The following is a 121,942-nucleotide window of genomic DNA, read 5'->3' on the forward strand; positions in this document are numbered from 1 at the left end:
CGGCTGGATGAGAAGCCAGGCCCTCTCTGCCGTCTCTCCAGAGACTGAGGATAGAAACCTAGGACCGGGGGAGCTGCTTGTTCCAGGACGCAGAGCCAGCTGTGGGTGAAGGTCCCTTGGTCTCCGGCATCTTCTATACTAAAGCTTAGTCATCCCGGGTCAGCCCCATCCACCCCGACTGTGCCCGCAGTGCTCACACCTTGTCCCAGGCAGCAGCTCGGATCCGGGCACCACCCGCAACCAGGTGCCTCCTGGAGACCAGGGGGACACGGTGTCTGAAAGGCAGGAGGGGAGCAGGGGCCCCTGGCCTGGCCTTGCCACCATGTGGCCATAAGGAGGAGATTCTGAGGATCTGCGGGGGATGGTGGGGAGCAACAGCGAGGCCTCCCGCCCCGTCAGGGAGGCTAAGGGCTGCCGCTGCCCACCCTCGAGGGGCTCTTCTCCTTCCCCCGGGGCCAGCTCTTCAGCGACAGGAGGCCCTTAGGACTGGGGCCTCTGATTTCCGCTCGGAGGGCAAGTGCGGACAAAAGCAGCAGGAGACACGACACGGTGAGCATGTGGGAGGAGCAGCAGAGAAGCTGGCCCGGCTCCCCCAGCCGGGACATGTCCCCAGGCAGCCCTGTGCAGGGGCTCCTGCAGCCTGGTCGTGGCTCAGAGCCAGAGCAAAGATAGGCTGCTGCCGGTGACCTTCACGTTCCAGGTCCCTAGAGCTCCCTGCTTGGACTCCTGCTCAAGAAATACACCCCCCAGGACTCACCACAGCGGGAACATCCCAGGCACCACCTCACGTGGTGCTAGGCCAATGGAACGATTTGCAAAGTGTTCTTTTTTTAATGCATAGACACTCCTGCAGACGCTGAGTGCTTGTGTGGCTACCACCAGGCGCTGGCACAGAGCCCCACCGGTCCATGCAGCAGTTATGCACTAAGCCCGGAAAAAGGGACCCAGACCTTTTACCCCCACTCCAGAGCACTGGAGTCACCCCCTCTGTATCCCCGACCCCAGGGTGTCCCCCCACCTCGGCTGGAAGAGCATCACAGACTGCCAGGCATGGAAACGGGCTCTTTATCACTCATCAGAGCCAATGCCTCTGCGCCACGGCTCTGAGGTTGCCACATGGCGCTGACCTCGACACTGCGCCATCTGTGCATCAGTCACCCCCTCGCGTCCTTGTGCCTTCCCGTTTCCAGCAGCCTCGCGTGAAGCAAGCATTACTTCTTCCCGGTATTCACACCTATGTATTCTTGACATTCTTATGACTCTTAAATATGCATGATCATTTTCAAGAAAGGCATTCCACACTTTATAATCCCTTGCATAAACCAACTGGTTTTGCGAGCTCGCCCCTGGAAAGGGGGCACAAGTGAGCTGTAAATTTAATTTGCTCTCACATCTGCTGTCATTACGGGTGAGCCTCCGGGGCTCATGACTGTCCAGGACTCATATGTTCTGACGCCTCGTTTTTGTTGTGACTGTTTTTAATTATAAGCGCTTCCACCAGAATGAATCACCCTTCAAAATTCCAGCAGGAGAAGTAATTTCTTTCTCCTGAGCTAAACTGAACCAAAGCACATTCCGGCAAGAAATGCAGAGGCTCAGAAGGAATCCATGACAAGAGCGGTCCCTGCTTGCTGCTGTCAGCTTCTATTCCCGCACGGGGAGAGCTGACCCAGCTATGGGATTCCATCCAGCACTGTGCTGCCGAAATATTCAGAGCTGTCAAAGCTAGAGGAGCTCGAGGAGCATGGCGGTTTCAGGGATCCAAATGTCCCCTAACCAAAGGGCTGCCTCTTTGCTTAGAGTCCACGCTTTTCCCTATCTTGTTCTGCAATGAGTTAATATGGACAAGCAAGTGTTCTTAAGACAGTGTGCCCACTGGGAGCCGTGCCCACCCCTTCCAGGACATGGACACAAGATTCAGGGACCCAGAATTCCCCAGCCACACAGCCATGGGCCCCGTCCAGCTGATCTCCCTGGCTCGGTGCGCCCAGCTAGACCTCACCACCAGGGAGGGAGGCCCCAGCTGGAGGATGAAGGTATGGGCGGAGGGAGCACAGACCCACACTCGGGGTACCTGAGCACAGGCCCCTGGGGCTGTGGGGCGAGCTTGGAGCCCCCTCTCCCTATCCTGGGGGAGTCTGAGAATCTGTATTCAAACTGGCCTAACCCCAGGTCCTCAGAAAGGCATGGTGGCCAAGACCAAGGGAGAGAATGTGTTTTGTTCAGCACCTGTAACCCTAAGTGCCCTGGATTATAACCTGCCCTGACCGTGAACGTCAGCAGTGAGCCTGCCTTGGCACTTCGCCAGGTGCCCGGAGCCCCGCGCCGGGTGACTGGAGCCCCGCGGTGGCCCGGCCTGCCTTCCTCCAGTGAGGCCTCTCACAGTGGTTTTGTGAAGTCTGTAAGAATCAAGAGCCCTGGATAGTAAAACCACAGTCCTGAAAATAAATTCTTGTTTAAGGAAAAAAAAAAAAAAAAAGCACCAGAGTGACCCCAGTGTGTTTTATACAACTGAGGGGTGTCAGCTTTTTTCTTTTAGCACTCAACTTTGAGGTTTAGTAGGGAGAAAAGGAGGTGTTTGGCATTTGAGGCATAGTTTGAGGCTCCCACAGAGCCGGCGTCCAGACAGGGAGTGGCAGTCCTGCTCTGTCTCCTCCCATTGGACCGTTATATTGTCATTCTTCTTTCCTGCACCCTGCCTGGCAGCCCTCCTGGGCTCAGCCAGCGACTGGGAGCAGGCAGAGAGCAGAAGGTCCCCGGGAGCTCACAGAGAGGAGATGTGCTGTGGCCGCAGGAGCACCAGAAGCTGCCGTCAGCTGGACAGGCCATGAGGCCTCCGGCAGAGGACAGAGTTGAAATGGAGCTGGGGTGTAGGGTTTGGTCCCGTGGATGGGTGGAAGGCGAGAAGCTTCCAGAGGCAGCTCCAGGTAACAAGGGCTAAGAAGAAGGAACAGGCCAAAAGTGACCGCAGACAAGCACGTGATCCAGGCCGTTGAGGATAAAAGAGGTATGGCTGGAAGTGAGGATGGAGACAAATCGTGATGGCTTTGGATAGCCCACTGAGGAATTTGGACTCTATGAGGCTGTGGGTGAGGCCACAGAGCGAGGGAGGTGGTACCTTCCATACGAGATGCCGTCACTGTGATCACCTCCACAGGGCACGGCCGATGAAGAACCGAAGCAAGGAGTCAAGGCACAGAGCAGGGAAGGGAAGGGCCCTCTGGCGACCAGGAGGGCCCAGCGTGGGCTGAGGCCGCTGCCTGACAGCCCAGCATGCCTTCATGCAGCGGGTCCACTGTGTCCTCACACCCTCTGAAAGTACATGATGCCCATGTTGGAGACCCAACAGAGACTTAGAGAGGTCCAGTAATTTACACAAAGCACAGGTAACACACCAGCATTTGCTCTTGGGTCTGTCTAACCCCAAAACCATTTCCACCCATTATTTCACAGAGAGGTATCAGAAATTAAAAATACACACATATACAATTCTGTTTAATACTTGGTGATGAATTAATCTGGGAGGTAGGAACAAGAAGGAAAATAAACATAACTGAAACTTGAAAATCACTCATTGTATAAACACATGGAGGTTCGGGGGGGATTTATTTGGGGGAAAGAACAAAAGCTCAATCATTAAGTTTGTGGGCTTTATGATAAAAAAAGAAAAAGAAAAGAGCAGCCAGGATGCTCAGGAAATAAATTACGTTGTACAAGGGGCAAAGTCTTTGGAGACTGGGGCATAGAGGTTATGGTTGCTGGTCTGGCAGAAAAGTGCTGCCAGGGCCAAGGACATCAAGGAACCTAGGGTCCAGAAAGAGGGAGCGGTTCATTTTATCAAATGCCTTAGAGATCAAGAATGTAAAAAAAAAAAAAAATAATGTCCTTAGTTTGGTGATTTGCTTTAACCTGAGTAGAAAGAATCCATGTCTACCCCCTGAACCCCAAGGTTAATTAGAACACATATTTGGATACCATAAGGAAATCAACCAAGCAAAAGGCTATTGCAACACTCCATCTTACAGGCACTCTCCCTCCCGAGCCCCATCTGGGCTGGTGCTGCCCTTCCTGAGTGTGGGCTGGATTTAGTGACCCACTTCCCAAGACAGAGTATGGAAGGGAACCAGGTGTGAAGGGTCCACGTGCACCCCTCTGCCCCCTGCCCCTGATCTCTGGGGAGGTCTCCATTCCACAGAGAAACCAGAAGTGGCCAGTTTGGTGAGTGAGCTGAGGCCCTAGGGCGCATGCCTTGGGACCCCTTGCAGGCACCCCGCCCCCGGCCCCGCCTAGTCTGCCGCACACCTCCCTCAGGTGTCTCTGGGAGCAGCTAGCGTGGAGCGCAGTCTCCGTTGCACTGAACGCAAACACACGCACTCCGGTGAAAACACGGATGATCAGAAGTGAGGCCCGGCTGCTGGAGACGTTCTGACCCAGGGAGGGCCTGAAACCAAATAGGTCTTGGCGGCGTCCCCAGCTGCTGAGAAATTCCTGACTATCCCCAGGACATTTCCTCCCATCTCGGTCCCCTGCAGGGATGCTGGAGAGCAGTGATAAATAGCCTGTCACCTGCCTTGCCCTCATGTCTCCAGCTACTTACTGATACTGGGTTCAACTCTGCACAGTCCAGTAACCCTTTTAAAAAAACCTCTAAAATGCCCCATCCACAGCTGAAACCCATCCTGCGCTTCTGCATGCCCCGTGTCGCTGAGTGCCCCGAATGTTGTCACAGCCTGCTTATCTCAGACCCTGTTTCTCTTTGCCCAGGAAAGGGTCCGCACAGCAGTTTCTGTGAGGACAGTAAGCTGGAGTGGAGTCGGGTGCGCCTATCAGGCGGAGAGCTGTGTGCGCATGTGCACCGGATCTGCACCCCTGAATTTCGTCCTTGAGCCCACCCCTCTCCCATGACACTTCCTTCCCACGGAAGGTTTAAATGTGTCAGCTCATGTAAAACTTACAGCTTTGAGGCAGAGGGGAATAACTTGCCCCGTCACAAAGCCACGTAGTGACCAGGCCACTCCGGACCCCTCTAGACCTGGCCCCAGCCCAGGGCTGCAGCTTCGCTTCTAGACCTGTAATCCCGCCTCCCGGAGGAAACCACTGTTGGCGCTTTTGTAAACTCATCAAGCAGAATTTTTCCCGTATGAGTGTATGTGCACACACTTTTATTTTTTAAATTAGGTTCAGTTAGCCATTGTACAGTACATCATTAGTTTTTGATGTAGTGTTCAATGATTCATTAGTTGCGTGTAACACCCCGTGCTCATCAACACGGGTTCCCCCCTTAATACCCATCCCCCTGTTACCCCATCCCTCCACACCCCTCCCCTCTGACACCCTCAGTTTTCTTTCCCCTGGGTTCATAGTTTCTCATGGTTCATCTCCCACTCTGATTTCCCCCCCTTCACTTTTCCCTTCCTTCTCCTAATGTCCTCCATGCTATTGCTTATGTTCCACAAATGAGTGAAACCATATGATAATTGACTTTCTCTGCTTGACTTAACTTCACTTAGCATAATCCCCTCCAATTCCATCCATGTCGATGCAAATGGTAGGTATTCATCCTTTCTGATGGCTGAGTAATATTCCGTTGTATATATGGACCACATCTTCTTTATCCATTCATCTGTTGAAGGGCATCTCGGCTCCTTCCACAGTTTGGCCGTTGTGGACATTGCTGCTATGAACATTGGGGTGCACGTGCCCCTTCTTTTCACTACATCAGTATCTTTGGGGTAAATACCCAGTAGTGCAATCACTGGGTTGTAGGGTAGCTCTATTTTTAATGTCCTGAGGCACCTCCGTACTGTGTTCCAGAGTGGCTGCACTGGCTTGCATTCCCACCAACAGTGTAGGAGGGTTCCCCTTTCTCCACATCCTCACCAACCTTTGACAAAAATATGATACTGCATAGATTGCAGTTTAAAAAAATAATTTATTGAGGTGAAATTCACATAATGACCAATTAACCATTTTCATGTGAAGAATTTGGCAGCATTTAGTACTTTCATTGTTGTGCGGCCACCACCTCTGTCTAGTTCCAGAACGTCTTCATCCTCTGAAGGAAAATCCACTCATCATTAAGCGTTCTTCCCACCCTGAACCTTCTGACAACTAGTCTGCCTTCTGTCTCCGTGGATCTGTATATTCTGGACATTTCATACAAATGGAATCATCCAATATGTGCCCTTTTATGTCTGTCTGCCTGAAGCTGGCAGAATACTTGCAAACGTTCATCCACTTTATAGCATGGAACAGTACCTCATTCCATTTTATGGTGGAATCAGATCCCATTGTGAGGAATACTACTCTTTATTCAGTCATCTGTGGATAGACATTTGGGCTGTTTCTACCTTTTGGCTCTTGCACATGTACTGATAGCTATAGGCATGCACTTGTTGAGTACTTGTTTTCAACTTTTTTAGTCTACACCTAGGCATGGAGGGGGGAGGTCATGGGCTAATCCTGTGTTTAACTTTTTGAGGAACTGCCAAATTGTTTTCAACAGAGACTGAACCATTTTCTCCCCACTGGCAATGTACGTAGGCTCCAATTTCTCCACACCCTCACCAATGCATGTTATTTACCTTTTCTGTTCTTTTTTTATAACTACTACAGTCATACTGGAGGGCCTAACATGGTATTTTGTGGTTTTATTTTCATTTGACTGATAACTAATGATGCATTTCTTCATATGCTTGTTAGCCATTTGTATGCCTTCTTTGGAAAAGTCTATATTCACATTCTTTGCCCACTTTCTTAATTAGGTTGTTTGTCTTTTTGTTGTTGACTTCTAAGTGCTCTTTACGTATTTTGAAGTATATAGCAATGATCAATGTGTAATTTATAACCATTTTTTCCAGACTGTATGTTGCCTTTCCACTTCTCCATAATGTCCTTTGATTCACAGAAGGTTTTATTTGGATGAAGTCCAATTTTTCTGCTTTTTGTTGTTCTTCATGCTTTTGGTGTCCATTGCTAAATCCAAGGTCATGAATATGTACCCCAATGTTTTCTTCTAAGAATTTTATGATTTTAGGTCTTATATTTAGATAATTGGTCCATTTTGTGTTCATACCTATATGTGGTGTAGGTAGGGGTCCAACTTCACTGTTTTGCATGTGGAAATTGAGTCATCCCAACACCACCTCTCCAAGAGATGAGTCTCTTCCTGGTGAAGAGGTGACTATTGAACAGCCTTGGCACCCTTGCTGAAAATCAATTGACCATAAATGTATGAGTTTATTCTGCACTCTCACTTTTATTCCATTGGCCTATATGTCTACCTTTATGCCATTTTTATTACTGTAGCTGTGTATGCTGCTTTTTAAACCTTTTGGCTTTACTTAATAAATAGAGTAAGTTCTGCAATAAGAGAACTATAAATATTCTCCTATAATGTCCTCAGTCAACGTTTTCTGTGTAAGGTGTCCATATTTCTTTTTTATCACGAGCAACATAATAAACACGATTGTGGTTTTGTAAATGAGATAACCTGCAATTGTTCCTCAGAATAACTTCCTTGAAGTAGGATCCCTGGGCCCGATTTTGCAAAATTCTCAGAGTTTTAGTAGCTGTTGCTGAACTCCCTTCCAGAAGAGCTCTGCTAACTTGTCTTCTCAGGACTGAAGCTGCCATCTCTGTCCCTTTGTCCTGCTCTCTGTTTGCCACAGCCAGACCCCAAGGATAATTGTCCCCTCTTTTCTTCTACTTCTAACTGTGTTCCATATCGACTCTTCTTCTTTTCAGTTTTAAAACTAACTGCATATTGGAAAATGTAGCTCTCCCTTTGTACTTCCTTATCCCAGAGATTGAAAGAGTCAGCTCACTTGAAAAAGCCTGAAAGTCCCATTCCTAATGTGGTGGCCCAACAAGGACGCTTGGCCATTGTGAATCCACAGGGCACAATGAAATGGCGGGTCCTTATATCCCTATCGAGCACTATCAGCTCCCAGCAATTGCCTTTAGAACGGGCAGGATGGGTGAGTCACCGATGGTAGAAACTATCCAGCATAAATAAAGTTACTAGTCTCAACTGAATGATGCTTGGCAAACAGAGCCCTCTGGATCCCACTGGGCAGGGAAGACATGACAGAGAGAAAGAATACCTCCTTCGACCCTGGAGACGGCCCCGCTCTCTGCGCCCCTGGGAGAACATGATTCTGAAGATTCCGGCCCTGTAGCTGAAGCCTTGTCAAAGCCACACGGGCTGTGAAGGTTTGCCGAGATGGACATGTCCTTTGCCAGTGAACTCAGAGCAGGGGTTGCTGAAGGGCACATGGGGAGAGAGGAAAAGGAGAGATACTCACGTCCATCTGCTCTGCGTGTCTGGGCGCGAGGTGAGCGCCGCAGCTCGGGGGCTGCCCGCAAAGCTGCCTCACCAGCGTCCCTTCGCCACCACAAGCACTCAAGTAGCCCTCTGGTCAGCACAGAGGCACAGAAGGGGAAAAGTACCAGGAAGCTGCTCACATCGTTGAGTCATGAACAACCACAAAGAAGAGAGTAACCAAGGCTGGGCTGAGTGGGAGCCCAGACTCCCCGCCCATGTGCCACCTCGGCCTGGCCCAGCACCTGGGCGGACCTTGCCTGCAGACAGGCCAGCCCCTTCTTGCTGACCCTGGCCTCCCAGGAAGCCACCATGGCCACGGCCACGCCGAGCCCACACAAGGAGGAGTCCCGGTGGCGTGTCCCGGCTAGACGCTGCCCTCCCCGGTCTGTACAGATCGAATCTCTCCTTTTCCCTTCTCCCTGTCTCTCTCCTCGTATCCCTTTCCCCAAAAGGGACACAGGCAAAGGAGGGAGGGGGCCACGAGGCAGGAGCTGTGGATCTTAGTGCATGTTCTTGGCCTGATGGTCCCGCGGGGGGCGGGGGTGAGGATGGGCTCGCAGGTTTCTTTGAAGAGAAGCTTTTCACCCAGAAGAGGACCATCTGCTTGAGGCAAGCGGGCACTTCTGCCGGAGAAGCATTGTTTCCAGCAGAGCTCGGTACCAGGGACCTTTCAGAGGCAGATGTTCTGGAGTCTGCATTTATTTCCAGGCTCCTTACAGAATATTACGTGGGACAAATGAGGAATTGGAGATAAAGAGAAATGGAAAAGCAGCTAGGAGTAAGTAGGGTGAGGAGAATGTGCTAGACAACAGGATAGAGGCGTGGGCTGCGATAGAAACAAGGTAAATATAGACACGGCTTTCCATTTATAGGCTCACTTCACAAAGCACTTTAAAAACTAGCATCTCATCATCTCCTAACTACACCTCTGGGGCAGAAAGCATCAGCCTTCTTTTCCAGAAGAGGCAGGGAGGGGAGACCCCTGTGGCCCGAGCAAGGTCACAGAGCTTGTTAGTGGTAGACGGGAGCTGCCCCCAGTCTCCCGACTCCTTTTAGGGTATCAGTTGATGCCAAAAAGACAAAAGCACAAGAACACATGTAAGAGCCCTGATTTAAAGTAGAGCAGGAGGGATTTAGCAGAATGACTCGGAGCGGGGGCAATGTTTAAACAAACCTGGAAGAATCGCTCTGGGCGGAGGAAGAGAATCGGAGAGCCGGCCAGGAACAGGGCTTGAGGACACAGCCATCCATCCCCACAGCTTCGGCGGCGGAAAGCACAGACGCCAAGTCCAAAGGAGAGCAGCACACAGCAGGTGAAGAGAAACTTCCAGATGGAGCAAAGGAAGGACAGAGATCCATGGAGGACCATGCCAAGGTCCTGGGCAGCTTCAATGTGGTAAGCACCATGGGGTGGGGGGGGGGGTGTACTGAGGCAGAGGCGACTCCCACCCGAGACTCTGATCACAACTCTATGATATTTTGGGTCAAAGGAGTCTGATAGTATGCTTTATTTACCTATCTGACACTTTCCTTCCAAAGGTGCTTGAGAAAAGGATAGGAAAGTCCACCAAGGATTCCCACTGGGACTCTCGGATGAGCGCCCACCTGCCACGGCTAGTGTTTCCATTTTAGCATCTTCCTTTCAGAAAACATGGTGATTTGTTTTCCTTGGAGAAAGATCAGAACAGAGTGGCTTTAGCCATTAATCCCGGAGACCTCATTCATTATTCTGTTCAAAGAGGGCAAAAACCAGAAAAAGATTTCAAAGGAAGGCTCTTCTAATGAGCAGAGACAGACAGGCAATCTGGGAGTAATGAGCCCTGAGCCTGTAATCGGCCACCGTGTTAAAAAGTGTCCCCCGGTAAGAAAACCCTCTGAATCTAAACACACACACACAAGCACACATCTTACCTAGTGTGGCTTCCTCTCTCCAGAGAACCCCCTTCCACCTGTGGTTTCTGGCTGCTTTCTCTATCCCTCCTTCCCTCTAAGACCCAGGTGAGAGATTTTGGGAATAAGAAGTCTGTTTATTTAATTTCACCCAGTGGTTCTCAAGCAGAGATGACCCCCCCACACACACACACACCACTCAGGGAACATTGGGAGTGTCCAGAGATGTTTCTGATGGTCGTGACTAGACAGAGGTGGAGTGGTTCTGTGAGCTCTGGTCGTAGGAGGCAGGGACCAGCTCACCATCCTGCAATGCGCAAGATGGCCCTAGAACAATAGACGAGGCCAAAATGTCCATAGAGCAGAGGTGGGGAAACCAAGGTTACCACTGCCACCTCTGAGGTCAGAACCATTCACACTCTAATCCTGGGGTCTGTCTTCTTCCTCCCAAGTACGGGATTTTATTTTATTTTATTTTATTTTTTAATTTTATTTATTTATTCATGAGAGACAGAGGCAGAGAGAGAGAGGCAGAGGGAGAGGCAGGCTCCCAAGGAGCAGGGAGCCCGATGCGGGACTCGATCCCAGGACCCTGGGATCATGACCTGAGCCGAAGGCAGACACTTGACCATCTGAGCCACCCAGGCGCCCCCCAAGCACGGGATTTTAATATTCACACGTCTGAACAGGGACGCGTGTAGGTGATGCGCACTTGTGTTCATCTCTAGCTGAAGCACTGTCTTCCTGCTCACGACGCCCCTGGCAGATGTGGTAGGTCTTCATTACACAGTGACCTGGCGGGGGGGGGATAGTTCCAGAATGTGTGAAAGCCTAGGGGAGGGACATGCCATAGAGAATTAACTTCAGCAGAGCCCACACATCAGTCTTTTGAGCAAGAGTTCTGGAGGCCAACATTCCTACCTGCCTCAAATGAGGCTGCACTGCTTTGTAGAAGTCAGCTACCTTCTGGATGCCTTATCTTGTCCTGATTGGCAATGGGATCCTAAGAAAATGAAGGCCCCTCTTTAACCCCGGACATGAGGCTACAGGGAATTTGGAGTCTAGCATGCATCTGCAAGAAGAATGAGTTCTGTATGTTTTTAAGTCGTGGTGAAAACAACAAAGAAAAAGTCTGCTTAAAAAAAAATACACATGTAATAAAAGCCAAAAGGTGAAAAACACCCAAATATTCATCAGTGATGGATGGATGAGCAAGAGCAGTCTCCCCACATCGCTTGGCAATAGAGAAGAACAAAGCTCTGACACAGGCTGCAGCATGGATGAACCTTGAAAATATGACTCTAAGTGAAAGAAACCAGACACGGAGGCCATGTGTTGTATAATTCAACTTATATGAAATGTCCAGAGTATGCAAAACAGATGAAACAGAAATAGATTAGTGATCGCCAGGGTCTGGATTAGCAGGCGATGGGGAGTGAGCACTAACTGGTAAGGGTTTCCCTTTGGGGCAATGAAAATATTCCTCAACAAGGTAGAGGTGATAGTTGCATGCACCATAAGTGTACTAAAAATCACTACAATGTAGAATTTGAAGTTGTTAAAAGGTGGATTTTATATTATACGAATTTATCCCAATTTCAAAAAAGAAAACATGTTTTAGGACCCTTCACTTGGGACAATCTGATGAAATAAGTTCTCTTGAATGGGAGGGAAGTTAAGTATGAAACACCATTCAGAATCTGTTGATTTGTGAAAAATAAAGCCAAACAAACAGCAAAAATGATGCCAGTGCCAGGTGTTTATAGATGGTAAATTACATCATCCAGCCTTGGCACTGGTTTTCCCAGTTCTGGGAAATCAATGGATCAGTGAATACATGTCAATGAACGTAAGTCAGTCCCCGGTCACTGGCCTGGTGCATTGTTCTATCATTTTCATTTTTAGTCACTCCATGCAGTTTCGTTTCACTGTGACTCTGAGAACTGAGTGTAATCACGGTCATCGCCAGCCCTCGGCAAAGGTGACTGCCTATCCACTGGGACCCCAAGACCTCCCTCCCCAACCCTGTCTCCACCACTGGCATCAATGAGTATCCCACTCTGGACTCAAAACCTTGTCTGGAGATGGTCCTGGGGAGGAGGCAGAGTGCCATGAGATGTCATCTGTTCGGTTGGCATGACCCTCAGCAAAGGGAATAGCATATGGGACAGGTGTCCAGCAGCTGAGTTACCTAAACCACATTGCGCTTCCTACCAAAGCTTGGGTCTGTCTGGAGATAGCAAGAGCTTGCACAGGCAGAAGACAAGAAGGAAAGGCATAGCCATTCGGAAAAGGAGGTGGTTTTCAACAAAAGAAGGTGGGGGTGGGCTAGGAGGAATTCAAATGGGAGGTGGTGGAGCCCTGAAGGTGAGCTTCATTGCTTCCACCTGTCTGCAGGCCCCACCTTGAGCTCAGTCTCCTGTCATCCTGTGGTTGGACCTGACTTTGTCTACAGACTCTAGCACCTCCCTTCTTTTCTGATATTGCCAGGAAAGGTAGACCAGGGTTCCAGAATGTTCCAGCAACTTGTCAATCCCACAATCCAATTCACAGGGTCAGTCATTAGAGAAATATGGAACCTACTTCAACCAAGATATTCTCTGCAAAGGAGGACAGGTGTGTCCAGACAGACAGGCTTTGGACATAGTTTCTCTTGCTCATCGGTATGCCTTAATTGCACATGAACGTGTTTTTCGCATTTGGCAGTTTTAGAAGATTAACTGAGGCCTATTAACATTTTTAAGAGTTTATTTGAGCAGAAATCCATTCAAATCAGCAACATCTAAACTAGCAGCTAGAAAGGAGTTCCGAGGTCCTGTAAAAAAAAAAAAAAATTTTTGTAGGCAGAGGGGAGCATAAATAAGGAAATCATACTGACAACAAACAAACAAACAAACAAAAACAGGTTGGTTATTGCAAGGTCACTTTCCTTTAGGGGTTGGAAGGGGTTGTAGAAAAGGAAAAAAATCCCTTCCACCCTCCAAAATTCTTCCAGCTCGTCTAATAATTAGATTGACATGCCATAGATTAATAGGAGAAAAAAAACCACAGAGTTTTATTATGTGCACTCAGAGACCCAATAATGAAACTGAGACCCAAAAATGACCAAGGCAGATGGTTTTTATACTTTTTAGACAGACAATAAATCTGTGAGGAATTGATAAGGAAAAAGTAACTTCGGAGCTTCAATTAGTAAGGAATTCTAAACAGAATTTGGGCTTTTACTTTTAGTAAAAAGTAATGAGGTATTTTTTCTTCATTTTTTAAATTTAAATTCAATTAGCCAAGGTATAGTACATCATTAGTTTTTGATATAATGTTCAATGATTCATTAGTTGAATATAACACCCAGTGCTCATCACATCACGTGTTCTCTTTAATACCCGTCACCCAGTTACCCCATCACCCTACCCCTTCTTTTTCCGCAACCCTCAGTTTGTTTCCAGGAATCCAGAGTCTCTCATGATTTGTCTCCCCCTCTGATATCTTCCCGTTCAGTTTTCCCTTCCTTTCCCTATGATCCTCTGCACTGTTTCTTATATTTCATATATGAGTGAAACCATCTGATAATTTTCTTTCTCTGATTGACTGATTTCACTCAGCTTAATCCCCTCCAATTCCATCTATCCAAGCAAATGGCAGGTATTCATCTTTTCTGATGGTTGAGTCATATTCCATTGTATCTATGGACCACATCTTCTTCATCCATTCATCTGTTGAAGGGCATCTCGGCTCCTTCCACAAGGGGTCTTTATACAGACTTCTGGGCTCGAAGTTCCATATCTCCAGTGGTAAGGGTGTCTCTTTACCTCTGGGTACATTTCACATGGGACATTTATTTCCTGCCTTCTGGAGGCAAAGTGGGGGTTAGAGTGTTCTTTTGGCACTGGCTGTTCTTAACTATCTTTTAATTCAAGATAAATAATCAGTATGTCAAAGTGGCGCAGTTTGGGACAGGGTCTTGGCCTCTACAGGTGTATCAGGCAGATCACCTACCTGATGTCGGTGCCGATGAACTGACTTCTGATTGACTCACTTAAGCTTCCACTTCTGAGAGAGCCCAAGCTCTAAGTAAGTTAGTTCTCGGTTCAGTGATGTGGGCCTTAGCATAAACAACTCCATTTTGGGATCTTGTCTTGTTTTTAACAACAATCGGGGCTATTTTCTCTGGTTTGGAGCAGGGTTTAAAAATTACCATAGCCAACTGGAAGCTATCCAACCATTAACAAAAAATAGTTTCCATCTTAAGGTTGTTTTAAATGCTAACATAGGTTTTGTTTTAAATGTTCAAACAACAGCAGAAGGCTTTAATGAAACTGAAAAGAAAACCAAACTGCCTAATATATAAAGGTTCAAAAATCATAAATCTTTCTAGGCTCCTCAGGCGTGTGCCCATGTTCTTGTCTAAAAACACACATGGAGTCAAAACAGAGGGCCACGTCTGCATCTGGCTGCTTCATTGATTGTCACATACACACCGGCAAATACCTGCTTTGGGAAATGCGAGTCCTGCATGCTAAGAGAGCACAGCAGGCGAGCATTCACACCGCACGCATCCCCGGCCCACGTTTACACGGACCTGAAACCCCTCACCGTCTCCTTAACTTCCTCCTTAGGAACCTGGTCTATTTTTAAGCCTGGGATCTAACATTCAGTTTTGTACGGGAGTCGGGGTCAGGGGAGCTCCTCCATGTCAGAGGACGGGACAGTGTCAGTGCCCAAGCCCAGGCCCTTGCTGAGGGGTGTGCTCACCTCCCACAGCGCCCAGCTCTGTGACGGAAGGACGCCCGCGGAGCCAAGACGAGAACGGACGGGGCTTGGTTGCTGTGCAGGCTGGGGTTGACATGGATCCCGGGCTACTCCTTGCCCCCTGAGGAGGGGGAAGGGAAGGCCAACAAGGACTTTGGGGTGTAGGTGGGAGCATGTAGGGACTTCTTTATACATTGGGAAGGTGCGCTCAATGTGCTTGTGCGTGTGTGTGTGGTGCACATTTTATATACGTATAAAAGCACACACAAAGATGGACAAAGAAGATAGAGTCAGCTAGAACTGTCCTGCAAAGTACCGTGGACCAGGTGGCATAAACAACAAAAATGTATTTTCTCCCAGTTCTGGAGGCCGTCAAGTGCAAGATCAAAGTGCCAACAGGGTTGATGCTTTCTGAGGCCTCAGGAAGAATGTCTCCTCCCTCTCCCTTGACTTCTGGTTTGCAGGCAATCGTTGGCCTTTGTTGACTTGTGAACACATCACCCCAACCTCTGCCTTCGTCTTCCCTGCATGCATGCCTGTGTTCAAATCCGCCCCCCCTTTTTATAAGGACGTTTGTCATGTTGGGTCAGGAGCCCACTTACTCCAGGATGACCTCATCTTAACTCAGTACACCTGCAAGGACTCTGTTTTTCAATAAGGTCACATTCTGAGGTACTAGGGGTTACAATGTCAATATATGAATTTGGGGGAGGGGCACAATTCAACCCGTAACACCTCCCAACACGAACACATTCAGGTGCACACACATACTCAGGAATATACACTCCACGTCCTGTCTGCTGTTACTCTAAGAAGCATGTGTTCCCGCCATGGGCATTTATCTCTTCTTGACCCTCTGGGCGTCCCTGTGCTGTGGGGCTAGAAGGTACAAATGTCACAGAGAAGGAAAAACGTGGATCAATCAAGAATATGCAACTCACTTCTGGTTTTCTTTTCCATTGCCTTACATCAGTGTATAACTGTGCGCACACCATCCAAGAACCGGTCCCTGGGGAAACCCAACAATCCTGGATTCTCATGGAGATGGGGACAAGGAGAGGGGCGTTTCAGCATCTGGGGTCATGGACTCACACCCTTACTCTACTGTGAATTAATGTAAAGAGAGTCATGTTCTAACTTCGTGCTATAGTTGCTTCTAAAACTTTATGCCTTGAATGGAATTCATTCATTCCTGCGTGTGTTTAAAAAGCTCTAATATGCTCCCTATCGCCAGTCACTACACAAAGAACTGGGCATGCCGAGAGCAATGAGAAGCAGCCCTGGGAGATCAGTCCTCCGTTTTCCTTCTGTCTCTCAGACTCAGTCATTCTAAACCGGCTGACAACACGGGTTCACCATGTTTCCGACAATCCTGCCATATGGTGGACATGGCCATAGGCATCCACGCTTTAAAGCCTGTAGAGATTTCTTTCTATGCAGAGAATGACACAAACAAACCAGCCCACACCACATACTGTGCAGGGCTTAGACTCACTGGGTTGCAGAGGGGCAGAGCTAAAAGCCAAGCGTGCCACACTCCAGCCTACTGGGCGCTTACTCTACATGCCTCGTGCTGGCTGCTATGGGTCAGCTTCCCCACCAGACCCTATGCGCTGTTGCAGCAGGACTCCCTGGTAAGCAGGCTTCTTTTCGGTCTCAGCCTGAGGAGGCACCGGCAGGAGACCAGGGGCAGGGAGAGAGAGGTTGTGTTTTCTCCATTTCCTGTTCCAGACCATGTTTCTGGCAGCAACTGGGGTCCCTCCCTCACTGCTCCCACTCCTGCTGAGCTCAGATAAAATCCTTTTCTCCTTTTTATTAAAGGGAAAAATTACTCATGACACTTGGTAAGATGGCAAGGCAGACTTTATTCAGAGGGACTCTTTCAAGGGTCCAGGAACCGCCAGCCACAGCAGGGTTTTGCAGTAGGAGAGGGAGGTTGGGCTCAACTCTGAATACGAGAAGGCCATGTGGGAGTTTATAGCCAAGATGGGATTCTGGCTCACCTGGCCTGTCAGGACTCTCAGTGGAGGCAGGCCAGGGGTCCAACGTCACTGGGACAGGGCAAGTGAGGAACCAGAGCAGATATTGGGGGTAACCGCACGATACAGGGTGGGCGGTTCTGGCTAAACCCACTTAGCAGGGCTCTTGCTAAAATTGCGTGATGCAGAGATGGACAGGGAAGTCCAAAAGTCGGGGTCCAGTTGGGAAGAAGTCTCAGAGAGCCCTGACTGGAGTGTGGTCAAGGAAGGACATTTCGCCACCTTGGCCTTCCGGGTCTGGGAAGTAATGGTAATCTTCCCTCGTTGTTTCCTTCAAAGAAGCCCACACATCTGAGAACAAACCTCTCTTCAAGGCCTCCTGAACCGTCTGACTTGGAGTTTATCTTCTGCCGGGCCCCTGACCGATCCATGCCTGGGGGCCAGTGCTGTCCACGTGCACCCCTGAAGTTGTCATCAGCGCCCAACATGAGTTACTGTTTTGTTTCTTATGTCACCATTTAACAGAAATCTGAAGCTCTCCTAACAACAGACAGATCCCTCCTTCAAAATGTAGGCATGGGAAACATGGGGGCTCCCCCATGATTTCCTGTGTGTTCTCGAGGCTTCCCAAATGAGTGGCTTGTGAATAGGAAAGATTTATCACTGTCATCCCTGCTATTGAAAACAAGTCTGCACCTCCCGTCAGAGCATTCCAGCTGTAGAGCGCAAAGTCAGACGAAATCGGGCCCTGGGGACAGCTGGAAAGAGGCCCCCCTGCCAGAGCTCTGCTTGCGTTCATTCTTTCTCTCATGAATGCTGATTGCCTTTAAAAGGAATCTGCTCTGCACAGTGGTGTCCACACTTCCATTCTGAGCCTCCTTTTGTCACTGAGAACAATGCAAGTGCATGAGCCCAGTGTGTGGAGTGACCCATCTTGTCTTGTTAGAAAAAACCATCATGACACAAGGCTAAGGAAATCAGAATTGGGTAAAACGTGGAGGTAGATGTTTGTTGCTTTTCTCACACTTAAAGAGTAAAATGGTATCTGTCTTCTGCTCATCTTCCTTCATTGACTCCAGAGACCAACAATGGCCGAACTAAGGTAAACACTTTATATCATGGTTGTTCAAAAGCCACCTTAGGGGTGTGCCTGAGACATACTCCAGTCTGAGAGTCTGGTGGGGATCCTTCTTCACCCAACCTTGAAGTATACGTTTCCAGAGGATGTGACAAGGACCAAGGGCTTTCTCCATCCATCTGGTCACTCCAGCTCCCCTTCCTGCCCCATCAGTCTTGTTCTGAGGTTGGGCTGGCTAGTTTCGGGGCACTCTCCGTAACTCAAAGCCTGGCATCTGCCTGCTCTGTGATGACAGCCGCCCTGGTGGCCAGATGAGAAAGCACTCAGCCCCATCCTTGAGCAACATGGAGTGAGATGTCAGCCTGCAGACATTTTCACCTTGAAAATAAACACACATGCAACCTCCTGAGGTTCCTCCATGTTCTAGAAATCCAAAGAGAAGCTGAAAGATGCTTCCACTAAATGAAAAAAAAAATGTTTTCAGTGGAAGGCTTACATGAATAAAAGCCTCAGGTTCTCAGCTGGAAGCACAGTGTTGGCTAGACACTAATGCCCTCACCCACGCGCTGGGGTTGACCCAGAACTCACACGTCTGCAGCATCTGCACACCAGTCTTGACCAGGCGACAGGCGAGAGGCTGGCAAACCATAGCGGGTGGTTGTCCTGTGAGTATTTCCAACCATTTCAAATAATATCAGGCTTTGGGGGGGGCGGAGCAAGATGGCAGAGGAGTAGGAGACCTGGATTTCGTCTGGTCTCAGGAATTCAGCTGAATAGGGATCAAACCATTCTGAACACCTACGAACTCAACAGGAGACCGAAGAGGAAAGTAGCAAAAACTCTCTGAACAGAGAAGCGACCACTTACTGGAAGGTAGGACGTGCGGAGAAGTCAATCCGAGGCGATATTCGGGAGGATAGACGGCGGGGGAGGGGGCCTCCGTCGGCCGCTTCTGGCAAGTGCTAGAGCCGCGGGGCACAAAATCAGACCTTTTAGAAGTCGGCTCCGCGGAGGGACGTCGCTGCAGTGGCTAAGCGGGGGGTGGAACCCTCGCGGGACAGTGTGGTCTCAGGACCCTCGGGGTCACAGAGAGACCGGGGGTGCCTGAGTGCGGCAGAGCTCCCAGGGATCGGAGCGGGGAAGCCGGCTGCAGAGACGGAGCCGAGGCGCGGGCTCTCAGCTCGGGGTGGCCATAAACTGTGATCTGCGGCCCAGTCGGGCCACTGCTCCTCCAGCAGGGACCCAACAAGCGGCAGAGCCGGGGAGACTCCCCTTCCTCCCCCGGGAGGAGCGGCGCGGGAGCGCACCGCAGGGATCTGCTGGGTTTGGAGACTCCACACGGGGTCGGGTGCCAGAGATAGCAACGCTCGGTCACAGGCCGGGTGAGCACGGAGTGCGGCCGGAGACCGGGGACACGGGAGTGACTGCTTTTCTCTGGGGGCGCACTGAGGAGCGGGGCCCCGAGTTCTCGGCTCCTCCGGGTGGAGATTGGGAGGCCGCCATTTTCACCCTGGTCCTCCAAAGCTGTACCAGAGCTTGCAAGGAACCAAAGCTCCTGAGAGCAAACCCGAGCAGCTTGCTTAGCCCGGACCGACAAGGGCGGGGCAATTCTGCCTCCGGCAAAGACATTTGGAAACCACGGCAACAGGCCCCTCCCCCAGAAGATCAGCACAAACAGCCAGCAAGCCAAGACCAAGTTTACCGATCACGGAGAACGGGAGAACTCCAGCGCTAGGCGAATACTGCACATAGAATTCATGGCTTTTTTACCATAATTCATTAGTTTTTCAAAGTTAATTTTACTGTTTTTTTTTTGAATTTTTCTTTTTCCCTTTTTCAAACAACATCTTATCAATCCCTTTTTAAAAAACAAAATTTTTTATTTTTCATTTTTAGAGTCATATTTTTATCTCTTCATAGTAGTTACCCTTATTTTTGGCATATATATATATAAGTTGTTCTCTCTTTAAAATATTGAGATACAACTTCTAACAGATCAAAATATACCCTAAATCACTAGTGTATGGCTTTGTTCTAGTCTCCTGCCTGATCACATTCTCTCCCTTCTTTTTCCTTTTTTTTCTTTTTTCTTTTTATTTTTCAATCTTCTTTCTTTTTAAAAACAACTTCATATCTTATCAATTCCTTTTATAAAATCTTTTATAATTTTCATCTTTACAGTCATCTGCCATCCCTTCATTGTATCAACCCTTATTTTGTACATATATAAGTCTTTCTTCCTTTAAAATTTTGGCAGGCACTTTCTTCTAACAGACCAAAATATGCCCAAAAGCTAGTGTGTGGCACGATCTATGCACTAGCCAGATCATATCTGATCATATTCTGTTTTTTTTCGTTTTGTTCTGTTTCTGTTTTTATTTTTCTTTTTCCTTTTTTTTTTTTTCTCTTCTTTCTTTCCCTTTCTTGTCCCCTGGTTTCAGGTCTTTTCTGATTTGTATAGAGTATATTTGCTGGAGAAGTTGTTAACCTGTTAGCATTCTGTTCTCTCATTCAACTGTTCTCCTCTGGACGAAATGACAAGACAAAAAAAATCACCTCAGCAAAAAGAACAAGAGATAGTACCATCTGCCAGGGACCTACTCAATACGGACATTAGTACGATGTCGGACCTAGAGTTCAGAATCATGACTTTAAAGATACTAGCTGGGCTTGAAAAAAGCGTGGGAGTTATTAGAGAAACCTTTCTGGAGAAATAAAAGAACTAAAATCTAACCAAGTCAAAATCAAAAAGGCTATTAATGAGGTGCAATAAAAAATGGGGGCACTACCTGCCAGGATAAATGAGGCAGAAGAGAGAATCAGCGATATAGAAGACCAAATGTTGGAAAATAAAGAGGCTGAGAAAAAGAGAAACAACTACAGGATCACGAGGGCAGAATTCGAGAGATAAGCGATACGATAAGACAAAACAACATTAGAATAATTGGGATCCCAGAAGAAGAAAGAGAGAGAGGGGCAGAAGGTATATTGGAGCAAATAATAGCAGAGAACTTACCTAATGTGGGGAAGGAAACAGGCATCAAAATCCAGGAGGCACAGAGAAACCCTCTCAAAATCAATAAAAATAGGTCAACACCCCGACATCTAATAGTAAAACTTATGAGTCTCAGAGACAAAGAGAAAATCCTGAAAGCAGCTCGGGAGAAGAGATATGTAACCTGCAATGGTAGAAACATTAGACTGGCAACAGACCTATCCACAGAGACCTGGCAGGCCAGAAAGGACTGGCATGATATCTTCAGAGCACTAAACAGGAAAAATATGCAGCCAAGAATACTATATCCAGCTAGGCTATCATTGAAAATAGAAGGAGAGATAAAAAGCTTCCAGGAAAAACAAAAACTAAAGGAATTTGCAAACACAAAACCAGCCCTACAAGAAATATTGAAAGAGGTCCTCTAAGCCAAAAGAGAGCCTAAAAGCAGCATAGATCAGAAAGGAACACAGACAATATACAGTCACAGTCACCTTACAGGCAATACAATGGCACTAAATTCATACCTTTCAATAGTTACCCTGATTGTAAATGGGCTAAATGCCCCAATCAAAAGACACAGGCTATCAGATTGGATTAAAAAACAAGACCCATCAATATGCTGTCTGCAAGAGACTCATTTTAGACCCAAAGACACCCCCAGGTTGAAAGTGAGGGGGTGGAAAAACATTTACCATGCTAATGGACACCAAAAGAAAGCTGGGGTGGCAATCCTTATATCAGACAAATTGGATTTTAAAACAAAGACTGTAATAAGAGATGAGGAAGGACACTATATCCTACTTAAAGGGTCTATCCAACAAGAAGATCTAACAATTGTAAATATCTATGCCCCGAACATGGGAGCAGCTAATTATATAAGGCAATCAATAACAAAAGCAAAGAAACACATTGACAACAATACAATCATAGTGGGGGACTTTAACACCCCCCTGACTGAAATGGACAGATCAGCTAAGCAAAAGATCAACAAGGAAATAAAGACTTTAAATGACACACTGGACCAAATGGACTTTACAGACATATTCAGAACGTTCCATCCCAAAGCCACAGAATACACATTCTTCTCTAGTGCCCATGGAACATTCTCCAGAATTGATCACATCCTAGGTCACAAATCAGGTCTCAACCGGTACCAAAAGATTGGGATTATTCCCTGCATATTTTCAGACCACAATGCTTTGAAACTGGAACTCAATCACAAGAGGAAAGTCGGAAAGAACTCAAATACATGGAGGCTAAAGAGCATCCTACTAAAGAATGAATGGGTCAACCAGGAAATTAAAGAAGAATTAAAAAAAATTCATGGAAACCAATGAAAATGAAAACACAATGGTTCAAAATCTTTGGGATACAGCAAAGGCAGTCCTGAGAGGAAAGTATATAGCAATACAAGTCTTTCTCAAGAAACAAGAAAGGTCTCAAATACACAACCTAACCCTACACCTAAAGGAGCTGGAGAAAGAACAGCAAATAAAGCTTAAACCCAGCAGGAGAAGAGAAATAATAAAGATCAGAGCAGAAATCAATGAAATAGAAACCAAAAGAACAGTAGAACAGATCAACGAAACTAGGAGCTGGTTCTTTGAAAGAATTAACAAGACTGATAAACCCCTGGCCAGACTTATCAAAAAGAAAACAGACATGACCCAAATCAACAAAATCATGAATGAAAGAGGAGAGATCACAACCAACACCAAAGAAAGACAAACAATTCTAAGAACATATTATGAGCAACTCTATGCCAGCAAATTAGATAACCTGGAAGAAATGGGTGCATTCCTAGAGATGTATCAACTACCAAAATTGAACCAGGAAGAAATAGAAAACCTGAACAGATCTATAACCACTAAGGAAATTTAAGCACTCATCAAAAATCTCTGAACAAACAAAAGCCCAGGGCCAGATGGATTCCCAGGGGAATTCTATCAGACATTTAAAGAAGAATTAATACCTATTCTCCTGAAACTGTTCCAAAAAAATAGAAATGGAAGGAAAACTTCCAAACTCATTTTATGAGGCCACCATTACCTTGATCCCCAAACCAGACAAAGACCCCATCAAAAAGGAAAATTACAGACCAATATCCTTGATGAACATGGATGCAAAAATTTTCACCAAAATACTAGCCAATAGGATCCAACAGTACATGAAAAGGATTATTCACCATGACCAAGTGGGATTTATCCCTGGGCTGCAAGGCTGGTTCACATCCGCAAATCCATCAGAGTGATACAATACATTAACAAAAGAAAGAACAAGAATCATAGGATCCTCTCAATAGATGCAGAAAAAGCATTTGACAAAGTACAGCATCCTTTCTTGATCAAAACTCTTCAGAGTATAGGGATAGAGGGTACATGGCTCAATATCATAAAAGCCATCTACGAAAAACCTACAGTGAATATCATTCTCAATGGGGAAAAGCTGAGAGCTTTTCCCCTAAGGTCAGGAACGCGGCAGGGATGTCCACTCTCACCACTGCTATTCAACATATTATTAGAAGTCCTAGCCACAGCAACCAGACAACAAAAAGAAACCAAAGGCATCCAAATCGGCAAAGAGGAAGTCAAACTCTCACTCTTTGCAGATGATATGATACTGTATGTGGAAAACCCAAAAGACTCCACCCCAAAACTGCTAGAACTCATACAGGAATTCAGTCAAGTAGCAGGCTATAAAATCAATGCACAGAAATCAGTGGCATTCCTATACACCAACAACAAGACAGAAGAGAGACAAATCAAGGAGTCGATCCCATTTACAATTGCACCCAAAATCATAAGATACCTAGGAACAAATTTAACCAAAGTGGCAAAGGATCTGTACTCAGAAAACTATAAAATACACATGAAAGAAATTGAAGACACAAAGAAATGGAAAAAACGTTCCATGCTCATGGATTGGAAGAACAAACAATGTGAAGATGTCAGTGCTACCTAGAGCAATCTACACATTCAATGCAATCCCCATCAAAATACCATCCACCTTTTTCAAAGAAATGGAACAAATAATCCTAAAATTTGTATGGAACCAGAAGAGACCCCGAATAGCCAGAGGAATATTGAAAAAGAAAGGCAAAGCTGGCGGCATCACAATTCCGGACTTCCAGCTCTATTACAAAGCTGTTATCATCAAGACAGTATGGTACTGGCACAAAAATAGACATATAGATCAATGGAACAGAATCGAGAGCCCAGAAATGGACCCTCAACTCCATGGTCAACTCATCTTTGACAAAGCAGGAAAGAATGTCCAATGGCAAAAAGACAGTCTCTTCAACAAATGGTGTTGGGAAAATTGGACAGCCGCATGCAGAAGAATGAAACTGGACCATTTCCTTACACCACACACAAAAATAAACTCCAAATGTTTGAAAGACCTAAACCTGAGACAGGAGTCCATCAAAATCCTAAAGGAGAACACAGGTAGCAACCTCTTCGACCTCAGCCACAGCAACTTCTTCCTAGAAACATCGCCAAAGGCAAGGGAAGCCAGGGCAAAAATGAACTATTGGGATTTCATCAAGATAAAAAGCTTTTGCACAGCAAAAAAAACAGTCCACAAAACCAAAGACAACCTAGAGAATGGGAGAAAATATTTGCAAATGACATATCAGATAAAGGCTGGTATCCAAAATCTATAAAGAACTTATCAAACTCAACACCCAAAGAACAAATAATCCAATCAAGAAATGGGCAGAAGACATGAACAGACCTTTTTCCAAAGAAGACATCCAAATGGCCAACAGACACATGAAAAAGTGCTCAACATCGCTCAGCATCAGGGAAATCCAAATCAAAACCTCAGGGAGATGCCACCTCACACCCCGTCAGAATGGCTAAAATTAACAAGTCAGGAAACGACAGATGTTGGCGGGGATGCGGAGAAAGGGGAACCCTCCTACACTGTTGGTGGGAATGCAAGCTGGTGCGACCACACTGGAAAACAGTATGGAGGTTCCTCAAACAGTTGAAAATAGAGCTACCATATGATCCAGCCATTGCACTACTGGGTTTTTACCACAAAGATACCAATGTAGGGACCCGAAGGGGTACGTGCACCCCAAAGTTTATAGCAGCAATGTCCACAATAGCCAAACTGTGGAAAGAGCCAAGATGCCCATCGACAGATGAATGGATAAAGAAGAGGTGGTATATATACACAATGGAATATTATGCAGCCATCAAAAGGAATGAGATCTTGCCATTTGCAACGACGTGGACGGAACTGGACGGTGTTATGCTGAGTGAAATAAGTCAATCAGAGAAAGACATGTATCATATGACCTCACTGATATGAGGAATTCTTAATCTCAGGAAACAAACTGAGGGTTGCTGGAGTTTTGGGGGGTGGGAGGGATGGGGTGGCTGGGTGATAGACATTGGGGAGGGTATGTTCTATGGTGAGCGCTGTGAATTGTACAAGACTGATGAATCATGGATCTGTACTTCTGAAACAAATAATGCAATATATGTTAAGAAAAAAGAAGAAGAAGAAGATAGCAGGAGGGGAAGAATGAAGGGGAGTAAGTCGGAGGGGGAGACGGACCATTAGAGACGATGGACTCTGAAAAACAAACTGAGTGTTCTAGAGGGGAGTGGGGTGGGGGGATGGGTTAGCCTGGTGATGGGTATTAAAGAGGGCACGCTCTGTGTGGAGCACTGGGTGTTATGCATAAACAATGAATCATGGAACACTACATCAAAAAGTAATGATGTAATGTATGGTGATTAACATAACAATAAAAATTATTTAAAAAAATAATAATAATAATATCAGGCTTTGGTCTTTTAGAAAACTGGTCAAGCGTTCAATAGCAGGTCTTGAGAATACTGTTTCTAGTTGAAACCATATTCCACTTACAGAACTTCTCCTCAGAACATAAATGCTATTAAATGAGAGGATGTCTACGGATGCTTGGGATTAACTCAGTAAATTATTTACAACTAAAATACTTTTCATACATAATGTATTAGTCAGGTTCTCCAGAGAAACAGAACCATAGCTTATGTATAGACATAGAAAGAGAGGGAGAGAGATTTATTTTAAGGAATTGGCTCATACAATTGTGAGATGTAGCCTGCCTGTAATCTTCAGGGAAGCCTGGCATGCTGGAGACCCAGGGAAGAGTTCACACTGCAGCTCAAATCTGAAGGCCTTCTGCAGACAGCATTCTTTCTTAGCGAACTTCAGTCTTTCCTTCTAAGGCCTTCACCTGATTAGATGAGGCCCACCCACATTAAGCAAGAAAATTTGCTTTAATCAAAGTCTACTATTTAAATGTTAATTACTTATAAAAAAGTACTTTAATAGGGACATTTAGACTGGTGTTTGACTAAACGCTGGTTATGGCACAGCCAAGCTGACTCATTAAATTACCAATTGCACATACACACACATACAGGGGTAAAAGGTAAGTAGTAAAGAATGTCCATAGAATGTGCTACTTGTCCACCTGCAGGCAGTAATATATTTGAGTTTTCTAGGCTAAAGTCCTATTAAATAAAATCAAAGTCAATGGCATTAGACATTCTTCATTCCTAAGAATAAATGCCTCTATATACCTAAGTTGTCCTTTCTGGAAATTGGGGTGATTCAGTTTGTGCAAGATGCTTTAACAAAGTAGTGTAGTGCAAGACCCAGGGCACAGGATTTAGAGCCAGCCCAACCTGAGTTCACACCTTGGCTCCTTTATAGACTTCCTGTGTGACCTTGTACAACCGATGTAACCTCTTTGGGCTTGTTTCCTAACCTGTCAGGTGAGCATAGAAGCATGAAACTCGCAAAGCAATGTGGAGAGGTGTGCCTGAGACCCAAAAGGGACTCTTGGAGGCAGTGCCAGGCATACAGGTGTGGCTCCGCAAACAGTGGCAATGAAAGTGAGCCAGAAAGGGTTTCAAATCACTGTCTACCATGTGCAGTAAAACAAAGGCAGACTCAGATGAAGGCCATAAGGATACCTGAGCAGTAAAAATACCTGAGCTTCAAGGCAGAAGGGGGAGCGATGGTGGCCAAGACTCTGCAGAGTTTGTGGGCAGGTGAGGATATGGGAGATGCAGCCAGATGGTCTAGTGCCCTGTTTAAGGGGAGGACCGTCTCCATGCTGATTTCAATGGCAGTTAATAGCAGAAAACACAATCAGGTTGGCAGGGTATCTGAGTATCATGAACATTCTAGAGCAAAAATAGTGCAGTGTTGTCATGAGAACTGTCTTTTTTAACATGATCATAGCTGTGCAGAAGGAGATTGGCAGGTAGGTTCAACTGCTTTCCCATGTATTATATGCAAAATTTCTATGAAATAGATTTATCTAAAAAATGGTTAAGATACTGCTATACAGGTGAGTTCCAGCTCCACTAAACCCGGACCAATCCTTCCCAAAGGGAACAGCCAAAAATCTGAGAAAATATTATTGAAATGTATTTAAAGTTGTCATAAAACTAATACAGCAATAAAAAAAATTATAGAACCAAGGTTTGAGAGAAAAATAAAACAGGTGAGTCTACCATTTGGGGACATTTACCCTAGAAGCTTCTCCTCCTGCTGAAATGAGCGGCAGAACACGAAGTGATGAACAGAGCTTTCGACAGACTCCCAGGGATAGAGACAAAAACTGGAATTCAGGGTACTTCAGGCACAGAAGGTGGCTCTGTAAACACCTAGGCATTGAGTTGGAACATCAAAGAGTTGAAGCCTAGGAATAAAGGAGGAACACCTGGGTGGTTCAGTCTGTTAAGCATCTGACTCTTGATTTTGGCTCAGGGTCATGGGATTGAGCCCCAGGTTGGGCTCCATGCTCAGTGGGAAGTCTGCCTGAGATTCTCTCCCTCTCCCTCTCCCTCTGCCTCTCTCCCTGCTCACATGCTCTCTCACTCGCTCTCTAAAATGAAAATGAATAAATCTTTAAAAAATCCCCTAGGAATAATGGTAAACCAAAAGTAAACTGACCTTCAGAAAAAGATGGTAATCAAGCATTGACCCACGCCTGTCCCTGAGAGTCAAGGTAACCCCAGCTTTGAATCCCCTCGCCTAGTTATGGTCCCCTGTGTAGGAAGAGAGCATCATACCAAGCCTCAAATTATCTTTACAACTTTTCAAATACAATGTCTGCACCCAGTCAAAAATTACTACACATGAGGAGATAAGAAAACATTAGAGAACTTCAGAAGGAAAGGAGAATGTTTTGTGGACCATGTTTGTGTGTGTGTGTGTGTGTGTGTGTGTGTGTGTGTGGCAGTTTTATTAGTTTTTAAAATCAGTACTTTTTAATGGAAACAACTTGACCAAAAATCTGTCATAGAATTTTGAGACCCATTAAAACAAAAGTTTAATGAGAAAAAAAAAAAAAAAAACTAGAGAGAAACTTCAACCCAGAAGGAATCCAGACAATGGCATTTTCAGACACAGGCTAGAAAGTAACAGGGCTTAATGTGCTTAAGGAAATAAAGGACAAGCTGAGAATTTTTGCATAGAACTAGAAACCATTTTTGTAGAGAATTTTGTAGAGGGCTACAAAAAAGCCCAAGCAGATCTTCAAGAACCAAAAAATACAATGACACCACGTTAATGAATGTAACAGAAAATTATGAAGAGTGGAAAACAGAATTAGCAAACTGACAGGTCAGTCAGAAGGAATTGCCCAGACAGCATGATGAAGATGACAGAAAGAATATAGGAGAGGCAGGGATGTGGCAAGAAGGTCTCCATTACCTGCAACTGAAGACCCAGACACAAAGAGAAAAATAAAGAGGCAGAGGAAATTGTGATAATTTCCCAAAACTAATGAAAGACCTAAAGCTACATATTCAATCAGCTCTACAAACCCAAACAGGGTAATTACAAAAAAACCCTCACCTACACACAATGTAGGAAAATGTAGAAAAACAAGAGAGAAATCAGGCAGAGAAAAAAGACAAGTGACTTTCAGAGCTGTGTCTGTAAGAGTCATAGCTAACTGTTCTCTAGAAATGATGGAAGCCAGGAGAAAGTCAAGTTCTGTCTTCAAACAACAGCAACAAAACCAAGAATTTAAACTAAAATTCTAGGACCAATATATCTCAAGAATGAAAGTAAAATTAAAACATGTTGAGGCAAAAATGGACAGAATCCATCAGCGTTTGGACTTCAATACCAGCTACGTGCGGATCGACTCCTGAGAGGGCTCTTTGAATAGTCCACATTATAGCTTTTCCAAAAGAACTGTCCCAAACAAGAGGAAGAAGACTCCATTGAGGAGAGTTTCCAAGTCTACTAACTGGGCTCATAATAGTGACTAAATCCCAGGGCTTGACGCTTCAGTTATACACCTAAAACAGAGTAAGTTCTACAAACACTAGGAATCACTGTCAACATGATTTTCATCATTTCTACTGTCCTTGTTCTCATCACCATCCACACCATCATCACCACCATCTTCATTATCATCACCATCCACACCATCATCACCACCATCATCATCACCACCACCATCAATATCACATCAACACCATCCATTATCACCATCACCATTATCATCACCACCATGATCACCATCACATCACCATCAACACCATCTATCATCGCAATCACCACCACCATCATCATCACATCACCAACAACACCATCATCACCATCATCAACAACACCATCATCATCATTCTGGAGCTGGTATACTGTTTCTTCCTTCTTTGTTTTTCCAACCTGCCACACTCCTGAGCACTCCACCTCAGACCTCTGGAACTCAGTGTGCACAGCCATGCCCATCCCAGAGGCACTGGCAAAGTGGAGTGCCCCCCCTCCCCTGCAGAGATGCACGTCAACAGCCAGCCGTGCACTGTGTGCACCAGACACACCACAGACAAGCCTAGACACGCGGCTTTGAGCTCAATGGACCCGAGCAGGAGGACCCCAGTCCCAGGCAGCGGTATGACCAGATGGCTAAGAATAAAGATATTAAGAAACTGGCTGCCTGTGATCTTGAAAGTGCAACTGACTCATGGCCATGGGGAGCCTTTATGGAGCCTTTAGCCTTGATGTTTTGAATGGAGCTCATTGTGATGCATGCCTGCTCTGCTTATTTATAGTGATGAGATAAAACCCAGGTGAGTTATTTGGCAGTAGGGAATGCTGCTGTTTTTAATCAAAGCAAATAAAAAGACAATCTCTTTATTGAAAAGATGTACCCTCGAGGCCTTTTACAGACTGCAGATGTGTGCACCTTAATCTTACATTCCTTTGAAAAGAGAATGCTCTTGAAAAGCAATCTATATATTCCTAATTTCACAAGGAAACGCTGGAATAGTTCTGCCTTTCTGAATCAGAAAAAGAAAACAAAGGGGAAAAAATGAGACGGCTGTGACACAGGAACCATCCCATGTCACCAGCTGGAAGGCCACATGCTGGGGGAAAACCAAGTTCAAGGCTACCAAGCCTCAGGCTGCTAAGAGGCAAATTCGATTTTGCAGTATAAACATGACAAGTCAAGACAATGACAGAAATATGAAGATGCAAAGGATGAACAGAGCAGAGAACCCAGACTGTCTGGGGTGATATTTGCAGATGTACAGACTGTCAGAGGAGGCTCCACACCCACAATGAAAGGGGAGGCCGCACGCCACCCAGTGTCTCCTACACAACAGTAACAGGTAATGGAGGCATGGGGAGAATTGTGCTGAAAAGCAATCAAAAACCCATCAACCTCCATGCGTGCTCCCAGGGAGAGACATGGAAGGACGAGTGTCCTGGCTGAGCAGACAGGAGTGGCCCAGTCTCCTGACGAGCAGGGCAGAGGGATGATCTGTCTGGTGGTGTGCCTAAGGAAGAGCTTTGGCTTAACTGTTCACTCCTCGTGACTTTATCAACGACAGCGTATAGAGAACACTGGTTTCCTAATGTGATTTCTTCACCCAACCAGACTGGAAAAAAATAACATTTCTAAATTTCTCTTTATTAAACAAACAAACAAACAAACAAGCAAACTGGTTTGTGTGAGCACAGATATAATTTTTCCATTTCTTTGGTTGTTTTACTATTCTCACATGACTCTTACCACCAAACCCAGTGATACCTCAAGGAGGTTTGAATTACGAAAAGAATGTCAGCCCAGCAAGATGAGCATAGCTGAGGGGCGCCAGGACTCGGGGCCTAAGCTTGAGGAGATAAGTGTGTGTGTGCTTATGAAGTGTGTACTGGGTAAGAGAGTGTCTCCCCAAAATCCACATCTACCCTCCTACCCTGAACCTCATGACATGACTTCCTTTGCAAATAAGGTCTTTGCAGAGATGCCATTACTTAAAATGAGGTCATCCTAGATTGGGCTCTGTCTTAACCCAATGACTGGTGTCCTGATAAAAAGAAAACAGAGACACAGGGAAGAAGCCGTGCGATGACAGGCAGAGAATAAAGTGACATGTCTACTAGCCCAGGAACACTGAGGATCAACAGCAACCACCAGAAGCTGGAAGAGGCAAGGAAAGATCCTCCTTTTGAGCCTTTGGAGGGCACAGGGCCTGCCAACACCTGGATTTCAGAATTCTGGCCTCCAGAAATGAACAGAAAACATCTGTGTGGTCTGAAGCCATGAAGCCTGTGGCGCTTTGTTACAGCAGCCGTAGGAAACTCATACCTGGCCCCTTAGCCATCTGGAGGGCGGAGTCTGCAGAACAGCACCTTCCCGGGACCCCTACACACTGAGCATTCGAGTGCCTTCTGAAATCTGTGAAGGCACGAAACTCCTGGAGCTGTTAGGAATCGCTTCCCTTGAGTGACTCCTCAGCGCTTAGAGTCCCGCCAGGCGCTCTGTCCTCCACCATGGGCCACAACGTGGCTGCCGGTCCTCTGTGTGTGACAGGTCCCGTTCATTCTTGCGCAGGCTGGCGGAAGACTCTTCCCCTAATCCTCTAACCGGCATTTCCAAAAGCCTTTCACTCCACAGTCAATGGTCTTCAGCTGAGATTCCGGACTTTTCAGCTGGTGTTTCAGGCTGAGTCTGCATCTGCTGTTACTTCCATGCCCTTCCCTCCCTCCCCTCCCCGTCTCTCCCCTCCCTGCCCTTTCCACTCTGCTCAAACCCAGCAAGGCCTCCTCTCCCTCTGTGCGCAAAGCTTCCTCCACCCGCTTCTAGCCCGTATGCCTGTTTTGTCCCGTCAACCAAGGGTGTTCCTTTCCTAGGGCTGTTGTAACACAGCTCTGGAAACTGGTGGCTTAAACCAACACAGTTTTACTCTCCCACAGTCCAGGAGGCCACACGCGTGCACTCAGGGTGTCGGCAGGGTCCCCGAAGGCTCTTCCTGGTCTCTGGTATTGCCACCCTCCTTAGTGCTCCTTGGCTTGCTGCTGTGTCACACTGACCTCTGCCTCTCTCATCCTGCCACCCCTGCATGTCTGTCTCTCTGTCTCTCCCCCTGCATGAACGATAGTCAAAGGAGTAGGGTCCAACCTACACCTGCATGACCTCATCTTATTAACGAGGTTACTTCGGCAGAGACCCCATTTCCAAATAAATGCACATTCACCATGTACTGGGGTAGGACGTGGACATCTCTTCCTGGGGAACACGAATCAGCTGACAGCACCGAGCTGGGTGACACGGGGAGCCAGCTGGCCCTCTCTCATACTACCACTCCTCGCCGCACGGCATCCGGTCTGCATCCAGCCCTGCAGGGCTGGGGAGGGCCCTGTTTCTGAACCATGCTCTTGCTTGCAGAGGGTCTAGCCCTGGCTGCCACTGGGCCCCAGAGTGCAATGCCCCCCATCACTGCACCCCACCAGCCCTGCGTTCCGACGTGCAGACACAGAACCTACTGTGACTGGGCACCAGCCACCTCCCTGTCCCCCACCCCCACACATTATGAGGGTCCCCGGCTGGGTCTCCTCCTTTGATGCGCTGAGTCCAGCTCTCTCTGGTGAGGACATGCTGACGCTAGCCAGGGCCTCCCTCGGGGAGGCTGTGCCAGAGCCCGTGTGTCCTGACTTTGCCTGCCCGAGTCGAGCGGGTATGGCCAGGGGGAAGAACCCCCACCACAGCAAGGCTACTCATTCAACATCTGGGCTTGGCCCGCTCGGGGGCTGGGTCTGCAGCTGCGGGCCGAGTTAGGCCATGGAAGGCGCTCCGTGTGTTCTGTAAGGGAAGGCTTCAGTGTACAGGGAATTCCCTAAAGAAAAAAAGAAGAGAGAAACAGGATCTGGCACATAATAATAAAAGCTAAAAGTCGCCACCAGATATGAAGGGCTCCTGATGGCAGGGCAGCATTGTAATGACCTGAGCACACGCCTGCACTATGTTATTAAAACCTCTCTAGAGCCTGGGGGTGGGCTTCTGGACCCGATAAGGAAGCCGGGATCGAGGTGCAGTGACCTGCCCAGGCTCACATGAGTAAATAAAGGGCAGAGCTGAGATCTGAAGCCCAGAGTGTTAGGTCCTGGGCTATTAGCCACGGCGCCTCTGCACCTGCATCCCCAGGCAATGGCCAGCTCTGGATGCTCCTGTCTGCATCTGCCCCGGCTACTAGGAGAGCTTCCATTTCAGCTGCAAACCCCTTGCCTCTCCATCAAGTGCTGCCCGCTCTCTCCCAGGCAGAGGCTGCAGCTGGACCTGTGCCAGTGGATGGGGTCAGATCCAGGTGATGGCCAGATGGAGGCAGGGACCAAAGCTGGGGCTTTTGGCTCCCCAGCAGCCAGCCCGATTGTGGACCCTCGCACCAGCGGCTGTGTGGTTTTTGGCACTCTGAGACTCCAAACACCTGCTGGTTCAAATGGGTGGACACGGCCTCTGGGCTGGTGTGACTGAGCAGGCACTGGGGTTACATCAGCTTCCTCAGGACCCGCACATCACAACACCCACTTGGACTTTGAAGAAAAATTCCTGGATCCTCCTTGTCCTGAATGAGCCTCTATCTCATTTGCTGGACCGCAGTTTCCTTCTACATGAAATGAAGAGACTAAATGACGTTTGAATTAGGAAGCTTGTGGCTCTCAGTCTTTTGACTACAAAATTTTCATCAAGACCAAAGTTGGCTTTGCCTCAAATGGGGACAAATAAATGAAAACCACGTGCAGGAGAAACTGGGCCAAGCACATGCTGGCCTCCCCCAAACTCTGGCCTCACTCCATGCTGGCCTCTCTGCATGCTGGCCTCCCTGCTAGTCCTCAAATTTGTCAGCTGCACCTGAGCCTCAGGGCCTTTTGCCTCTGCTCTTTCCCCTGCCTGGGACTCCCAGGCTCCTCCCCCGCCCCCAGACAGCACCATGCCCAGCCTCTGGCCCCTCCCCTTCCTTCAGGGACAGGGGAGCTGGGCATTCTTGGGGAGGAGCAGCTATACTCAGGATACGTGTTGAGGACACAGCTCTCAAGATTTGCTGAGCGACTGGGACGTGGAGGGTATGGGAAATCAGTGTGTAATTACTCCGAGTTCCCTGGGCCCAGGGAAGTGGACAGGAGGGAGCTTCTGGGTACCGTGATATAGAGAGCAGGGGACAGGTAGCAAGGGCATGCTCAGGAGTTACATCTGAACATGCCACATCTAGGGTGCCCCTTGGACTCACTGGATAGCCACTTAGAGATGAAAGTCTGGAGTCAACATACTGGTCATGGCTGGAGGTACAAACTGGGAACCAAGAGCGCACATATGACATATAAAACCAGGAGAATGAAGTGCAAGCAGAGAAGGGAAGAGGTATCAAGTCTTGGCGAGCAAGGAGGAGAAGAGAACCCCACAAAGGAAACTGCCCAGGTGGAGGGGACTGGATCTCCACCAAGCATGGGAGGTGCAGAAAGACAGGAGCAAGGCCGCTCATTGCAACCGCTCTGTGAAGTGTTATTCCTTCTTTAATTTGAGGAAACGGGTAGAGTAACTTGCCTGAGATCCCTGAGCTGGTGAGACAGTGATTTGGGATTCAAATCCTGGTCCCACAGACTTGAGAAACACTGTTTGTTCCACCACAGGATCCTTACTGCCTGATAAAGGATGGCGTGTTCTGGACGGTCAGTACGCCGTGTACCATAGGCATAGGGTTCCCTAGGCTCCTGTATCAGTCACACCACTTCCAACCTCATTGCTTTTTGTGAGTTTTCTTTGTCTTTTTCAAAGTGCTTTATTTACAGTTTTTTAAATTAAATAGAGGAAGATGAGTCCAGATGTGTTCAGCTAAACAAACATCAAAAAGTGATAATTATCAATGAGCTTCTTGTATCTGTGAGTCGATGTTGTTCATCGGGAAGACATTTGGGAAATTCTCAGCCACCATCTCTTTGAAGATCATCTCTGATCCATTCTGTTTTCTCACCTTTGAGGTGTCGAGTCTATGAACATCCAGTGTTTTCATTATGCTGCTCTGTCCCTCCATTCTTTGCCTTATTTTCCATCACTTACTCTTTCTGTGATTCAGTCTGGGTATTTTCCTTCTCCTGCTTCTGGTTCTCGGGCAAAACCTGACTTTTGATTTTTGAACATATTCATCACAATTATTTTAAGTCCGTGTCTGCTAATTCCAATATCTGGATGGCCCATGGTTTGGTTCTTGCTGTCTGGCTTATTTGTCTCACCCTGTTTGTTTGTTTTCATTACGCTATCATTCTGTAGAGAAGACCGCCTCTTGCTTTGGCCCAGTGTCCAGGGTTGGGTGCGTGTGCAGCGGGGCTCCTTCTGCAGGAGACCTCTCACGCACGGTCCTGCGAGACTCTCGCCTGAAAGCCTGGGGTAATTCTAAGGGCTTCTTCGGGAAGGCCTCTGAGATCTTCTTTCTGTCCTCCCGGGCCCAGGAGGCTGTTGAGAGCTCGGCAGATGGTCAGACATTTGGTTACTACAGCACCTTGAGGGTAAAGTGGCACCTGACCTCAGGGTTTTTCAACACCTGCCGTCCTTCCAGTGTCCGGGTCCTCAGACCCTGTGGCCTTGGGAGCTGTGCAATGGCCACAGACGGTCCTCTTTCCTTTTTATTGTGTTCAGTTTTCTCTGCATTCTCAGTAGAAACGTTGGTCTGCGTGATCTATCTCCCATCCCCAGAAATAGAAGTCTTGTCTTAGTTGCTTGTAGCAAGTTCACAAAGCTCCTCACATTAGTGTTCATAACCCACCAGCGTGGCACATGCCTGGGGAGACACAGTTCACGGGGCCGTCCCCACAGACGTAAGCACAAGCGACTTCAGACAGTGCATTAAGCACATTCTTTCAAGTAGTTTTAATAAAGCTTTTTATTTTCCCTGCCTCCTTTTGGGTCAGAAAGGGCCTAAGGTGTTCACTTTTTATGAAACTAGTATATCTCTCTTGGCTTTCACCATGTTGTGTTCTTAGAAACTGCCCGCCACTCATTGAAACATGCAGGTTATAAGTCTCCAAGTAGCAGTTGGGGCAGGATATGGGGTTTCAAGATGGACAACCTAACCTCAAACTTAATAAATATATTTTCAGGGGGAATAAAGAACTCAAATTAAGAAAGCAAAATGACAGATCAGAGAAATAGCATCAAGCAAGTCAATCCTACACAGCCTAATTTATTATCCATTTCTTCTCCAGATGCAGTGTGGAGGATGAGAGCCAATAACAAGTTTGAGTCGAAGCCTTGCTCAGAGTCTGCCTGTCTGCATCCCCCAGACTCCGGGCCTCGTTACTCTCCAGACCCCATCACAGAGCCTGAGCGTGGTGAGGACTGGGAAAGGAGGAGCAGAAGGGGAGCTCATTGCACCAAGTAGAGATGGTGGTGGGGGAGCTTCCCCTGTACGAACGAGCAAAGATGTCCTCACAGATGCATGCAGGCAAGGAGGGGAGAAGAGCCTGCACACTCCCTGCCTAATCACTCTTTTACGTCACTTAGAAAACATACTCCCTAAAAACAGTTATCTCGTGTGCAAATCTTGTCAATGAGCACCGTGTTGAGAAACATTCTGAGGCTGAATCAAGGTCAATGACAAAGGACACAACTCTAAGGAGTGACATCAGCCACAGGCTTGCCGTGCACAGGTGTTTCTGTATTTGCCACTTCTCCCATTAAAATGTGTGTACAATGACAATTATTCCAGACTTACTGTGGTGTGCCAGGGCACATCATTATTTTTTCTCTTGTTTCTAAAGCAACCTCATGATGTAGGTAAGACTGGTATCATATATCTCATTTACAAGTAAGAAAGCTGCTATACAGACTATCACCGGATTTGACCAAATCACCCCTAGCTCATTACTGACTTTTGCACCTATTTCCATTCAACTTTCCCACAGTTGTAAGGAAGACAGCAGGTGCCTGATGACCAGGGCATCACGTAAAAAAAAATGGACCAGGCAAAGGTATTCACAGCATTGGTCTCAAAGAACACAATAACTATTCTCTAAATAGCAAATGAGTCTGCCCATTCATGGGCTGTTTGGTTTTTTTTTTAAGATTTATTTATTTATTTGAGAGAGAGCGAGAGGTGAGAGAGAGAGCATGTGTGAGGGAGAGGCACTCCCTGCCAAGCAGATAGCCCCACATGGGGCTTGATTTCACAACCCTAAGATCATGACATGAGCAGAAATCAAGAGTCGGATGCTCAACCGACGAGCCACTGAGGCGTCCCCTGCCCATTCATGTTAAAACATTAAACAAGTAATTCAGAATCTATTACAAAATATAACTAAAATATAAAAATTATGAAAGATCATGAATATACTCTTTTTTCGTATTACTGATGGAAGACCACCAATGGTTAATCCTCCAAACATATAAGAAAACATACAACGTGCCTTCAGGATTGAAAACTTCGGCTGTTAATCATTGTGCATACCCCAAAACAAGGCAGGAAAACAGCAGTTCAATTCAGTAAAATAAATATTTAATTGGACCATATGCAAAATGCATAGAATATATTCTATGCTTAGAATATACTACAATATAATCTAATATGGGTCAGATAAATGTACAAATAACTATAATCCAAGACTAGATGTGATATGACGTTGGAGAGACGCAGGGAAAATATCACGGGAGTTCACCGAATCAGAAGGTTTGGAAATAAGCATTCAGAATGATGACTAAATGAGCATTAATTCCATTTTTATAAATATTTAAAATTTACTTTCAAATTCAAGTAGGGAAGAGAGAGAGAGAAGTATTTCTTTCAGTTCTGTGGATTGAGTCTGCTCCTATTTCCGCCCCCCCACCCCCGGAATCCTTAGATGGATATGAACAAACCAGGCCGCTAACGTATTCACATCTATACCCCGGAACCTTTGTAGGATTATATATAACAAGCATTTAATAATAAACCAATTTATCTCCGGACTCATGGCATGCATTTTAATTTCTGCTTAGAGATCTTCAAAGGTTAATAAAAGGGAAAATGGCCTCTACAAATGAATGATAGAAACCAAGAATTTGATGTAATTCCTTCCACCTTAAATAGAAATATCTTTAGACTGTTCAACATGGACTATTATTATCCACTTTATTTCATAGCTCTCCTGGAAACTAGATACGAGAACCCCTTGCATCAAGCATTTTGGCACTAAAGCCCCTTTGTGTTGTGAGCTCTTCTCTTAAGGCTGAACACATTTGTACCAGACACACGGAGAGAGACTTTAGAGTTGCATTACAAACTTCTTCAAGTTTCTGATCCATGGACAAGTCTCAACAGTGGCATCTCTGTGTTGTCTCTCCTCAGACCTTCCCCTCAAGTCAGCAGGCTTGTGACTGCTTCAGTCAGTCAATATGGTGGAAGCGACACCACCTGACTTTTGGAGAAAGGTCATATAAGTCATGCATCCTCGATGGGGCCTCGTGGAGCACTCTTTCTCGGAATGCTCCTTCTCAGAGGCCAGCCCCATGCAGTGAGAAGCCCAAGCCCTGAGAGGGACTGTGTGGGCATTCTGCCCACCATCCTGGCAGAGCCCAGCCTTCAGGCCCCCCCAGCTCAGGCACCAGATGGCTCAGTGAAGAAGCTGCCAGATGCTTCCAGTCCCAAACTCAGGTCACTCCAGCCGTTCAAGTCTTTCCAGATGAGACTCCAGACCTTCTATACTCTGTGTAATTTCCAGACCCGTAGGATTTCTGAACATGATAAATGACGGCTGCTTTGCACCACTAAGCTTGGGCTGGTTTGTTATGCAGCACTCAGTAGCTAGAACACCCACCATGACTTTGGCCATATTACTCCCACATGTCTGGTGTCCATATCACAGTCCTTTTCTATCCTGAGTCCATGGTCTCTGTCAGTCCTTATGCAACATTTCCATCTTACCACTTACCCAGTTTGCACCATTTTTCTCACTGTCATATTTTGGTGTATTTATTTCCATTTTTAAAGATTTTATTTATTTATTTATTTATTTGTTTGTTTGTTTGTTTGTTCTAAAGAGGGGAGAGAGAGCGCACAAAAGCAGGGAGAGGGGCAGGAAGAGAACCTCACGCGGACCCCACACTGAGTGCAGCACCCGACTCGGGGCGACCCTGAGGTCATGACCTGCGCCGAAACCCAGAGTCAGACACGTAACCGACTGAGCCGCTCAGGTGCCCTTATTTCCATTTTTAAAACCAACCTAATATTACATTTAGATTCTTTTCCATTAGATGCACTTAGGGGTGATGCTATCATGAATAGCTTTGTGTGTGATTTTGTGCTTGAGTTTGCGATTCTTTTTATAAGACAGATTTTCAGAAGTTCAATTACTAGGTAAAAGAGGATTAATGACTTAAGACTCTGGAGGCATACTGTCAGATTTACTTCCAAAGAGTTATAACAATTTAGAGTGACACCAACAGTATATGAGCATGTCCGTATGACTGCACCCTCTCCAGCTAAATTAAGTTTTGAAGTTAAGAAAAATAATCATTTGAAGCATCACACGCACTGATTAATTTATCTCTCAAACACAGGTAGATGTGGAATAACAACAAGAGCAGCTAGAACAATAGGCACATTACAGTGTGGGCTGAAAACCAGATGAAGTATAATTTAGAAGTGAAAAAAAAACAAAAAAAATCATTAACTGTCAAACCTGAGAGAGTGAGAGAAGGCAAGAGGGGAAAATGTAGCAGGAGGGATACTCAGAGGCATGGCTAGACCTCTGCACAGGAAGGGAGAGAGACAAAAACAGAGAGCTCCAAGCAGCTGGGTGCATCACTGTGTCAAGTAGGATTCTGAGGCTCCATGAAAGCCACTGGGGGCTGAGTATCGGGGTGTGCTAGATGAGACTCAGCATCAGTGGGATTTTCAGGAGGAGACCAGGTATTGGAGACACCCAGACAAGAGTCATGAAGAGAAGGAGGGAAAAAATGCTGACCTATGGTGTCACTAGGTAGAATTCCCACCCTGTTTATCATCCCGTCGTTTCTCAGAGGGTAGCTAGACGTTAGAACACAACAGGATTAGATAAATAGCATTAGGAAAAAATTTTCAAAAAAAAAATTTTGGAATGCGAGTGAATTTGGCCAAAAACTTTATTCAAATACCCTTACCGTTGCTTTCCAACTAACAGCTCGTCTTCTTTCAGGTAAATGTAGCTCCTAGAATGAAGAAATTTATGAGAACATTCAAAATGGCATTTTAAGGAGTATGTTCCTTGAAATCGCACTGTTTAACGTCCAGTGTGCTGCGCTGTTCTATTTTTTCCCAGATACTAAGGGTTTGTGATAAAAACATCTGGTCTATGTGAGCTGGGTTTTGGCAGTAGCATATTATGTAAATAAATATCTGCTTAAAATGCATCACACCATTGCAACTGATGTCATCAGCTACCCAGTTTTCCAAGAACAACATGAAATAAACCACCGATTAAGCCTTCTCAACAGGAGGAGAACAATAGATAGAATAATCTGCTTCATTCAAGCTCTGCTCGGTGCTGGCATGCAGCACCCATGTAATTCAGGGCACTCGACGCTCCTGGACTTGCAGAAAGAAATGCATCTTCCGCCAGATCACATTCACGTGCTTGGCACAAACATCTAATGTATACAAAATAATCAAAAGTTTGTTTTCTGCATGGCCAGGAAATGGGTAAATTAAATATTCTAGTTTATAATGTAAGCTCTATTTATATATCAGGTGTGTGTGGATGGTCCATCACCAAAGATCACTTATATTTGTATACTGACCTATGGTATGTATGGTAGTTTCCAGTGTATTATCCCATTCATCAGCACGATTTGACAAAAAAATCTATTAATGTCTCCACTTTTCAAAACTCTGGTCCTGGATGGGCCCAAGTGCTTGCCTACATGTGGGTAGCCAATGAAGAGGGCAGAAATCACACCAGCACCAAAAAATGTGCTTTCAAATCTGTGTTCTCCTGTGTACCTGAGCCCCCAGACCCCACCCCGCCAGCTGGGCCGCAAGACTCCAGCCACACTTGAGCCCATACACCACCAGGCCCGAGCCCTACTGTTCTCCAGCCTCAGCGGGGGTTCTGTGCTCCGCCCAAGAGCCTACCCGTGTCCTGCAGCCCTCACCCACTTCTCCGTTATAATTATCAGGTGCCCCTATGGGTTCTACCACCTGCAGTTCTCCCAGTGAAGCTAACACAGGCCTGTGATGAATAAAAGATCCTGTGAGGTCTCAGGGGGTCTGAGGACAACCTTCAACATCATTTTCTAGAGAACTCTCTGGTTTACATGGGCACTCTTAACGGAACAGGAAGGCCTCTCTTTCAGTCCAGAGCCCTTTGAGGAGATTACTGGTGTTTTCTCCAACTAGCTTTCTTCTCAGGTAGAGGGCATTCTCTGTTGGGGAAGCATTGGTTTTCTTTGTGGGGCTTTGAAGAGAAGGAAAAACAACATGGTGGCTTTGAACGCTGCTTGGTAGGACCTATGGGAGGTGGGCCCCTCAAACGGCCAGTTAGCGCACCTCGCTTGGCACCTCAGCAGAGTTTCACATGCAGGACGGGAAATGCGACCACATATGGAAGGGACAGCAGGACAAAGCACAGAGCAGCCGGGCGAGTTCAGTCCGAGGTCCCTGGCCTGGAGCTGGGCAGCCTTTGGTGATGCGTCCAGCTGGGATCCCGAGGAGCCGCCCTGAGACAAGGCTGGGTGTGCGTGTGATAGGGAGAAGGGCCATGGGGAAACCAGCGCCAGGGTCAAAGCTGGACAAGGACGGAAAGGAAGCCAAGCAAGGGGAGATGTCAGCAGAGTCCTTCAAGCGCAGCTCGGCCGAGCCCACAAGGAGCTCTTGGCGCGAGCTCTGCCTCCCCGGGAAAGACAGCCAGTGCGAGGCGCCCAGACCCAGGTACACCGTCAGCAGTCACCCCTAAGCTCCCGGCATTTCTGCTCCGTGCAGAAGGGAGGACAGGTCCAACAGCCCGAGGCCAGAGCCTCAAGGGAAGAGCCCCAGCTGCTTGCACCGAATGGGCACTGAGAGGGGGGCAGGACAGCAACAAATAGCCTGGTGCCCCAACGACTCACGGCTGAGTTTCTGGGAGCAAGCCCACGGCTTGTCTGCATCCCTCCCATTCATCACGTGCCTTCCTCAGAGCCTCCTGCTGCCATGTCTCCAGGCCCCTGAGCACTAGCCTTTGCCTGAGCCACAAGACACCTCCAGATCCCCCCGGGGCCCCCAGCTGGCCGCCCGGGGCACAGCACCTCTCCAACACTATCACCAGGGGCCTGCTCCGCCTCTCTGGCTCCGCCACCACTTCCAGACCTGGGCAAGATGCCAACACATGGGATATGCACCCAAGCCGCTGCCCCGGGGACATGCAATCTCATTAACTTGGGAGATGTTTGCCAATACAGAGCCAGGATAGAAAGGAGCACACATTTCTCATCTTCTTCCTCCTATGGTGGTTTGTCTGGAGCCACCCTGCAGAGCAGGTTCACCTGTGCACACCTGACTGTGGCTCTCCTTGGCACCACTTCCCAACCGCTATGGACTACTGAGTGTGCCCCCCCAAATTCATATGTTGAAGCCTAACCCCCAGTGAGATGGTATATGGAGATGGGATCCTTGGGAGGTAAATAGGTCTCCACAAGGTCATGAAGGTGGAGCTGCCATGAAGGGATTCATGTCCTCATAAGAAGAGACACCAGAGAGGTTGCTTCTTCTGTGTTCTCGCTGTCATGCAAGGATGCAAACCTGGAGCAGACCTCCCTGGGTCTGCCAGGACCTTGGTCTCCAGGATAACGAGAAATAAATGTGTGTCACTTAAGCAGTCCAGTCTGTAGTCATTTGTCATAACAGCCTGAGCAGATGAGAACAGCACCCCTGGTGCCTCACATTCCTGCTCCCTCCACTCCCCAACACACATAATCCAGCCGTACGTAATCCTTTCCCCAGGCTCTGCTTTCTGGAGAATGCCGGTCTGGTCTCAAGTATTTCATTTTTAAAATAGAGACCAGAAGGCTTGCTGTGAGAATGGACTCAAACGTGAAGAAGCCAACACTTCTTGTGCATTAGCCGCCTGCTGATACGGTGCTAAGCATCGTATAGTCAGGATCTTCAGTCCTCAAACAACCTGTGGGGACAGTCCTGTTCCGATCCTGCTTCATGGAGGAGGAAAATGAGGCAGAGCGTTTTGCAGAGACGTGGCCAAGTTCAAATTGTGAGGTCAGGGACTTTCCCAGGGCTCCACACTTGCAGTTCTGGCCCCAGGACACCTTCTTTACCACCGTATGTGACCTGGGAAGCCAGGAGTGGTGAGTAGATGACGGCTTCCCTTCCCCTCCAGCTGTGTTTACCATTATGATAGAACATCAGCTTTCTTTAGTTCAACATAATTTTGTAACATGATCATCCCCAAATGTGTGCTTCTAGCTCTGGAGACAACCATCCCCATGACATCTCCTGTAAGCACTGCTACCACATTGGGAAATGAGTCTCAGAAAAAGCAAAATGAACGGACTGTAGAAAGGATGCCATTAAATTATTCTGCAAGATCCTTCAACATGCACAAGTACCCATCTAAATAAATATTTATTCCCAGAAGCTGGTGTTATTGCCGAAACTACTTGCAACATATTGACTTTTATTATAGTACCGAAAAGTTATTCAATTTTATTATATTTGGTTCTTTTTGACTTAACAATTTTGCAAATAACTTTTTGATTCCAGGAAAACAGATGAATTAGAAGTCGATGATTGGAATCGAGTCATGCTTGAGCTCAGATCCCATTGCGTTCTTTCTCCATATTATCTGCCTGTGCACGGCACAAGGTTGCACACTGTGCCTCTCCTTTCACCCCTTTCCTTTCAACTGTAGAGGAAATATTTTATCACTCATGGGAAGCCAGCATCATATGCTATTTCCAGATAATTGGAGAAATTGATGCCAGCTACTTTCTGTGTTCTTGGGCACAAGCCTAGCCCCAGGTCCCCGCTGGAAGAGCAGCAGGTAGAGGAAGGAGGCAGACAAGGGTCTTCATGCCAGAACGGAAGGGCGAAGGGCAGAGCCTGGGCAGCGGGAGGGACAAGGAGGCAGCCTCCTCAGGAAGGCTGCAGGGGGTGAGCCTTCAGTTGTGGAGAAGCATAGTACTTGTTGTCCAAGAGTAGGAAGGGAAGGAAATCCCAGATATCGGTAACATGAGCAAAGCCACGGGAGGTGGAAGTGCACCCAGTTGAGTGTTCACAGTACAGGTGCCCTGTGAGAAGATGAGGCTGGAGAAGCAAGGAGCAAATAACGCTGGTCTCCGCATGGGCCCACCAAACAGCCAGAGTGGCAGGTAAGTGGAGGCAGTGACCTGTAAAGGCAGTGGAATTAGCATCCTAACAACCAGCAGGGGAAACTGATCCAAGCCTGGAAGGAGACTGAAGGCTTCCTGTGTGCGTCTCCTAGGTGACGGGTGCTAGGGGATGGACAGGCTCCCTGGCCTCGCCTGAAAGGAAGAAAGAAAAGAGAGGAGGTGGGGTGCTAGGGATGGGAGTGCATGCACCCATCTGGAGGACGGCAAGGTAGCATCCATCATGGTCTGAAGCTGGGTGATTTCTTGCCCTTAGGAGGAATTGCTGCATTGTTTCTTTCTAAGCCTCCAGCCTTTACCTTCCTTCTGCTCTGGAACCTGTGGCTTATCTCAGTTTGGATGCAAATGTCTCCTTCAACGCTGTGCTGATGACAACCCCGCACCATTGGATAGAGCAAGGATCACAGGCTGCATCTGGGCCCCATCATGGGATTCTGCAGTGCACCTGGTGCATCCCATGTGAGACAGAGTATCACGTGGCTCTCAAGAAGCAGTGGTGTGACTCTGGAAAGGAGCTGCTGGTCCGGGATTAGAAGCAAGGGGCTTCATACACCCTGAGGGGAGGGGGAGGGGGGAGGCCGTGAGGGTGAGTGGGACCGCATGCACGCCTTGTGTTGGCGTGGACTGGGGTGGCAGCGTGCAGGCAGGGTGCACAAAGCCCCCATACCCATTCACTCTGGGATTCCAGTCACAGCCAAGCAATTAATGCTATGATGACTATGAGAACCGACATTCTCCCACCTGGTGTACTCACACTAGAGTAACCAACAACGCGACGGTCCTCAGCAGAAAGGAGCACATGGGGACTAAAACTCACAACCCCAAGATGGAGAGATTGCAGTTCAACCAGTTTGCAGCCAACCACTGCTTTTCACCCCTCCTTTTCAGAAGGAGTATATGATGAGCAATACTGCACACTGTTTTAGGGAATCTGGATTCAGAAATATGAATGCCCCTGTCTCCAAAAATGCCAGCCTGAAGACCCCCTTGTCAATCACTTCAAGAATGTTTCCTTCTGAATAAATAACTTTTCACACTGGGCCACCTGCTTCCTCTGAAATGGGATGCTGTGTTGGTGTGTTAGTATAGGTTCTCCAGAGACACAGACCAATAGGACATATGTTAGCAAGGAATATGTAGTTTTGTGTCTCTGGAGAATCCCAATATGATGGATGGATGGATGGATGGATGGATGGATGGATGGATGGATGGATGGATTAGATGATAGATGATAGATAGATAGATGACAGAATCCTCTCTCTCTACCTACCTATCTATATTGTGTCAGTCCAGTTTCTTTAGAGACAGAGGACCAATAGGACATATATTAGGAATATGTAGTTCTGTGTCTCTGGGGAACCCTGACTAATGCACTATAGATAGATGATAAATAGATGATAGATACATATTAGTTTCAGATATATGTAGATGTGATATCTCTGTATATCTATACAGTTATTTTATGGATAGATATAAAGAGATTATGTCTACCTATATACATATCTAAACCTATGTATCTATTGTAGATGTTAATCACGTTTGGAAAGTACCTTCACAGCAACATCTGTTTGACCAAACATCTGGGCACCACAGTCCAGCCAAGCTGAAGTGTAAAGTTAACTGTCCCAGCTGGTATGCATTTCCTTCCTTCTAGAATTTCCACGGGACAAGAACAATCATCCATCCCCAGAGAACGCACGTGCTGAGGAGTGTTCTCAGCCCTACATGATGACGCAAAGAGAGCTGAGGTGATAGGAAACCAAGAAGGGTGGAGGCCTGGGCGGGGAGGTGGGGGGGACAGGCAGAGCCCGCTGTTCTGGGGATATTCTCAAATCTGCTCCTTCCCCCGCCCCAAGAAATTTTCCTGAAGGACACTTCACCTTTCAGCTCTGCTCTCTTAGCCTCAGGGGTAGCAAAGGTACCCAATTTCACGCAAGGAAAAACCATTTTTAATGTAATGTACACACACTGAAATGCTCGGATCTTAAGTAGATTATTCCATGAGGTGCCGTGAACATCCACTGAAGAACACAGCACTTCCCTGAGCAGAAAGTTGCCTTGTTCCCTCCCCAGACAATTCCTCAGGCTTTGAGGCAAGCACTGATCTGATTTCTATCACCATAGGTCTCTTTTGCTTATTCTAGAAATTTGTATCCATGGAAGTGCACAGGATGTACATTTTTGTGTTTGCTTTTTCCACTCAGCCTATTATTTTTGAGACTTACACATACTGTGTGTATGTATAGTTCATTTCTTCTCATTGTTACTATTCAACTGTGTGAACAAAGCATGGTTTATCCATTCTGTTGATCAATAATCCAGGTGTGACTATTATAAATATCCTATTAAAGGCTTTTCATGGACACACATATTTATTTTGGACAAATACCCAAGAGTGGGATTACTGTGTCATAGGAACTGACAGTTTGACAAAGTGGTTATATTCCTCCAACAACATGTGAGAGTTCTGGTGTCCTTTATCTCTTCCAGGCTCTGCTGTGGTCAACCCTGTGCATGCAGACATTCTCGCACAGCACGTGTATCATTAATACCATCACATCATATCATAGCCAATATTGCATTGGGTTTCTAATGTGCAATTTTCTTGATGAATTTTCTTGATGATTAATAAAGTTTAATAGTTTTTCATGTGCTTATTAACCATTGTGTGTGTGTGTGTGTGTGTGTGTGTGTGTGAAGTGCCTATTTGCCTTTAACACTTTTGAAACTGTGTTGCCTTATTATTGAATTCAGGAGTTCTTTATATATTCTAGATACAAATACTTTCTCTTGTGAATATATCCTCACAGTCTGTGACTTGCTTATTTTACTAATAGTGTTTTTTGATGAAATTTTTATTTTTATGAAGTCTAATTTACCATTTTTTAAATTTTATGAGCATGTCTTTTGTCTCGTAAGAAATCTTGGCTTATCTTAAGCTCACAAATACGGTCTGTTTTCCTTCTTTCTTGTTTGAGCCTTTACACTTTGGTCTGTCTCAGATAGGATTTAGTATGGAGTGAATTTGTGATTGAGGTTTCTTTTTTTAAAAATGGATCTCGCGCAGGGGCACCTGGGTGCTCAGTCAGCTGAGCATCTAACTCTTGATTTCAGCTCAGGTCATGATCTCAGGATGGTGAGATCTAGCCCCACTTGAGATTCTTTCTCTCCCTCTCTCCCTCCCCCTCTGCTCACACACATTCTCCCTCTTAAAAAAAAAAAAAAAAAAAAAGGATCTTGTGCAAAGCACATTTTAAAACCTGAATTACAAGGTATTAATATAGAGCAATTAATATACTCTTTCCTCAATGTGGCAATTAACAAAGACGTTGACGACCGGCTTTCATACACCTGGGGGCGTCAGATGGCCCCCCGAGATCTGCCTGCTCTTTTTGCCTTTTCAGCTATTCTCCAGCGCCACTCCGACCTATCAGCCTCACTTAATAATCACTATCAGTCTCCTTGCCATCAAAATAGGGCTTTCTTCCCATCCCTCCATTGTGTAGCCCAGCACGCGTGGCAGTCTCCAGATGATTCACCTCCCTTGATTTCTTGCTCTCTCTACTTTGAACACACACACACACACACACACTTACAACCTTTTTTATATTTATACAAATATGTACCTTTTCTGGTGCTCTTCATTGCTTCCTACAGATTTGGAATTGGAGCTGACATATTTCTTCAGCCTGAAAAAATTATTTTAGTGCTTCCTGGAGAGAAGATTTAATACAGCGAAATGCTCTTAGCTTTTATCTTCTCAAAATGTATTTATTTTGCTCCCATTTTTAAGTTAATCTTTTTATTTTTGAGAGCATATTAGATTCATATGCGATTTCAAGAAACAGAGATTCCATGTACCCTTTACTCAGTTTCCTTCAATGATAACATCTTGCCAAGACTGCCTACAGTACCACAGCCAGGATATTATTACTGGTTCAGTCAAGGTACAGAATGTCCATCCTACAAGAATTTACTATGGTGTTCTATTTGTAACACCTCACACTCTCTACCCCCTGTCAGTCACCCCTAGTAACCGTTAATCTGTCTCCCCTTTTTGTAATGTTGCCATTTCAAGAATGAAATTGTACAGGATGTAACAATTTGAGATTGCCTTAGCTTTATTTTTTAAGGCTATTTTCCAGGATATGGAATTCTGGGTTGACAGTCGTGTGTGTGTGTGTGTGTGTGTGTGTGTGTGTGTGCATCCTCTGTATTTTTCCTGTTTTTTTCTGAGCATTTTGGAACCATGGGTTGACAACTTTCATCAATTTTAGACCACTCAGAGCAAATATTTCATTAAATATTACTCTTTCTCATTCTTTTCTCCTTAGATTCCAATTATACACCTGCTGGACCATTTGATATTGTCCCACAAATTAAGACACTCTTCATCTAATCTGTTTTTTTTTCCCTCTTTGTATTTCAGTTTGGATACTTCCAAGTAACCAGTCCTCAAGTTACTGATTATTTCCTCTGCTGAGTCACTCTGTTATTAAACCCAATAAAATATTTATTTCTGATATATTTCTTATTTCGACTTGATTTGTTTTTATAGTTTCTATGTGTCTGCTAAAATTCACCATCTCTTCATATCTATTGTATACTTTTTCTAGATCATTTAGCATATTTCTGGTTATTTTAAAGCTTTTGTCAAATAATTCAAACATCTGGGTCATTTATGGGTCTACTTTTATTTACCATTTCCTTTCTTGATCATGATATATGAGAACAGTAGAGATTGAAGTAAATAATATTTCCCTACAGGCACTTCCTTTCTGGTTCAGGCCATAGGCTTGCAGCAACCAAGTAAATGTCTTTTACAGTTAAGCTAGCTCTGAGCTTTTCGGCAAGTTTACTTATGCACCACCACCTTCAAATATTTTGAGACTGGGCTTAGGATTTTCCGTTCTGCAGTGCTTGGGGTCTGGGCAGCAGTAAGATTTCCCAAATTTCTTCATGTTACCCAAAACACCAGTTTTCCACACCATGAGATCTTTCCGATTTATAAGTCAACCAATAGTTTTGTACATTGTTGGGCAGCTCTCTGCTTTCTGGTGCATCCACAGGCCTTGGGATATGTGTTAGAGATCTTGTTCGGCCTGGAGTGCGTGGATGGGTTCTATCAGCTCTCCCACCCCACCTGCAGCTAACATTCATGGACAATCCCCCCGGTCTCTTGCTCATGCCCAGCCCTTGGTAGCTGAAAATCCAGAGTGCCTCTGATTCATTTACATGAGTTCTCATGCTCTGCTTCTCCCCTCTTTTTGTAGGTGGCTGTCTTGGACTTCAAGGGGGTGCCAGGAATGTCTGGGGACATTCTCCAGCTTTCTGTCCAGCTCTGATCCTGAGCACTTGATTAAGGCCTATGGGAAAGACTTGCTCTGTGACTGGGGGTCCTCAGAATTCTAATCTGTCAGCCTCGTGTGGCCATTAAAAGATGGTTAAAATTCATGCCCACTTCTTATCCCCACCTATGGCAGAATCCTTTTTCTCTAATATCTACACCAAGAATGAGAGTAGCTATGGGACTTTTCTCGCCTCTGAAAACCTTGCCATTTTCTGTATTTTAGTTCCTGATGGGATTTTTTTATATCCTAAGCTCTCTGATTGGTTTAGAAAGACTAGGATTTTGTGGGTTACACATCCTGTTTGGGTTACTGAGAGCAAGAGACTCTTGGGAGACATCTTCTGTGGCTCCTGCCTTCTATTTTCTACCATTTTGTCTGAGTTGTCTTCTGTAACTGTGTTCAGAGCAATCTTAAACCAATATCTCATCATTTGTAACTAATCTGCTTATATCCTGCCTTCTGGGATTATACTTTGAAATATATGTGTGTGTGTGTGTCTGTATCTTTGTTTTTAGAAGTTCTATTTTGTTCTTCACATCTGTTGCCTGATGAATCTCCATAATCTCTTGTTTTCCTGTTATACTTTCATACTCCCATCCAATTTCTTTAAAATATGAAATACCATTATTGCATGTACCCTGAACCTGAGAAATAAGACATATACAAACTCCATACATCTGATTAAAAACCTACTTTGTTGTTTCTGGAAGTTCCCACTCATGGAATGGGTTTTATTTTCTCATCTGTTTAGTAATTTTGTGGGTATGAGTAAGAATTCATGCTCCTTAGAACTTTACCTGTGGGGATTCTTTAAGGACTGGGCTTAAAAAAAAAATCTTTCCTCTAATAAGAATTTGTGTTTGACTCCAGATGCTTTAAGTACAATTAAATTGGGATCACTGTGAAGGAATTTGGAGGGATGGGGTCCATACAAGTGGTATACATTCCTGCCCATGTCCACTCAAGTGCAGGACTTGGGGTAGGAATTTTCATGCAAAACACTGTTGTGTGAGTGAGTGTGTGAGCGTGTGTGTGTGAGTGTGTGTGTGTGTGAGTGTGTGAGTGTGTGTGTGAGCGTGTGAGTGTGTGTGAGCGTGTGTGTGTGTGAGAGCGTGTGTGTGAGAGCGTGTGTGTGTGTGTGAGCGTGTGTGTGTGAGTGTGTGTGTGTGAGTGTGTGAGTGTGTGTGTGAGCGTGTGAGTGTGTGTGAGCGTGTGTGTGTGTGAGTGTGAGTGTGTGTGAGCGTGAGAGCGTGTGAGCGTGTGTGTGTGAGTGTGTGTGAGTGTGAGCGTGTGTGAGCGTGTGTGTGTGAGAGAGCGTGTGAGTGTGAGCGTGTGAGCGTGTGTGTGAGAGCGTGTGTGTGTGAGCGTGCGTGTGTGTGAGTGTGAGTGTGTGTGTGAGCGTGTGTGTGTGTGAGAGCGTGTGTGTGAGTGTGTGTGAGCGTGTGTGTGTGAGAGCGTGTGTGTGTGTGAGAGCGTGTGTGTGTGAGCGTGTGAGTGTGTGTGTGTGAGCGTGTGTGTGTGAATGTGTGTGTGAGCGTGTGTGTGTGAGAGCGTGTGTGTGTGTGAGAGCGTGTGTGTGTGTGAGAGCGTGTGTGTGAGCGTGTGTGTGTGAGAGCGTGTGTGTGTGTGTGTGAGAGCGTGTGTGTGTGAATGTGTGTGTGAGCGTGTGAGTGTGTGTGTGTGAGCGTGTGTGTGTGTGAGAGCGTGTGTGTGTGTGTGTGAGAGCGTGTGTGTGTGAATGTGTGTGTGTGAGTGTGTGGTTCTCCTCGTCCCACCCACAGCTAGGATGGAGAGGGGGTTCTGGATTCTATCCCTACCTTCTCCTTCTTCTTGTTTTTTTTTCCCCCTTTGGCTTAATTCAGAGCTGCATTCCTACCCATGTCCTGGCTTATGAGACGTGGCTGGCTCAGTGGCGGACCTCCTGCTCTTCCGGCCCCAGGCCTTGTCATCTTTATCCTTCCCTGCGGCCTGTAAACCTCAACCTGCTTGCCACCGGAGGCCGGTTGACCCCACCCCTCTCTCACCCAGGCAGATTCTGATCCCTCCCCCCGTGGATTTCAGCTTTCTTGTCCTGTCTCTCACCTTCAGGAGATTTTCTGATTTGCCGCCACCTCAACTATGCATTAGATTTTCAATGTTTTATTCAGCATTTTTTAGTTGTGTTCCTTGTCTGCAATTCTGCATGATTCCTTCTTTATCTTTTACTTCTACTGGGCTCTCCCGACAAGTAGTGTGCAAGTTTGTGGTTTCCAGGGGCCCTCGGGACGCACTTCATTCATTCATTCATTCACTCACTCATTCATTCATTCATTTCAGAGAGGGTGGGGAGGGGCAGAGAGACGGAGAGAATTTTAAGTAGACTCCACACCCAGGGTGGAGCCCAACGGCGGGGGGGTTCGGGGGGATTTAGACTCAGGACCCTGAGATCAAGACCCGAGCTGAAACCAAGAGTCGGACACTGCGCCGACTGAGCCGCCCAGGTGCCCCAGGCACCATATTTTTCAAGCACACTCCAGGATCTGGGTAAGTGCAGGACAGTCGTGTGTACTTCTCAGATAAGGTAGCCACGCACTCATCCGGATGCCCACGCCGCAGAGTTCCTGAAGGGGAAATCCTGCTCCTTCTTTAGGCCACTGGCCAGTTTGGACTTTAAAAACATTGGGTTAAATTGACTTTTATATCGGTCTTTATTTTGGCAGCTGTAAATGGTGAAATGAATACAGATGTTACTAAGTTTAAAAGTAAATGCATCATTACCACAAACTTACTTTTAGTCAAATTAAATTTCAAACAAGTCCTTATGATTTTTAAAAAACACATAACTATCATTTCTAATTTGAAATTAATCATTGGGCAGAAATACATACTTCTAAATGATGACTAGAAATTGTCTGGTGTTAACTGTTCTTAGAGATTTTTCGGAGTGAAAGGTGGAATAAGTCTGTGCAAGCTCAGTAAAGGGAAGTACGTAATCAAATTTGGAATTACATGGACATGCTGTGAACCGGCCCAGGGTAACAGTGGAAGCGATCTAGGAATTCTGAATATGCACTGCTTTTCCCTTTCTGCAGAGAAGAAACATCTCAAGTGTGGACACAGGCTGGGGGCAGACAGTGGCCCGGGCATTAGAAACAGCAGGTTCTAGACTGAGCCACAGTCTCTGCCGCCCCGTGGCCGGGTCTGGGGGCAGGGGGGCGCTGATGTTCATCGGCCCGACCTGCTCCGCCGGCCAGGGCACATCTGCATCTCCCTTCTCCCAGGAGACATCAAGAGACAATGGGAATGGCTATAAACCAAGTCAGACCTTTCTGACACCTTCTGTCATGCCTTTGTTCAATCTACCTGGTGAAACCCAGGATCTGGGATGCAGGAAACATCTCATTCATGGCCATGGACACTTCACGAACCAGCAACTTTTCTGTAATTCTGCCTAGTGCTCTTGACCAGCCCACATCATCACTGATGTAGAGGTGCCCTAGTCTGCCCGCCGCTCAGCTCTGGGAGCAGCTACAGTGATGGCTGTAGCTGAGTTTCAAGCAGCCTCTCAGGAAGACAGAAATATATAATATTCCTCTGTTTTAATAAAAGTAGTTTGCCTTGAAAAACTCTCTACCAAGCAAAAATTTTAAAAATTTAATCAAATGAAATTAGTGGCACTTAATTACTTCAATAGTTAACAAAGAATATTGTGATATTTGGGTATAAACTTGAACATTTAAAGAAAATCTCCCCCCCACCCCCCCCAACAAAATCAGAATCAACAAGAAAACAGTAAACGCAAAAGAAAATAATCAAAATAATTCCATTCCAACGGTGAAAGATTATTAGCTGCCCATTACCAAGCCACCAGGATCCTGGCAGAATGCTATTAGAGTATTAGTGGGCTGTGCTAATGAAAAGCAATGTCTCCTGAGCTCAAATTCTCAAGATCTGAATTTTTCAGGGACGCTGTTTTCTATAGAACAAAGTTTTAAGCCCCACCAAAATTTCTTGGGTGACTCTTAGAAAGATGTAATTTACAGTGTACATCAGTCATGGCTGCACCAAGACAGAAGACCAGTCCCAGCGACGCCAGGAGCTCACCAAAGAATATAGACCCTGCCCCCTCCAACCCCCAACGCCCCCCCCCCCCCCGCCCCCGCCACCTTAGCGACAACACACATGCCTGGCCCTGCTTCCAGCGCAGGGGCTCCAGGGAAGCCGCCTTGGGATTGGGTTAACAGGGAACAGGGGGGGAGGCGTGGTCTCCAAAGCCCCTTGCTTGAAGCCCCTTCCCGGGCCCTTCAGGAGCTCCGCCACCACCAGCCCCTGCAGTCTGTGCTTCCGCGGTAGGTCGTCCCCGGAACCCACCCCAGGGGCACGTCTGGGTTCACCTGCAATATGCGTGAGGTCCTTTTGTGTCTCTGCTCTGCGGAACCTGGGATCCCGCGGCTGGGCCGGGGCGAGGGGCCCTGCAGGTTGCTGGCCAGGTGCAGCGCGCCCCCTCCCGGGCAGGCCGGGCACCGCGCTTCCCACAGACGCGGCCCTGCACCAGATTGTTTTTAAGTCCTGGGCACACACAAGGGTCTTCTTACTCTAAGACTTTTCTTCTCCCTCTCCTTTCACCCCACTTGGCCACACTGTGGAATTTGAGAGAAAAGGAACTGCCAGGTAAAGGGCCAGGTGTAAAAACAAACCGTGCTCCATAACCTCTCCCTTTGCTTAAGCACACTGAGAAAATGGGGGTGGGCAGCTGAAGAAAGCCCGAAATAAAGCCACATGAACTGACAGTTCCTTGAGTTCTATTTATCTTACTGTTTTTTCCAATGTCAGTGTTTCTATTTAGAAATTAAAGTTATAGATTTCAAAATTGCATCAGAATCCAGAAAACTAATTTCCTCATCACTAAAGAAATAGGCTTTAAGAACAGAAATACACATGAAAATGTTCTTCTGGAGGATCACCACTATGTTAAGAGCCGGGTTTCAGTCTCCTTAAAAATACAAATTCAGAAAGGTCAGGAGGGAGCACTTTTAAAACTATTTTCCACTCCAGAGCCAAGGTAACAGATTTCCAATCTGCAAAGGCTGGCCCTCCGGTGTAGACGAGAGGAGGCTGTCCGCACAGCCCCTGGGACTGAGTCACACCCCTCCTTCCACCGCAAGGGGGCTCCCCAGGGACTATCCCTGGGGTGTCAGGTTGAAGACTGCCCAGCAAAGGGACTCCTCCCATTTTATGAAGCACTGCTTTTGCATTTGAAGGTGGGGGCCAGAGTCCTGTTTGGTTTTCTCAGTTGGTCTCTCCCTGGATTTCTCCAGAAGAGACAGGACTCTTGAGCACTTGCTGCCACCACAATGGACCCCAACTCTGCTTTTCTAGATGTTTCCACACTCACAAGGCTCCGGAATTAGTGAACACCCTACAAGAGGCAGTTCCTTCCCTTGGGGGGGGGGGCTCTTTCCTCTTCGCCCCCATGTCCCTGGGGTGATGTAAAAGCAAAGGCTCCAGACGAAATCAGAACCTCTGAATTATTGATAGGGGCGCCCCCTGCTCTGCAGGCACAGAGCTTCCTGTGCCCAGGGCGGGTATGGGGGCTGGCAGGGCTCTGGGAACATAAGAAACCCTTTCTTATGTTAAATGCTAAACGCCTTTTTTTTTTTAAGACTCCACAGTGTTTCCGCACAAACCTAATTTTTCCCCACAAAGGAGAAGCATTGTTGAAAGACTAGAGAGATACAGGTCCAGAGACCTTTCTGCCTGCATTAGGACACTCAGCACTTAACCAAGTCTTCCTATGAAGGAAGTTTCTGCAGGTCAGATTCGGGTTGTCCAAACATTTGCAAACAGGACTGTTTTCGGTTAAAAGAAAATGAGTCCCAGATTATATCTGCTAGTGACTGATGGGCATGTCGAGGCGGGCTTTCCCGACTGCGTGCGGGAGCATGCTTCAGGCCCCCGGGGGACACGTGTGTGCTGACAGGGCAGAGTGCCTGGCATGTGCGGTTTCGGCCACACTGTCAATGGTTTGCTAACCTCTGGTCCCCTTCCATTAGTTCACACGATCAAGGTGGCTTTAAATACCGCCTGGAACAAAGCAGGTGTACACAGACACCGACGTGGCTAACTCATTACACAACACATTTATCGCCTCTACACTCCAACCCCCAAAAACATTACTAGGTGTTTATTTTTAGAGGATTGTCACAACACCGTAAATACGATTCCTCAAAATCAGAATGGTTCCTTCATTTGGGGGTTTGCTAACTATTTATTAAGGTCATCTGTAAGAAGCTGACTGGTGTTGGCTTGGACATCAGGGAAGGAATCATAGAACAGTCATCCACCCGAGTTAGGGGTTCAGGTGTACGAGCATCTGGGCGACAGCTGGGTTCAGAGCCCCCACACGCCCCTGCCCCGCACGCCCCTGCCCCGCACGCCCCTGCCCCGCACGCCCTCCCCTCTGGCCAGCAGGCTCCGCAGCACTCCCTGCCCTTCAGGGGGAGCAAAAGCCCCAGCGGGAGCCCCTGCACCCAGAATCCCGAGGCTGGAGCAAAAGGGACAGCCTTCCAGACCTGACTCCCCGGCACTTCCAGCTTCAGAGGGTGCACACCTCGAACAACTCAACATGATTCAGCTCTTTTGGTCACCCCAGGCCCTCCCGTCCCCATGCCCTCCACCAAAGGGACAGCGACCCCAGAGGACCCAGTTCCCCACAGGCAGGAGAGTCTGCAGCTCAGCTGTCAGTGACCTCTGGCGTCCGTGGCAGACAGTGGTGAGAAGGGTATGTGGCCCCTGATGCTGGCCTCAGGACACCCGCCTGGGGATGTGGCAGGAAGCCCAGGAGCCCGGTCACGGAGCTGTAGGCCCAGAAAGCGGGGCCAGAGGAACGGGGCCGGAGGGAGACTGATGGGCCAGTGTGTGACCTGCTTTCATTTTTAATTTACGACATGCATACAGTACAAAATCAACATGGAAAATTAAATAAAAAAGTACACTGGATCACAATGTAGACTATTAAAAGTGGGTATATAGTAATACATATTTACATATAGAAACACGACAGTCGCGTGGGGCAGCTTCCATGAATGCAAAAGGCGCACGGGGCTCAGGGTTTACACATTCGACCCCTCGCTTTCCTCCCTTTCGTCGGTTGTACACTCGTGATTTAGGGTGAGATTATCCCGGAGCAGCAATTAATAACTATTTGTTAAGAAAAAAATTAACACTCTTAAAGACTACACGAACAATTCAAAACAAAGAACGGCAGTTCCAGACGGTGGGAGGAGGGCCCCTCCTCTCCCTCTCTCCCATTTCCCCAAAATGAATGAGGGGACAAGGAGGGCTCAGCCCAAAGTGGCCGGGAGGGCAGGGGCAGCTCTCAGGGGCACCCCCACTGCTGGGGGTGTGCACCTGGCCCGGAGGATCATTCTGCACAACTACCGACAGCCCCACTTGGGCATTCAGTGGATACGGGGGGAGGCCATGTCCTCCGAGAACCAGGGGTCCAGGGATCAGCCCGCCAGGCACCCCCCCCGGCCCCTCCCCGGGCACAGAGCCCCCGGCCAGGCTGGGCATCGCCAGCTTCCCCAGCAGCAGAGTGAGAGGCCCACCTGGGGGAGGCCAGGCTCCGAGTGTGGACGCTGGGCACGCCGGGGTATGTGTGCCAAGGAGCCCTGGTCCTAGAATTGTTCCAAAACCCCAAAGTCCTCCACGAAGCGCAGACGTCACTTTCTGACAACTGGAGTGCACCACCTGTGCTAGGGTATCACTCACAGACCCATCACTGCCCACACTGCACTACTTGACCACCCTAAACACACTGGCTCAGTACAGGGACCGCTCTGTAATTCACAAAAATGACCCCAGCACATGGAGATGGAAATGTCGCACCATACAAGTAGGTCCTCAGAATTCTCAAGGCAGGAACGGGTCTGTGTTTCACAACCATGCACTGAATTTCTCTGAGAAAGTACCAGGCAAATGGAAGGATGAAAAGGAAGGCCTTTAAGTTAGCGGCTGGCTTCCTGTTGAAGCACTTCCACTATGTATCTAGAACATTCCACACTGAACCCTTTGTGGCATCTTCGGTCTTCATGAGGCAGGATGGTTAGACGTACATTTCTGGGCTCTCTGCACACCACAGATTGCTGACAATACGGTTCTACGCCAGAGGACACGTTAGGAATGTTATCTGGGGTAACTGGGCACGCTCAGTGTGCGCGGGCTGACGTCACTGCTGTTCACACATGCCTGGCTAACTAGGCGAGCGCTCACAGAGCCTTCCCACCCAGCAGCGCCACCACTGACCCACCTGGCTGCCTTATTTGTTCATTTTTGTCAAAGCATTCCGCTCTAGGACCACTAAAAAATATCCAGGAAAGAACCCAACCAAAAGGCAAAATCTGTGCTTTTGTAGTTGCGGGGAGGGGGAGGAGAGCTCTCAAATTCCACGGATCTTACACGTTTACCCCTTCCACGCATCCTTCCGTTCACTGCTGGGGAGAATGGGCCCAGGCACAAAAACGCACCCCACTCGAGGCCCAACACGTGAACACAAGTAGGACTCCCTGGGTGACAGGTGCAGGGAGCGTGACCGCGCACTTCTGCCACATCCCAGTTAAGGAGTCCTCAGTGGCCCAGGCGGTGCTGTCCATCGGTGAGGCCGCAGCGCCCCCTAATGGCCACGGTGCAACTCTTTTCATTCCCAAGTTCAAAATCCAGTCTCCTAAAAATTCCCATTTTGAGTTACATTGTCACATCCTGTCTTAAGAAACAAACTAAGCAGTGACCCAGTGCTCTCAGGGTGGAAAATGACAGCCTGAAGTATCTCACATGCCAGTGGATTTTGTGCTTGGGATGAAAGGCCGGGACGTCCTCAGGAGAGTCCATGGGAACAGGGCCCAGACGTGAGCTAAGATCACGGGCCACACTGCTCACTGCCCCTGCTCACGCCACCGTCCCAGGGACAGCGCCTCGGGCTCCTGCACCCTCAGCACCCAGTGGCCCAGCCCGGAGCACCTGGCCTCCCACGAGCGTCACCAGAGGAGTGCGCCAGGCCTGCACGGGCTGCTTAGAAAGCTGTGCGGGACCGGGCTCGGGCCACCAAGAACCCGTGTGCTTCCTGGGTGCACAGGGCCCAGCGCTAGTCTCAGGGACCCCACTCAACTCCAGGGCCAAATGTTCACTCACTCGGCTGTTTACTTGTTTGTTTTAAATGACACAACCCACAGCCGTGTTCTGCTTGGGTACCAGAAACTCAACCTAACAACAGCTTAAAACTGCTTTACTCCCTGAGGGTGCCAGAGCCTCCAGGGGAGGCCAGGTGTTTCTTAACAAGCCACACCACCAAAGGGATGCTGACAAGTGAACTCCAAGCACCTGGTGGCCAGAGTATAGCAACCAGCGGAAAAGCCCCAGTGCTACCTCTCCTCTGCCAATTAAAAACACATAAACCTACCAAGGTTAAAAAAACGGTTTTGATGCATATAACCAACCCATTTATCAGGCAAATTCCCCCACAAGCCCAACTGCAAACCTAATTTTTGCCCTAACGCCCTTAGCTTTGGGGAATGCTCCCCAAGGTCACCACCACCCCCCGGAGATAAAATGCAACCATCACCTTGTCTGACCTTGCGGCTCCAGCACAGATGGCCACCTGTCTGCCCCGCCCCCCCCCCTTTCTTAGCCATGGCCAGGAGACAGCCACCAGGGGGCCACACCACCGCCACCAGCCAAGCAACTTCAAGTCACAGGACGTACTGGTTGGCAAGGTCATCTCCCTCGTGACCGCTTGCGCATGTGCAGACACACACACACACACACCCCGCTTTAAATAGCCTCCCCACAATGTCAACTCTCCAACTTCTGCCCGATGTAGTCTACCTCCACACTTTGGCCTGTAAAGGCTGCCACCTCCATTTGCATGTCTGTCTCTTGGTTCCCGCATCCCGAACGCACACTTAAGGTTTGTGATTCCAACCACCAAACCTGTGCACCTGTCCCCAAACCCAGGTGCCCAACTCAGTAACCTGGGAACCTCGATTCCTACCGGTCCCTCTCCTTCGGTGCATGAATTTAGGAGTGATCCTACCCCGAGATACATCTGAACCCCATGTACCCTTGTTCTTCTGTACCGCCACCACCCAGACCTCCTGAGCGGTCTCGGCTTCCACTCTTGCCCTCCTATCCTCTGGCCCCAGAACAGCTCCAGTGCAATGTGATCGCATAGGACACCTCTGCTCAAACCTCCATCCAAGCACGGACAAGCCTGGGACCGCCCAGGTCCCAGTGACGGCAGTTACCTGTGTGACTGAACAAACACTAATCCCCTTCAACAGCTTGTCCAGGCTGCACCAGCCTCCTTCCTGCACACAGTGGGCTCTTCCCTCCCAGAGCCAGTCAGCTGTCTCCTCTCAGGGCTGGCTCCCTCCTCCCAGGTCCTAGCTCACCTGTTACCTCCTCAGAGGGACCCTCCTTGACCAATACACAGAGAGACAGGCGTCGCCCCTGCTACTCCAGTGCGAGCCTCCACGCTTACTTCACTGCACTTACTACAATTTCTGACTGCTCATTCACTGGGGGGGGGGGGGGGGGGTTCGGGTTTTCTCTCCCAGCAGGGCAAGGGCTTTGCCAACTGGGCCCTTGTTGTCTGCTCTCTAGCTCCTCCCACGAGGCCCCTAGCACGAGCACATGCTCAGCAAACACTGGTAGAAAGAACAACACGCCAACAAAAAGCTTCCAAAGGGCAATGCAGAGTTATTTATAAATCTCAATTATGTCTGTTATAATTACTTTAAAAACACGAGGCAGGAGTTAACAAAATAGTCATCAAATGTAATTTTTAAAGGGCAGCAATATTTGTAAGGAAACAAATCCAATCATGAGGGCCAATCAGTACGTAATTATCTGGTGTCCAATGTCGCTAAGAGCATCTTGGAGAAACCTGCTAGACAATGGCAATGTAGCATATTTCTATCATTTGGAATGGCTGTTTTATCTTTGGTTAGAGTGGAGAATTTTCCATCTTTGGTAAGAGTAGAAGTAATGCCCAGTGTCACTCTTCACTGATCAGAACAATCGTGTGCATGGCTTACTTTTATTTTTTATTATAAAAAACACATACAAGAATTTTAAGAAATGATGAATATAAGACAAATCAGAACCACGGTGAGTTATTAAACCCATTTTCTATGTACAAATACTAAAATTCCGAAAGTGGAATATCATCAAATGTGAAACACATTATAGCACGGTCCATATATACACGGCACACACAGAGACCTGCCTGCGCGCGTCTCTGAATCGTCTATATACACGTTGCTGACAGAAACCCTGCAAGTGAACTTCTACTCTTCAGCCCTCCTTGTCCTGATACAGTGACAGTTTTAAGGACCTGCAGAGACAGGAAGAAGATGCACTAGGGCGGGTCTCTAAGGCTTTCCCAGGTTTTCCTCTGACCAGTTGCGCGCTATACCTTGAGAAACAATTTTGTAGCCCATTTCCAGCTAAGACAGTGGAAGAGTCTTCTAGCTCTTTCTTAGCTGATTTATTTTTCCCTAAGTCAATCATTTCAGCGCAAAGTCCAAAATTAGCTCAGGAACCAAATCAATGCTTTTATATTAAATTCATTATAAAATGCCACTCAATTTTAAAAAGCGACTAAAAGGACACTTTCTGCAGCAAAAAAGGGCTAAGTTCAAGTTTTTGTTGTTTGACCAAGACACAGTAATACAACCCACACGTCATGGAATCACAACAGCCTTAAGTGAAATGTATGCGGTTTGGGGAAAGGCAGCCCTGCCGTGGCTGGCTTCTGTCTCCTCGCCACGGTGACCAGAGCCTCTGGGCATTTTCTCTCTTCTCCAGCTTTCCTTTTGAAACCTCAGTTTGTGCGCCGCCAGCTGACTCATCTATTCATACTCGAGATACATAAAGGCACTTCTCTAGACGCAGTGGCGCAGTGGAGCTTAGCCGACCTCGTCCACGCACAGCGAGCTGACCTCCTCCAGGCAGCTGAGCACCGCGGAGGGCACGCTGTGTGCGGTTTCTTGGCGCCAGGCCTCCAGGATCTTAGATATTCCCGCTGGATTGCTGGGACTCAAATCACAGAGCGCGTACACGGCGGCCAGCTGGATGCCCCACGGGATATCTGCAAGAGAATTTCGTATCGGGCGTCACCTAAGAAAAGGCTCGTTATTCAAAACGTTCATGTTGTCCTCCACTGAATTACTACTCACATACAGGACCCTCTCTGCCGGCAATGAAAAACAGAAAACCCCGTAATGAAAACACAAACTACGGATGCATCTGCAGCTGGAAAGAAACAGAAGCGCAGAGGAGCTGTGTGCAGGCCCCAGTCCTGGCCGGGCCCCTGAGCACTGGCACAGTCAGCACAGAACACGTGGCCGCGAAGCTCCGGGCCTCACATGCCCAACGCCAAGCTTCCCAAAGCAGCTCTGGAAGCATCACGCTCCATGATGTAAGTTTCGATAAAATGTGGATCCCAGAGCACTGGTCAAAGAAGCAACTCCACTGGCCACCCACTGGAGGTGCGTATACATGGGCTCCAAACAGGAAGCATGCAGACCTGGGGCGAGCTGGAGCCCAACCTCACACCCACCACCGCCGCACACCACCGTGCACGAGCAGCGCGGCCACCGGGGCCGGCGGGTCACAGCCAGCCCGAGACTCTGCTAGGGGGGGAGCCTTCTCACTTAGCAGAAGGTTATTTATAAGGTATTCAAGTAACATTTAATTGGGCTGAATTTTGGTTAAATTGTAATTCAACCCACACAACAGAAAACCCACACACGCTCCCGTGTCCGTGCTGACAACGCAGGCGCGCCGCAGCTTGGCCAGTTCCTCCCGTCCCAATGGCAGGGAGGGGGCCCTGGGCACCACACGAAGCAACCACTCAGAGAGGGCTTAAGGGGAGGAAGGCAAGGGACTCAAAACTCCTTTCAATAAACAGAGGTCTTACCTTCGTCCTGCGCATGCTGGATGAACATACCAATGACGGAGCTAATATTCTTCACGGCGGACGGGAAGCCTTCCTTCAAGCCCAGCTGGCCTAAACGACCTGGAGGACACAGTAAACCAAAGTGCCAACAGCCTTCGGTGAAACATTCACTTTTCCTGAGACTTTAACGTTCCTGTTCTCTTTCCCGCAACACTATTTACGTTAAGTTCAAATGGGTACGTGCTTCCTACATGAAAGCAGGTAAAGGGTGAGGCGCCGGGAGCCACAGAGCACCGTGTGTCTTACTGGGGGTGGGGGGGACTGAGACCACCAATCACCCCCGCTCTCACACTCAGGACACAGCGCACAGCTTCCTCAGTGAAGGTACCATAAGGAGTGGAATTTAGGAGAAAGACTGGCTGCAGCAGACTCGCTGTGGAACGGTAGACTTCTGCGAGGTTCCAGGATCCCCCACGCGCTGCCCAGCAGGCCCGGCTTCGGTCCAACACTTGGCTGTGCTGACCCGGCTGCGCAGCACAGTGACTCTCAAGTGTGGTCTGCAGACCCCCGGAGTCCTCAGGGTCAAAATGATCTTCACAACAACACAGCTGTCACTCAGGAGTGACCTGCCTTCTTCCCAGGGCTGAGACCAGACGGACAGCAGCAAAGCCAGGGCCTGGCACGACCGTGACCTTGGCACCAACCAGGGCGGTGGCGGCAGGCAGTCACTCCTGAGCACCAGGTGCTCCCAGCGCAAAAAGCGGACACGCACTGGTGGAGCTGCTTGACCTAGGAGGGGAACTGGGCACCTCTCCATGCAACCCCCACGTTCCCCTGAAAGAGTGACTAACTCCAGCTATTCAGACCGAGACAGACATTTTCTCAAAACTGAATAAAGTAAACCTGTCACTGCAAGGAAATTTATCACTGCTGTCAAAGATAAAATGTGAGCTCTTAAGCAGAACTAAAATTTTGGAAAAACTTCCATCAGCCACCCAGAGCTTGATAGCTTCAAAAATTGAAGACCTCGCTGATGAGATCAGTGATGATATTAACGCTTGTTTTCTCAATATTGTTGACATTTGGAAGATCTATGAAAATCAGCATTTTCCAAGTGAGCAGAGCACGTCACAGAATCGTGACTGGGCAAAAGGCCTTCTCCATGCAGGTGCGAGAGCCCCGGGTGGCATGGCAGGAAGGCTCCACCCCCGGAAAGGGTTCAGACTTCACACTGCATCCAGCCTTCAGGGAGTTACCCCTTGTGGAAGTTCAATGCTGTGTCAAAGAAGAATATCCACAATGATCTAAAAAGGCTATTAAAATACTCCTCTCCTTTTATCAGCTCCATACAAAACTGAATTTTCTTCATACACTTCAACCAAAACAACGTACTGCAAGCGCCTGAGTACAGAGCAGAGAGGTCCATGAATCCAGACAGTAAAGAGGTCTGCGACAAGACAATGGGCCGTTCTCCTCACCGTTGTTGTTGGGGGAATACTGTTCATGGACAGCGTCATTTATGTTAACACTGGTTTATTATTAACAATGTTAAATGAATAACTAAATGTTATTTTCAATTTCGAACATGTTAACACCTGGGAGATATGACATGAAGTGACAAGCTCCGGGGGTTCTCACTGGGCAGGGGGGGAGCTAAAGCAAACAAGATGAGGCCACACAGCTAGCCCCCACTCACCTGGTCCTTCCTTTATTCCAAGGGTCCGGGGACTGGAGCTTGCTCTGAAGCAGAGGCCCCATTCCCTCCCTCAGGACAAGGCCGCATGCTCTTTGCCCCTCCTCTCTCATGGGGAGAGAACTCTGGGACACACCCGGATGCGCTCTTATCCATGTCCTTTTCCTGGGTTCTAATGACGGGACCCTGCAATCTCACTGTTCTGGGCCTACGTTTTCTCAATACTACACACATTCTCAGGTTTGTATGTGAACCCAGGCCCTCAGCTTCATCTCCATCTTGAATATGGAGAAACTGAGGCCCAGGACACTACAGAGGCCTTTATTACTTAGTATCCCCAAGAGAAACCAACTTAGTGCAGGTTACATGCACCCTGAATGCTGTGACAGAGAGCAGACACTCGATAAACTCCTGCTGATGGATGCCCGCTTGGAAAATTTTAAACCCAGGACGAAACTATAAACATCTGGATAATTTCTGGGAAATCTTCCAGTGAGGTTGAAAAGCACTGTACTTCAGGGATCGGAATTTCACTTACTGATCACTCAATCATCTGCTTCCAATTAGATCAAACTGGTAACTGTATGAGACCAGATCTGTCCTCCAAAACCATCTACCAAGGGTGTTCAACACATAACTGATAGTAGAGATGGGGAAGGGGCGTGTGCCAAACATAGACGTGGGCTCATCCAGCCCTGGGATGTGAGTGCATTCTCAGATAATACAGAACCCTATTACAATGGCTTCTGTTCTTTCAATTAAAAATGTTTAATGAATTGGATTTTGTAAGTGATCTAAATTAATGGAGCTATCAGGGATACAATAAGAGGAAATCATGACTCAGACGTAGGTGGCTTAGAGGAAAAAACTTACATATACGATGACAAAGATAATGGACAAATTTGCTGAATACATGGGAAGAAAAGTCCTCCTACAGAAGGAATGAGTCCAGGGTGGCTCAGCCACATTAAAATACAAGTAAGAAACGTGGACTTAACCTCCATGTCAAAGACAGCACTGCCCAGCACTCAGGGAAGCATGAGGAGGGTAGGTGGGGGCCTGCCGGGAAGGTACCTGGGTAGCCACCCAGGGTTTTCATTCGAGATTGCAGGTGCAGACGCGCCGTGGGAAAAGCGAGTTGAGATAATTTCAAAGAAAAGGGAACAGGCCTGGGAAGAGATTGGGTACAAATCGACAATGGTTACTTCAGCCGGCCCCACAAAAACCTGCTGTAGGAAATGGTGTTCTCCTAGCTTCTAGGCTCCAGTCAATACCAGAAGGGCCACAGGGAGTTAATAAGCTCTTTGGGGGCAAAAAAGGTACCACATAGCTCTGCACTCAACTCAATCCAGCACCATGCACACGTCGGTCTCCCTTCCAAGCCTCATGTCTGCCCTGAAACAAGCAGACTGAAGCGGGTTCCACCACTTCTCCATGGGCCCCTGAATCTACAGCAATGCAAACACTCTACAAAATGCTCTAACACATCATTGTTGAAGATGTTAGACCCTCATCTAATAATCCCACATCTGCTAACAGCGATATCCAACATCAGACAACACTGAACTGCTCTGACAGAAAACGTCTTTTATTTCCCATGAAGTGAAAATCCAGTTAGGGTTTAGCAAATCTGGAAATAAGAATAAACACAACTCCTTTATTTTATGAATGATTAGTGAATTATTATTAAGTCACAGCCTAACAATTTAATTACTTGCTAAATTCTTCAGTGAGTGTCAGCTTCGAAAACTGCAAGAAGGTTCTCTAATGGAGTTTCTTAGAAACAGTTCCAACTCCAAGTCGGACAGGTGTGCAGAAGGGTCTGTGCACATCCAACCCTGACATGACTCCTCAGAACTCTGCCAGCAGGTCTCACCTGTCTCTGCTCCCCACCCTGGGCCGCCCACCCACACCCCACCCCACCAACCAGCAACATCGCTTTGGTGGCCAGACAGCCAGAGCAAGCAAAGCTGAGCCACCAATGGCCAGCACCAGCCCACAGCACCGTGGCCAGGCTGGCTGTCCCAGCGGCCCTCTCCTGTCTGCAGACCTAAGGAAGGCTTTCCAGGCCTGGCTCTGCTCTCACTTTCACCATCACCATCTCCTACTTATCCACCCTTTGGATCACATTCAATATATATATTAGCATTTTACCTGACAATACTGTTAACTATGTATTGTCAATCATTCCCATAATATATACCTTACTACATATGACTTTAATCATGTGAGTTATCCATATACATTTTCTAAAAAGCTCAGGCAATCTGGACGACCTGCCAAATGTGGAAGACTCCTGAAAGCCAACTGTAGGGGAGATTCATACATGAGGCTGACCCTCTGCCACAGATGCACAGGTACTGTGCGGAAGTCACCAGAAGTGCAGCCTTCCACTCTCCCACACCCGGCTCCTCTCCTGTTACAACCCACACATATGTAAACAATGTAAACAAACACCTCTGCAAACAACAACAGCAAAAATCACACCATATTTTATAAGTGTGACTTCAAAAAGTTTATCATGTTCTTTTCAAAATTCCAAAGATACTTTATCTAGGTCGATACATCTATTTATGCACTTAAGAACATCTCCCAATTTTTAAATTTTCAAATAGGTTTTATAATTTAAAAGGTCAGTTCCACGTATGAACATTTTTCTTGAATCCCTGAGAGAAGATGCGGCTGAAAGCAGAATGAGTAGACGTGCAGATGCCAGGAGACTGCTGAGAAGGCTGCCCCTGGCTCTGCTCTGGCCTCACTGCTTCCGGATTAGGGCTGAGACTGTTCCTCAGGGCACCCTGAAATAAGGGATGCCACAAACTGTGTTTTGAGACAGTCCCCCAGGGAGCAGTCCATTCACTTCCACACCCTGAGCTATCTTTGCAGGCACCTCTTCTGATTCCCTCACCCTCTCCAGCAATCACCTGGCCCACATGCTCTCTTTTTGGTAACTTCACTCCAGGTGTATTTCTGGTTCTATCCAGTGTAATTAGGTGTCTTCCTTGAGAGCAGCTTGGACCATTTTACACATTTACTGAGCACCATGTTCTTCGGTTTGCATGTAAAGTATGCACAGGGCAGCAATATCTATTTACTGAGATGCTAACACAACTAGCCATGATGTACATGTCACAGACAGACCTATTTATGGGACTTACTTAGATAACTTAAATATTCACAAACCTTATTTCAAGTGGTACTATCTCGAAGTTCTAGTCAATTAAATGCCAAAGATACTTGAAAAGTCATAGTGAGTATGTTCTAGGATCTGAGGGGCTACAATACAGGTATCAGATGAGCCTTGATGGTGTGCCCCAGGGGCAAGGGCTACATACTACAGATGGAGAGGTCCACTCTAAGTACGAAGAGCCTTAAAAAATTAATAGATCTCATCATTGATAATTCTGCAGGGCCTGGAGAGTGACTCATCAGAGATGAGGCAAGGAGGAAAAAATAAGTAAAAATAAAAAATAAAAAAGTATGGCTGACAGGGAGCAGAACCAAAAACCTACTGAGGTCCTGCTCACCCCAGATGGAAGAGAATCTATGCTTCATTTAAAATCTGTTTAAACAAGAATTTTAATTTCTGTATATGGGCTTGGAGGAAAACAAAGCTAGTCCCCAGTTACGGAGCTGCATGACTCGACCCTGCCTGGGCCAGCAGAGAAGAAACGAGAATGAGGAAGAGAGAGGCGGGTTATAGACATCGAACGAGACCAGAGCATCACTGACCACAATTCCGTGTGCTGGTGTGCACATGTGCATATAAACTGTAAGAAGTGAGCAGCACACGTTCAATCACACGTACAGTGGACAGCATGAAGACCTCATCTCTGACAAAGTCAGAGAAAACATTAATTTATAAAGAAAGAGTGTGAGTGAGAAGAAGGAAGTGAGAATGCATCTAATATGTGGTGGTAAAAACCCATCATTACGGTGAGGTTTTGGTCAGAATCTATTATTATACTTTTATTCTCCCACCAAGACGTGATCAATAACAAGAAAACATTTCATAAAACAGACAACTCACCAATCAGCCTCAGTATCGATGCTATAATAATATCAGGAGTATATGCAATGTTCGCGTGTCCTTTTCTGTATTTTATCCATTTATCCATTACAGGCCACAGCTCTTTACTAGAAAACAACAAGAGCATATATATATACATATATATATGTGTATACTTAAGATACACGGGCGTGAAAAGCATACATGCTCACCATCACTCAAATATTAACAAATTAAAATGGTCCATAAGAAATAGACAACTGATAAAGAAGAGGGACTTTTCTTATTTTTAAATAGGGTCCATGCCCAATGTGGGGCTCGAACTCACAACCCTGAGATCAAGAGTCACACGCTCTACTGACTAAGCCAGCCAGGCGCCCCAGAAGAAGGTCTTCTGAAGATGTAACCTTCTAGGTTAAAATGAGATCAGACACTGGAAGCTCATACACTCTCCAACTATTTGGATATTTGGGCCCACACTGGCTTAAAAAAGGCTACAACTACCTATGCTTGCATCTTTATTCTGTTTTTACCCTTTTTAAAAAGAAGGCTTTGAGTATGGACGCTGGACAATGTCCCCAAGTCACAGAACTGGAAGAGGTGGGAGTCTGGATTCTCACTTGGGACCTCCCAGACACGCATGTGGCACCTGGGTTCTAGAAGCCTCTACCATGTTCCGAGAGGAGCAGGGAGCTCAGAGGCAACAATCAAACCACATGTTAGAAACTCTCTACTGACTGGAAACAGTCTCAGCTCCTCTTTGCTTTCTCTCTCTTCCAAAGTATAATTACTTCTTACATGGTATTTACAGTATCAGAAAAGTTAAACGCCAACACACAGAAGAAAAAGGTAAATTAAGAGCACCCCAAATAATACCTCTTCAGATAACGTTACTCAACTAACTTGGGACTGTTCTTTCCCCGTGCTTCTCTAGGCACAGGCACGTGTAAATCCGGCGGCGGTGACCACAGTGCTCCAGGCTCTGGGTGTGGTGCTGCTCAGGAGGGATCCTGCTCTTCAACATCCGTCCTCTCCCCCGGCGGGGGTGCCCGGAACCACTTCTGGGGGGCTCCCCCGAGGAGTCAGGAGACAAGGCCCACAGGAGGCACTCACTGACGGCATTTACACTGACGGCACTGTCACTCCCTTAGTCAGCAAAGCACGTGAGCTACTCCCATGTCACCACCTAAACACCCACTTACAGTGATTATTTTAATGTGGCAGTAGCTCATTATATAAAAGTACCATAATTCGATTCCCTATCGTTTGACATTTAAATCTGTTCCTAGTGTTAAGGAGGAAAAGGAGAGCACAGTTTTCCACAGAACACATTCAAGTATCTCCAGGATACGGACTATTAATCCTTTGTGAATCCTTTTTAATGTCATAAACTCCTTTAAATCAGCCTTTCTCAATCAGGCTTCCAAGAAAATTAAGATCCACGGAACAATCATCTGAGTGACAATTTTCTCCGTTCTCCCATTCTCCCAGAGATGGTATATAGCTAGTGCCAGAATTCTCCATGCACAGAGAAAAGTGGATTCATTACATAAAACAGATGCCCAAGACATAGTTCCCTCCTGAAACCCAGGTGAGAAGAGCTGGTAACATGGAGTTCTTGCTATGTCTGTTCACATGGGTTTTCCAGAGTGTCTGAACGTTAGGATCCAGTCATGACACTTCCTCCCACACTAGCCGTGGACAGCTCCTTTGTGGGCACTGCGTATGAGCTGGGGACATGCCAGTGAACCCAAACCCCTCCTTCATGAGGGTCACTGCTCCTTGGCAGAGAGACAGTAGTTAACAGAATATAATGACAAGAAGTCACAGCCACCACAAAAACATAAAGCAAGGGGATGTGACAGTAAGACAAGTCTTTTAATGGGAGTTTTACCAACTCTTACCAAATCAGAATGTCACTTGTAAATGTTTCAGCGACCTTCAAGAGCAAAAACTATTCAAAAACTATTCAAACCACAATCCACAATTTGACAGCCTATCTTAGAATTCAAGAACCCAACTTCCAGTTAGCCAAACAGCCTTGTACCTTATAATGTTATCATGTGTCCAAATCCATTTTTGATGACAGCAGAGCAGATCAATGGCAAATATGTACTCCCAAGTGTTATCACTTAAGTCTTCACCAAATTTTTCACTGGACTGAAATTCTGTTTTTGGACACAACTGTATGGTCAATAGCAGCTTGGAAACCATGAAACCCACATCCACAGGAGCATTCTAGCAAATGAAGAAAGAAAAAAATAAAATAAAATTTAGAGTTTCAAATATTAACACATCTTATGTTAGTCATCTCATAGAATGTAACAAGCATCAGATGAATAATCATTTAATTTTAAAAGACACTTTTTAAAAGTTGTATTTCAATAAGGAACTATGTTTATCTTGGTCATAATACTTGTCCTAAGATGATTATAAGCAAAGGTTGGCAGGTCAGATAAAAAAGCTCCAGGCAGGGGGCGCCACGGTGGCTCAGCTGGTTAAGCATCCAATTCTTGGTTTCAGCTCTGGTCATGATCTCAGGGTCCCGAGGTCGAGACCAGGAGCTCCATGCTTGAGACTCTCCCTCTGGCCCTGCCCCGCCCCCCTCCCCGAGGGGCGCACACGCTTACACACTTGTGCGCTCTCTAAAATCAATAAATAAAATCTTTAAAAAAAAAAGAAAGCTCCAGGCAGGATGCAGAATCTAGTCAGGTAGAAAGGAGGTTAAGTGCAATCCAGATAGAAATGCAAATTTTTATTATCTCAAATCAGAGAAAGTTATGTTTTTTAAACTTTGAAAAAGCTCTTCAAATTCTATAATTCTTCTGACCCTAAATAGCAATCTTTTTACAGAAATCCGTAATACTGAATCAGCCAACACCATACTCCTTATCTGGCATCTTTCACACAATCGCACATTTGATGATGCCTGTACTGGTAGTCTCAACACTCCTTCCTGTCGGTGAATGTTATCCTTTACATGATGGACCAGTCTGCTTATCCACTCACCTCCTGACAGACATCCTGGGCTATGTAGCCTTAGGCTACCCATGATAATGCTGCTAATGAACATGCATGTAACACATCTTTGTATGGACATTAATTTGACTTCTCCTGGACAAATACCTAGAGTGGATTTATAACTTTTTTCTTTCTTGTGCTATTTTTTTATTGGGTTTTGTTAATAAAAATAAAAAATAAATAGAGGGGCACTTGGATGGCTCAGTTGGTTAAGTGTCCGACTCTTGATCTCAGTTCAGGTCTTGATCTCAGAGTCATGAGTTCGAGCCCTGCGTTGGGATCCACAATGGGCGTGGAGTCTACATAAAAAAAATATGTAATTCAACAAATAAAAAATAAACAGAAAGGGGGTGCCTGGGTGGCTCAGTCATTAAGCGTCTGCCTTTGGCTCAGGTCCTGGTCCCAGGGTCCTGGGATCGAGCCCCACATCGGGCTCCCTGCTCGGCAGGAAGCCTGCTTCTCCCTCTCCCGCTCCCCCCACTTGTGTTCCCTCTCTTGCTGTGTGTCTCTCTCTGTCAAATAAGTGAAATCTTTAAAAAAAAATAAAATAAACAGAAAGCTTTCAATCTTATACTTGCAGAAGACTGGAATTATTTGGTTCTTCAAAAGATTAGGCAAAATTCAGATGGAATCTACACATGCTTTTTATACAGTAAATTTTACATCAACGTTTCCACATCTTTGATGATAACTGAAAACAACTGGTTTATCAAGTGTTCTATCTCTAAAACCAAGTGTGATAATTTTTATTTTGCTAAGAAATCATCCTTGGCTTCTAAATCTGTCACTACAGAGCTATAGGTGGTGGTCTTCTCAATCTTTCTCCTACATCTGGAGTCTGTTTTCTTTCTCATTTTTGAAATCCTCAGTATTTTCTATTTTCTCTTTTTTCATTAATCTGACCTGGAAGCTATCTACTTTGTTACTATTTCTTAAAGGCAATGTGTTTTTCTTCTATGTGTTCTTTTGTTCTCTGCTTCATTACTATTACCTTTTATACTCTATTCCTTTTTTCCTAGATTCCTTCTCAGATATTTAATTTCTAAGATGATAATCAGCCACCTTACTATCTAATAATGAAAACATTTAAACTACCTTAATGAGTATGTTTTGCAAAAACTAGAGATCTTTGGGATGAAGCGTTTTCCTTTCCAATGACTTTTAAAAAATTCATTTTACTTTTGAGTTCCTATTTATTTCCAGATTGTCCAGAACCATGTACGCCAATTTTCAAGTAGTGTTATGGAATCTTTGAATTACTTAGAGCGAATTTCACTGAACTACTACCAAAGAATCTTGAGTATGGAATCTTTACTTTTTTTTTTTTTTTTTAAAGATTTATTTATTTATTTATTCATGAGAGACAGAGAGAGAGAGAGACAGAGGCAGAGGGAGAAGCAGGCTCCCAAGGAGCAGGGAGCCCGATGCGGGACTCGATCCCAGGACCCTGGGATCATGACCTGAGCCGAAGGCAGACGCTTAACCATCTGAGCCACCCAGGCGCCCCTGGAATCTTTACTTTTTAAGAATTAAAGTTTTCATGTGGCCAAATTCATGACTGTTTTTATAAATGTGTCACAGGCATACAAAGAAATACATACTCTTCATTCAAGTTTACTTTTTGTATTACTGAATTCCACTGTTTCTACTCATTTTTGTCTATCTGATCTGTTGAATTCTGTGAAAGAAAATTTGGAAGTCTTATATTATAATGGTATTTTTACCCCAAGTATTACTCATTGTTTTATACCTTTGACTTTATATTTTTATTTGATATGATATAGAGCAAACGCATTTATCAAAACTCTATTTTCTTTATAATGTCTTATCACCAAATTACCACATGTGGTTTAATTCTGACCAGGCCAAAAGGAGGAAGACCAAAGCAGATGCAAGTCCCCCTGCATGAACCTGGGCGGAGGGGCCTTGCAGGTACTGGGGGAGGGGGTATGACTGAGGCAGGTCAACGACAGGAGGTGGAAGGGCTCTTCTGACTAAGCCACTGACCTGAATCCGATGGAGCCTCCCAGGACTACACTCTGGTTTGTCTAGGTGATTTGCTGAAAAGATGATTACAGACTTGCTTTTTAGTATTTCCTTAACTTTTGTTTACCGAAAGCCCTTTCCTTTACTTTTCAGAAGAAAATAGAAGACGGGGCACCTGCATGGTTCAGTCAGTTGGATGTCAGGACTCTTGATTTAGGCTCAAGTCAGGATCTCAAAGTCGTGAACTCAAGCCCTGCATCAGGCTCTCTGCTCAGCACAGAGTCTGCTTGAGATTCTCTCTCTCCCTCTCCCCTGTGTACCTCCTGTGCTCTCGCTCTCTCTCTTTAAAAAAAAGGGGAAAAAAAAATTCTCTCTCCCTCTCCCTCTGGCCCCCACTCATGCACTCTTAAAAAACAAAAAAGTCTAATGAATATTAATATCAAAAAGCACAAAAATGGAAAGCAAAATGGCATATAAAATTGCACTACAGGCATAAGCCAGGATAACCTTAAGAGGAAATTAATACACAGTCATTTAAAAACAAACCGAAGTTGGGGCACCGGGGTGGTTCAATTAAGTGTCCAACTCTTGATTTAGGCTCAGGTCAGGATCTTAGGGTCGTGAACTCAAGCCCGGCATCAGGCTCTCTGCTCAGCACGGAGTCTGCTTGGGATTCTCTCTCTCCCTCTCCCCAGTAACCCTCCTGCACTCTCTCAAAAAAAAAAAAAAAAAAAAAAAAAATTCCCTCTGCTCCTCCTCCTGCACACGCGTGCACATACTCTCTCTAAATAAACAAAAAACAAACTGAAATCAACCCCTCACTGAATTCGACATCTCTTCTTAGAGTTTAGCACTGTCAATTCAACCCCCAGAGATTCTCACTAGATAGAGCTTTAACATAGAAGAACAACAATCTAGATGGTATATTAGCACCCAGTTACCAAAGAAAATAATAAAAAAAGGAGAACACAGGGACAAAATACTTAAATAAAAATTCCATCAACCAAAAAGAAAAATACACATTAGATTAAAAAAAGTCAAAACAGGAAGGAGATGCAATGCCATTTTTCAGCTCTCCAAGTGCCTACCACAGAAGCAAATGCTATGTAGCTCCTGTGAGCGCTGCACACACATATATATTCTACACGGTTACCAGTCGTAAATCAGTGAACAAAATAAACTTCTGTTAAATTAACACAACACCTACATCTCCAATTCTTCCCAAAGTGCCTCATGCGTATTTCCCGAACTAAATGTAGTTTAGTTTAGCTTAGGCTAAAACGGTATTTTAAAGGATCTAACAGGAAAAGTCCTATCTCTAAAATGCCTATGAACTAAGTCGACACTAAATACAAAACCGAGTAAGAACATTCATGTGAGATCTGCAAGTAAGGTCTGAAATTGAGAAATAAAAACAAAACTCACCTTTTCCCAGTTGAGAAAGGCTCTCAAACAGTTCCGAACCTCTCCTTTAGCACGTTGCCTGGCAACCAACTGCATTGCCTTATTAATCACTGATTGGGAAATAAATATATCATGCCACATGTTTGCAATGAACAAAGTCAATTTCTCTGACTCTGGAAAATCTATGAGAAAAAATACAAAAAATCTTTAGGTCTGATCAAGTGAATAAATTACAAGCTAAGAACTTACTTTATTTAATAATTTCACTTCTGCCTTGCAAGGTCTCCTAACACTGAAGGGAGGTGCCCGAGGAGGCCCTGCTTCTTGCAAATCTGCTTCTTTCTCCCCTACCCCCTTCACTTTGGCAAATCTTCCTTAATTAAATTTGAAACATAATACCTGGATATACAGCACTGTCTTATGAAAAGAACCATAAAATCCCAAATATGAAGCAAAGGTAAGCCTGTCTCTCCAGACTTCCACAACCCTAGAACCTCCCCATTTGTGGAGTGTCATTTAAGGCTATTTCTGATGCATTTGGAAGACAGAACTCACCTGTGAAACACATAAAAAGCTTTTGATTTGAAGAGATGTTTTTATACATTACGGATGATAATCTTCTACTCTGAATGTTCTTTCCCACAGTTGGCTCTGTTTGTTTAATCAACCTAACCCACATGCAGCTCACGTACAATAAAATACACTCTTAAGCACGCAGTTTGATGAATTGTGATGAATGAATATATCCATGTAACCTCTACCACAATCGACAGAGAATATTTCCATCATCCCAAATTCCCATGGTCTGACAGCCCTTCTAGTGAGTCACGTCACCCCAGATACAGACAACCCTGACCCGTTTACTACCACTGTAAATTAGCTGTCTTTCCTCAAATGTTCATGAATGGATTCCGATAGCATGCACTTTCTGTCTGGCTCCCTGACTCAGCAGAATGTTTCTGCAATTCATCTGTGTTGCCACACACATTAGCAGTCCCTCACTTTGTGTGGCCAACTGCTTGATAACGCACACCTGTTCTTCCTTCACCTGCTGACGAACCTCCGTCTCCAGCAATGGGCAGCTACCAGTGAAGATGCTGTGGCGATGCGAGTACCAGTCTAGGTGAGGGTAGTCTCTACCTCTGTTAGGTAAGGACCTTCGAGTGGGATTTTGGGGTCATACGATAAATGAATATTTTGATTTTATAAGAAACTGTCCGTGTTTTGCAACTTGGTTGAACCAGCAGACAGATTTTTACCGTTTGGCAGGAAGCCACATCTTGTGTTTCCAGAGCAGGTAAGTCAAAGCAGAAGCTCACAGTCTATTCTGACCAGCTGTTTCAGAGATCGAATGTCCTCCCGCCCCAGGACCTCTCCACATGCTGCTCCTTCTGTCCGGCAGCCTCTCCCTCACGTTTCTTGTAGGCGCTCGCTGGCATCGAGCTTCACGCCTCAAGTTGAGAAACCGCTCTGACCAGGAGAGCTTCCCTGACCCCTCAGACTCTCACAAAATCCCCTTCCACGGCAGTCCCTCACGCAACAGATCCTCAATGGCTGCGTACAATGCGTTCTTGTGGGGTAGGGATAAGCAGAGATAAGACAAACAGAATCCCTGGGCTGACAGAGCACACAATCTGGTGAGGACAGAGACAGCAAACAAAAGGGTTCAGGCTACAAGGCAAGGGGATGAGCACCATGAAGAAAAGCCAGCAGCCTGCAGGATGAATGGCTGTGGGAGCCCCGACAACAGGGAAAGCTTCTGAGGGAAAGACCTGTGCCCCACGAGCCTGAAGGGAGAGGGGGCTGGCGGTGTGTGACAAGAACAGAACCTCAGCGGGGACTCCGGAGCGTGCACGCCGCTCGCCTTGCTAGTACCCGCCACTGAGGGAGCCCCACGCGTGCCGGGGCCACGTGACCGGCAAGTACGGGCCTCACCGTGCGGGCGTGTCTGCATCAGGTTCCAGTCACCGTCCAGGCCCTACGACCTAGCGAGCACCCTGTGAACTACTGTGGAGTCCATCCATGACTGAAAGAGTAAACAAAGAAACGAAGAGGGCGACAGACAGCAGCCTTATTCACAGGTCTGCACGCTACGGGCACATTCCATTACCCGCTTCACAAGCCCTGGGAACATCATGCTATTAGGATGAAAAACCTTCACTGTCGAGAGAAGACTTTCTGATATGAAATTAAATTGCATTTGTGTATCATTTCCCTGTTTACAAACGTTTCCCCTGAGGCTGTCTTATTACAAAGCATGACTCCTGATCTACCCCATCAGCGGGGCCGGAAGCAGAGGAAGGGAAAGGGGATCCCAGGAGAGCGCTCCTAGCCACCACCCTCTGGTTCTCTTCTTGCCATGGGCTCACTACTCCATTTTAGAGTTCTGCCTCTTCCAGCCAGGGATGCAGGGGTGTGGTCTGTCACTGACTTTACAATCATTCCCTCATCTTGTGTCACCTGTATCTGGTTCTTCAGCAGCTGCACCAGGAAGAGACAACCACGCAGTAATGAGAGACCCTTGATGATATACCCGTGGAAATGTATGTGCTGATAGAAGAAGCAAGTTTAAGTCATGTAAATTCTCCCACTGAAAACCAGGCACGGCTTGGCACAGCTAACGCCCTTCACGTCCTCCGGAAAATGCCCAAACGTTAACGCTATTTTGAAAGATACGCAGCAATCACTTAGCTGCAAACACAGATCCAAGTGTAATAATGAGGTAAAAAAGCAGTAGCAGACTTCCAATACAGAAATGTCACTATCTAAACGTACCTTCCTTAAGTAGGCTGTAGCAAAACAAACGAGCTCTTTCCAAGTCTCCAAGTTGCCGACAAATACCCACATACACTCTGCAGAGGGCGTGAATGTAATTGCGCTCCATAGAGATCTTCTGAATTTTTAGTTCTGAGAGAATAGAGTGAAGCAAGCACTCTGCTAAATGCTGGATTGGAGGGGGGAAAAAAAAAGAAAGAAAGAAAGAAAAGGCAATGTACGCTATTTCTTTTGCCTACTGAATAGCAAAAAGTGCCAAAATGATCTATTAGGGCCGTAAAACGGGCACCGTATCAGACAGTCAAAAAGAGCAATCACTGTGGCCAACCACCTGCCTGACTCGGCCATGAACACCCCCCGCCCGGGTGTGTGGGGCAAGAGGCCCAAACCTGCGGGCTGCCTGCAGGTGCCACAGGCCACGTCCCAGCACACCCGCCTGGCCTGCCGTTACGGCCACCACGTCAACCAAGTACACTGCCTTGGTTTTGGCTAAAACAATTTTTTGTGTGTGCATTACACTCACTCTTAATGCTTCTCCCATTCCTGTTTTCTGAACTCTGATGTGACCTACACATTTATCCTGTTTAGGTCTTACAAATACTGGGCAACGTTTTTTCCTACTTAAGAAAAAGGGCGTTAAATAATTTGATCCATTTGTTCATTTGAAAATAAGTATCTTTTCAAAGTGACATGGGTTACTGTTTCCTGAAAGTAAGCAATCTAAGAAAAATACATACATATTTACACCATTATGACTCCAAGGATGTGCAGATAACCAATACAGCAGGATCCATGGGGCACTGGAAATAATCCACACAAGGTGTCGACATGGACACTTGGAAAATACAACCCTGTAAGAGCCCTAATAAGCCAGGTGTGTGAATCCGCACAACGCTCCCACTTTAATGGTCCCTACCTTGAAACCAGGATCTGTTCCTGTTTCATTTGTGACAGACATTAAAGGAGGGGCAGGGGGACCCCTTGCTCTCTTTCTGGAAGACGCTCAAACTCTCAAATGTGTGTGTGCTATTCACGGAAAAGAAAGGCTCTGTTACAGGAGAGTAATTTGATGCCTTGGAGCAAATCATTTTGAGCCTTTAAACATGCCAGAATTGATGGGAAAAATGCAATTGTTGTCCCGACAGATACTTTTACTTCTTCAAAATTTTAAGGCATTTGATGAATACAAATGATCAAATCGCCAGTGTCTTCTCACACCTCAAGTGTACAAAATGCTGACTAGAAACAAAGTAGAGGTCACCATGTTTATATGGATAACTGTCGATCTCTAAAATAAAATTTCTGTTCAGGGTAATCCACCACTTTGCTGAGAGCAGACAGCCCATATCTGAGGACATGCAATTCCTAACGCTCTTAGAGAAAAGCAGCCACGTACCTTTTTGGTTGTGCTAAATTCATAAACCACTTCCTTCTCTTGATCTCTCATTACAGGCTTTTTAGAGATATTTCCCACATACACGTGACTCCGAATGACAGGTAAGAGATCAAAAGACGACTCTGCGATTTTCTTCAGTGCACCAGCTATGGCTTGGTCATGGGACTCTACGGTTTCTTTTGGGTTTGCAGGCAACTGTGAAACCGTACTGATGGTCAGAAGAGAACTTTCTTCCTCCGTCGTCACACCTTCAGCTTGAGGGAGGCTCCTCCGGAGGGTCTTGCTGACCCCCCCTGCAGCGGCGGCCCCCGTTCCCGGTTCTGGGGACCCGCCGTCCAGCCGCAGTCTTTTGGCGCCCCTCAGTGTAGATGCAGGCAACGTCCTTTTCCCACCTGCCTCTCTGGACTTCTCTTGATCACAGTCGCTCCCTGAGCTGCCCCCTGTCTTAACAAAGGCTGTGGATGTTGAGGTGATTGCCTTGAATCCTGTTATAGCACTGACAGGCCCTGCTAAGCTTTTACATTCTGCAGACGGACCTCGAGTGAGCTGAATATTCCCTTTGAGGATGTTGAGGGTGCGGGCCCTGGCAGACAGCTCTGGGTACATGGTGTCAAGGATTTTAACGGAATTCTCCTGGGGTACGGCCACAGCCGTATGGGCAGGTGCCAAGGGCGGGAGGCGGCCAGGCACAGGGAGGGCATGCTTTGGGGTCGCAGCACAAAACTGCAAGGGTGATGACAAGATCCTCTCGCCAGCCTGTGCAGTGGATGGGGATGGAGATGTGCACAGAGGGGAGGGGCATCCCGGCTCTTCTGGCAAAGGAGACATCATAGGAGGCACTGGGATTTCACACAAAGGAGAAATCTGGCCAATAGGAGAGGTAGGTGAGGAGGGAGAGGAAGTTACTATCAGAGGAGAAACTGGTTGTGAAGTCCTTGGAGGTGTAGCGACCAGAGGAGCGAGCAAGGGCGGCAGGGGAGGCCCCACCTCCTGCCGGATTTTACTCAGAGTATCGGAACAATCTGTAGGAGTCGATGTGTCAGCATTGGCTAGAATGGTCTGAGTTTGATTTCTCTGAGTTTTTGTGTTCTCTCTTTCCCCTGAAAATGACTGAGAACCTTCACTCTGATTAGCTTCAACTCGGCTTGATGCTAAAGCCTTTGCCGGTTTGTTTGATTGATCTTTGTTTGAAATCTTTGATCGATTCTTATTTTTGCTGAATGGCTCTAGTTTCGAGTTAAAGTATGTGTGATCAGATGCAATAGTCTGAGACTCAAAGTTCTGATCATAGATTTCAGAACTAATCCTTACACTAGGTTTGACAGGCCTATTGCGCAAACGACTTTTATCGAAGTTGGTGCTCTGGCTGCTGCTGGAAATTTCCTCTTGGGCACATGACAGGTTGCTGCCACACTGGGGCTCCTGAAATGGAGGGCCAGGGTGACTGGTCTCTGGGGACTTGTCCAAGGAAGTAACGGAAAGGAAGCCAGCTCCCAGGTCTCCTCGATCTGGAGAAACAGGGATGTCCTCGGGACTGTCACACAGTATGACCTGGTCCACATTTGGCATAAGAGTGACCCCATTTATGATGGTCCAGTGGTCCCCCTTTTCAATGACGAGATTCTGATCCTTATTGATGAGCACGTTTATGACTTCGGAGGTCACTGTTGATATCTGACACTGAAATGTCGTTTCTGCCCCCTCCTCAGCACTGCCCTCTGTGGTCTGCCCCACCATGGAGTCAGAGCGCTGGGGGGAGGGCTCTGCCAGCTCTGACAGGACCTCTGCCCCACCACGGATCGGGCTGGTGACATCGGGAACACTCTTAGGACTGCCTGGAGTGACTCTGTTACTTGATGTGCCTCTGGCCGGAGAACGGCCCTTGCTGGCCATGCTGGCTGTTGGAGGGGGTGTTCCTGAAGGGTGTGGCAGGAAGCCACTCACCTCCTGAGGTGGGACGTGCTCTCGCATAGGCTTAGTGGTCAGGCTGTCGTGCGTATTTAAGAGCACCAAGTTACCGGTGTCTTTTCCAGGAGAGCTCTCACAGCTGGTCTGAAGCACCTGGCCGACCCTGGTGAGTACCTCAGACAGCGTTTCCAAGGAACGCCGTGTGAGCTGATCTGTGCTCCTCAGAGGACTGTCATCTTCCTCGGATTCAATCCACTCTTCGGAGGTTTCAAGGGTTTCTTCTTCACAGAGCTGCTTTCTGTACTTTCCTCCTGAGAGTTCACCTAGCTTTAAGTCTTTGTTCATTTCTTTATGTAGGGTTCCTTTGCTAGAACATTCTGAAACAGAGTCCCCTGAACTATAATCTCTTAACTGACAACTTTCGAGAAACATCACGACCTCTGATGTAGAAAGTCCGTCTACCTCAGAAAGAGTACTGATGTTGAAGTCCTGCAGCGCAGAGGTCAGACACCCCACCTCGACAGTAGGCCTGGTCTCGGCTGTGCCAGCACCTCGGGCTCCTAAATCTTTTCTGGAGGCACGGGCGGCATCTTGCTGTCTGTCCCCCATCGCGGCTTCGGGCTCACTCTCCCCCTCGCTGCAGCTAGGTGCCTCACTCTCCTCCACCTCTGTGTCGCCACCGCCTGCCTCCCGAATGCCTGTGTAACACAGAGCCCCAGCGAGGCCACTCTGGGGGACAGCATGCGTCTCTTCATCTTTTCTGAGAATGGCCGACAAAAGAGCAGTCCCTGTAGTGCCTGGACCTTTAGGAGAAGCACTGCCAGGAGTCTGAGATGGCAGCTCTAGAGACTCCAGGCTCTGCCGGACACGAGGAGAATCCTCTGGGACGGCCAGGGCCTCACCACTAGATCTGCCCATGCCCCCACAGGGTACTTCGTCAACAGGAAAACTTCTCGACACTGGAACTTCTATGGCGGGAAGGAGCTGATCCCCATCCAGCCCAGATGAGTCCAGATCCGTGGCACGAAGGAGCAAACTTTGCTTCTGCACCGCTTCCTGTGCTGAGGCTTCCGTCATGACGTCTTGGTTTTGGACTGGGATGTTTCTAGGAGAGAAAGACAGTTTGCTATTTGTGGAACAATGAGAATTTCCTACTGGTAAAGAACCACTTGGAAAACTGAAATCTAATTTTCTCCACGAGGCAGAAACTTGTGGCGAGGTCCCTTCAATAGCAGCTGCCCCCTGGGCATCCCGTGCCGTGTCCTCTCCTCCTCCGCCATGTCTGGCTACAGATGACGTGGGCGCAGCCCCAGGACCGGCGCGTGCTGCTGCAAAGGCAGACTCAGTCCCCCGCCTCCAGTGCTCCGGTCTAGCGCTCTGTGCCATGTCAGGCCTGGCCTGCTTGGTGATCACGGACACCTGGTTCGGCAACAGTGATGTAACAGCCCTGAGCCCCACAGCGTTATTTTCTCTACCAAGTTCAGGCCTGGATGCGGATCCTCTACTTTCTAAGGATGGCACTGCCTTTTCTACCTGATGGTTGGTCTTCTGTTCATATTCTGACTTAGCTCTCAGCCTTTCTTCCCCACCTCTCCTTAACAGATCACTATGGTGCCATGAAGGGCTTTTAACAAAACCAAACCCACTCTTGGTCAAGCTGCACTGAGACTCTAGCAATGGTGCAGAATCCACCCTAGTCAGGGGGAGCTCAGTTCTGGGACCCTGACTTCCACACTGTGCCTCTTTCGTAGCTTTTATAAATACTGACTGTGCAAGTGAACAGACTTTGGGCATGCCTTTCACAATGTTTGTGCACCCAACCTCACTGCTGCTCTGATTATTAAAATTTGATGCTCCCAACTCAGGGCTCAAAGCACACAAGCTATTCTCCAGATGGTTCTGTCCGGCAGGACACTCTGGGGGCTCAGGCTGCAGATCTAACATGTTCAAGGTTTCAGCTTCTAACTTTTGTTCAGAGTGATGCAGTTCCATAGGGGTAACTTTAGCAGGAATGTGTAGATCATGACTATACTTTAACCCAGAGGAAGACGGGGAGTCACTGCAGACAGATGATGTTCCCGAGGTAGACGAGGAAGAAAGCCTGGCGTCAACACTGAGCCCTGTGGCACCCATTGCATCACCTGCATCGTCCTCTGGTTCAGGTGATGCTCCTAAAATGAACCCTTGAACATCTCTCTCCTTTCCCAATACTCTACACATTCCCTGAAAGTGGTCAGAGATCGACAGATGATCTGATTCAAGAGGGATTTCATTAGTTAGCGTCCACTTAGTAAACTGTGATTTGGGTGATCCTATCATTTTGGATAGTAGGGTTTTTCCTTCAGATTCCATGAGCTCACTGAATGGCCTCTTGCCGAGGGGAGAACACACATCAGACTTCTGGAGGGCCGCTCCCCTGCCCTGTGCCTGGCTGCCAGACGACGTCTCAACACACACATTTCTGATGGGTTCATGAAGCGTGTTCTCAGTCTGCACTGACTTATCCGCCTCTCTAACCTCTCTCTGTCTATGTGCTTCGTCTAAAACGTCTCTTCTCCTATCACTCGTGGATTCAGATGACACCATCCAGTGTTTCTCGCGAGCTAAAGAGTATGTGGCTGAAGGCTCTCTCAGTGTTGCTGTGAATGTCCCAAACCCGACAGTTGTCACTTCATTTACTTCCAATGTAGTCAGAGCTTGGGTGGCTTCATGTGATTTGAGCTTTTCCTCCCAGGTACCATTACTTCCTTTACATTTTCTGGATGAGCCAAAATACTGTGATTCAGACGTCTCATCTTCTGAAACAGACTCAGCAGAATTTCTATGTTGGGACGATTCATTATCACTGGAATCTGTATACTCTCCAAAGTAGGTTTCCTTAAAAATGAATGAGTTATTCTTATTAGTTAAATAGTAATTGAACTGACTAAACATACCTACCAATTAAATGCCTTAAAAAAATGATTCTTATTAAATACTAATTGAACCTACCAAACATAACTATCCATTAAATGCATTCTTGAGGAATCCTTTAAAACACAGCTGAGGAAAGAGTAAGTCCCTGTCTGGAGGCTACCGACAGGTAGACGAACTGCAGCCTGAGCACCGAGCTGCCGCCGTTTCCCTGACCTGTGTCCCCGAGTTCCTCAAACTCCCACCGCTCGCTCCTCCCGCAACAGACACAGCCAGGGCTAGGTCCACCCTCCAAAGGGCCCAACATTCCCAGTCTCCAGCCCCTCCCCCCGTCTCCTGGCACGAAAGGTGTCCTACTCTGGCTGCACAGCCTCTCGTCCCCGCTTCCAGGTCAGTCCCCCGCAGGCGACCAGCCCCAGTGCAGCGGCACCGGCCACCAGTCTGGGCGACATCTTGTAAGTGTCTCGTGCCCACAGGTCCTCGTGCCTAGGCCGCGTCTGGGATGCTGCTACCAAGCAGACAGGCTCTACCTCTTTCAATAGTATGCACACTGACACTGCTCCTTCCCACAGAGCCTGCTCTCCATCTCTGCCCCAGAAACCCTGAACAATCCCTGGGCACCCCCTGCTGCCTTGGCTGAATGGCATCCATCACATGGCCCAGCAGAAGAGCTGGTTCCTCAACTGCCTGGCCTCCTCTGAGCACCACGCTCACGGTCCTAAAATCCTACTGCACAAGTCCCCTTGCAAGCCCCACGCATGCCTCGGATCCACACCTGACCCAGCACCCTCCCACCCAAGCAGGGCTGCTGCTTTTCTTTGCTATTTTCCAGCCTCCCCACCTCCTCTACCTCCCTGACCACCACACTGAAAACCTCACCAAATGCTGCTCATTCACCCTCATAACATTTCTCAAACCAGCCCCACCTCTTGAACCCAGTGCTGCTGCAGGGATGAGAATTCGAGAACACTGGCAGCTGCTGATTCAGTCAGGGATCTCCCCCGCTATGCTCTTGCCTCTGTCCAGACTACCCCCACTCCCTACTCGATCACACAGAATCTAAATAGAAACTTGCAACTGAACATCTATCATTAAGTCTACTTCCCAGGATCCACCAAGGACTTCCCACTGCCCTCACTTAAAACGGAAAGTCCTAAGAACACAGATGGCCTCTGCGGACCTGGTAAGTGTGAACATTCTCTGGCACAATCTCACCTTCAGTCCCATGACTCTGTAAAGAGCTCCCCGAACTGAAGCACCCCCACCCTCCTGAATACTCAGCTGGGCCTTGTCTTCCCAGAGCATCCTTGCCCCCCACCCCCACCCCCCCGGGCTCCCTCGGGAGCCAGGCTCTGGTCTGTGTCCTCTCCAGCCGGTGTGCCCCCAAGCCCAGCAGTCTCTACCGAAGTGGTTCAATTGCCTGCTCCCTCCTCCGCCCAACTGCCACACAAGACCCAGCAAGTGGTAACCATGGCCTGTGTCACGTCCATGTTCCCAGGCTGAGCACAGCCGCTGGAACGGAAGAGATGTACACTGCTTCCTGAAAGAAGGGAGTGACTCAGAGCAATGCATTTATCTGCTCTTTGAGCCAAAAAGCATACAGATCTGCTTCTCAAGACTAACTTCCTAAGAATTTACAATAAACCATTCTGTAAACACATGAAAAGGTGATGAAGTCATTAAGCAAAAGCGGAAAATTCTGCAAACATAGGTTAATGCGCATGTATGCTATGTACATGGATTACCCATCTCTGAAAAACTCCAGACCCGCAAACGTGCACTTAATCCATTCACTGTGTTAGGTGCCAGGCAGCAGAAAGAAGAACAATTAGAACACAGTCCTCCCACAAGGGACTACGAATTTGGTTGTGGATAAAGACACACAGAATGCAACCTTAAGTGAACATGTCATGCGATCCACGTTGATCCAAAGAGCGCTGGCATGCCCTAGTCAGTTCTCACATTCATCCCCAGTAAAGTCTGGTCTGAGTATCACTGAGCAGCACTCCCTTAGTATGGCTAAGATGTTAGGATGGGGAAAGTGCCCGCACGATAACTCAAATGCCAGGTGCAAACTCACAGGCGCGAGCGAAGAAGGTAACGTGCTCAGGGGTGGTAGGGACACCAGAGGGGGTGACGGCACTGGAGACAACAGAGGAGGGGGAAGTTTGAAGAAATCAACTGCCGCCTGGAGATCTTCATCAAAACAATGATCACGATCAGAGAAGTCAGTACTGTCCTCATCGTTCGTGGGCACTGCGAGTTCAGGATGCCAGCCCTCATTAGAAACGTGGTCATTACAGTGCGCGGCTCCACTGGGCCCCTCTCTCCCCACACGTCTACACGCAGAGAAGTCGCCCTCTATTTCCATGGACAGTTCTGCCAGGCACGTCTGCACAGCTGCAGCTCTGAGCAGCCTGCCTCCCCCTGGAGGAGGCACGCCATCATCCCTGGACTCTGTGGGTCCGGGGTTTTCTTTGGCAGGTTTCTCTGTAGGAGGAAAAAGTAAATACCAAACATCTGTAACATCAACAAAACTTAAAAAAATTATCCTAACTGTTCAAAATGCTTTATTGAAGAAACCCAAATAAGGAGAAACATTTTTTAAAAGGCACCCAGTCCCTTCCTACAGATTATCCTGTAAGACCTGAACACATTTCATGTAGGTACACTTCCCTCACAACAAGCAGGACAAGAAGGCAGGAGGGCGTGTGAAGGCGATGCCCTGTGGCCCACGGGCAGCAAGGCGCACGGGTGGAAAGGCATCGCGGTGGTGGGAACGGGCCTGGATGGCATGCTCCCTCTCTCAGTAAAAACTATCTTTCCACACAACCAGCAGCATTCGGAGACACGGCTTTGTGCAGAGAGGCTGACAGGGAACACAATTTCCTCTGTCTGAAAAACAATCAAGAATCAGCCAACATAAAGCCTACCCATAATGATATTTGTACAACGCTGCAATCAAGGGACTCAACTAGGTCACATACATACTTTATGTATTACAGTGCAATGGGAAAATTACTGTAAAAAGCCAATGATTTGGGGGTCTTGATTTTGGTGAACTTCAGGTGGTACTAATTATCAGTGAAGACATTTGTGTCCTGGGAAATAAGTAGAAATAACCATTTGTAATATCTTAAAACTATAAAAATACGTTTTACATAAGGACTCAAGGCTCCCTGGAGAAGTGACTGACTATAGGGCTGGGGAGGGGAAAATACAATGAGGGCCTGAAACATCTTGCAGAGTCAGAAAGAAGTTCTCAAAACAGGCTGGGGTATGCCTCAAGGGCCCAGGAGCCAACCTGAAAACAGTCCCAATAACCAAAGCTGGAATAATTTGAACGATGAAATAAATAATGGTAGTTATGAATTATAATGCAGAGAATAAAGAATTCCAATTAATGTAGAAGGAACGAGAGAAATACAAAATCACTATTAGACTAAGCAGGCTTCAGTGGTGGACACTAAAATCATCGGGCTATAGTGGGAGAAAAGCAGACTATCTGCAGAGTATCCATATGTCTCCCTCAAGAAAATTCACAGTAACCTAACACTGGAGGAACCTGCCAGACACCACCTTAAACAAGCGGTCCCGTCCTCACCCATGTCACCCATCCCCCCGCCCCCGCCCCGGTACAATGTCAGAGGGCCAAGAAGAGCGCAAGGACACGGCGGTGGAGTTCTTGCTGTAAAGACAGTCTTCACCTAATATGAGAAAACAGCACACAAGCCAAAACTGATAGGTTTCCTACGAAATGATGCTTCCTCTCTGAAAGTGGGTAAGACAGGAGACAAAGCGACACAGATAAACCGCCAGACTAGGGGGGCGGAAGGCGGAGGGCTCCTAGATGCAACATGGGCTCCGGGGAGGGACACACGCCCAGAGACATCCATGTGAACTTTCGCTTAGCTAAAAATCTTGCACCAAGGGATAAATTCAGGGGAATCTGGATGAGGGGTCTAAGGGAATTCTCTGCACTATTTTTTAAAATTTTCTCATATAAAAGCAAAAAATTTTTTTAAAAAGTGTATTTTAAGACTGAAGATTCCAAAGACACCATGTTTTCCTTTCTACTTGAAAAAGTTAACATGAAGCAATACACTTATCCCTCAAAATAGTTTGCTTTTAAATAAAAACACCAAATTATGAAATGGAGAGCCCTTTTAATAGTATCTTGAACAACGTGAAATCAAATGCTTAGAATAAAATAAGACTACTAGCTGCTGAAGCAGACTCAGAAGAGCCCCGGGCTGCTTCTGCCCGAACAGATGAAGACACGGACCGCGAACTGTAGGGGCTGGCTCACGAGACACAGGCGCCACCTGCTTGGATTTGCAGTGCCACCACGCAGCAGGCAACAATCCAACAGCACCCCATCCAACAGGCCTCTCTCCACCTCACAAAACCTCACTGAGTCAAGCACAAATGAGAATCAGCAACTTGCCTGGGAACATTTTTCTGAGGAAACTCTGCCTTCAGAAGCCTGAGAGAGAAAACTAGGCACACATCTCTACAAATTTAGATCCTCAATGATCTGTGAATTCACAGGAGGTAATCATAAGAAACCAGTAAAAAGAAAAAAAAAAAGTTAAGTAAGGAGCACTTTAATCTTGTACATGAAGGCTAACTTCTCCCTATCCACTCTGGGATGACTAATACCTATTTCCAAATCTTAAATCCTGAGTAGGGTGTAACTGAGAACATGGCAGAAGGCCTCCACAGTTTTGCCTGCAGATCAAGAGAGCCCACAGATGAAGTCAAATCTGAAAATTAGCAGATGGTGCTGCAGAGTAATAATCTGACGTGATGTGAGAGCAGGAAAGGAAACCGCTTATTGGACAACACCAGTATTCTAAAGGAGACTGTGAATGTACAGATCGGCCACTACCAGTTCAGTTTTGGCTTGTGTGCTGTTACAGGAAAAGTAAATTCAGTGAGGCCGCTACTGGATGGGTGACACTAGTGAAATGATTCAGAAAGCACCATGCCTCCCCAGTCCTCTGCATGTTCCTGCCATAGACACTCCCCTGTGTGTCCTTCCAGCTTCTTCGCATGTCCTCTGATGAAAGCCACTATTAAAAAAGTAAAAGCTGGATACACTTACTGAGACTAGAAGCCACGTTGAAGGGAAAGGAGCTCTGTAACTGAAAGTACCCAGTCCAGTTTATTTCCTTCTTTCAATGTCAAATTCAGGAGAGAATAAAAGCTGAAGGCATACAATACCCATGATAAACATTTCTACTTCCATGCATGAAATGTACTTCTGGAATCTTCTCTCACCTGTGATACATCGGCTGCCTTCACCAGGTAGTCTGTGTGTTGTGTTTATGCAGAGCCAGAGTTCCTTCAGAAGTAGCTTTACTTTTCCTGTGAAAAAGAGTAAAGTATTAAAGACATGTCATTTGGCTCAATCTACAAAAGGCCGAAACTCACACCTGGGAAATCAGGACTTCTCAGGGGCTGGGGAAATAACTAGGCACTGAGATTTCTTCCCCAGATCCAACCACTATGCATAACTGGCTAAGCTGCTGATGGGAAGGCCTGCAACGCTCCAGCTGAACACTGAAGACAGGCTTGTTTTTTCCTAGGGGTGAGGGGACTAGGAGGGCACAGGACTCAAAAGACGGAATCTACTTGCTGGTAAGGGTCTTTATCACTTTTTGTATGAATGGACCAAATACACACACTTGGCACTTTCTACAGAAAGTGGTTAAGAGATAAGGGACAGAAGCAAAGATATAATGACGGATATAAGAGATGGTGGCTCTACGTTTACTATAAACAATAGTAGAAAAGCACCCCTCAGTGACATGAGGGTGTCAGAAAACCCACCAGAATTGACCATGCTGGGTAGAGCATGCAACTCACTGATCTCAGGGCTGTGAGTTCAAGCCCCACACTGGATGTAGAGATCACTTTAAAAATCAAAGGAAAAAAAAAAAAAAAAGATTTGGCCAAGCTCTAACTAACCTGGGGGCTTTGTGGGGAAGAGAAAATCCATTAATAGTCTTAAGGGGTAACAGGGTGGAAGACGAAAACATGTATGCATAAACACATCGAAAGAGATTATCACACAAACGAGCAGACACACAGAGAAACACATGCTTTTAGAAGGAAAGTGAAAGCCTTGGAATTTTTATAAATTTTCAAAGGGGTCAGGATTCCTACAACAGTTAAGAACCATTGGTTCAGGTTGAAAGGTACATATTTCTACAGATTTCGATCCTCAATGATCTGTGAATTCAGATCGTTTTAACTATGCCAGGCCTAATGAAATTCATATAAGTTTAGGAATATGACACTATGGTTTTAAAGTGAGTTTAACATTAATACATACATACAATCCCAAAAAACTCCCAGAACAAAACATATTCATAAAAATTTAAGTATGAATAGCTTGTGGTCAAACGTGCATAAAAAGACCAACCGCACTAATAAAAATTCAACCAAAAATAAGCTTTAAGTATTAGATAATTTCAGGCCACCTCAAATTCTATTATAGTTTCCTTGAAGTTCTTAAATTGGCCTGAAGCATGTATCGAAAATACTGAAATCTTTGATCTAGTTCTAGAGAAGATAAAAGACCAACCTTTTAACCCAAAATATCTGCAAGAACTCACAAATTTTGAAATAGGTCAGCCCTATTTAAGCTGGCAAACAACATCACTGAACAAAGAGCGTTGTCCCCAGAAGAAGGGACCAGGGTAAGTGGTGAGGACATAGTAACAGGCAAGCTTAAAAAGTTTCCCATTTCCAGCCTCTCTGGAGCCCAATCAATTTCTGACTGTCACTGTGTATGAAGCACGTATATTCTTGAGTTCCAAATTCTGTGATCAAGTAACTTATCTACATTGTGATTTAACCTACCCAAAAGCCTGCTTCCAAATACTGTAATCCCCTTTGCTTAAATGACCTGACCAGGATCCCTGCTTATTACGTATACCCAAAGCAGCAAACAAGGAACCTTAAAAAAAAAGAGAAAAAGTTACTTTTCTATTCCTATGGAGGCTATTAAGCAGAGCTATGCCTATTCTAACACTCATTCACTACTTCTAATCTGACAAAACAGAACTATCTATTCCCAGTAAAGCAGAAAAAAAAAAAACCCACTTCATTACTTAGCTGTGAAGAGAAAAGCTCATTATGTTGAACCACACACCTTCCACCAATCCCGTACAATCCTGCCTGTATCAAAATCTAAGGCGCCCATGAGTGTCTCTGCACTTGTCTGCTCCACTGACTTGTCAGGCGTCACATGAACACCATGCTTTCACTGTGATACCGTCACAACTGTGTTTGACAATCTGTGTGGGCGTGAGCCTTGCTCAGGTTTTCCCTTTTCAAAAACTTGATTATTCCGAACATCTATTCTATCCTGATAAGCCCTCACCACCTGCTTGTCCTTTCCCATCTAAAACCTCAGTGGGATTTGAGTAAGACTGGATCTTTAGAAATACATCTGGGGAAACCTCACATCTTTACACCGTTGAGCCCCTGATCCAGTAACAGTGCTCACTCACATGTTCTGGTCTTTCACCCTCTTCCACGGCTTTACGGGCCTCCTCACAGAAGCCTGGCACACTGCTTTTAGGTTTTCTCTTCCTAGACATGACAGTCCCGTTGCCTTAACGGGTTGTTCTCATTCCGTCCCTATTCTGATAGGTTGAGGATGGCGCACTCGGTGTGCTCAAAGGATGTATCAGCACTCTGCCAAACTCCCATACGTTTTCAAGCTGAGTCTACCCAGACAGTCTCATCATTTGAAATCATGACAATTCTGACTCTTCCTTATTAGTACAGACCCTGATCTCCCACACTGGCTCAGCTGCACAGTGCAGCCCCCTGCTCCCCAGGTACATACAGAACCTGTAGGGCTACTTGAGTCTAAGACAACCACATGAAAAGTAGTCTGTATTTTTCTGAGTTCTCAGAGAAACAAAATAACAATAAAGACATTAGTCTTATTCACTGAGGCCTTTACAGAACTCACTTGTAAGTCATTCGGATCTTGTATGGTATTAGATCTTTAACTATTTTTTTAAATTTCTTCTGCATTATTTTTCTGTTCAGGTTTGCAACAACTATCCCAAGTCAATCTGAGCATGTTTTTCCTTGAAAATGGTCCATTTCACAAACACGATTCAATCTGAATATAAATGTGTGAATTCAGAAATTCTCTGGGGCTTTTTCATGGCTTTCTCCGTCGTGATGCTTTTGTTTCTGTTCCTTCCTTTCTTGATCAGACTTGCCGAAGAGCTGTCGGTTTCAACAGCTCTGCAAAGATCCAGCTGTATGTTTTAATGAACCCAAATCAACTGCTTTGGTTCATTAACTTAGGTTTTCTTCTTCATCAACTCCTCCTTTCCATTTTCCTCAGTTTCTGTTGCATTTTCCTACTTTCCTGTCATTCTTGCTTTCTGTAGTTCTTGCTTTCTAAAATAATCACGAGGATTACTCATTCCTGTGAATACCATACTAAGAGTATCTCAGAGATTTTAATACTGCCCTATGATTGTTTTAGTTTTAATGTTCTCTGCTACCCAAGAGGAGTTGGTTTGTGTTAATGCATGCATGCTCACTTACCAGACAGGTTTAGAAAGTTGTGGGGTTGGGGGGGAGGGGTCAGGGAGAGGGAGAGATTTTTATTAATATCTTACTAAATATCGGTATCGTAATAATATCTCTTATTAGGCTGGAGTTTCCGTTGTCTAGCAAAGAGTCAGCTTTCATATATGTTGGAAAGTATTTTAAAGAATTCTAGGTTTGTGGTTTAAAAGAGTTAGATGTAAATCGTCAATCCTGAAATCACAAATCCAATTCCACCTATTTTGTCTGCCTTTACAAACAATGGTCTCTGAGAAACATACTAAAGGTGACTATTCCCTCCAGAATTTCCAGGCATTTTACCGCAGAGTTTCATGTTCTTAGTCTATGACAGTAGCATCTTCTTGGTGAACTGTACCTTTAAGAAACCTGGATATTCCCTTTTAATCCATGTAAACTCATTTCTAGGCTTGAATTACTTTTTGCCTGGTTACTGCTTTCAAGTTAGCATTTGCTCGAAATTTCTCTATCCATCTCTCTACATTCAATCTTTCCACTTCATTTGATTTTAAAAATACTTCCTACTAACATGCCAGAAAAAGAGATAGTACACAAAGCTCAACACCTGAAAGGCCTTTCTAATATAAATATTACATGTGTGTCCTGCTCTGAGATGGGTCCTTCAATTATTTCTTGGTGACCTTCTGGCCTTAGGGCTCTGGCCTCCCCTCAGAGAGGTCCTGGTATGTGACCATTGTGACATCTACAATCTTGTTTTCCATACTTGAGAACCCCACTGGCTCAATTTCATTGCGGCAGCCGATTCTCTAAGGACACTAACTCTATATTCTTAACATTTTCTTCCCTCCCGTTCGTGATTCAATACCGTTTCCTCAGGGTTTTTCTCCTTGGTGCCTTTCTTCCCCAAGACTCTGCTTCTCAGTTTTAGATGAAACTTGAGGCAGGTCATCTTTGAGAGCCAGTGTATACTTCGTCAGCCTACATTCCTCTGGCAATACATGCAGGTTCTCATTTCATGGACCTAAGGGACCCTGCCTTTGGAGGGAAGGGATGCAGAGTGAGGCAGTTACGAGGATTTATACGGAGAACATAAGTATCTCATTTTCTGCGAACAGGAGTGGCTATCCTTCAAGGCAGGTGTAATTACCCAATTTTCTGATTTTCCTATATCCACACCCAGAGTGCCTATGTTGCAAATGACACTTCACAGAACTAAACTCTGGGCCACAACGTGTGGATAAATGCCAGAAGCTGTTTTTGAAACCAGAAGGCTATACATTTTTCACCCTGAATCCATTACCTGGCAAACCACTAATGTCTTGCTCTGTTTCCCACTCCCTGCACCTCTGATCTGAAGAAACGCAGGGCTTCTACAATCAAACTTGCTTTTTGAAGCCTGCTATTTTCTCTCTAATTTTGGGTTTCATCACCAACTGATACCATCTGCTTTACATTTTCCTCCACTGGTATTAAAATTTTAACTCTAAAAAGAGTATTTTCTTTTTTTAATTTTCTGCCCTCTCTAATGGATTTAGAAGGAAGGAAAGGCAAATGTGGCATTCAGGTGGACTTTCAAAAAGTGAAGTCAACCCAATATAGTTTCTAACTTGTGAATTTCTTTCAGAAGTACAGATGAGCCCTGAACATGGGGGACAGGGGTACTGACCCTCTACAGAATTGAAAATCCACCTGTAACTCTGACTCCCCTAAAACCTAACTACTAATATAATAGCCCAGTGTTAACCAGAATCTTTCCTGATAACATAACAGGCAACAGCATGTATTTTATACATTGTATGCATCATATACTATATTCTTACAATGAAGTAAGCTAGAAGAAAGAAACTGTTAAAAAACCATAAGAGAAAATACATTCATAGTACAGCACTGTGTTTATAGGAAAAAACCCACACAGAAGTGGACATGCATGTAGTTCGAACCAGTGTTGCTGAAGGGTCAACTGTATGATGAGAGAAAAGTGTTAAAGATATACTTAGCAATTAGGAATTAAATCCCGCAGGGTCCACAGGTAAATAAACAGATTCCTAAAGACTTCATGTATTTACCTGGAAGAAGTAAAATGTACAGCAGAAAACAATCATCCTCATGGTGTGGGTAGAGAAAAAAGAATGCAGAGATAGAGAGCAACTCCGAGGACACAGGGGGAGGGTTCAGTTTTAAATAGCAAGGCTTAAGAACAGTCAAATCCTAAAACAAACCCGTCAGTCCCAAAGAGAAGATGATGAAAGCAGCAGCTGACCGCTGGCTGGGAGAACCAAGCCCAGCAAGCCCTCCACTTCCCTGGGCAGCACGGGGGACTCAAAGCCTGGCCTTCCACATTGAGGGGTGAGGAAAAGAGGGTTGAAGCATGTGGACCTATGCAGCAGTGACAGTGGGAAACGGCAAACAAGTGCCCAGGCCACTGAAAGGTGTTAACTATTAAAGCCCTGAGCACAGGAAAAGGTGATGTTGTGCTCTGAATTAAAAACAAAAGTCAAGGACGAAGAGACAGGGTAAAGGAGGCTTCTGAGGAGAAGCTATATCCTGTGAAACAATGGAAGTGGTTTTAGTAATCTCTACTGGAGGGAAAATTAACACATCAGTAACATAAAAATACCATTATTTCCTTATTTATCATTTGAATTCCATCTCCACCAAGAAAGTGAGACAGGTAGAGCAGAAATCCATATTCTCCTTTTTTAAAAATGAATGAAACGCAGAGAAGTAAATGGCCAAGGATCACACAACTAATAAAGAGAAACAATAAAGCAAACACTTCAATTTCTCAGCACCTGGTGTTTCATCTTCTCACCTACAAGCTAACACACTGCGCGACAAAATGAACACTGAGACATCTGTGACTCCCCTGTTCCACGACCACTATCTTACCTCCCCTTACAACACTTGGCCTTCCCTCCAAAAATACAGTGGAGGGCTTTACTTCCAGTTTTCCTGCCCGACCTTAACAATTTTTATATACTTGGCACCCAAGAAATTTTATAAATTAACTTGGCAAACTGTAACCTAATAAAAAACTATACTTATTTATTGCAAAGTATGGAAATTGTACCATGGACTAGTTTTCTTTTCCCAAACAATACTGCTTTTTGACTCTTTCATTCAGTGGATGTGATCAGACAGTAAGGTGATATAATACATACAACAGATCTGACGACATAAAACAGGATATGACTTCTCTAACATGCACATCTGCTAAACCTAGAAGTTCTGCAATTACAGGTAAGAGCGACAAGCAACCTCCCAGAACACTGAAAGGCACAGAAATTAATAAGAAATCTATAATATACTCACTTTTATCTATGCTTCCGTAAGAATCACTTGAAATTTGAGTTCCAATGTGTCTCAACTCTAAAATCATGGGGAAAAATACAGTTAATAAAGAATATTGCATGTTAAAACAGAATTTTCAAGCAGTAAGTGAATACTCACCCTTTTCATTTTTCTGTTTAGAAAATTCATCAAGCCGTTCCTGTGGAAACAAAACGCTGACAGTGTTTGTAAGGGGTAGGGAGTGCAGGCATCCCACACCCGGTCTAAGGGGAAAGCCCAGAGGCACCACAGACCGCTTCCACCAGGCGGCCCCAAACCCTGACTCCCGTGTGACAAGGACGCTAAGGAGCCCTGAGGCCGCGAGTGTCACCTGGGTGCGCACTATTATCTATTACCTGTGTCTTCTTAAATTCCTTTTCAAGTATTTTCTTCTCATTCCTCAGCTGCTTGAAGTCCTGCGTTTGCTTGACAGCAGCCTCTTTAAAGAGCGCAATGAACAAGACACACAACAATTGACCAACTTCACAGCTACCACTAAGGAAATACTCAAAATATCATCTACTGAGAGCTTTTCTCATTTCATAAAACTTTGAAACAAATTTTGGTAAAAAGTTACTGTTCCTTCAGCACTTCCTCGGTCAGGGATAAATGCAGGAACATGGTTTGTTTAAACTGTTATCTATAAAACCACAGACTTGGCAGAGGCCCCAAGACGCCTTTGCAATCCCAGCAGGAGCCAGCCCACGCCCTCTGGTCAGGCAAGAACCCAACACAGATGAACTTTCGAGAGGAGGGGCACTGTTCCCTCCTGTTCTTCAGCAATAAGCAAAATTCATGTTTCTGAGATTTTAGAGCTGTGGTTTCATCTCGGAATATAGTCAATACCATCCTCTGTATTGGGGAGGAGGGACAATCTTCTCTATGCTTATTGTTACTTCTTCCTGGAACTCCCTTCAACAAGCTAATAGTTCTAGCTGCTAATACCTTTGTTCTAGATCTACTTTTAAGGTATTGTTTTAGGTCTTCCCTGTATCTTCAGCAAATTCTTCAATCTGGTTTTTCGTTCTGAAGCACATGGTCCAAATATATTATTAAGAATCTAACCAGCATTAACTTTACCTGAGTATGTTCATACGCAATTGCCATGAAAACTAAAATCCCCTAAAACACCACAGTAACAATCCTTTCCTGACTCCTCTAATGAGCTTGAGTATTTCTTTACCTGATTATTAGGCCACATGGCTCACTAGGGGAAAATGTTTTTGTCACATGGGAAATAAAGGCTACATTTCTCTTCAAAGGAAATCTGCCCTAAAAGGTGCACATAGTCTGAAATGCACAGGCATCTCAGACCTCTTTAAAACATTTCCTTAGATAGATACTTATCTCCACATACCAGCAAGAGAAAGTCATACTTAAAAAGAACACAGTGATGTCATATTTACTGCCATATTGTCAGTGTTTGTGCAAAAACTAAATCAGAGGAAAAATTGTTACCAAAATATTTGTAGAGTTTAAATCTATCAACCTAGGCTCAATCTAGGTAAATTCATGACTGGAAGTATTTTCAGCAAGTTCTCTTCTACATGCCCCGATCCAGCTACATTTAAATTCTTCACACTCTACATGAAAAATGAACCATGTTCTGAGGCAGAGCACCATCAGTGTGTCATCAGTATCTAAAAACATCAAGTTTCCTAGTACTAAAAGTAGTAACTTTTTCTTTCTACTAACCACTTATTTCAGGAAAAAATGAAAAGCCCCATAACATGTAAATTTCAAAATTAAATTCTTTTACTGATTGCTGCTTTTTAAGGTACAAATATGGACTGCCCTTATTTTGAGTGCACAACATTTCAAAGATTTGGCAAACGCCATTCCCATATTCCTATCTGGGAACTGAGAGGAGTATTCAAACTTCTCCTTAATGGTGGCCTTAGAGCGGACATTCGGGATGCGCCCTCGAAAACACAATGACCCAGCTACCAATCAAGTCCTACAACTCTGTACGGTCATCAGTGATCTGTGTGAAGACCAATGACATCCATTAGCGAGACAACAATAGTGCTAATTACCTTCCAGCTTCTTCACCTTGGCTTCTAGTTTCTTCTTCCTAATAATTTAATAAATAGTAAAAATAAATAAATACACACACACACACACACACACACACAGACAAAATTTGTGGTACTTTTTTTTAAACTATTAAAACTTATATAACAAAGGAATGTTGGTTATGATGAGCATTGTGCATCAACCACTGAAATCATCAACAACCGTTATGAAGGTATAGTAAACTAAGAGAGAACAGTACACTATTTAGTGTGTAATATTTCTAGAAAGAAATGTGTATTTTTCCACCATGCCACATCTGGGAGTCTCCCTGGGCCACAGTGGCCTCATGTCCAGGCCACACTGATGTTTCCCAGTGGGCTCCTAGAACCAGTCCAGCATCTACATTGACAATGGCACTCTGGGGAGCATGCGTGGCGGTGGTGCTCACAATTCCATTTTATGGGAGGCAGAGGCTAGAGAGCTGCACCCGTTTTCAGATAGATTTTTGGATCAGAGAAGGCAGGTAACTCTGAGGAAGTCTCTGAGGTACCATTACATCACACATACATTTGACTACTGTGTGTGTAGCTCACGAGATCTGTGAATCATGTGACTGTAATCACTTGGATGCTTTCAAACAGCTCTTCTTTATTAATGGTAACAAAGACGCCCATTCCACAGGATACCTGGTAAAGTCCCAGTGCAGAGGAAGGAGCTGACGATCATGTCTGAAAACACACAGACATGCATGTGTGTGCACGAGTGCGGACATAAACACTTCCAGGGAGTTTTCTTCCTGCAGCTTCTTTAACAAATCAAACTTACAATTCTTCAGGGGAGGTATAATTTCCACTTGACAGACCTAGAGACTAATGCTGAGTGACTAACTAGTTTAAGATCAGTTAGAGCCCACAGCCCAAAGACAGAGAGGAGAGAGACAGTACTGAGTTAAGGACCAGCCATTTTCAGACATGAAAACCGTATGTCCAGAGTCATTTGAGAACTTACTGAGCATCAGTTTTCAAGCATTCTTCTTTTACACGTGCATATTCCTGGTGAGTATCTTGGTACAACTTCAGAGAACTCTAAGAAAAAGATAGCTGTTGTCAATTTGAAAGTCACCGACCATCAGTGAGAATTTACTTGGACCTTGGTAAGTGAAATTATTACCATTTAACAGTAAGAAATCAACCAAATGAATACATATATTAGACAGGAAATCAAAGTATATTCTTTGAATATTTTAATAGAGATAACCAGATCTTTAACAGATGTAATATGATTAATAGTCTCAGCAAACAAAGCTACACAAGTTAAAATGTACTAATTTTAGGGCAACTCCAAATCTTCCTAAGACTGAATAGCCAATATTTTTCTCAACCAGTTAAAATTCAACAAAATCTGAAGAAATTTTAGAGCTCAATAAATATAAGCTATCATTACTACTATATAAAAATATAAAGCAAATCATTATACTTAACAGTCACTGGGAAAAATATGCTACCACCACTCAGCAGGTACATCCCAACGGCCACCATGGAATGGGAAAGAGTCTGTCACTGAGCACTGTATCCTACTACAATGTGCACATGATAGATCTTTAACTGCCACAGCTCTGAGATGGATTTTATGACCCCCTTTTATAGATGAGGAGTCTGAGGATCCACAAGCTGACTTATTTTTCCAAAGTCACAGAGAATGAGTAATTAGCATTTCTCACTGAGGTCTCCCTCCAATGTTCATGCTTCCTCTCAGATATGGCTGACAAGATTGTTATATATTAGAGGCAGACAAAATTCACTGTTGTAGTTGTTTCTGTTTAAACTTCAAGTAGTTAAAAAATATAATAAAGACTTTCTACAGAAGTAGGAAAACCAATCACCACTGAAATATATAAGACCTCAGATCGGTGCATGGTGTTACTAAAACAGTACAAGTCAATGCCTGAGAGGCACAGACACCATCATGAAAAGAGCTCAGAGAACAGGCTGAGAAGCAGGCATCATTCCAGCTCGGATATTATTATGTCTCATGCAAACCAACTAACTTTATTGGCCTTCAACTTACGTTATCTGTAAAAGCTATGAATTCTCTAAGACTCCTGAAAAGAGTAAATCAAAATTTATACCAGAAAGCAAGTTTACAGCATTTTTCTTTTGCACTGCCCCCAAGCTTACAACATTTTAAGTAACTGTTTTACTGCAACTTGATTTTGAAACAGAGAACATGATCTCTTCACCTTTAAGTTTAAATTCTTGCAGATTATTTTACACTTACAGGAAGACCGATGTGAAAAGGCAACCAACGCAAGACACATAGAGCCCTAAAAATTCCCAGGTAGAAGGTTCCTCTGCAGAACCTCAAAGAACACATAAGCAACCAACATAGCGTCACAGAGCTAGTTATTACTGTGAGGACCAAGCCATTAATCAACTAGTTCGATGTTCTCTAAACAGAGGAATACACTTTGTGATTCTTGAGTATCCCTTGTTTCCTCTGTTAAGACATAAAATACCCCCTCATGCCAATGACAGTGAATAAACAGATCTTAATTTATGGAAGATAAACCTTCATAGGAAAATTCCTTTAGGTACCTTCTTCTCTTCCAGCTCTGCTTTTAAAGATCCCAATTCTTCCTGACATTTCTGCAGAGGAGAAATTTTTTGAAGCATCTGTTCCACTTGGTGATGCAGAGTACTATTCTCTCTAAAAATTGACAATGCATTAGCATTACTATACAGAAGTATCTACAGCGAATCATTAAATACATCAACTGCTGCTATTCTATTTTTTCTAACTTGGAAGGAAAAAGTAATAAAAGCATCTCTTTTTAAATGCATTCTATTTATACCAACATGATCTTCATACTGCTCTCTAATATTCTCTGACACTATAATTTCTAATAAAAGTATATGATAAACTACTTAAGAAGTACAGTAGATTCTCAATCTGATAGGCAATATATGAAAGGACAATATGCCAAATAATTAGGTTTTTCCAATCTTGAACTAAAACCCCATTTATCCAAACTAAATCACAGGCAATTTTGTGATCCAGTTTGTAACAATATTTTGCCTTCTCCTAGGGGATGAATATATTCAGAATATGAAACACTGCTAAATTTTAACTCCATTTTAAATTGTTTAAGATACACAAGACACCCACATTATTAAACAATCCAATTCATGCAGACAATAATTTGATTAACAATAAGCTCCATTTCAATGGCAACACCATCAGTAAAAGTAATAAAAAGTCAAATACCAGCCTGTAACTTCAGACCTTGGTTAAGAAATTCATTTGGATAATATAATAGTAAGGAAAATGTAAATCTTCTTTTATTATGACCATCAAAGCAACATTCAATATGATGGGTCAATCCTATGTGGCACTTTGAATCTGTTTCTAAATCTAGTCTGATAAATGTCTACCCCAAAACAACCATGAAGACAGGTACTTACCTTCTTGCAAACTGCAGCTGTAAAACTTGTTAAAGAAAACTCTCAGTTTTATCTGAAACTTGTCAGAAGATTAAACTCACTTTAAAATTACCTGTAATAATCTCTGTTCAATGTATATACAGGCAAATTCACAATTCCTAGAAAACTATATTCCAAGGTCCATTTATAACACAGTGTTAAAAATTTTTACTAGGTTACTCTATTTACCATAACATGTACCTAAAGTCAAAATATCTACTTCTCTAAATTAAAATAGGTACTCAGTTACATCGATCATTAATACTGAGTCCCGGGAATAAACACAAAGCAATATTCAACGAATGAACACTACCTTGGATCCTATAAACAACAAAATCCCCAAACAACCTATCCTGAATTTAACAAATAGTCCAGAGCATAATTCCAGCAAACAAGAGTTAGATACTTATGACAACCATTTATCACAATACTCAATGAGTAACAGGAAAAGAAACAAAGGGAGAACATAAAACCTACATAACCTCTCACTTTTACAATTTACACAATATAACTTCATTTCCCATCTCATGCTGCCAGTGAAATGTTCTAGGACAGCAAAACAATTATCTTTTTAAACTTCACCTCCTACAAGTTTCTATGCATATACCATGAGGTGGCAAATGTCTATAATGACACGCCTCTATCCTCCTCTGTCAGAATAGACTTCTCCAGATTAAGGGCTACATTCACCCTAAGTTACCAGTCTTTGCAAAAAAGAGAAGTTCAAAATACCTGATGAAATAAAATATACCCTCTCCTTCCAAAAAAGGAAATAATAAACTTAACAAAACAGTCAGAATTACACAAAAAAGTAAGAAATCAATGGGTGCCTGGGTTGCCTTATCACTTAGGCATCTGACTCTTGGTTTCGGCTCAGGTCGTGATCTCAGGTCATGAGATGGAGCCCCTTGTGGGGCTCAGTGCTCAGCGGGGAGTCCGCTTGAGATTTTCTCTCTCTCCCTCTGCTCCTCCCCCTGCTGTCTCTCTCTCTCATAAAATCTCTCTTAAAAAAAAAAAGGAAAAAACCAAGTTACATAACAAAGCCATTGAAACCTGCACCATTAGCACTTTGGGTTGGAAGAGCAAACTACTGCACACCTACGGTACAAAAAATATGTATTTGGGGCAAATACCAAATGTATTTAAAAAAAAAAATCAATATTTACTTGTAGCTGAGGCTGACGATTATCGTATCACCGAATGGGTATTCCAGGATAATCCCAAGGTTTATCAATTTTTAATAAACATTCTAAGAATTTTGATTTAAAAATTTTATAAATTTTTAAAAAGTAAATCAATTTCCCTGCTAGATTACATGTGTAAGTACCTCAAAAAGTTTATGCTAAAGGATATAATGAAAGTATACTCTCCTAATACTGGAATTAATTGGCTACCTATATTTCCTATTTAGCTAATTAAAAGTACTTATAATAACTGTTTCTGTACAGGCTTCATAATCAAAGGTATTACTCTTGTGATAATATACATTTACAGTTAAACAGACGGAGAATTTTAACAAATGAAGCACAAGGGGGGATTTCACTGATCTACATTTTTTAATGTAAAAATTCAGTACTAAAAATAAATCTAAGTCTTATGCCTTGATTTTATTACTCTAATCACACAAGTTAGACATGATGGTACCAACACAAACAAATAATTAGTGATCACGTGTAAGTTCAGGGAGGCCAGAAATAATATCAAAGCAGGCCTGGGGTTCCTGCCAAAGTTGAAGAGTAGCATCTGTCCCAAGACCTGAGCTGAAGCTGCACTTCAGTGAATCCCTAAAAATATACCCACGCTAATTTTCATGGGAGATTTCATTCATAGAGTTTTCACCACGAAATGCAGAAAACACAATTACGCACACTATTTTCACCCTAACAATAAAATATCTCACCAGAGGCCAACTACACTACAGGTGTTCTGAATGGTTACTGAACAAATGCTGACCAAATTTGTCTTGTAAATATAAAATCACACTGTGATTATGGACATATATGTGTTTACATACACACACACACACACACACATATAGTCATTCTCTACAAATCATAAAGCTAATTAACAAAAGCCACTTATCCACCATTTTGAATATTCCTACACGGCAGGTCTTACAGAAATCCTGAGAAATTCTCACAGTATACTATTCAGCTTAACTTTATTCCTAATCCTACAGAACATGTCACGTCCTGAGTACAAATGAAAAAGACCTACCCATTAAAAAAGGAGGTGACCTGAAGAAAATCAAAATCAGTGACAAAAACATAATATTCTAAAATAGAGACCAGGAGTCTTCATTCATCATGAAACACGTACTCACAGGAAAGGACTCATGTTCACTGTGCTGCTCAGAAGGGTTCCTTCCTTCGAGGCTGTAAACACTACCTTCCAAAGATAACTGAAAATTCCCACGGTTCTTTTCAGAAACTATAAATAAGTAAATTTAAAAACTCCAAGGGAAAAGCTAATAAAAGGATATCATCACATTTCTTCTGATATTCTGTTAATAAATTACTGCAACGAAGAAAAGAATTACATTACTTTTTTGATCTAGAAAATATACTATTAAAATCATGTTCCAAAATATGCTAGGCATCTTTCTTACTAGGCTTCCTGCAACAAATCATGTTTAATTAATTAAATATGTATACACACACACACACATATATATCACTTTCAATTCCTTAAAAGTGCTGCAATGATATATGAACTTTAAAAAAAAATAAAAATAAATCCCCTACCATGGCTGTGAAATACTGTGAGGAAATGAGAGGTCCAGGCCTAAAGCTAAGAAGGCTTTAAAGATAGAAAACAGCTTTAAAAAAAATGCCACTCAAGCAAAAATCACTTCCTAACCCGTAGGCCTGCTGTAAAGGGCTGCAGACCCACAACACAGACTTTAGCCTGCAGACAAGGCTCACCAGGGTTCCACCATGACCCACAGCCCATGGGCCCCAGATGAGAGACTAAAGGCCTAACACTCCACCTGCTCTGGCTTGTCTGTCAGGTTCATGAAGCTCAAGAGAACACATGAAAACATACTCACTCTGTATTAATAATTTTCTGCTTCAAGGTAATTAGTGCTTCAACATATTCGTTTAAATTCTGAAAGAAAAAAACAGCTACAGTCAGCTACTTGTTTCTATAACATGAATGACTCTAAATGTACTTTCTGTAACGTGTGACTTATTGTAAAACGTGAAAATATTTACTCTCGCATAAATACAGAAATACATAAAGATATTATTTACATTACATAGAAACCCAGACCTACTCTGTGTGTATCCTGTATCTCTCTGAATCTTTCTTTAGGTGGATGGCGCTCTCTCTCTGACAGTAAGGGGGTCGTGCAGACTCTCTGTGTGCTCTTAATCAGTGAGAATCTGGTACGTATTCACTGTTTTAGTTCACTAATTATAAGTAATCATGTCTACATCTCACTCTGCATTGTCTCTGAAAGGATTTAAGACATCAAAAAGTCACATAAATATAAAAAAAGCAAAAAAATAAAAATAACATGGGAAGAACAAAGAGGAATATTACAATAGGGATGAAATTCAATGAAAAATTCATTTTATAAGGATCTATATATTTTAGGGACCAACTACAAATCTGGCTCTAAATTACTGCTATCAATTCAACAGGGAAAACACCATTAGTTACACTGCTCAAAATGTTCCCAAGACTTAAAAAGAGATATTTTTTTCTTTCAGGTGACTTTTTCCCCTAATATCTTCATATTTCATTGGTAAATACTTCAGAAGAACTTATTTTTCACTGATTATCCCAAAACATCTTTTTTCTAGGTAATCCAAATGATTTTGAGAATTACAGAATTACTTCCCTTTATAGTAGTCTCTGTATCTTCTTTGCAGTCAGACATGTAACACGGTATTAGTTACAATAAAAAAGGTCCACACTGAAATACGTAAATAAAAAGTCTTAGTTTGGGGCGCCTGGGTGGCTCAGTCGGTTGGGCAACTAACTCTTGGTTTCGGCTCAGGTCCTGTCTTGGGGTGGTGGGATTGAGCCCATGTCGAGCTCAATGCTCAATGATGTGCAGCTCGGAGTCTCCTTGTCCCTTTCCCTCTGTTCTACCACCCGCCCAGGCTCATGCACGCTCTCAAATAAATAAATAAATAAACAAATAAATAAATAAAATCTTTATTAAAAAAAGTCTTTGTTTTCGTATACTCCCACCACCAGTTAAAAATCTCTACTCCTCCTTGTGTATCTCCTCTCAGAATGTTCCTGCATTTGTAAATGACATATGGATGTGCTCAGTCCACCAACTCACTACTGCAGGCCATTCAGGTTCTTCTCTGTCTCCACCAATGCACACCATCAGTGTCCCTGCCCATTCCTGTGAGATACTATCTTTCCTTAGGATCAAGTCCAAATAGGTTTCCTGCATTAGTGATAGTGATGAGCTTTGAAAATCTTAGAGCCATTTTCCATATATATTTATTTACAAGTGTGACTGAGAAATCTCTTGCCATTTAGTTTTTCTCTTATTAAAAGCTCCTTAACATTGTTTGCTCACTGGTGTGGTTGCACTTTCTTATGAGCTGCAATATTTGAGCAATAGCAACATTTCAATAAATGTTACAAATATATACATAATGTCTGTCACTTGATCACTAAAATACAACCATATAAGCATGCAGAAGTTTTAAATATTCACAGAACTGAATCTGTCACTTTTTAAAAAAGTTTTGGTTTCCTGATATATTTAGAAAATTCTATCCCACCCAGGATGCTAAAATAAAAGGATTTTTCTCTCTGTTATTCTAGTACTTTTATGTTTTTTTGTACTTATATCTTCAACGATTCTAATATTCTTTATAGTAGACTCTAAACATTGTAAGTCAAAAGGACAATGAGTGGACCATTCCATATTTGTATTTGATGTATATTTTGCTTTCCACATTCAAAAACAATCTTTCATTATATACCAAATAAATTTCATACAACAACAGATTTCTGGGCAGAGGGTAAATAATGCATCTGCTTTTACTCCCTCCCTAAAAGCCAGCTAAAACTAAAGCCAAGAAACTTTTTCCCCAAAGGCAAAACCCACAAAGATGAGAGCAAAATAAAAGACAAGTGGAAACTGGAAAGCCAATTCAAGAATACCAACTCAGCAGGCTTAAGAAAGCGGGAGAGGTGGGAAGGGGGGAGAGTCCGTGACACCAGGGTGCTCTGAGACAGAAGGCCGGAGGCGGCACTAACAGAACTAGTGGCAAGCTTTCTTAGAAGCATTAAATCCTCAAATTCCTACCTCTCTGCCCCACCACCGACCAGCAAAAGGTTTGCTGTTTGAAGAATTCTCTGCCTTGGACACTGTGAACACCGTGCCAAAAACAAAGGGACAAGGCAGCCCTATGCACACTGACCTGACACTGACCACCTGCTTGTCCCCATTAAGCTCCCAGACAGTGGCAGCCAATCCTTTGCCCTCCAGGCAGGAGACTGAAAGTGCTTTCTCTGAGGATATCTAACCAGCACTGACATGAGATATCCTTCAAATAAATGGCCCACCAGACCTTCTGCAATGAAGCTCAAGGCCCAGATGCCCCACACACTCAGCATTTCCAGCCAACATATTAGCCAACAGTTTTAATAGAAACAATCATGGATTTCCACACATCAGAGAGAAACCTGTAACATGAAAGTGAGACCAAAACAAGCAAAGCAACTTGGAATAAACAGAAACTGAGAAGAAAACTGCAAAGATTAATATGATCGGAGATAAATGTTATATTCACGAAGCAACAATATTTTTGAAACGAATATACAGAGTTCCTAGAAAATTTTTTTAAAAGCTCCTAAAACTTAAAAACATCTACACCCCCTAGGATGGCTGAAACCAAAATGGCAGATGACAACAAGCATCAGAGAGGATGTGGAGAAACCGGAGCCTCGGATTCTGTGCCCGAGGACGACGTGGAGCGGCTGTGGCACATAGCAGTCTGGTAACTCCTCCAAACGTTCCACAGACTTCACCATGTCATTCAGCAATTCCACTCTGAGGTCTATGCCCAGGAGAGCTGTAAACACACGTCCATGCCAAACTCTGTGACTTAGAGCTTTTATCCATGCTAGCCAAAAAGCAGAAATAAGTTAAACGTGTGTCAGATGATGAAGGGATAAATGAGATGTCACAAAGCCATACCACGTGATTACTCGGCAATGAAAACAAATGAGTGACACCTCTGACGACAGGGATAAACCCTGAGCTACATGCAAGGGGCCGTTCACAAAAAGCTACATGCCATACAAGTCCATTCATATGAATTGTCCACACCAGGCAAATCCAGAGACCCAGAGACAGATTAGTGGTTGCCAGGGACTGGGGTAAGGGAAACAGGGAATGACTGCTAATGCCTAAGAGGGTTCCTGGCAGGGGCATGGGGGGGGCGAGATGAATGTGTCTTACAATTACAAAGTGGTAACAGAGTTGCTTAACTGTGACTGAATTAAAACCCACTGAATCGTACGCACAAAAAGGATGAATTTTATGTGAATTATCTCTCAGTAAAACAGTCAGAACTAAATTAAAAATAGGGAAGCAAAATAAAAGCCTCAAAAGATTTGATAAAATTGAAAAAAAAAAAGTTCCCCCAAATAATGCAAAACACAGACATGAGAAAGAACAAAGACAAATAAAAACAATTGGAGTATCAGTGCAAGATGTCCACATGCCCAACAATAAGAGTTCCAGATAGAAAGTAATAGAAAAGACAGAGATAGTCAAAGAAATTGTGATATTTAAGAAATCTCAGAACTGAAGCCAGAAGTTTCCAAACTGAAAGGTCCCAACACATAAATACAAACAGAATCCAAACCATGGAACATCAGCACCAAATTTCAGAGCATCAGAGACAAGCAAAGACCCTATAGGAATCCCAAGAGAAATATAAAACCAAACAAGTCAAAAACAAAGAATTTGGAATCAGAATGGCTTCAGCCTTGAACAACAATCCAGAGACCTAGAAAGCGAGCCTTCAAAATTTTGAAGGAAAGTGAATTCCAAGCTACCTACATCCTTACTTAGGGAGGTACTGAAGAATGTGAACACGATCCACCCAAAATCACCCAGACAAGATGACCTGGCATCCAAGACAGAGGTAATGGGAATCCAGGAAGGCAGCTGTGCCCCAGAATAAAGCAGATGCAAAGGCTCAGGAGGAAATTTTTTCCCTTAAGAAAGTGACAGAATATCTGGTGGAGTGAAAGCATTAAGAGGGCATTTCTACCTAACTGGCACAGAGAATTCAAGTAAATGTAGTTAGTATTCACCATGCATTTAAATCAGGATTTTTTTTAATACAAGTGATTCTTCCTTTATTTTTCCCCCATCCTCTTTCCAGTTCTTTGCTAGTGGGCCTCATCTTCTCCACCTTGCTTCCAGATGCCATTCTGTAATGTTAAGTACTATGCAAGAAACATTCCAGAAACCTGACTCTAGAGTCACACACAGATGGATCCAAATTCCTGTCCCACCTCTTTCTGGCTGAGTGAACCTTCGGCAAGTTTGTTTAGCCTCCCCCTGCCTCAGTACCCTTTCCAATTCCACAGATAAGGAGACTGAAACTCGGGGAGGGGCAGAGCTGGACAGCTGTTAAACCCTGAAACAGAAAGGGTTTAACCTAGTCCCTGGCATACGGTAAATAGTCCTTAACATTTTCAGGATGAGCAAGTTGCATTAAGGATACCATCATTCATCAGGGAAAACAAGAAAACACATGGGAAAGGAAAAATAATCGTAATTTACTCCAGAGTATAGCTCTGAATAACATATAATCATAATAACGTCCACTCTGAGTGGTGACTTAACCGAAATCCTACGTAGGCTGAGAAGACTGGGGAAGCAGCAGGAGGAATGCTTAGGCAGGGAGGGTACAGGGTGGAAGGAGAGCTCAGTCTGCATCTTCCAAAGGCAGAAACTGAATAATATGTCCTACACTGAAAAACAAGAAGTAGCAATGCAAGTCTATTACTCAACGATACTAAAGCTCATCATAAAACACAGTGCAATTGAAAGTGGGAGGTGAGCGATGCAGCTGGGAGCTGCGGGCTGGCTTAACACGTCTTGTACATCTAGCTACCTCTCTCAACTGTGTTCATGTATATTTGATAAAGAATTTAAGACCACAAAACATAGCATTACACAGGAAAAGCCAGAGACTAAGTACAGTCTCAGTTCCCTACAGCATTCTAGGCCCTGACTTTTTTCCTCAGAGCTCAAATTCAGGCAGATAATGCAGCACCCTAATAACACAGTCTCGTTTTTCTCCAATCTAGTCCGAACGCTGCCTAAGATGGTTGCAACTATTTCTAACGTAGCTCGGAAGCATGAGCGAGCAGCAGGTTGGGTTGCAGCGGCCTATGTGCATTTATGGGGGCACACTGCACCCCAGCACCGTCCAGCCTCTGAGAGGAAGCAAGGTACGGGGTGCGCCCATCCAGGAGAGCTTGAAGTGACATGCTTCCGGACTGCTGCTTTTCTCCCAGTGGTCTTGCTCTTCTGGAACTCCCACTGCAATGCTCAGGCTTCCCCCTGGTCCCCTCCCCTAACCACCTTCTTTCTTCTTTCTCTGGCTTCTGGCTTAGTCCCTGAAGCTGTACTTTATACTTGTTCACTAATACAATTCCCAAGCAGCACGTTCTATTACACATACTTATTCCCCACTTACTCCTTTTCCAAAGCGTACTGTTTTAATTTTATCCACACAATACCCTCTGGAATGTCACTGTGAACATTTAGCACTTGAGAAAAAGAAAAGAAATCCATCTATGCTCATTTTCCCTCCCTTCTCAGAGAAGTGAAATCAACACAGTGGCTGAGCACACAGGGCGAGTAGGGGGCAGCAGGATAACCCGGGCCGAGGGGCAAGCCAGGACTCGTGGGGCGGAGGTGGGGAGGGCAGATGCCAGCGCGCTTGGGAAAATGGCAGTACTAAACGAGTCAGTACAATGTGAAGATACGTAGCAGATAAATGCAGGTAACAGGACAAGTACATTGCCAAAGTCAACCTCAACATTAACATTACAGGCTGGAAGATTCTTGTTTGTGGTGGCTGTCCCGGACACCGTACAAATGTTCGCCAGCGTCTCTGGCCTCCACTCATTAGGTGGCCAGAGTACTCCCTCGACCGCCAAGGTGTAAGTGCAGAGTGAACACAGCAGGTCTGAGATGCTGTCCCTGGAAAGGCCTGCTAGCAAAGTGGGCCCTTGGTGGTATCTGGGAACTTGGATTTCTAGAGGCTTCCCACCATTCTCTCAATGCCAAGAGTGGCTCCCTGTGCTTAACTGCACAACGTGCTTTATGCTGAAACTTGCTTTCCTTCTGGGAGCCTGGCGTCTGGGTATGTGCTAGGTAGGCATATGCATGTGACCAGCGCCCAAGAGACACTCTGTGCCATGTCACAGCGCGCTGTTGGAGAACTTCAGTGAGTCCAGTCACCCTCACTGGGCTTCCTCGGGACCCCACCCCATGCATGGCCTGTCCTCCTGGCAGATTTTGCTTTGTATGCTCTCACTGTAAGAAGCCACCCAGGGAGTAGGCCAACACTGCGCTGGGGGTGGGTTTGGGGATCCCTGATACAGTGTGACCTCCCACAGTGTCTCCAGACCTTGCCAATGAGAATAAAAGGCTGTGCTCTTCAAGCTTTCAGGCACATAAGAGGCAGAGAAAGACTCAGTTGGAAGAGGCTGAAGAGACATGACAGTGCTCTACGACCCACGTCCCCAACGCGACCTGGAACCAGCAAGGCAGGTGGGATTCTTGGGCCTGCAAGCAAAATCTGAAGGGCCCAGGGATGGGACAGAGCGGCGGCACCAATGCCAATGTCTAGGCTGGAGGGCTATGGGCTCATTCTGTCAGAAAGTGGGGAATTGCGGGGGAAACACACCCTGCAGTGTGCGGGACAAAGAAAGTGTGTGTGTGCATGCCAATGACAAAGCAAACGAGGAGACATCTGAACACCTGGTGAATGGGATGAAGAGAATACCAGAGTTTTTGGCACTACTCTGATTTTCTTTAAGTTCTAAGTTATTTTTTAAAAAAAGTTTTTAAAAATCACACCAATCCCATTAATTGCTCTGCTGGGGGTGGTCTGGCTCACTGCTCAGCTTGCATCCTCTCTGATTTAGGACATTTCCTCCTCCTACTTGTTAACTTTTTATTCATTGCTCTTATGTAAAGGCTACAATGATCTGCATCAGAGCTGAGTGTGTCTCCTGAGCGGTGAGCAAGGACCCCCATGTGATGTCCTCTGGCTCAGAGTGGACTGGAACAAGGCAGGAAGGTAGGAATGCCCACCCCCACCCCCCAACTCCCCTCTGGGAACTTCCCCACCAAACAAGCCGAGAGGCTCTGCTTCCTGGGAAGGCAGGACCCAGTCTCACACACCTAGTCTTCAGCTGCCCTGACCTCATACATTGTGCTTCATCCATCACAAACTACCTTGTCCCACCCCGGTCTCTGCACGTGGTGCCCTCTGTCCACAACACATCCCCTCCACCTCTTCCTCTTACTCAACTAAGAATCACCCTTCAGACAGACCTCAATTCAGATTCACCTCCTCCAGGAAGCCTTCCCCTGTCCCTCCTAGGTGCTCCCACGGTCCCCTGTGCACCCCCCAGCATGGTACTTACCAATATACTCCTTCTGTGGTGGTTTTCTCACCATCTGTCACCCCAACTAGAACACGAGCCCCAAGCCTCCTGTTCATGACTGTATTCCAAAACAAAGCATGGCATCCTAGACCCAGTGATGCTCAAGAAATGTTTGCTCACTGAATGAACTACAATTTTGTGAGCCTTCTTTGTAATACAATCATTTACAAATCAGTATGTCTAAGAGAAATCATGGTTTAGGTTCCAAATGATGAAGTTCAAACCACTGGCAATTATCAGTGGGAGCCCAACACAAGCTTATATAAATAACAGGCTCAAATCTGCGCCAAGGGCAGCTAAACACCATCTATTCTGAATCTACTGTAGTGGCATGAGCTCAAAAGTATACCCATGAGCTCTGAACTCTCACCAGGATTCCCAAGGGTTAAACTGTTTTGCTCTGCAGTGAATGGAACTGGTGAAGAGGGACCTCTCCTCCACCAGAATAGAGCAATTTGTGCCACTGGACTGACAACAACTCAGCTTAAGAAGTGTGTAAGTGAACACTCTCACCACAGGAAGGGACCCACGCTGCTCTGACGTGACTACTCAAGTCCGGCAACCCATAGGGACCTTGGGCTGGAGCTCAGGGACCAACCATCACCACCACTGAGGGCGGACACAGACAGGAGGTGGGCTGCGGGACCACAAAACAAAGGATACCTAACAGGTGGTTAAGACACACACTTTCGAATGGAGCGACAATCACAGCCAGATCCATTTGTCAACACCGATGCAAAGAGGACAGGGAGGAAGATTTCCAGCAAGAGGAAAGGACTGCTCCACTCAGGAGAGACAGACAGCTTCCCGCTGCGGTTCAGAACGAGCCCAGCATGGCCACGACCGCCTCCGGTGGGGAGACACCTGCAGCCTGCCTGCCCATTCTCGGCCAGGTGCGAGGTGCCCACGTGAAACCACCCAGCAGGCCACCTTCTCTGTGCAGGGCACCCCCTAGCCTCTCTGACACAGTGTCTCTCAAGGAGGGAACCCGGCAGCCTCTCCTAAGGTGATGTATCCTGACTGACAGATCCCTGTCTGCTCCACTCTCGACCTTTCCCACCCTCATTTCCTAGGTGCTTCTTGTTTCCCCGTTTCCTTTCCTCACCATTCCATGCCTGCCTTCCGTCAGTAGCCAGCAGCTTCTCCCTCACTGACTCCTGAGGAGGCACCTCATCCCATGCCGTGCCACAAAGGTTCTCAAAATCTCTTCAAGTGACAGAACGTGCTCCCCCATTCTATCACCATCTCTCCCCCCCAAAAATTCTTACAAGGCACTCCACGCCAACCTACCCAGGCGTCTGCTCTATCTTCTCAGCAGGCCATCAGGTGCTCTGGAGGCCTGTGTTCCACAAACGACAAATGGGAAAGCAGCTGAAAATTCCCAATTCTCACCTCATTCCAGAACTTCAATCCCACATTTCCAACACCTCTTCTGTCTCGGTTTCCACTTCTCTTCCCTCTAACAGTTCTCAGTCACTCGGGTTTTAATCGCTGGATCTTTTATTCCCCAGACCAGATCTGAAATCCATCTATTCTTTGTAGTTTTTCATATTGAGACCGTTTTGCTGTTTTATTCCCATTCCTGGGAAGCTTCAATTCACCCAGGCTTTTGTTATCACTAGCGTGCATTAGTAAAATAACGTTCCGGAGCTGGGTGCACCTCCTCCAATCCAACCTGTACACCACCACCTGCCATTTTTACCAAAAACACCACTTTTATGTGGTAATTGTGCAAAACCTCTCTCTACTCCATAACACTGACAAAAATAAATGTATATATATATATATATATTTTTTTTTTTGGTGGTTACCACTCAAGATCTTCAATAATCTGCCACATACCTATCTTTACAGCCTTCCTTTGCAAAATTAAAGACTCATTCAAGATTCTACACGTGACTAATCCTCCTCTTCCCCTAAAACGACATTCCAGGCAAAAACCCCAGTGCAATGGAGTGTTCTGACCTAGGGAAGAGGTCTGCAAAGGCCCCAGCCAGGCCCATCCTTTTACTGCTGCCTGCGCGGCTTTACCTTACAATGGGTAGAGGACCCGTGAACAGACCACAGGTCCTCCATCTTGAGGATCTTGCTCCTTGCAGAACAAGTCTGCAGACCCCTGGACTGACAGATTTAACGGGATTCCTCCTACTGCTGCTCCGAGAACCGCTAGTGGGAATGCGGCAAGGATGGAAAAGGGGGGCTTCTCAGGAGACTGGAGCCAGAATCTCTAGGCCAGAGAGCACACTGGGTTCACACAGGGCTGGAAGCAGCGGGGACCAGTGGGGGGTGGGGGGGATCATGAAGATGGAGTCAGGATGCGAGAGAAAGACAGGAACCAAGGATGACCCCTAGTTTCCGGCCAGGTGCTACTTTTAGCTAAGATGAAGACTACTATGGGTAGACCAGGTTTCTGGAGAAAGACGAGATCCACAACTGAAAAGTCTTAACTCCTGCTGTCCTCCTGCACAGAGGCCCCCAACAACTCACTATCCTTTCAGAGTAAAGGCCACAATTCACTATCCTTTCAAGCCAAAATCGTTCGATGGTCTCTAAGGGCCCACACAATCAGACCCCTCTTTTACTGATGTCATCAGACTTCCTGGCTATTGTTTTTGTGCCCCCCTCCCCAAATTTGTACGTTTAAACCTAACCCCCAAGGTGACACCTCTGGGAAGTGATTAGGTCAGGAGGGCAGAGTCCCCATGAATGGGATTAGTGTCCTTTACAAAAGACCCCAGAAAGCTCGATTCCCCCATTAGATGATCCACCACGTGACAGGGCAAGAAAACAGCCACAAACCAGGAATCAGGCCCTCATCAGACACCAAATCTGCCCATGCTTCATTGATCTAGGACTTCCCAGTTAACAGAACTACAAGGAATAAACTCCTATTGCTTATAAGCCTCCCAGTCTAGGGTATTCAGTCATAGCAAACCAGAACAGACAGAGGCATCTACATTCACTCCACCCCAGCTACAATGGCCGCCTTCCCAAGCACATCAAGCAAGCCCCCGTGTCAGGCACCCACACCTGCTCTTCCCACTGTACGGGACACTCCCTCCTGAAGTATCTCCAAGCTTATTCTCTCACCCCCTTTGCTCAAATACAACCTTCTCAGAAAGGCCTTCCCAGTACTTCCCACATAAATTCCGCCAGCCAGTAGGCCCTTCCTCGCCCATTTGTCCTTTCCACCTTCTCTGCTTAATTATTCTCTACCATATTATCTCCCCATGTAACTTGTGTAACCTGTCTCCTCCCCCCCCCCCAGAATGGAAGCTCCAAGAAATCAAGGATGTTTGCCTTTTTTCCTGCTGCTATAATCACATTGCCTAAAACACAGCATGTGACCTATACATACTTGTTAGGTGAAATTGGCACAAAGAATAAATATAATTTATTAAAGATTCAAAAGAACTTCACTCATGCTCCTGGGGTTTTAAGGGAAGAGAAATAAAAGCACGTTATACGTGCCTATACAGTGCAGCTCAGCTCAGACAATGGCTTAACTCTCAGTTTTCCTTCCATCCAGAAGGCCAGTGCATGATCCCTTTCTCCCCTGTTCTCAACACTTAAAACGTTTGGGATCAGTTCATAGATAATGCACTTAAAAAAAAAAAAAAAAAAAAAAGGCTTATCTCGATGGCCCGTGGCCTACATTCCTTTCTGGTCTCTGCGCAGCCACTCTCCCCTCTGCACTGTTCACGTCAACCGGAGACCGCTCCGCTCCTCAAAGGCACCCTGCTCCTCCTTACCGCACAAGGGTCCCACCTGTTAATCCCTCCATGGAGTCCGTCCCACACCTCTCCTGCTCAACATTCAGCTCTCCCTACCTCAGCTCCCCAAAAACATCCTGCCCACCAACCCAGCCAGGAGACAAGACCACCATTCCAACTCCTCCTCTATTTTCTTCACAATACTTAAAACCTTCCAAAGTCTTACTTGGACACGTGTCTTACTTTTAAGAGCAGATCATCTATTTTGTTCACCACCGTGACCCTGGTGCCTAGAACACGACGTTGGAAACGGTGACAATTTAATTCAATCTAGGAGGTAGGATGACGCCCCACTTTGCCATTAAAGGCACTGACCCTAGAAGTTAAGAAACTCTCGACGTCGGACAGCGAAGAGGGCCTAGTCGGAAGCAAGTACCGGGACTCTTCCCGCTACCTCCCACGGCTCGGGGCCAGACACTAGTAAGGCCTCTCCCGTCACTGTAGAGACCAGTCCGTTCTGCCGGTGGAAGCTCCAGTAACTGCCAGCCCTCAACTGACGAACGACCCCCCGGCCAACCCGCACGTCGCGCCTCCAGGCAAAAAATATTTCAGGATGAGCCAGAGCAATCGAAAAGCTCCTTCCTCAGAGAAGAAGCTTCCCTCTGCATTTCACCCGTCACTCGTCAACCTCAAAGCCAGCCCTGGGGAGCCCTGAGACTGGGCAAGCGAAGGGGCCCTCCAGACCCCGCTCACTCCGCCCCACCACCACCGCACCACGGCAAAGGAGTCCTGGGTCACCATCCTCCATAAAACAAAGAGGCGGTTCCCCAAACCACTGCAGCAGAAGGGGGAGCGGGAAGGGGAGGGGGGGGGGCTTCCGCCGCCGAGCGGGAGCAGCGCGCGGGGCCGCAGCGCGCGCGGCCGGACCCCCAGCCCCGCGCCCTGGCCGGCCAAGTGAGCTCCGCCGCGCCCTCGGCCCGGGAAGGCGCCGCACCTGCTGCAGGGAGGCGCAGCCCTGACACCGCGAGAGGTCCGCCGCCGTCCCGGGCGCCGCCGAGTGGGTCTCGCCCGGCATCATGGTGCCAACGCCGGGCCCTGTGGGCCCGCGCGCCTCAGGGACCCGCGGCCTCGGCCCTGTCCTCCCTCCGCTGACACCGCCGGGGCCGCCGCCTGCCAGGCCGCTTCCCGCCGAGTCCGGGCGGGTCCATCCGTGCACAGAGGTCCCCGTGGAGCTGGCGAAAGGCTCTCCCAAACGGAGCCGCCTCAGGCACTGGAGAGAAACGCGACCCGGCGCGGCCCCCGAGCGCGACACCGCCCAGCCAGGACCCCGCCCCGCCCGAGCCCTCCCCGCCCCTCGCCGCGGCGTGGGTCTGCCCGGGGCGCCGCCTGAGCAAAATGGGAAGGGGAGCCGGGCCGAGGCGGCCGGAGAGGCGCCCACAAAGGAAGAGCCGGAGAGATCAGAGGCATCGGAGGTGCACCCCTTGTGCTGTGTAGGGAGTTAATCTTTTATTGTCGGCTTGCTGTGTAACAGACTTTCCGTGGATACCTAAAGCCTTCAGCGAGGGGGCGGTGACCCCCCTCGATGACGTCACTCGGGCGCCTGCTTGACTGGAAGGACCCGCACCCGGACGGGCAGGTGTGTGCGATTTGTAACCGGAGGGAACCGCTCTGTGCGAGCCCTGCCGGGTACCCGGAGGAGCTGGACGGCTGCGGCTCCCGACGCCCCGCGCGGCGGACGCCGCGGAGCGATCCTCCGGCAGCGCCGGGCGCGCTTCAGCGCCTCGCCGCCGCCCTCGCGACAGTGGTCCTTCCTGCGGGGCCGTCTTTCCTCCTGGCGGCGCCCCGTGCCCGCCGCGGTCCATTTGTCCGCTTGCCAGACCCTCCCCGCGGCCCGAAGCCCAATCAGAGACCGTAGCCGGCCACCACCAAATCCCACGTTAATGCCTCTTGAGGGGAAAAAAAAAAAAAAAAAAATCCTCTCCCGGGCCGCAGTCACTGGGTAAATTCGGACCCAGATCCTCATCTTGAACGAGGTTTTTCACCTTATCCTCCACCACCAGAATCACCTTTTCAAGGATCACTGTCTTGCTCAGAAACTTCCCGAGGCTTAGCAGCGTCTGGTTGTAAAGTCCAGATTCTTAGCATTCAGTGCAAGCAATGCATGTGTTCAGTAGACGTCCCGACCTTACCGGCTCTTTCCCAAAGGTTCCGTATGGAATTGCCACTGGAAACACTTCCAAGAAAGCAGTCTGGTTCCGCCCCAAATGCCACACCCCTGCCCTTTAGTACCATCATCTGTGGCCGGCACGTGCTGTGGAGTGAGGGGCCAGGTATATCCTAGACCTTACCGCTGGATTTCTTGTCCCTGACACCTCGGGTGGCACCTGACGGAGGAAGTTTTCTGATGGTTCCATTTACCCAAGAGCAGAAAACAAGACCAAGCTTTAAAGGGAATGGAGACGTGAGCAGCACAGCGGGAAGCAGATGGACCTTGGAAGACCCCCGTGGGACCCATTAGAGAGGGGAGAGGAGACCATGTATGAGTCCTGATGACTTTCCATTTCTGGCTTCAGATCCCTGACAAATACGTTTTCACAGTAACTTCCCTTTTATTCAGGGTTTCCCAAATGAGTGGGTTGTTTGTTTTTATTTTGGGTTGTTTTTTTTTTTTTTTCTCCCAAATTACTCTAGTGGAGGAGACGCCAGGTTAGCCTTGAGCCTTTTCTCCCTCTGCACTGTCCACCCACACCCGTAGCACGCCTTCTTTCGCTGGCACTCAGAACTCTCACCCCTGCTTTCCTGCCTTACTGCGCCTGTTTCTTCCCCTTTGCCTGGAATGCTTTCCTCCCAGCTTCACCAGCTGCCATCAGCCAGGTAGTCCTTCCAGGCCCCACATTTTACCTCCACCACCCCGAGTGACACCCACCCTTTTTTCTGCACTAATTTTTTTTATAACAAACCATTTTGACTTGGATCACAGGGATTTTTATGTCTTCTAAGACCTCTCAGTTTTCCTTTTAAACCTTGTGAAGTGCTGTACACAGTAGGTGCTCAGTGAATGTCAGAGCGGGTCAAATTTGCTGCAACTAATTGAAGGTAAAAAAGAAAAAGCACTCGTGCAAAATTTAGAATGCATTTGTCTCTGCTTCTGCCCATCTCAAACCAGTCCTTAGGACATTTAGAGAAAGAAACAAAATCTTGTTTGTGTAATGCAGGGTCAGCAAACTCTGTGAAGAGCCACATGTTAACTATTTCAGGCTTTGGGGACCTGACAGATCTCTGCTGCCTATTTGTCATTAGTTTTTGGTTGGTAAAGAACCACCTAAAGACATAAAACTTGGTTGCCTGCCGGGCTCAGTCGGTGGAGCATGTGACTCTTGATGTCAGGGTTGTGAGTTCAAGCCCCAGGTTAGTTGTAGAGATTACTTAAAAATAAAATCTTTTAAAAAAATGTAAAACTCATCCTTACCTTGAAGGCTGTACAAAAACACATCATAGGTAACAGTGGGAATTGATGTAGGTCACTAATTGAGGAAAACTAAAAATTAGGTTTTTCCTCTTTCCCACATGAGGAGCCACACCTGTTCGTCATTGTGATGGAAACAAGCAAGTGTCTACACTGCAGAATCATGAACAGTGAATTTAGAGCTACACACCTGGCTTTAAATTCTCAAGTGAGCAGCCTATTTGAGCTGGCATTCCCTTACAGAGCATTAGATGTCATTCAAGTGAAAAGTGACCAGGACAGGGCCAAATCCATAGGATCTACTATGCAGAGAGTAGTTCATAACAAGCTATTGATGTCATGATCCATCTTGGAAAACAAATGTGTCTTTAGTTTACTCACAGAAAAATAGTGGGTTATTTTGGTCTGGGGGGGTGTTGCTATTTTTTTTTTTAATCATTTTTCGTATCAAACTTCCAAGAAAAATGTTGCATTTTTCTGTCAGTGTCACCAAACGTGGAGGGATGTCTAGATTCTGGCTTCTGATGTGGGGGCACCCTTGTGGTTGTGGAGTCCAGTCCACTGCTCAGAGGATCTGACTCTAAAAGTCTCAGTTCTTGCCCCACAACCTCCCAGATACTCGGTCACTTCTCCAAATTAAAGCTTTAGAATGTAACATAATTAAGAGCCTAGTTAAACTGATGATTTATTAACATCTGCTTCCACTGAAATGGTTAATGGATTTGGTCTAGAAGCCAAGGAGATTATCATCATATGAACTCAAAATGGAAAGCAATTTGTTCTCTGGAAGTTCCTATATTTTGCTTCATGAAGAGCCATTCTTTCATTTGATGCACTTATCCATAATAAAAATAAACTATGTTACATTATTTCTTTTAAAACCCCTAGATATGTTTTATGGAGTCGTTGGCGGCTCTAACAGTTTATGATTCAGTGACAGTATCTGATTAAGTTCTATGCATTTTCCGACCCGTGATGTAATGCTAATAAATGGCCACAGGATGCCAGTCTTTCCCTGTGTCCTAGAGACAAATGGACCTCCCCAACAGATTTCTGTTTTCTCCTCTGAGGCATCCCGAGGGAGGCACTCTGCAGGGCACCTGTGCCCCTTCACTGTCCCCCAGGCATGATCCTAAGTTACCTTTGCTCCAGTGTTTCTTACTGTCCTGGGTTAGGCCATGATTTGTCCCCATGGGCAGCAGTAGGCCCTGGACCCTTGCTTAGAGCCCAGGTCCCACCCTGGAAGTGATGCAGAGTCGGGGAAAGATGGCTGCTTCCTGGAAGATGGAGCTCACTCAGCAAGCCGAAGAATCCATTTCCCCAAACAAGCATCGTTTGCAATAGAGCGCAGAACCAACATGACTGTTAATGACAGTTTTAAAGGACTCTCAGGGTTGTGTGACCCTCTTCGGGGGAGTAGGGGGTCACTCCCCTTTTGGAGTATTTTGTAAACACCAGGCAGCTGTAACAGCTTGTCTCCTCAGACACTTCCTGCGGCTCTGGGGATTTGTAGAAGGGAGGTGGCTGGCAGTCTCAGAGAGGGGCAAGGGAGAGAGGACTCTGTTAGGGAGGGTTGGTGGGCAGGGTGCAGCCCCCGCACCCCCAAGAAGAAGGCAGCAGAGGGAGGAGTGGGGTGAACCACTCCAAGCTAGACCTGTGTCCTGGCGTGACTCCACGGGAGCGCAGGAAGGCCAGAGTGGCGGGAGATGCCCGAGCCTGTGGGAAGTGGGGTGGGGAGCACTGAGAGCTAGACGCACTTCAGCATGGGACAAAAGGGAGGGTTTTCTGTGCACTAGGTACCGTGGACCTCTCAGTGGAAGCTGTCCAGGGACCCAAGAGCACAGCCAGGAGGGAGGTAAGATGCCTAGCAGGTGTTCTAGATGCCCGGGCCCAAGGCAGAGTGGAAGCAGGCAGCCAGAAGTAAAACGTGGCTCCCACACCCACGGTCAGAAAAAGTGTAGCTGGGAAGGGCCGGCTCTGGCCACCTCCTGGAGTTGTGTATATTATCAGCTGCTCAGCAAAGTCTGTTTCAGCGTCTCCGAGGCGTTCAAGAACTCCCCGGCCCTCTTCGAAACCGGCATATGCAACTATGTTCTCCTGGTTGAATGTCAGCAGCGGGGGCCTGGCTCGTAAGGCCCTTTCACGGTGTTTGCTTCCTGCCCACAGAAGCAGCGATGAACCCAGGGCACTGAGCCAGCCATGAAGCTACTGTTTCTCAACTGCAGACCTCCCCTTGTGTACCCTGCTTTGTGATAACTGGGAGCATGGAGCCACGTGGCCGCCTTGCCTGCTGGGGCCCGGCAGACTCTGCCGACAGGTAGTGCACTGGTCCACAGCGATGGGAGGAGGGCAAAGCGCCTCGCTTTTCCTCTCCTCCAACTCTGGGTCCTGTCTTTGTCTCTCATCCTTGCTTTGCCCCAGGCCACATCTGATTCCGTCTTCAGTTTCTCTGACATGTGCAGAATCAGCCTCTGAGACACGGGGGACCCTGCCTCCAAGTGCAGAGACCCAGCACCAGGCCAGCAGGACCCCTGCTCCGATGCCTGAATTTGAGGTCCAGCGGGCACGCCCTCCACGTGTCCATGGCTCCTACCATCCTTTTCCCTTGGTTGCCTAGAGCCTGAGGAGTTGCAGGAACA

General features: G+C 46.1%; 1 protein-coding gene across 7 annotated transcripts; it reads right to left on the reverse strand.

Moving 5' to 3' along the window:
- Nucleotides 1–60,612: 60,612 nt before the first annotated feature.
- Nucleotides 60,613–120,266, reverse strand: ICE1 (interactor of little elongation complex ELL subunit 1). 7 transcript variants are annotated; one of them, XM_027604684.2, is made up of 19 exons: nucleotides 116,832–120,260; nucleotides 104,488–104,546; nucleotides 103,921–103,955; nucleotides 101,421–101,439; nucleotides 100,554–100,665; nucleotides 98,968–99,044; nucleotides 97,980–98,017; nucleotides 96,300–96,382; nucleotides 96,064–96,103; nucleotides 95,926–95,982; nucleotides 89,329–89,415; nucleotides 86,126–86,535; nucleotides 79,225–84,009; nucleotides 77,829–77,997; nucleotides 75,075–75,235; nucleotides 70,690–70,880; nucleotides 68,664–68,770; nucleotides 62,962–63,060; nucleotides 60,613–62,130 (listed from the first exon to the last, which is right to left on the reverse strand). In XM_027604684.2, exons 1-19 carry the CDS (start codon nucleotides 116,913–116,915, stop codon nucleotides 61,949–61,951), a joined length of 6,795 nt encoding a protein of 2,264 aa, XP_027460485.1. In that variant the 5' UTR covers nucleotides 116,916–120,260; the 3' UTR covers nucleotides 60,613–61,948. The 7 variants fall into 7 exon arrangements, with proteins under 7 accessions (XP_027460485.1, XP_027460486.1, XP_027460487.1 ...); XM_027604686.2 differs by having other exon boundaries at nucleotides 60,616–62,130; nucleotides 104,488–105,360; nucleotides 116,832–120,253; XM_027604687.2 differs by lacking the exon at nucleotides 116,832–120,260 and adding an exon at nucleotides 116,213–116,588 and having other exon boundaries at nucleotides 60,616–62,130; nucleotides 104,488–105,360.
- Nucleotides 120,267–121,942: the final 1,676 nt, after the last annotated feature.

This window comes from Zalophus californianus, chromosome 5 (genome assembly GCF_009762305.2).
Source record: "Zalophus californianus isolate mZalCal1 chromosome 5, mZalCal1.pri.v2, whole genome shotgun sequence".
Classification (NCBI taxonomy): domain Eukaryota; kingdom Metazoa; phylum Chordata; class Mammalia; order Carnivora; family Otariidae; genus Zalophus; species Zalophus californianus.

What these genes read in the sequence shown, in the direction of transcription:
- ICE1 (XM_027604684.2), bottom strand. Translation starts at nt 116,915, where the DNA reads ATGATGCCGGGCGAGACCCACTCGGCGGCGCCCGGGACGGCGGCGGAC. An exon ending in TGCTTGAAAACTGATGCTCA is followed by an intron (nt 98,018 to 98,967) that starts GTAAGTTCTCAA and finishes TTAAATTATTAG; the next exon opens with GAAGAAGAAACTAGAAGCCA. An exon ending in AGGAATTTAAGAAGACACAG is followed by an intron (nt 96,104 to 96,299) that starts GTAATAGATAAT and finishes TTGTTTCCACAG; the next exon opens with GAACGGCTTGATGAATTTTC.